Source organism: Xiphias gladius, chromosome 7 (assembly GCF_016859285.1).
Source record: "Xiphias gladius isolate SHS-SW01 ecotype Sanya breed wild chromosome 7, ASM1685928v1, whole genome shotgun sequence".
Classification (NCBI taxonomy): domain Eukaryota; kingdom Metazoa; phylum Chordata; class Actinopteri; order Istiophoriformes; family Xiphiidae; genus Xiphias; species Xiphias gladius.
This window is the reverse complement of record NC_053406.1, coordinates 22,211,669-22,333,975: the sequence shown is the minus strand read 5'-3', so window position 1 is coordinate 22,333,975 and position 122,307 is coordinate 22,211,669. Positions and strand designations below refer to the sequence as shown.

Genomic DNA, 122,307 nt, shown 5'->3' with positions numbered 1-122,307 from the left:
CTGCCAACAAGTTGACCAGGAAGTCTACTTTCTGTGTTTACTTTGAGTCGGACTCAAAGAAAAGAGTTTTGAATAATTTCTGCTAAATTTATGTTTTTTTTGTAAAACTGAAAGAGGCTAGTGACCCTTGCTCCAATTAACATTGTCCCCGCCATTCACGTTTCCCAAATCTCTACCCAGGAGGTTGTTAATAAAATTATAATATGACTAATTGTCATGATAGACAAGAATATGAGAATACCCAGGCTTACAAATACCCTAATTTTCCTTTGAAATTTTGAAAGCACACTCATTGGTATTCTATTTCAGTGTGTTCATTAAGCTACCTGTCTATGTGCTGTTCCTGTTTAAAGCTGCTTTTTCACAGAGAAAGTATCAAGCGTTTGAAATCCTTAAACCTGCTGGAGAATAAAAAAGTGTTGTTATTCATGCTAATCAGTTCCATACTGTGATCAAAGAATATGCTAATCAACTAATTTCATGCATTGTCAAATGATTTCCGTTTTTTTTTTTTTTTTTACCATTATAGCTTCGTTCTAAACAGATCCAATATTCTCTTTTTCCTGCAACACAATAAGAAAATGAATTATTACTGCTCAGGTAGCATCATGATCTTTACTGACAAAATATCTGTGAAGGATTTTGTGTTGCTTCAAGCTTCAGGTGCTGCTTGTTTCATTTGTATTATGAAAGCAAGAAGCTGTATAGGTTGCATTGTCACATTATTAACTTTTCTGATGGTGCTACATTGGTAAACATCTGGTAGTCATGACAAAAGGGACCTATGAATGTCTGAAAAGGACTTTTGTGTTTTTAAGGGTCTTTTTAACCGTCATGACTTCTTGCATATCATTGATCAATAGCAGCATCCCATAAAAAAAGGTATTAAAGCTTTAGAAAATCATGTTTCCTCTTTTTAAATTTTGTTTGACAGCGGTATTCTAGGTTACAGTTTTTATTGATGTCTATCCGTGCAAGTTGTCCATTGGTGCAAGTCCTATAACATACTTAACCATGTTGTACAGTACATAATGCATACGGTGCTTGTAGTACTTTAGTATGTAGTATAGAATTGGGAAACAGTGTTTGTCCCAACCCTCCTTCTAGTCATGTTGTGCTTGAATTTTTCCAGACATCCAGAGCGTAACATGATTTAGGTCTGTCTATGATAAATTAAATGATGTATTACAACCTTCGCAACAACAAAGATTAAATTAGGATGTCTCTGTTCAGTAAATATTATGCCCATTACCTGCTTATTGTGTGACACAATGGTGGCTTTAGTCTTTCCCCTGTTAATAGTTGTACGTATGGGATATGCGCTAAAATGCAGACTGAGTGGAAAACATCTGCTGTCAGGAAATTAAAAAGCCAGAGTTGCCAGTAAAATGTTATTCTGCTGTCACCAAACGACTGTGTAGTAAACCTGCACAGTCGGTTATTTGTATGCTGGAGTACACTGAATGTATTACTACTAATATAGTGCTACTCGAGTGGTGCCTCGAGCTGTGCTTGGAGCGGACGACCATATAAAGTAATCCATGACAGGCTGACGTAAGTTTGTCGCAGAGGTAGAACGAACCGTTGGAAACCTAGCATTCAGAGCGGTCCGACGCCTCAGCTTTTGTCTCACAGGGACCCCCTATACATACGTTTACCTACCTAGTTTAATATAAACATCTGACATTTTAAAATTATACACATGACAGAAAATAAGGAAAAGCATACTAGGTCCCCTTTAAAAAACGTATCAACACGCTGCAAATGTATGTATCACAAACATTTTGTGCTTCAGTGATGTGAAAACCATATAAGGGAAATCTAAACAAATTCACTTGTTGAGTTATCTTTTCCTTACATTCTGCTGTAGTGAAAGTAGTAGAGCTAAACTGAAAGTCAAACCATTTTCATAAGTACTGGACTTAAATTGTCTGACTGACATCATTTACAACGGAGAAAAGTACAGATCATGTGAAAGTGAATTTAGACCTGCGCATGTGCAGCGTTGAGACACATTCAAGGGAAATTCTTCTGTGGAGCTGCTCATTTAAAGAGGCTCTGGGCCTCAGGATGGGGACCCCAATGTCACATGTTGTCAGGGCACCATGAGTTCCATGCAGCCTGCCTACCTGTCATTAAAGGCAGCCAAAAAAAATTAACCCTTACTTAGATGTTCCAGAAAACGTTGGTGCTCTTTAGCAGTAGAAGGCTTATGTAGCCTTGAAGGCATAATGACTATAACAACTGGAGGATATAATGGTTTTAACATGGCCTCTGCAGAAGAGATTGTGCTATGGGCCCTTCTCACTATCTTATGTTCAAAAGCACTTTATATAATCAAGGTGCCGAAATAGGCAGACCTTCAAAGGTAGTTAATCAGGGCTTGATAATGTCTCTCCTTTTTATAATCTAGGCAGTGATCTAATCTTGATGAAATAGGATATGATAAAAAGATGAACAACAGCAGCAGAGATCAGTCAATAGTGACGTGAATCACAGTGAAGGATATGGCTTATGGATATAAGGAATGGGAATCTTTGCATTCGGGTGTGAGCTGCTTTGTCTGCAGGCCCTTTGGTAAGGATCAGACTCTTCTCTGGAGAAGCCCAGGCTACTGTCCAGTTAAAATGAGGCCAGACCAGAGAGAGGTCTCTCTGCTCATGCTTGGATTACCCATAAACCCCTCATACCTGCAGCTTGCACGGAAGTCTCTGCTCCTTGTTCCCTCAGCAGAGGGCCAGGCTCCAGGGATGCTCCATCCTCAGCTTACCACAATCCTTTCTCCAAACACTCTAGAGAGACTTTTTTCCCCCCTCCAATGCTCTTGTCTCTTACGCATTCTGTTTTTTCCCTTGCTCTCTCTTCAAGGACTTGCCAGGCTACTTGCGTGACTAGAGGGAGTGGAAAAAGGTTTCGAAACCCATTGGCACGCGAGCCCCAAATCTATTTTTGGAGAGTGTTCTTTTTTTCTTTGAAAACAAAAAAGCCACAGGGAGAAATAGGCAATACCGGGGTGAAGGGGGTCTGTTTCTCATTTGGCCAGGCCTGCCTCCTGTCCTGCACTGCCAGCGTCAGAACCACAGCGCTATGGGGAAAGAGGGTGGCTCAGACTAGGGAGGAGAAGTGTTTTTTCTGCAAAACCACGGCCAAAACTATGGACCCTCATCTTAGCCCTTGTCACTTAGCAACCATCCCAACCTGCTTCCCATTACTAGGCCATCTGCTTGTGTTTCAGGCTTTACTTTGTTTTGATTCGTTTCACCCCTTCTTAACTTTTGTCTGAAATTCGCCATGATTAGATTATTGCATTTAAATTTGCCCTTCATTGTTAATTAATTTTCATCAGGCATTGTTTGGTAGGCCTGCTGCAGAAGCATTTACTGCAACGCATGCCATGACTTAATAGCATTCTGCTTCAGTGATTTGTTGCAGTTACTGTGTACAGCGGTTTGTGGAGGAGACAGACAATGAGATAGGAATTCAATAAATAATGTATGAGGTGCTTATTGTTGGAGAAATCTGAATATATTCCTCACTATTTTGGTTTGTTTGTAAAGCAATATATTTTCAGTGTAGGGTTACAACAACTCTGAATTTTGTGCATTTAACTGGAGGCATTGCTTTGAGTTAGCATCTAAATTTCAGACCCATTTCTTTGAAGCAGTTGTTGCAACTGCAAAAAAAACGATAATGTCGGACAGCAACAAAATTACCAGTTACACAGTGAATTCAGATGATTCAGTAAAATGAATTCTACCCACTAATTTACTTGGCAGCAACACTATTAACATAATTTTAGCATAATTTTATAACTGGCATATGTTATCCTCTTTGATGGTTGATGAGGATGTTTGTTTATGCCAACTTAAGATTTCTTTTGTTCTGTTAAGAAGAGGCTAGAAAACGACATGGTGTCTTGTATGAAAAAAAAACTGTAATAAATTAAAATTATGATGATGTGACTGTTTAAGACTTTTATGTAGCCCTATTAAGGCTGACAACTAATCTGAGTTTATAATGAAAACAGTTGTAATTATGCCAATTTGGGTAAAAGATGCTGCAGTCTGTCAGTCTCGCGGGCCAAAACATTATGGCATGAATGAAAATGGAGAGCTTTGTGGTTGTAGAGTATAATGACTCACAGCAGTCTGCTGCACTGATGACAAAGTGTTTCCCATCACTGGTTCTGTGATGGGAAATTTCTTGTAGAGACTTAAGAAAACCATTGTGCCCTCAACTGGTTCTGTTAAAAACAAAAACATCTTTTCCTATTTCTATATACTGTGCAGCAACAGAGTATGTGGTTGAATATCTTAATTGACATTATTGGTTTAGACTATCCAAGCCCAGCACAATGACTCCTTGTTATCCACTTGAAAAGTCTAAAATGCAAAATTGTCATTGGTGGTGCATGTGCTCATCTAAAATAAATTTGTGGTGCATGTACACACTCCAATATCAAAGAAACTGAGTGATCCCAGAGACCCTGCTATTATTCTACATGCACTACCATCCAGGCCAAAGCTTCAGTTTTCAAAAGACTCTACCTCCTGATCCTTAACTCCTAAAAACCCAACATTTGCCACGAACAATCCTGCTCCAAAGGAAGAAGAAACTCATTGATGTTAGTATTGATTATGCTTCTTGACATTTTCTCAGGGACCATTTTCAAGCTAAACTTTGGCTTAAGCAACAGGTATTTGAAGTCTGCAGTCTAGTGAGCGCTTTCTTGTACAGCAACTATGTAAATGAGCTACTCTTTCATCACATTTCTGCTACCTTGGCAGATGGTGTCACCTTATCTGAATAACATCTGGGTAAGAGACTTTTCTAAGAAATGTTCTTTTTTTAAAGCAGGATCAAGTATATCAAACCAATTCTCTTATTGGAGAAATCAAATTTGATTAAAAAGATGAAGAACTCCACTCTATCGAAATTGGATTGTATTAAGAGAAAGAGTTACATAACCCGTCAAAAATCATCTGCATGACCATTTGAAAAATGTATTAGGTTTATCATTACCAAACCCATAACCTCTGCTGAAGGTCATAATGACAGTCATGTTTGGGTAAGATTTAAGAAAGACAAAACTAGCTTTGGTTAAGCTTTGGGAAAAGCATTATTTTCCCTGCCTCCTCTCTATCTGCTTATCTATGTTAGCTCAGGTCGAAACAATTCAGACCAAGTAATAAACTAACTGTTCATATTTTTCTTCATCAGACCTTTAACCCCACAGCATTTCATAAGGTTTAAAATTAAAATATTTGCTAGAAGAAATTGTTTTATTGTCTGTTTTTTTTTTTTTTTGCTTGAGAATTTACCATGTTGATCTAACCTTGTTAGTGAGAGTTTGGATTATTTTCTTTAGTTCAATATCTCTATGGGAATCTGGCTCAGTGTTGGACAAAACCTTTGGAGAGTTAGATTGATTGACTGAATGTAAACAGATTCGACCTCCCTTTTTTAGTGAATCAAGAAACACTGGTAAGTGCGCCTCTGCTATAAGAAGAGCGACAGGCAGTTTCAAAGAAAAACATTGGATATATTGGAATCTCAGAAGTTTCCCCACATATTTATCAGCCAACCTGCATCTCCCGTAGAGTATGCAGGTGCTGAAGAGAAAGATTATAAAGTATCCACTGGAAAAGCAGCCTCATAGTGGCACACAAACATACTTTTTAGACAGATTTGGTCTGATAAACCAATACTAATGTCCAACTGTTGTAACATAGGAGCTCAGCACTCAACACCTGCTTGATCAGTTATCTCTACCTTCCCGCACCATCCGTCTAAGGGACATAAATCTGGGACTATGAAAACATGTGCTGATGGACATAAGTAAAAAGACCACAAGAAGGCATGAGTTATTATCATCATCATCTCTCTTCTCATTAAACTATCATATATTAAACTGTTCATATTTTTCTTCATCAGACCTTTAACCCCACAGCATTTCATAAGGTTTAAAATTAAAATATTTGCTAGAAGAAATTGTTTTATTGTCTGTTTTTTTTTTTTTTTTGCTTGAGAATTTACCATGTTGATCTAACCTTGTTAGTGAGAGTTTGGATTATTTTCTTTAGTTCAATATCTCTATGGGAATCTGGCTCAGTGTTGGACAAAACCTTTGGAGAGTTAGATTGATTGACTGAATGTAAACAGATTCGACCTCCCTTTTTTAGTGAATCAAGAAACACTGGTAAGTGCGCCTCTGCTATAAGAAGAGCGACAGGCAGTTTCAAAGAAAAACATTGGATATATTGGAATCTCAGAAGTTTCCCCACATATTTATCAGCCAACCTGCATCTCCCGTAGAGTATGCAGGTGCTGAAGAGAAAGATTATAAAGTATCCACTGGAAAAGCAGCCTCATAGTGGCACACAAACATACTTTTTAGACAGATTTGGTCTGATAAACCAATACTAATGTCCAACTGTTGTAACATAGGAGCTCAGCACTCAACACCTGCTTGATCAGTTATCTCTACCTTCCCGCACCATCCGTCTAAGGGACATAAATCTGGGACTATGAAAACATGTGCTGATGGACATAAGTAAAAAGACCACAAGAAGGCATGAGTTATTATCATCATCATCTCTCTTCTCATTAAACTATCATATATTAAACTGTTCATATTTTACTTTAAAAATATTAGAATTGCTGTGTCAAGACGCTGTGCTTTCAGCTTTATGCTTTACTGACAATGAAAAGAAATGTAAGATGAAATCTTATCAAGGCCATTGGTGTCACTTTGTTTGTTAATGCCAAGTGTAAATGACAGTCGCTGATGTTTTTGCAGTCAAATGAGGCCAAGTGTGAATGGTTGTTAAATCTCCTGGGAAGGGATGAAAGGACAGCATTGTAGGTGTGGGATAAGTGGTGTTGTAGACCTACTCCTCTGTTGAGGAATGATTTTGCTACTTTAATGTGGATCTCCTTCACTCCTTTTTCAAACCACCTGTCCTCCCTATCAAAAAGATGTATGTTGTTGTAGTTGAAGGAGTGACCTTATCCTTCTGAGTCTTGACCTTGCCCTCCTGTGTTGAGCCATGTTTTTGGGAGTGCGGTCTTGCAGATTTATTTCAGATTTAACAACCATTCACACCTGGCCTCGTGTGACTCCAAAAACTCAGACTGTCATTTACACTTCGCCTCAGGTGACACCAACAACTCTAATGACTGACGTTACAACAGCCAGGAGACCGGGACTCCTGGGACTCCCATACCTGGGAATTCCCACTGGTCAGTGACGGCTGAATAAGTCTGTAGGATCAGAGGTGAAACATCTTCAAGTATCTATAACTAAATCCAGTTGCCCCTCATTCTACCCTTCTTTAATAACCATGACATAGATGACTAAGAATCCTCACAGTCATCTTGGGAATCATGCAAGCAATCTTACTGATTATGAAGAAGATCGGAATCCCACTTCAATTCCAGCCCATGTGGGCTATTAACTATGTATAACTATGTAAATTATGTACATCAATTCAGAGCTCCAAATGTGAAAACACCTTGAACTCAAGTATAGTCGAAGCTGATAATGCACTAGAAGACATTTGACAAATCCTTACCAACTATAATTTGCATCATTCATTCAACAACAGACTTCTTTAGATTATGGTAATACAAGCACGCCACACTCTTAACCAGCTAGAACCTTATCATATTCAGATTTGCCTGGCTTCCAGTTGTAAAAATCCAACATGTTTAATATCACCATAACAGCTCTGACTGCTATTTCACAGACCAGCGCAAACTTTCCATAGTCTTGAAATCATTCCATTTTATAATCGCCTTTAACGCCTTCACAGCTTAATAAATGATTAAACTTTTGTTGTTGGTAGAGTCATTCATTTTTGATTGATGGCCCTGTAAACAGTCTGGGAAATATAGATAACAAAAATAAATATAAATGGGTTAGTTATTTAAGACTGACCACCTGATTAAAAACATAGGAGAAATATTTAATATCCGGACATTAAAATACACTAAGGCCTGAAAGTTACTTCCTGGCAAATTGGATTAAAACCCAACTAGCAGACTGATGAACAGATTTCTGGATCTTTGGATAAACCTGTTGTTTTTTAGGAACTGGCTTTTAATAATTGTGTTTCTGCTCTGTATTGATGGCATGGAGTACAATGATGCATGGCTGTATTTGTGTTTTCTCTTGCATGGGGGATTCCAGCATGGTCCCACCAGAAATGAGCATAGCTGCCAGTCTTGAGGTTTGAACAATGGACTGACCTACTCAACCTCATCAGTTACTCAGCACTTTCTCTCATTTAGATTTTAAACTTGGCAGTGGGAAAAATGTAGGGTACAATAATAAAGTTGCAGCCAAAGGGGCAACAATAATTTATGATGATCCCCGATGATGTTTATATCAAATACACATACTCTCTACTGCTTTCAGGATTATTATGACGCGCACAATGAATTGAGAACATATGGCAGTGCTTGACTGCCACGTGTTTTTTCTTTTTTCTTCTAAGGCTTGCTCTTCTTACAACTCAATGAGGAGTGGTGAGATTTCTAACACTGAATGGGGATGTCAGTACAAAGGTGCACAGTCACAGAGGAGTTAGTGATTAGTTTGCCTTCCCAGGCACACTAAGCTCTTAAATTTCCCTTATTGTCATTATCATTTTTATTCAGTACACACAAAAAAAGGAGCTCAAATATTTTAGCTGAAAGAAATCCATGTAACTTTCCACATTTAAACTTTCACATAAAACTGCAGTCCTGGAACCCTTCTCAGCTGAGAAATAGATACAGTTCTTTGGCAGTGGTTTCTTTATCCTCCTGCTCCTGGGGAAAAAAAAAAGACCTTTATTGGTTTTCATTCTAATCAAGAACCAAGCTACACCTGGGATGCCAGGTGACTGCAAGTACCCGCAATTAATACAATGTAACACAAAACAATCAGTACTCAAACCGTCATGTTTACAACAATACTGGTAAAAGGTCCACTAACCTGCTACTACTGTCTCTGTAGGTAATCTTACATTGGTATTGCTCTTTTAAAATCCTTTCTGTCAATGTATAAACAAATTGCTTATTAGTTTGGCCTGTTTTGCATTAGCTTTGAATGCCATGAAGTGCTCATTGAGAATTTCACCTATTTTTTTAATCTATGTCTCCTTTACCTGGCGCTGGCCAACTAATATATATATATATATATATATATATATATATATATGTGTCTATATATATATGTGTATATATATATATATATATATATATATATATATATTAGGTGTGTATATATGTATATATATTAATTGGGTTTTTCATGTCCTTTGTTGCTGGATGTTTCAAATTGATTTGCTTGTTTCTGTTATGATTAACAAACTTGAATAATATCAGAAACAATTAAGAATTCACATTCAGTTGTTGTCTAGTGTGAGTCCTTATTTTAAATGACCTATCAATAAATTCTGAAGTGATAGAAAGTTCCAGTCTTCTGTTTTGATTTGATGGGTTAATCCTCACCTTTTCTACAAAGCCCTTTCTGATCCACTATGAATATCATCCTAATTTTTAAGATCAGATTTCTCACTTTATGACATTGTTGGTTTGCATCTCTAGCTAAGGAATGTGAAGTGAACAATCACTTTCCTTAGAAAATGAACTGAGGCAATACGGCTGCTGAGTGAATAGCTTATGACACTGGAAAATAAGGATTCGTCTTTATTGATGTTTTAAATGGAAACTGGACTGCGTCTCCTGCAACATTTTGCCTGATTCTTAACTTTGTGCTAAGCTGTGGAAAAGGTTCTGTGTTAGTTTAAGCACCACATGGGAACATGTAAGTTTTTATGACCACCGTGTTTCTTGTTATTTGTCAGTGGTCTCACAAATGGCTTTGGAAGCCACAAGTCTTATAAAATAAGTATCTGAAAAATGAAACATCACTAAAAATATAAACCGAAGGTGAGAGATTGTTAATGATACAGTATATGTTGTACAACATACATTGGGGAAAATTGTACAATAATTTGAATTAAATGAAGTCATCTGCATATCAGTGCATGATGATCTATTTGAAGATAAATAAATAGAAAAAGAAAAGCTTATAGTCATCAGAATCCAGTCAAAGCCAGACTGCACTTCCCTCTGCACACTCATTCTGTAGTGGGGTCAGGAGCTTTTTTTCTGCTAGCTGTTTACATGTGGATGTCACAGACAGGCGTGAAAGAGCCTCTCCAGTTTCCATTATATCCCCTACCAGAGGCTTCAAGCACTTCATTTGTCTTTGAGCAGCTTGCTGACTTTAGAGGTCAAAGTATACTGTGCTTGAGTGTTGTGTATTTATTGGAAAAACACAGAAAAGCTAACTTATTACTTTAATGTGAAAAATCAGTTGGGAAGATCAAATGTAAATGTCAACAAATGTGAGTGTGTGTGTATGGAAGTGAATAAATGTTTAGAAAAAAGGACACAGCTGATACATCTGTAGTATGAACATGGTACCCATTTTTTTTTCAAGTATTCTGATAATTGTGCATGTTGTATTCAACACTAGAGTGTCTGTGGTGCTTACTTGACCCATCACTCTCCTGCTAGTTTTGTCATTCCAATTACTCCATTCTAGATATAAGCTGGCTGACCAAAGGTTAACAAACATAAGTTTTTTAAGTAAAACGTATAAAATAAGTTTTCTAAGTTATGTAATTCTCAGAATCACTCCGCCAATACTGTTTTAGTCAGAAAGAATAAGTGAAAACACCTTTGTGGGTGTGCAAAGTCTTAAATGTAGCTACAGACCACAGCAGCTGTACATGTTATAATGTAACTTAATTTTGAAAAAATATTTGCATAGAGATAGCCATCGAAATCTTACATGACAACATACAGTGTAGGATATGGGTCAATCCATGCCCACTCACCTGGACGTCCGAATTCATGTCATCGATTTTCTTGACAAAAAAAATCATAACTAAAAAAGTATTTGGAGTAGAACAAAGATTTTACAACATCCCCTGAATTTCATAGGTTTTAAATTTTTTTTGTTGAGAAAATCCATGACATGAACTGGGAAGAGTTCTGAATTCTGGTTGAGTTGGCATGGAATGAACGATATGTTATTTTCAGATTGTCTCAGCTTTTACTCAAGCTTCAATGCTTCATGTGCTTCTTGGTAAGTGTGCTTCTCTCCTTTTCAGTTGTAGCAGATGTTCACATGTAAAATATGGCAACAACACTTGAATACCCACAAAAATACCCTGTTGTGTCTGAATTCTTGGGTGCCATTCGTCATCTCCGCCCTGGGTTCGCCCAGTCCAGTAAGAGGACTTCTGTCGTAAATCAGCATTCTGCCCAGCGACAGCATGGTGAGAGTGGTGGGAGCCAAGTAGTTTGAACTTCACTTCTCCAGCCGGGCGTCTGGAACAAGCCCAGCTACTGAGAGAGCTCTGAACAAGAGCGGTCAACTTCAAGTGGAAAGTATTTTAGCCTACAATCCCATCTGCTTTCACTTTGATTCCCCATCTAAATAGATAGTGTCTACAGCATGTGGACGATTATGTGTTTTACACTGCAATTCACTTCAAAAATATTGATGTTATGGAGATTTTCTCTCATCATCATAAACTGTTCACTACGCAGGGTCTGCTTGGAGCTTGAAGTAACATACTCAGCATCTCATAAAAGTTATGGCTCATAATTGCAAAACCTTTTACTGCACATAGGAAACTATTAAGTTTGAAACTTTAAACCGAGACAAGAATGTCATTGATATCCTCAGAAATTGCCTGCTTGTTCCTTTGAGTCCCCTACATAAAAATAGTCTTTAGTGTTGCCAGAAAAATAACCCACATGAGTACTGAAGTTAAATCTCACACATAATGCCGATACATATGGATAATATTAAACATTTAAGATATAATTAGACATACAGGGGGGTCCACCGTAGGTCTAGTGGGTGTCTAGATCTACCCAAGTATTGTTTGCACCTAGACATAACCAAAGTGTGATTGTTCCACAACTTTAACAGCATGTTTATTACTGTTACCATGATAATGAATTATGCTTCTGAGATGATAGACATAAAAGTCCCTTTTTTTTTACTTTGATAAAGAAAGGAGTTGTGGGTAACTGTAGGTCGCAGAGACACACAGAGGAACCAACACGTACATCTCCCAAATCTGAACAATGTGTTGTGCTGACCTGAGTATCAAGCAAGCTGACTGATTGATCAAACTACTGTTGTCAGGCAGGCAATGGAGAAGGAAAAAAAAAAATTATACACACAAGCTGTACATTAGACAACATACGGGTACACAAGAACACAGCCAAAGTCTCCATACAACACTAGTGCATGTTCGCCTCTACATATGGCCCAATAAATTTGTTTCACCCCTTCAGCTGTGTAGCTACATCCAATTTTATATTACCTTACTCAATCAAATGAGAATGTATGCAAGTAAAACTTTTCCTATATCAATTTTGTCATGAATGAAACTAGCCATGACCAGTTATTTGGCAGGAAAGCACAAATGAGTTTTGCTGTGCCACTGTTTGGAGTGGCCCGGCAATTTGCTATTTAAATCAGCACTACAGCTTAGCCTGACCCCAATCCTGTAACTGTAACTGCAGCCCTGATCCTATTTTGTCTTTTACCCTAAAATTAACCCTGGCTATATACTGTATCATCAGACTGCTTTTCACAATGCTGTACTAGCTGAAACACATTATAGTCACTGATAGTTGGTTTATTTACATTATACCACTGAACCTGTCACAATGTCCACCCTGGCAAAACGTTTTCAAACCACCAACCAACCTCAGTTCTACAGGTAACTTGTAGGATTTCATATTGTACAGTACATATGGGATGACTGCTAGCTACACATTTGAGGGTGGATCAGGTTTGATTATCACGATGTATATTTGGCCAGACTAGAAAGGAGTCCGTTGAATTGATACCAAGACCCAGATGCTGCAGGATACAGATCAAAAGCATATGTAGCTATATACAGTTCATCTATATATTATATATAGTAATTTTCAGTTTATTGAACTTTAAACAAGAATTAAGATTTTATGATGGCAGACTTGAAAAGTTCTCTTAATTCAAGATCCCGGCTGAGCTTTGACTATGCAAAATACTGTGTTCTGTACAGTCAGCTATTTCTGGCCATCATGAGATCGGTGTTGAGGTTGGTCATGGTGCTCTGGGTTATAGGAGAGGCATGATATTTTGCCTATTAATTTTCTTAAAAAAGTATTACTATTTTTAATTATCTTCTCCATATACTGGTTGTGCTGTTTTCCTATTCTTTGCAGCACATGCTTTCTTTCTCAGTTGGCACAGGAGCTCAACGGCTGCAGGAATACCACCAGCCTATGAACACTGTATTGCAGGATTCTCTTCTGTCTCTGCTTCTGTTCTTTGTCTGTTCTCTTATTTAGCTCTTAATCAGTCCACTGACATTTAATATGGAGGGTGATCAAATTGAAAATTCTCAAATTTTTTACAAACAGATTTACAAGGATTTTAATATGTATGATTTATGAATGTAATATGCAATTCCATTTGACAACTTGGGGCATTTGATGGCATAGATTGAAACATAACATATTGTGAAAAGGTAAATCAATCTAGGGGCAACACAAGTGCATAGACTTTGTCTGATCAGGGATTGGTAGTTATAACTTCCTAGACTTGTTAAAGGCCTCAGTGATCCTCTTTGAGATTGTGTTGATGAGAAAGTGGTGCTCTGATTTGCAAGTCTGGTTTAAAATTTCAAAGAGTATCGTTTAGTATTCACAGAGAGGGAGGTGAATCATGATTCTCCCCTTAGTCTGTGGAAAAAAACTTACAAGGCTCATTCTTCCCTTACCAAGGTTTTGATCGTTTCCAAGGGTTAGCAACCTCTTTTTGACACCAATGCCATCTACTGCTTTGTCAAAAACATTTAATTGAAATTGAATAAACCACATAGCTTCGAATGCCTCCAAGGACTATCAAAACACACCCTGGAGACATTTTCTGTTGACAGTGACCACAGTTGTCCAACCCACATTGTCATTCACATTAAAAAGTTGTTTGGAAAAGCATTTTCAGAGATTTGGAAATACTGCTGAATGGTACATTACTCAAAGATACCACAAGAACAGACGATCTGACAATGTTCTCTCTTTCCAAATGTAACTTATATGTAATTTTTATAGACATAAAAACATTCCAATAAAAAATGATGACTTAACTGATTACAGCTTAACGACACACATGCTTACACATTTTTATGTCACGGCAGCATCTCATGAACTCACTATCCATGCACACCAGTGGTGTTAAAGCTACCATGTAAGGTGCTGGCCTGCTTAGCAGGAGCAGTTCGGTGTTCAGAGCATTGTTAAAGGATATACAGAGTAACAGGGGATCAAACCACCAATCCTGTGACTAATGGATGACCTGTTGCTACCCCAGAAGAATGAATTTAGATTATGGGATGGTGTGGGAAACCAGAAAAAAAGAAAAGAAAAGCAATACATTCTTTCATTTGTGACATGATTTTTGTCCTTGCCAAAAGTGCTGTGTAGGGAAAATAAACAAACAATACACTTATTGCGCTGGCAGCCCAGCACACAGGCGGTTCATTTTAGGGTAAAAAGCCACAAGGAACTTTCAAATACACAGACGAAGAGGGTATATTCATGGAGACCATAAGGAACATAGTAGTACTTGTCTATCCATTATCCCTTAATGCACCAAGTTGTTAAGCTACTGTATAAAATATTAAATATATTAGCTTACTGCACATATTATACCAGTACCAGTGACATTTCAAATGTCTCCCCTCTGCAGTAGATTCTCTCTAAATGTATCAGGGTTCAGATTCCTCATTTCAAACAGATTTAAATATCACTTTGAACACAGCAAGACACCAGTCAAGATGTACTGTACCTCATAAAATGTGTAGGAGCCTGGCAAAAGTTGGACTTTAGGAGTGTGTGCAGTGCAGATAGGGCCTGTAGTTGAGCCATTAAGCAGCACAGGCACATCTGCGAAGCAGCTTTTACCCTAATGAGGGGCAGCATTCGTTTTTGGTGTGCAAGAGTTTGGAAAGGGTACGTGGTGGATGGGACTCAGAGGTCTGAGCTGATGGTGACAAGGGGTGAAAGCAGATCCAAATTAACACACGTCGTTCAGCTCCACATCTGCTTTGTCACACCTCGCCTGTTACTGTGATTTAGAGGGCAGGATGCCTACAGGTGCTGTTCCACTTACTGCATGCCAGAGGAATCATTTCCCATGTGATAGAGAAAAGAAAGAATAACAGAGGTCAGATATACTATTGCGCAGGACTATTTCTGCAACTTGTGCTTCTTTGTGTGATACTTTCTCTAGAAGTTTTCAGAATAGGTGCAATAAAACTTTAGTTGATAGCTCCATTTAACATCAGTCTGCATCATTTACAATTTTTGAAGTGCCCATTTGAACAATGGCAGTCAAAAAAGTCCACATCAAGTAGATTTGTTAATATTATTTCAGGTGATAAGACAACAATTTTATTGTTTTCCTCTGCACATGCAATAGGTATGCTTTCTGCTCAGGAGTCGGAGCAGGAAGATTCAGGTGGGTCCGAACACATACGTCCCTGATGTAGTTAAAAAGCCTCACACTGGCAGATGAGAGCTGGATGCTGCCAAATGCTGAATGCTCTAGATGTTGTTGGATGCTGTAAATCTTTCCATTACTCTGACACAGCTTTTGAAAATGGTATACTTGAATAAGCAAACATGAATAGCGGTGCCCATAATTTTGGTAAAAGTGGATAGGTGGATGTGTTTAAGCTTTTACCAGAAGTTACACTGTCGCTGGAAAGCCTGTGCCAAGGTGCTGGAAGTGAGACTCCAGCCAATCGTCAAACCTATTCAAAACAACAATTTGGATTCCCTCTTGCTTACAGAAAGGTTTGCTTTTTATCCTCTTGGCTAACTGAGTCATCATCAGTCTTCTAATCCTGTCTACATTTGTTTTGTTATTTCAGAAAAAGCTTCCCCCAAGTATGTTGTGTGAAGAACTGCAGGGGTATGAGCTATTTGGGTCCTGGGCATTTAGAATCAGAGCTGTTCTCTGCGGTTCTCTGGGCATTTTTAAGAGCTCACTCAACATCATCATTAAGTCTTCAGACTGACGCTCTGTGTCCACTCCACTGCCTGTAATATATTCACGGACAAGGTATAAACACTCACCTGAGGTCTATAAGACCTTTGTTTTTCTGCTTGCAGAGGGCACATTCCTTTTGACATCAGGAACCTGCTGATAAACATGTTATATTTAGGTGAGGGTTGAGTGACTGCGGTAGGTGGAGGAAATCATTTTATGTAAGATGTTCTCATTAGCGAAGGTATAGAGGATCAACAGGCCTTCAGGCTATCCTGCACAAATCCCCACACACAACCTCAAAGCTGACCCGACCACTGACTCTCCACCATGCCATGGATTGATGTGAAGAACAGCTACTGAATTTTTTCATTGACTTACTTATAGGGACCCTTCGGAATTGTAACATTGGCCTTATTATTTCTAAACTGGACTTAGAAATACAAAGCTATTTTTAAATTGTATTTTCTATTATCATTACAACTCCCATTAATGGTTTGTAATTGCCTTTCCCTAACCATGGATCCTATTGTCTTCCCAGTTGTCTGCGAAAATGGAATCTCTTTTTGAATTGGCTTATCTGAGGTTGTTTCTTCCATGTGAGCACAATGGAAAATTGTATATATATATATTGTGGGCTGTACAAATTAACTTGACACAACATGCTAGTTAAGGAGAATCTACACCACAAAGCAATTAGCTTTAGATAAAGTAGCTGTCTGAAGTGGCCTCCATGTTGAAGATGTATCATGGCTGATTTGAAGCGGACCTGAGGACATCCAAGGAAATGCTGTTAAGGAATACATCTCCCAGCTGGCCAGGGAGCACCTTGGGATCCCCCCAGAAGGAAAAGGATGAAGCTCCCGGAGGATAGGGCTACTTTGTCTATCCTGTTGACACTGGAACCCTAACCTGGATACACAGTAGTTGGAGAAAAAATGTTGTTGGGAAGCTGAATTGTGGCATTGGCAATGTTTTATTGTTTTGCTCTGATGTTCATTTAATTTGTATTAATAACATGTAATCTAGGTCACAGAGATTGTAGTATTTTCCAAGAAACACCATATTAAAATTATGGTAATAGAAGCTGTCAAAATAAAAAGTTCTCCTAACTACCCTTTAGCCAATAAAAATGTGGCTGCATGTCCACAAATCACCCTGCTTTATGCAGATTTCCAACTCTCTATTTTTCCGTTTTCTTACAGTAGTTTTATGACTTCGAGATACCCACACTCTCCTTGTATGCAATATTGTTTTCTCTCAATAGTCACTGCTTTCCACACTTGGAGAAGCAGCATGATTACTTAGACAGAGAAATTATTTTACAAAAGAATAAATTGGGGGGACTCCTTCTGTTATGGAACGTAGTAGTAATCTTTTGTTGCCTATTTGCAGTTTAAATGAAGGTTGTTATTGACAGTATACACAGTTTGATAAGGTAACCATCATCAAGAAGTGCTTCATGTCTCCAAATCAAGATTTCATTCACAGTTTGATTTCAAGATATACTTGTTTAGTCATTACAACTTGTCTTCATTTAAATACCTTCTTTAAAACGTTGCTGTGAGTGAGTTAAGGTTATATACATACTAGTATATGTGTATATAGACAAAAATACGGACTGTAAAATGAATGGGATTGTAAAATTTGAGACCTGCAAAACAGAAAATTGGAAATAAACAAAGTAAGTAAACACTATAAAGAAAGTAACATGTCCTTTGGGGCATATCCCGCCCATAGCCTCTGTGCGCCAACCAAAAGTAGCCTTCATGAAAACAAAATTAACAACTGCTTTAACACTTCAGTGAAAATGCCAACAAGCCCTTGTGGGATTTACGATTCTTAAATTGCCCCCTTAGTCTATTTTCAGCCTCTGAATGGTTGTGTCTCTGATTATGCAGGTGAATTTAACTGGAAACATCAGAACAATAGCAAAGACTGTATTTTATGGGGGTCATTGCTCTCACGCCATACACCCAAGGTCACTGTGTTCACTGACACAGAGGCAGTTTTAATAGGAGAGAAAAATCTGTCTCAAAAATAAAAACAACTTATTCTTTTCAAATGTTTTAGATGTCTCACTCAATAAATAATACCCTGAAGTTTGTTTTTGTTTTTCTTTTCATGTGTTAAGATATTACGCCCCTCAGTTGTTTGGGACTTAGTTTAAGTAATAGAAATACTTTCGACAGCTCTATGTTTATTCTTAAATGAAAACCTTCAAAATGTAGAGGATAGAAGCAAAAACAGAACAAAGGGTCTTCATGTCAGCAGAGATTCATTTGAGAACAAATCTGCGAGTCAAAATAAGGGTTGTCATTAGAAATTTGATGTATCCTTCTAAATCATGGATTCTTTCACACAGACCCATATGTATACTTAGTTGAATTCTTTTCAAAGCACAAATTTATAATTATTCTTACAGTAATATTTAGTAAAGGGAAATCAAATAGATATGTATTGTTCTTGATTATGTGTTGTCTTTTCAGACACTTTACATGACATTCACAGCATCTAAGGATCCATTATGATGATGAATTGCCGTTTCTCTGAGAGAGCATTGATTGAACCACCAACTGGACAGACTGTTTGAAATGGTACTTTAAAGACACTATAAAAATTACTTCCACATGCTCTATAATGTAAAAAATTGAGCCCTGTTTGTAATTCCTATGGAGCACTGCTTTGCCATGTTTTTCTGGATTCCCCGTCTCACTCTAGTCCTCTTGTTTGCTGCTGCAGAGCACAGGGGATCGTGTGAGGACATCTGGAACCATGCTCAATGATCATTAAAAAACAAGATGAACTAGTCTCTAAATTGACGTGGAGAAGGGTACACCGTGGTGTAGGTCTCACGCTCCCCACACATGCATACGCTGGCTTTGTGACACTCAGTAAGTCTCAGAGGAGACCCTGCCTAAGACCTTTAAAATTTAATTTGGCCTTGTTCTAAATTTATAGGCAACATTAAATTTACATTCTCCCGTGTGAGAATTTTGTGGCTTAAAATTTCTATCCAAGAGTGAAAGTAGAGAGAGCTTGACTACTAAAATAACCCCCCCCCCCCCCGTTAAAATATAAAATTGTTAGGAAGCTACATCTGTGATGTTTATCATATTATCATGTTGAAACGTGAGAGAATTTGTGATTAAACTCTACTTTAATAAGCCTTAAGTAGGCTACCTAATTACAGCTTGCAATCTTGTGTAATGCTAGTAACTAACTGTTGCACACAATTTCCTTTCCCTCCACTCCAAAAAAAAAAAAAAAAAAAAAAAAAAAACTGGTTTTAAAATTAAAGCCTCAGCAACAGCAGGCTGTTTGTGGCCCATGAATAATGTGGAGGTCAAAGGTACCAGAGCTAAAGGATGTTGAGTCAGTCACTCTCTTCAGATGGTAAGTCAAAACATACCCTTTCAATTATTCACTCACCAAACTGGAACGAAGTTAGCCGGCCGACCGCTGAAATATTTAGCTTTGAGATGATGCTAACAGCAACAGACTCGTTACCATTACATTTCTGTGACTTCAGTTCCTGCCCTCTGTAAGAATATGTTAATAGACTATGGTCATTGATTGACAACTGACTGACCTGCATGTGTATTATGACACAAAACATATTACTATACTGGGTCAGGCTGTTGACAGTACCAACACTAGCCTGGCCTTTTTTCTCTGTAAGTGAAGGGCTAGATGCTTTCTTACACAAGGCTAATTTAGAACCACATTTTTTGCCAGGTTACAATGGATTTACAAAGTGGACTTGTGCGCTCAATAAAAGGTATTAAGACATATTTGCAATATAGAAATGTAGAGATAATAGGCCCTGATACAAATTCTGCACTGAGTATGATACAGATTACAAAAACAGATTGCGTCTATGATACACGCAAACATTGGTTGACAATCCGGAAAGCACGTACCATTACTTTTATATTCTATTTTAGTGCTTCTATATACTTCTGGATATCTTTTACAGACATGCAAAAAAACATCTTTTGTATATGGTGCGCCACATAGACTGCCTTGTTTCATAATGCTAAAAAATCTGTGAATTTTGGCAGAAGGATCAAAAGCAGAACATATAGCATGCAAGTCAAATAGCCTTTGACATGCTGATTTGTTGATTAAGGGGAAAACATGAATATCCTGGCTTCATCATTTGCCATTTTGTTTTCTTTGATCTTGGGGATGCAGTAGTCCAATTCAGTCATGTGCAGATGCCAGAAAAAAGGAGGAGGAGGGCGATGATGAAGAAGAGGCAAGAAGGGGTAAAAGGTTTACTAAACATGAGATTTCAGATGTTTGGAAAATGTGGCACTTGCAGGAAATCGGCACATCAAGGAAAATTAACTATTTTACCATTGGAATCCATTGTGGGTGGGTGTGAAGGGCTGGTTTCTCTGCTCAGAGCTGGAGTAATTACAGAAAAAACTCCTACATTTGGAGACCATGTGCACTTTCCCAGCATCCCTGATTGAAACAAATGAGGCAAATAATTGGAAGTGTGGTCCGTTTACTAGGGTGAGGTCTAACTTGAGGCCTTTCGCGTCAGAAAACAAACGACTGTATTTATACGGTTTGATTTCAAGAGATATTGCAATCAACGTAGCAGGCGGGGCGCGACAACCTCCCCCCTCTGGCGATTAATACCCGCAACACCCGAGTGGCCAGCGCCTCGGCGGAGTTACTGAACGCGTGACATGTCCGGCTTTCTTCTTCCCGGTGGCTGAGCTGCTAGCGACACCTCGAGGAGCAGAGCGGTACTGCAGTTTGCAAAGCAACGTCAGCACTGCGCTACGTGGAAGATGGAGCTGGGGGCGGGGGGGGGGGCTTGACGATGACGCTACGTTAAAGGCATGATCCTTCAAAATAAGAGCACCCATTCACGGAATACGCTGCCCGCCTCTCACCTGTGAAATATTTCTCGCCAAACGAAACGGTTTAAGCGTTTTTGCTCGGAGTGCTGTGCTTTTAAAGCCCAACCGCGCGACTATCATTAGGATAAAAACCCCCCCACAAACTTTTATTTCGAAGCGATACTACTAAAGCTGTTAGCTGGCTGGATGCAGGGATTTTCTGGCTGAATTAAATGGTAGCGGGCAAGGTAACGTGAACGTTGCAGGAGAAATAATCATGGATGTAGCATTCAGTGATTATTAAAGGTAACGGTGCCTCCCCGTTGAAATTATCCGACATTTCGAGTCTGCTGTCTGCGCAAACAACGGCTTGTTTCTCCCTCGGACGGCTGGACTTGGCTCCAATATCAGCTCGCCAACAGTGGTGAGGAAGCTAGCTGTCAAGTAGCAAGCCACATCAGCACCGCTGATATTAGCCAGCCACGGTAGCATCAGTGTAAGCAAGCTGTTATGCTGTCTCGACATGGATTAGGAAGCTGTTTTGTTCTCACTCTCTTAAACTGCAATCACGATCCCAATCTTTATGTGTCGGTGTTTGGTGCTGTCTTGCAGAGACTTCACCATGGCAGACAGTATCATGAGCAAGGCTGCTACCATGGAGATCCCCATTAACAGCAATGGAGACACAGGGACTCTGCCAGAGGATGACAGCCTGGAGCAGGTAAGTCAGTCCCATTCTGTCCCACCTCACAGACAATATCCATTTTATTCAGTCGGTAGTGGCATTTTTTGGCAAAGTTTGTGGTTCTCCTTTTTCACATGACAGCACGGTCTGGGAATAAGGCTGGTTAGGCCAACTGTTACCTAACCATGCACAGGCCTGGAGCTATGTACAGTAGCAATATACCACTATCACCATCAATAATTGCAACTAAGACTGATGTGCTAGGAGCCTGGAGAATGAGTAGTTCTGACGTTAATTGGGATGCAGTGCTCTAGTCATATGAGCTTTTGCATGACAAGCAGTCAACAAAATTCATAATCGTAGTGAATGATTTTATGTCTCACTCAAGTGTGTCTGTCTGTGTGCGGAAAGCAACAAAGAGGGCCACCATATTAAATAGCAAAACAACACAAACAGTTTCTTGGTGTGGTCATTATTTGTAGGTTGACTTGGATCACTCAGTTTCAGTTTATGAAATACAATGAAAAATGTAAGAGTTTCCTTACATTTGAATAAAAATACTTGTTTACGCTATCCTTGTGAAATGTGATAATTTTTCTTGCCCTCTAAACCATATTTATTTCCAATATTTTGTTGTAAATCCATCAGGATTTACAGCAGGTGATGGTGTCTGGACCCAACCTGAATGAAACCAGCATTGTCTCAGGAGGTTATGGAGGACCTGCAGGGGGCATCATTCCAACCAGCACCATCAAAGGTACTGCTAGCAAACCTGACTGCCATCCTCTTCAGGTTTTGCTTTGTTGTTTATTCTTAACAGTACAGACACAGTTTTTCAGTTGCCTTACCATATCTTAAAATTATGCTAATAACTCTACAGCAATTTAATTGGGCTGTCGATCAGTACATATAACCCTGCAATTACTTTGCCAGGTGCTGACATTTATGGCTTAAAGCAGCTCACTGTTCGTTCCAATTCTGTTTTGAAAACCACCCGTACCCCGTTTCTGTCTATTGTCGATTGCAGGCTGTCATGAGCTGTGCTGGGGATCTGTCAATGTTGTTAGAATCTTTCACTCACAGAGAGAGTTTGTTACTTAATGCCCCTTTAAGAAACCATACTGAGAGTTTTTCCTCCTCGTATTTTAATGTGTCACTATAGAGCTCCTGACCTCTAGGCTCCTGGTTCATATTACAAACATCCATATCCCGTAGGGCCTGCAATTCGCTTCAACCCTGAGTATCTGGACAGAAGACAAGCCCCTGCACCAGGATCAGGTGGCTGTGTATTCAAACGACCTTTTTTTGTTTTCTAATTTCACCTTTATATGTCGGTCTGTTTTGGCCCCCTATAAAAGGTTTCGATGTTGCTTGACCAAGGGAATTGTATGCAACCTTGCTTGTAACTCTTCAATTCACAGCTTCAGCGACAAGAAATATTTTGGCTGCTGTCAAAATTAGGGATGAACTAACATGTTAGTACAGGGCTGTCACTTGAAGTGCATTGATGTCTTTTAAGGATATCCTCTTTTGTTCTCTAAAATGCACTTTGCAAGACTGTGTTGTCATTGCATGGTACTTACCTTTTCATCCCATGAAGGCCATTTACATCTTTTTTTATAAATCCTTTTATTCTGCATGAGAAATCTGCATGGTGGATTATATCAGCATCCCTCCAACTCCTACGCCTAACATTTTCCTTTCAGTTTACACACTCTGCTGTTCAGCTGCATATCTCGTTGCCAAGCTCCTCTGACACATATTTCACCGCCATGCCTTCTTCACATCCTCACGCTTTAACATCACCATGCTCATTTCAGACATTCGCATGAAATCCAGGGGTGTTAACTTTCCTAAGAGCCAGTCTGCAGCCTGTCGACTTGCCCAACACACAGACCAGCATCCAGGTATCACCAGGTTCATCATCATGTCCACACTGTCCCCCCTCATTGTCATTACCCACACAATTTCTGTAAAATCTCTGCCTTGTAAACTTCAATAGAATAACATGGATTAGAGTGTATGTTGTTGTTTTTTTTCTCTTTTAGGGTCATCGAACCATAATACTAGTAACTCCACTGAAGAAGTTACTCGTGGTGTGGCAGTGGAGAAATTGGACAGTGTCAAGAAATGGGGCATAAACACATACAAGGTATTGTGCATTGTTTTCGATATTTTGTTTTTAAACTGAAATGGTGATCTCGACTAGTTCTTCTCTTGTTTTTCTGTCAGAAAATCAGCTGTGAACACATGCATTTTTCAGTGGAAGTGACTAAGATGTCTTTGTCCTACCCTAACTCCATCATATTTGCTGTGCACTGGGTTTAATTTAATCTCTATCCATATCCTCTACTCAGTGTACCAAACAGATGTTTTCAGAGAGGTTTGGCCGAGGTTCACGAACAGTAGACCTGGAGCTGGAGGCTCAGATTGACGTGTTAAGAGAAACCAAGAACAAGTATGAAAACATTCTAAGACTGGCCACAGCACTCATCAATCATTTTCAAAGCATGGTGCAGACGCAACAGGCTTTAGGAGACACCTTCACTGACCTCAGCCAGAAGTCCCCAGAGTTGCAGGTACAGCATTGCCAAAGCTCTCTGTGTCACATGACCTGAGAATGCAGTTAGCATGTAAAACGTATGTGTTCCCCTGCAGGATGAATTTGGTTATAATGCAGAAACACAGAAGCTGTTGTGTAAGAATGGCGAGGCTCTGCTCGGTGCTATCAACTTCTTTGTGTCCAGTATCAACACCCTGGTCAACAAAACAATGGAGGATACTTTGATGACCATTAAGCAGTATGAAAATGCAAGGTAAGAAAAGCTGACACACTGTTTTGCAGTTGAGGAAAATAATCTGAATTCTTGTAGGGTGATCACCTGGAAGACGAGAGCCTGTGACAGCCTTTACTGTTTTTGCGTGCAGACTCGAGTTTGATGCCTACCGTTCTGACCTGGAGGAGCTGAGTTTGGGACCTAGGGATGCAGCCGCCATGGTCCGCATTGAGATAGCTCAGCACGAGTACCAGATCCACAGAGACAAATATGAAAGACTGCGTAGTGATGTCACCATCAAGCTCAAATTCCTGGAGGAAAACAAGGTCTGTAGTTACAGTTTCTGTCTTTCCTGTGAAATGCCGGCATTTTTAAAGAGCAACTTAACACCTCCTGAAATCTTGTTCTTGCTGACCCCCAGCGGTTTAACTTCACACTTTGCAGCAGTGATGTATAGGAGTACCCCAGGGCCCTGTGACATCTCTGTCGGGTCTGGTTACAGGTGCAACAGTGCACACTTAAGAGCACACCTAACCACAGCCATCAGTGATGCTGATGCCTGTTGTGAAACAAGCTCTAGACTTCAACTAGAGAGGGCAGTAAAACACTACTTTTCGGTCTGTTGTTACTCCATAAAAAACAACCTCTCAAAATTGCTCTTGAATGGCTTTCTGAATGTCGAAAAAATCAACACCAGTTGGGAAATCACATTTAAAACAGATGGATGCCTTGGCTATTTTACACTGTTAAGTAAGTCCAACGTTAACTTTTGACCATTATGAGCTTTAAGGGTGATTTTCCACGTGAAGGCAGAAAACACACATTCTTCTTATCAGATTAAGACCAGGTCAAACTAAAGGAAGTAGGCAGACTTTTTCATGCACATACACGAGCATTTTCATGTCTTAGATAATTACAATACAGAGAGAGAATTCCTCAATTTTGTCAAATTTAACACAGACCCATGACCCATTCTGTTAAAAACATAAAACATAATTCTATTTTATTTTGGCAATGTTTGCTAAATTAATGAAAAATAAGAAAGATAAAAATCATCATTAGATGCAGTATCTAAGACCTTTCATGCCTGAAATATCTTAAAACGGCCTGCCTCCCACTTGGGATTTCATCTTAGAGGAATGTGCAAATTATTTTTATGTTGATTCCTCAGGAAGTAATCTGAGCAGCTAGTAAATGGCATTTTAGTAGATGTACATGGGCTGTACTTTCCTGTAAACACTTTAAACTTTAAACTCTTCTTTTTCTTTTTTCTTTTTTTTTTTCTAGGTCAAGGTGATGCACAAGCAGCTGCTTCTCTTCCATAACGCTATCTCAGCTTATTTTGCTGGCAACCAGCAGCAGTTGGAACAAACTCTAATACAGTTCAATGTAAAGTTAAAGCCCCCAGGATCCGACAAGCCCTCCTGGCTGGAGGAGCAGTAAAGAACGCTCAGGGTTCAGCTGTTTGAGATGTACAGTTACAAGCTGGTCAGTGAAGAACATGAAATTATGGTTAGAGGGAGACGAGTCAAATGTATAAAGGAGTATATTGTAGGATCAGTACTAGCCAGTGATAAAGAAAAACACGAGAGATCAGTTTTGTAATGTTTTTCAGTGTCACTTTAACATAGATGGAACAGCAATTTCAGTTGTACTTCGAATTTTTTATTTATTTGTTGTTAAGTCACAAAATGACCTTTTGTTACTTTGTTATTCTTTTAGGTAGCACAATCATTTACATGTATATCACTTCTTATTTATGTACACTATAGTCTACTATTGTGGAGCTACCCCTTGGCAGTTTTGCACATGCATTATTTTGTTGTTTTTTAATGTTGTCTAAAGAGTTGTCCTTAATATTTCAGATTCTATCACATGGGAGGAATTCCACAAATCACGTTGGCAAGTTAGCGGAATAATGTCAAAAAATGTTATGTAGTATCCTCTGAAATTGTATTTATTTTCATGAGTATGCATGACTGAACCATATTCTTCAAGTTTTACAGATTTAAATCAGGATATAACACAGTTTTCAAAGTTATTCCACTATGTTTCTGATATCGCTTTGTGGAATACCTGCCTGAATGGTCAGTTTACAGTTTACATGCATAATGGGGGGGGGGGAAATATATATATATATATATATATATATATATATATATTTATTTTTTTTTATATATATATATATATATAATATATATATATATTCTCTAACCTAATATACAATCCACAATTAATTGGACTTCCTAAATTTTTGGTACCTTCAGATATGTCCTTATGAATCCAGCACAGCTACAGGTATCTTGTCTTTTTTACTTCAGTGTTTACACATGGAAACAAGCCTCAACAACAGATGTAAGACTTACCGGTAACTCATCGTCTATCCATATAATGGATGCTTCAATGATAAATACAGACATCCCAGTTATCATAACGGAATCCAAATCAAAATGAGATACATAGCCAGTGTATGATTATTGTTTCAACAGGATGTGCCAGTGTTAGACTCATTTTCGAAGTCTCAAGTTTTAAAACGCACACCGTGAAAGGGAATACATGAGATCCCACATGCGCTCAAGGTTACAAATTTCATTGTCTTTTCAAGGACCGTATGTATTATTACATTTTTCTTATTTCGTGTTATTTATTTACCAATCGGTTTTTTAACATAACATTGTATGTTACGTGAACTTCTTTTAAATTCTAGTCAGCTGATTGTCTTTGTCCTGTTCTGCATTTCAAATAAAGTCTGCTGGATGTTTTGTTCCACTTAACTGCAGTTGACACAATTCTGTTGGTCCGTTGTTTGATATGGGAAGCTTTCAGAGAGTATGTACAGAAAACCCACAATGTATGTAATATGTATGTATACGACAATACAGTCTGATATATCTCTAACATGCTTTCCATGACTTATTTCAAAATCATGAAATCATACTTTTCATTATTTCCTTTAAATGTGGAGTTCATGATTTCAAGACTCATAAGCACATTGATCACTGGTTCCATTTTTCTTCCTTTTTTTTTTTCTTGTTTTTTTTAAAAGTTGGCAGCAATTCTGTGCTTTTGCTGCTGTTGGAAACACACAACGCTAACTCCTTTTTTTCACGAGATAATTACAGTAGCTCACGTAATTACTCTCCCTGGTAATAGAGGACGTGAGCAAAATTCATACTATAAAAATACAGAGTGAAATTAAGTTTGAAAGGAAATTGAGAAAAAACACCAAGTAAATTACCGCTGCATTTACCAAAATAATTTAGGACATTTACTTATGGTTATGTTTTTGTATTTTTTAAATTTCTTCCTTTACTCCACCAGTTCTTACAAACTACTGAAGTAAACAAACCTTTTAATAATATCAGAAAGAAAACATTACAAACTTGGTTTTAGCTGCCGCCTATATGGCTAGATCTTGTATTAAAAGACAATTCTTTTCAACTGCAAACAGATGTGATGGGTTGAACAAATATCCTTTACATCCCGTGACCTGTGTGCATTCAGTGTATTTAAATGTCGTGTATGTCTTGTTTCCTTTGCTGACTTAGTTTCAGGCATTTTATGCAACATAAACACTATTTGTGGCACCATTCATTATGTAAATGGCGACCACACAGGGGATGGGGATGACAATTGAATGGGAATGCTGGGATGCATGTGAAAACACAGATGTTCTAGGTTCCAAGTTTCAGTATCTCTTCACACTGTAGGTCTACTGATGCCGAGTGAGCTTGTAAGAAAGCTGACTTGGCTGGGATGTTAGTTATGACGAGACAAGTTTGGCCTGATGCTACTGTCGCAGGGGAAAACTACACAGTCGCTTAAACAAACAGCGTGTTTTCTTCGTGCAGAGCTGTGCAGCTGATAAAAACCTACCCACATGGCAATACGGCAGCGGTAAAATCACAAACGTCGTTACGACCTAAATGCAACTGCGTACAATACAGTAAAACACACAATTGTTCCTGTAAGCATATCCCTGAACCTAGTGTAAAAAATCCCCCACTTGTCTTAAAAGGACACACGGCTCACAAGTTATGAATTTCTCAAGATGGCGGACACTCAGCAAAATGAGATTGTGAGACATTATTTTTTTTACTGTTGGGTAAGGGAGCCCCAAATCTCGTTTTGTTGTACCGCAGAAGAGGAGCAGGGAGTCTAGTGGAGACCGTTTTTCCATAGGTTCCCCTCAGCATTTGGTGGTGAGCGGAGGACCACACGATTTGCATACAAACTACTTAGGGCATTACGTCCATCAGTCTAAGGGCTTATCGTTTTTGGGACAGAGTTGAAGTGCCTGCTGCTAATTGATTACCCTGCACACAGTTAAAGGCTCAGTCTCAGCCAAAAGCAAGAAAAAGAAAAAGAAAAAGAAAAAAAACAACAACAACCCACAAATATCGTTGTGTGAGCTGGTCAAATGGTTTAATGTTTAAGCAAAGTATGTAGTCTGTTTAACTTAGTGTTTCTGACAAAACAAAAAGTAGGGCAACCCCAGCACGCCGGCTGTAAAAGGGATTAACATCTTGAAGGCATAATGGACTGCTTTACATATGGGCCGGCTTTGAAAGCGAACGGACACCTTTCGGGAAATGGATTTTCTTTCCTTATCGGTCAGGACGGGGGGTGGGGGGGGGTGTTAGTCTATAAATCCGGCGGACCGCTCGCGTGTCAACTTTAGCCTTCCGCCAGGCACCGAGCCGGACGACTTCGGCTGCAGTTCGCCTGCGCCGCGGGCACACGTGAGTTACCTGGGCGTGTTCGCTGGGCTCGCAGGTGGAGTTCCGACGCCCTTCCCCTGCGCGGTGCAGTCTTGATGTCAACCCCCGCCCTGGAAGCGCCAGCCGCGGGGCCGGCGAGCGAGACCCTAAAGAGGGAGACCGGCCGCCGGTGGAACCGCGAAGGCAAGTTGTCCGTCCGCCTCCTGATCTGTACCTGATAATAACTTTAGCACGTCAGCGAACCTCGTAACGAGTGGGGTTCAGCCGTTTATAGAGTTTGGTGGATAAAGTTTAGCCGGAGGCAGAGCAAAACCGGGCGCGTTTAAGATACGATTTAGCCTCTGTTATTTAAAATCATATTTATATATATATGGTTTTTTTTTCCACATAATTGTTTCATTGAAAAACCTACTGGAGTAACTAACGCGGTAACTGAATTTAACATGCTCAGTAGCATTTTCTATAGTATATCTTAAGCTGACACGATCCCATGACAACTTACGAGTATCGCGATACATCTGGCGGAACCCTGTGTATTGTGATTTAAAGTGTAAATTAGATTTTATAATGTGTCCATTGGTTCTGTCAGCCCTTTATCGGGTTAACACAGCACGACAGCAATTTGTTTTTAGTTACTGTGGAGAAGGTGAAGGCTTTGTCCATTGCTGTTGCTTGCAGTTGTAGTGTACATGGGAATGTTTTTTTTTTTTTTTTAACTGTGTCCCCATCCTGTTCTGTTTCTTTCAGTCTGAATGCATCATCCTAACTGACAACACTTTGGAAAAAGTCCCTCCAGCAAAACAATCATTCAGAGCAGCTTATATTTCACTGCAGATTCTTCAAAAGCTTTAATCCTCCATGCGTGACTGAGACCATGACTGCACCCCAAGCCCTCTGAGAGCGTCTTGAACGAAAGATGCAACCAGGAGGTCAGCCTGCTCCACCACCTCTGCCACCTCCACCTCCACCTCCTCTGCCACCGCCGCCCCCTCCGCCACCTCCAGCCCCTGGCCTTCCTCCGTCCCTACATGGCCCGGGCCTCATTGCCAAGGGGGGGCACCGGCGCTCCAGAATGCGCAATTTCAACTGGGAAACGCTGCCCAAACACAGCGTGATAGGAAAGCACAACATCTGGACATCGGATAAAACTGATGGGGAATATGAGCTGGACACCGATCACATGGAGGAGCTGTTCAGCCACAAGCAGGGCCAGCAAAAACTCAAGGCCCTGAACCGTCATAGTCTGCGGCATCTGCCAACTGCTGCCTCAGGAGGGGAAATGGTGAGTACAGCCGCCCACAGGATAAAGGTGTCAGACTTTGCTGATTCGATGATACTTTAACCCCAGTGGTTTGAAGCAATAGATTGAAATGTTTGGTCATTTTTGTTGTGTAATGCTGAGAATTGGAGCTGGATTGAATCTTTTTTTTCTTTTTTTTACTTTTTTGTGTAGGCACCAAGTTGAGATAAACAGGAAACGTGTCACAATGTTTCCCTCAGTTAAAACCTAAAACCACTGTGGGAGCAAACTCTCTTATCGATTTGACATATACTCTCTAATGGATCAGTATATTTGTACATTGCATTACCAGAATGGTAATAAACATAATGTAATGTTTCTCAGGAACATCGTTTTTATGATTTAGAATTACTCAATACGAGGGTGGAGTGTCGCTATTCTTTATATGTTTGCAAAAGGAAGGCATGATTGTGTCCTCATACAGCACTATTCTTTATACTAGCCTACTCGTGCTCTGTATTCAAGCTACTGCACATACCATAATAAACTGCATTTATTGCCATTTATCGAAAAGCAAGTCTTAAGTCAAAACAGGCAGAAACAAAGAAGTTAGAGGTTTAGGGGTTTCTGCATATCTATTTATATCCGTTACTGTCATTTCTTTTGTAGATCATTTGAGGTCAAACGTTTGTCTAACTAAAGTGAGTTAAGGTCTGTTACTAAACTTTTACTTTGACCTATGTCCCTTTTTTTCCAAGAGAGACGTTTAGAAAATGTATCACTGATGCAAAATGGTATCTTTGCCCTGATTGTTCAATATAATCAACTCTAAGAATTCTTAACCTTTGGAATCAACTGTCTGTTTGGAAACCTGAGGTATCTGTGATACAAAAGACACTGGTCAAGCCAATAGTGAAATCATCGAAGCAACTGACAAGCTGATTATATCCAGGTTTGTGTGTGTTTCCATTCCCAGGTTTCCATCCTAAGCTCCAAGAGGAGCATGAACATTGGAATTTTCCTAAAGCAGTTCAAGCGGTGAGTCAGTGGTAGTATTCTTAAGGCGTGATTGGCTTGGCACAATTATCTCTAGATGTTTCAGTGTAAAACAACACAGGATGAGGCAAACGGATAAGTCTGCAACACGTCTGCCTCATGCTCACAATCCTTTCAGAACCAGCATGTCTTGGCACGCCTGATCTACACTGTTCTACAGCTCCAACAGGTTCCCCTCCCTTGGGTAACCTGCAGATAAATTATTGAGAGGTATTTTGAATGTGCTGCCTAAGGCTATTTTGCGTATGCAACAAATATAACAGGAAATGCCAATACTTTGCCATTTTTTTTATTTGTGGCCATACGATGAGAGTTTGCGTGCAAACTGACAGAAATGTCACCAAGCAGCAGAACAGAACATATAGAACTACAAATGAACTAGCTTGTGCTTTTACCTACTGTATTTTCCTCCAAAAATCTGTTTCTCTCTGTTTGAAACAGAGTGAAAAGACATTCCATCAATCTCATGTCGTGTACATCGTGTTTTTCTGAGGAATGACAACAGACGTGCCGAAGTGTTGCAATTTTGCAAAGTGATTTTGAGCAGGTAGAGGCTTGTTGGTGTAAGCAGCCCAAGCCCTCCAAAGATGCAAAAGTGTGTTGCTAACATGACGCACACTGCTCATGAGATGTCCCAACCCTAAAGAAAAACATCAAGATAATTGGTGACGAAAGAACTGAACCCTGTCTGTCTGTCTCTCCCCCTCCATCCACAGGCCTGTAGAAGACATGATCGAAGAAATTAAATCGGGAAGTAGTCTCGGTTTTGGTGCTGGAAAGCTGAGGGAGCTGTGCAAGCTGCTGCCAGACGAAGGGGAGGTACCTGTGTCAGCTGCTCGTTTTTTCGAATGTGTTATGTAAATCTTCCAGCCTCGTTGCTAATAATTTTACCACATAAAAACACGTTCTAGTATTAAGACTTGAGGGCTTTTTTGTGCTCTGTCAATGAATGCAGATGAAGCAGCTGGTCAGTTTTAAGGGTGTACAATCCGCTCTCCCTGAAGCGGATCTGTTTATGCTAATGCTGGTCAAGATTCCCAGGTGAGCTACCTGTAATGTAATTCCAAGTGTTGCATGTGTTAAGTATCAGTGGTGGTTTATTAATGATGGAAACCTTGTCTCTGTTAGTTATGAAGAGCGTCTCAGCGGCTTGGTGCTCAAAGAGGAATTTTTCCCCCTCATGGATGAAATGAAAACATTCATTGGCATTTTGACAGCTGCTGGAAAGGGTATCGTGTGTTTTCCTGGATTCTAAAAAGACCCTTAACACATTTTGAGCAAAAAATATAGTTTAGACTTAGAATTCACCATGTGTGTCTTCTTCTAGAGCTGTTGGAGTCTGATAATCTCCATTCTGTCATTCGCCTGGTACTGAAGACTGGAAATTACATGAATGCTGTGAGTTAATAATATGTGACAGTTGAGTCTTGGATGACTTCCTTCGGTGTTTGTGCATCTCTGAGTCTTATTTTATTTAATGTGATCACAGGGTGGATATGCAGGCAGTGCAATTGGCTTCCGAATGGCTTCTCTGCTGAAGTTAGTGGACACCAAAGCAAACAAACCTGGAATGAATCTTATGCATTATGTTGTGATGGCAAGTAACTTTTATTACTTTGATCTGATTGCAATCTAGAGTCTGTTTTTGTGTATCTTTAGATATGTTTTTGGAAATGTGATTATTATACAAACCTTCATATTCAACACAGCAAGCTCAGAAGGCAGATGTGGCCCTGCTTAAATTTCCAGAACAACTCAAACACATTGAAGCTGCATCAAGGTAGATAGACTTGTTTTAAAGGCACTCATCATATTTTAACCCTCTTTTTATTTACCGTACTGTCGTAATTCATCTTTTTTTTTTCGTTCTCTTAGAATAAATAAAGGTGACGTTGAAGCAGAGTTTGGAACACTGGTAAAGAAAGTACAAGATGCCAAGGCGGACACTATGAAGCAGGAAGACCTACAGGTACAGATGGAGGATTTTCTAAAGGTGAGGAAGCCTTCCGTTGGGGAATTCAGCCCAGTTTGTGTGAATTTTGATGGTGATTACATGTTTTAATCTTTTTATTTGGGCTCCATCTAGGAGGCTGAGGTCTGCTTGGCAGAAATAGAGACTGATCTTCAGGAACTGCAGTCAGTGAGTGACTCCGTGGCAGAGTATTTCTGTGAAGACCCAAAGAAGTTCAAACTGGAGGAATGTTGCTCCATTTTCAATTCCTTTTGTGAAAGATTTATGCGCGCCATGCAAGTAAGACTATATACATAAGCCTGGCATGTGTCCCTTTATCTGAGGTTTAAAAAAAAAAAAAAAAAAACTCCTGCTTGATCTATTAACCGTGTGATTTTCTGCAGGAGAACAAGGCTCGAGAGATGGCAGAGGTGAAGCGGAGACACAGAGACAGATTACAAAACGCTGCAAAGCGCAGGTCCACAGCTACCTGCTCCAGTAGAGACAAGGAGATGGATGGTATCGCCTTAGAGTCTGTACTACAGAATTTCCTTTCCAATCCAGTCTGTCGGAGGAGACCCGGAGGGCCCTCATCCACTAATGGAAGCCCAACGACTGGCAGCCCAAACAATGGGAGCTTATCAGAAATTACCTCACGGGCCAACCTCCTCGCTGGAAATCAAAAGAGAGGTGGGTCGTTTAGAGCTAAGGAGATGGGCAGAAAGGAGTGGAATTCAGCAGTTGAACTCACAGAGAACTCTTCACAAAACAAAGCCCAGTCAAATGAGGAGGACAACAAGACAAAACGTGGCATTCCTCGGGAAGAAGAGATGAAAACTTCCAGAAAAGAGGACTCTAGAGGATTTACACACCCAGCCAATAGGACCACCAGCATTTCCTCCTCAGTCAGATCTTTCTCAGCCACCAGTGATGATGGTGAGGAAGATATACAGGACAATAATGAGGAGCAGGCCCAAAAGTTGCGTGAAGCATCTAAAAAAGTGTTGCACTTTCAGAACACCCATGGCAGTGTCTCATCAGGGGACTATTCTCTGGAAAATCAGAAGTCTCCTGGTGCAAGTACCAACTTGCCTCGTCAGCACACCTTTGACGAGAACACAGAGAGACATCCCGGAGACCCAACCAACGAAGACTTGGTTAGATTTTTGCTCAATCCTCTTTCCACCTCAAAACGTAACCTCGGCCGCCGTCATACTCTGCCTACCAAAGTCCCGAAAACTGAGCAAGAGGAAGATAATCTGCGGGATCAGCCTCCAATCAGAACTCCTAATCCTGTGGCAAAAGAAAAGGGGACACTGCCAGCGGAGGGTGCTGAACACAATCCCTCAAGACAAGCGTTTGAATTTACTGATCTATCTGACAACTTTAAAAAATCTTGTGCTCAAGACCCTTCAGAAAAGAAAAGCGAGCCAAATGTTCCTTCAGCCAGCGTTCCAGATGAAAAGCTTGGGGAGCAAAACCAAGAGGGCAAATCAGTGGAGCCCACAGGTACCCACTTGCAGAGGAACAGTGAAAATGTTCTCCCCAAGAGTCCGTGGATTAAGACTGAGACCTCTGGACTATTTTTTAGCTTTTTAAAGCGCCTTGGAGATATCAGCAAACTGCAGAACAGCAAGGAAACTGTCCATAAGGGTGCTGATTCCAGTGTATAGACTTTGAAAGGTATAAAATTTAAAGTCAGGGAAGCAAATACGATTATAGTGTTACTTGGAATTAACTCATCATGGTGATGATTTAGTGTTATCTTTAACGTTACTTCTGTAAATTGATGATGGGTTGTAAAGGCTGTAAAGAGACAGAGTAGGTTCTAGGAATATTGTTGGATGGTGTTTTTTGCTGAGGAAAGGTCATTTTGTATGTTGCACCACTAGATGGCAGAATATAACAGTAACATGGTAAACTGTTGTTCAGGAAATAGGGGTGTTGTTGATTTCCAGACAGTCTGTATATTGTCTCGTAAACAAAAGAACGATGGGCACGGTCCCTGTAAAACATTTTGTCGTAACTTTTTTTCTTATCCATGCATGACAACATTCCCTTGAAAATATGGCATCGTCCTCACCAGATGGATAAGTGAGTTAATGCTAACAGTGTCTTACAATGTACAATGAATGTTGAGTGTGACGGTAAGAGATAATAGAGTAATCAAACTGCATTAAAATTTTGCTTTGTTTGTTATTTTTGATACTTTGATAAATGAATACTTGTACCGATGCTGGAATACAACATTGTTCTTTTCAGTTTTACAGTTATGTATATCTTTGTTTTTTTTTCTCTTTGTTGTCTTCCTCTGTTGTTTTCACAGAAGCACATCAAAAATGCAGAAGGTCGTGGATGCTTTCAGGGTCTTACTCAATTCAGCCATTGTTTGAGTCTTAAATGGGTCAGTGTTACAAAGGCAGCCTGTATCTGAGCAGAGCTGAACCGCAGACTGTCAGTGGCAAAGTGAAGGCTGCTGATCTCAAGTTGGTTGAATGGCTAACACCTGGTCGCCTATTATGAGGGGAAGTACCAGCCAGCCTGTATTTACCCCCGTTACACTGCTTGTGGCACTGCCAAGCCTCAACCCCAATGTAACCACAAGCTAGGAGCTGATGCGAGAGGGGGGGGGGTCAGTGAGGCCACATGCAAAAGTTCAAAATGTAAGTTCAGCCACTGGCATTTCTTAACAGCCGATACCAGAGTTACAATAATTAGTTTTTTAGGACTATGTCCAGATGTGTGACTGAAGTGCAACAATGACCTTCTGTTAAGTTGTGTCCTCATTGAAACACCAACTGGAGTAATCCGAATGCTTTTTATATATATTTGTGATAAAATATTTATTAGACTGAGATGCACAGCCAGTGAGATTACAGAGACACAAAGAGTAATGTTGCTAAATTGTGAGTTTTCAAATTGTTTTTTGTAACTGCATCAGTGAGTGTTGAATAAATACACATGAATACTGGAGTTTCAATATGTAAGAGAGTCTATGAAGTGTCCAGGTAACTCTACTGTCCACCTAAGAGTATCCACATCTTGCATTGATATTCAGAAATGAAAATATTGTTTATACAGATTGTACTGTGTGATGACACAGCATCCTTTAAAATGTAAGGCTGCAGTCCACGGCAGAAGTCCAGAAGACATTTAAAATGTCAGCTCCACTTGCGATGAGCTTGTGTAGCGAAATATCACTGTAGTTCTGAACAGGGAAACAGTTCTTCCTTCTGTCCTTCTGAACTGCAGATTACATAGCTATGTAACATATTTCATTCCAGCTTAGGTTAAAGAGGGGACAAAGAAGAGCTGCTCCTCTTATCTTTGTTTGAACATGAGCCCATACAATCTTCCAAATATCTCAAAATGAACTGTCAAAAGGCTACCAAAAATAGCATCTAATGCGAGGAATGGTTGTGGCATAATGGCATCATTGTGTCTGCCGTGAGTCTCACTTTATTGGGCGTGGAGCCTGTTTTAAATGCAATGCAAAGATAACAAGTGGCTACGTAAGATAAGGTACCTTGTTATCTTAGTGATCATTTTTGTTGTTACGTCATCCTTTAGAAATATGACATACCTGCTGTAATATCATTTGATTGTATTATATTATCTAGGTATCTATTACCAAGTAATCGCTAGCAGTAGCAATTTTTATATCATCAGTTGTCTCAGTGAAAGCAGTTATGAAGAGAATCTTTTCAATAAGTTGTCAGGGAAAGTCCATTAAATCACAACAGTATTTTTTTTTTCCCAAGCAGATTTGACATTGTATTGTTGTTGCATGAATACATGATGAAGTAGTAAGACATTTGGATTCTTCGGTCATTAATATGCCATGAACCTCAATTATAGCCTACCTTGTTATAAGTTATTCAAGATGCGTCAGTGTTGGCGGTTGAGAGTCACCGATAGTTTGTATTGTGTGACCTGCTTACTGCTGCTGCTGCTATTTGCCAGACTGCAGCAGCCATCTTGACAAAACTATGAGGATGGAAGCAGTTTCCATGGCAACTCCACGTTGCAGAATAACCCCCCCCCCAACAAGCCCCAGCCCCAGCCCCATCCCCAACAAACTCCCCACCGCCTGCACCACCACCACAGCAGCCTCACACGGCGCATCCTCATTACAATACAGGGCCATCTTTTCCATTCATGCCTTTCTCTGTCATCCTCCCCGTCGTAAGTCTCTACCTGGAGCAACCACGTTGACCTATCCCTCGCTCCCCCCCTACACCTAAACTGTCAGGGAGAGAGATTTAGCACCCGTTGAGCTTATGCTTGAGCTAATTGATTTGTTTTTCAAATACCTCTTTCGGGCACTTTTAAGTGGAAGTTGTTTTTTGTTTTGTTTTTTATTCTTCTCTACGCACAGCCTGTGTTATTATGTATTCAAATACACCCGTGAAGTGCCCTGACCTCAACCCCCGTGCCACCACCTGACTCCAACCGAATAACCGTATTACCAGAAGAAGCGGGACTCCCCTGTTGATTGCGCACACCCATCTCCCTGCCTTCCCCTACACCCTCCTATTTCCCTGCTGTCATAGAGTCTACGTAGTACTTAGCAATTTTCCCTTTTTACAGTTAAAGGGAATATAACATGAAACAGGCCGTGAAACTGTTAAAGCACTGCACAGTGGGTTTTGTTTGATTGCTTTATTCGGTGGTATATCCCTTTTGTCTTTACACTCCAATAGTTATTTGAGCCCTAATAAATCATAGCTCAAAGGTATTAAAACAAAAAAACAAAAAAAAACTGCATCCTTTGTCCTTTTAAGGGGAACCGGGTGTTATCTAAGGAAGCCAAACCCCTTTGCACCAGACAGACTGTGTCCCTCAGTCAGTTCCTGAGATTTCATCTCTTTTGCATATTCCCTGCCCCCTCCACGCGCTATTGGGCTCCTCAACTCCTCCCACCAAGCCATCTGACCAATACCGCGTGCAGGCCGCTCCCCTGATCTCCTCCTTTCCCTTCCCTTCTTCCTCACTGTCCCCTTCTTCTCCCAGACAGACCCTGCCCTTTCCTTTCTGTCGCCTGGCCCGTGGATTCTGTCGTAGGGGCTCGGGGAAACTGACAATGGGAAGATTTCTCTGCGGCGTGCAATGCTGACACTCCACTTCCTCCTGCTGGGAATTCATGTGAGTACAATCCTGCCATTCACTTCTCCATTTCACGGTAACGTATTCCTGCTTTCTCACCTTGTTGGTGCCTTTATCTGGAGTCCTCGATGATACAATGACTGAGATGGGAGCGGATGAATAATTTACTACTCCATCCCGACCAGCATCTGTGCATTGGTAAATCACAGAGGGGCCTTACCTATTAACCATGGTGTCCTTTCCTGTTGTGATATACTCAGTTTTTTTTTTTTTTTTTTCTGTGTTTTTATTTTATTTTTATCATTCTTCAGTCATGGAAAACAAAGAGTAAAAGCATTTTTACTCCGGCCTCGTTGAAGAGCAACTGTTGCATTAAAACACTCTACTGCTTCCCCAACCAGCCCACACACTTCACCATTTTAGCTCGGAGGCAGCCCCGGCTGCCGCTCTGTAGCAGGTGGGCATCTCTGCTGCAGTCTGAGGGCTGGGCTCTGTGATCAAGCATACGTGCTCTTTTGTTTCCAAGGATTAGTGACCTTTCATCGGTTTTCTAAATCTGAATTTGTATGGGGTATACTGCTGGGAAGCAGCATGTGTGAGTCACATGTGAATCAGCGCGTTTACTCTGTGTGTTGCATTGTACTGCAGCACAGGCAGCGGCGGCAGCAGCAGCAGCAGCAGCAGCCAATGCATCATTTTTACACCTCTGGCCTAGACCGTGAGCAGACGGTTAAGAGGTTCCCCACTGATTGGTCTTTTGTTCTTGAAGATGGCTCATCTTTGTGTAAAATTCACCTTAAAAGGTCACGTGTTTGATTAGTTCAGCTGATGGCAAGGTTTGGCAGGTTTTGCTCTGCTGGCTGCCTGCACTGGGTCACGGGGAGGTTGCAGACGGCCCTGGATGCTGAACCTGAGGGCACGTACTTAGCAGGGGTTACATGTCTGTATTAGGGCTTCGGGGCGCCGCTCAGTTTGTGTTCATGGGCTCTGTGTTCTTTAAGTAGTCAGGGCCGGCAGCACAGGGCAAGAAAAGTGTGGTACAGACGAGGTGCTATGTTGGTCGTACAGTACTAGTCCACAATGAATTGTTTCAAGGCATCTTTTGTAAATGAACTAATGTGTAGGTGTGTACGTGTAGTCTGCCAGGAACAGAGCTCATATTTTGGCTTGGAAGTGACCAGTAAGACCTTTTTGAATACTAATTCGATCAAAGGCCGACATGTGGCAGTAACGTAGATGTAGCATGGACCCTTCTTGTCAAAATCAGTTCCCTCTGCAAATGACAAGATAAGCAGATTGATTAATGGGTTGTGAATAGAAAGACTGATCAAGATAAATTGATCCTGATCCTTCATATTCAGTGATTTAATGACTTCATCTCAGGTTTTATCACCCGCGTGTAAATGGGTCCTATGACAGTGAATTTTACTGGTGTTATTCTCTTAACCTCTGCATTTAAATCAAATGGTAGAAACCAAATTTAATCAGATTCAGTTTCAGCTAAAATAATTTATCTGGCCCCTCCTTTAAATTTAAAATTTATTGTCTCATTAAACGGACTCAATAAAGTACATAAGTTTGGATCTTTATACCACCCTCATGACCTTAATTACTTCCCACCATAAGGTCTGTAGAAAACCACATTTCCCATGCAGGGCAATATAGACTGAACTGATCCTTCATAGGTTCCGATATGAACTCTATCGCTGTGTACCGGAACAAAGGCAATCATGTTAAGTAATTTGATACAAGCTTTTACTTTTCTTGATTTTTCTACTATCACCTCCTCGAGAAAGATTGTTCACGGCACATTTGCAGACCAGGATAGCATATGCATATTGACCAGTATTGATTGTATTCCGCTCATTATACTGTGTTGACTGTAGCTCTACACTCAAGGTTGATCAAAGCTAATCATCAGACTCTGCCATTTGCCCCCCTTTTAAGATGGATTTTCCTGGCTAGGCCATTTTCGTTAAAGTCAGCACTTTCACCAGTTGAGGGCATCTTCTTCTAAGTTCTTGGGCATCATAATTATATCGCAGCCCTTCGAAAAAGGATGAAGTCACACCAGACGTGACACAATGGATACAATAAATATTAGATGAGACTTCAGGAGGCAGCAGAGCAGTATTTCTCAGTCCAAATTTTACATCAATAAGTTCAGGAAAAAGTATCATGATCCTTGCACAGAGGGGTACAGGGATGATGAGTTATTCCATCCGTAAAACTTCCGCAACTGCACTTAAATGCCATCCGTATTTTTAATGAAATACAGTATATTTTTTTAATGTCTCTGAGTATTTGGCAGTATAGAAAGATAAGCTGAGCACAGGTGACGCAGGGCGTCCGGGAACGACAAATGACAGACATTTTTAAAGGTTAAGGTTTATCCTGTTTAACATGTTACGGCATTGAACACAACGCAGGCTTGGCTAATTCAGTGAAAGTCAGCACGATGTAACACAACATCCCCGTTATTCGAATGTTACAATTCTCACACATATTTTATAGATACAGCACAGTTCATCCAACTAAGCATTTGTGTTGCTCAACAAACTGTCATGCCAAAGTCACATCCAGCTCGTCGTACATTCTAAACATTTACTTGTCGTGTTGTAAGGTCATTTACGTTTTGTTTTAAAAGTTGCCACACCACTAATTCTTCGCAGTGCCCACTGCCCATTGGTGATCCAGTCGTCAAGCAAAACATCGCCGCTGTATTTGAACAGGACAACATGTACGAGACATTATGTGACCATCTGAGTTGCCATATGAGACACCACAGTCCCGCTGTAGCTCTTACCGCAGGTGGACAAGGGTCGCGGGCAGCAGCCTGTGCCTTTGCACTGATCGTCCTCTTATAACATCTGCAGTGCACGTTGTGCCTGCAGACACACTGCTGGCACGCCGCATTGTCTCCTGTCAGCCTTGGTGATCGTGGGCACATAGGGAGAGACACACATGTCTCCCGACGCCCTTTTTGTGTCAGTGTTGATTTTAAAAACTCTGCTTGACTATCGTACTTGACATGATGTGGTCACTTTCTCTCATCTTCTCTGCTTTAGTTGTCAGATCTTATCAGTCATACGTCTGCACCGAAAAAAAGATATAAGACGACTACAGTGTTTGTTCTTAGAGGTACAGTAACTAATTGCACTTCACAATTAGTGTCAAATTCTGCACTTTGTTAATGTTACCAATGTACAGGCTTGTTCGGCAGATTTTAGTCTGGCAAATATTTATGCAAATGTATTCCTATGCACTCAGACTCAGAAAGTAAGGCGAGCATAAAATATAAATGCAAACACTGAGCCCAGTTATGGATACGATGACCTCCAGGACAATATTATTGCATGACACAAACAGCGGTTTAAATTGAGTTGTGTCTTTAATGTTGAGTTGCTGTTGTTCTCAAAAGCCTTATACATTATGTCCACATTATGTCTGTTGTTCTTTCGTTATGTGAAACCCAACGTCCGCGGCTATGACCGTTCTGACAGAGACTGATGCGTCGAGACAGGCTCCTTCATCTGATGCAGTGAAGTGTGAGGGAAGCTTGTTAGTTTGAGGAGTGGAGGTTTTTTTGTGTTGTACGAGTAATGATTGATGAGTCATCGTAGAGCCAGGCACCTTCGCTGGCCCCTCAGCAGCCCCTTAACACTCTCCAAAGCACAGAAATGTACTTTGAGAGATTTGATTCTCTCGGTGTCTCATTTTCAGGTCTTCATCAGCCTTGTTGTTCTAAACAGAACAAGGGGGCATCTTGGGATTGTTATTGCCAGTACTAATGGGTCGATGCCATCAGTCATGCTTGACCTGTGACTGACTTAGATTCCATCAGATATTGCTGCAAATTGAGATAAGGATCCCAAGTATTCATTGATGTACTGTGTAGTGAGACCAAAAAAAACAAACCCAAAAAAATCTTAAATGCTTTTGAATAAATAATGTGAAAAGTTAAATCTCAAGCAGATAAAATATTTGCAGCAGTGCAGAGGATATGTGACATCTACAGTAATGTGGAAAGCAGTTCACGTGTTTTTTTTGTTTTTTTAATGTCATTATGAACAGTAATGAGTCCCTGTGGTAAGTCTCAGTTACACTCTACGTGCTACATTAAAACGTAAGAAAACTCTATCAGAAACGGTGAGTTTATTCAAAATTAGATCTAGCCTAGCTCTGCACAGGCCGAGCGTACACAGGAGCAATTATTGCATGATGACACATGTGCGGGGGCACGAACACAACAGACGTGGATGGAAACATGAACTACAGTCTGTATTTACACACAATCATCGAGGGCCAACACTTCCTACTTCAGGTCTGAACTTTCACCCGTGTTTACTGTTCCAGCACACAGATAAACTGTTGGAGAAACTCTTCAGTGTTCAGTCTATTGGCCTGATGCCCTCTCTGCTGTGGTGACACGTAATGCAGTCGAAATATCTCTGGGCAGCAACAGAATGGCAAAGGACTTCTTCTAAATAATGGTGTATATAATATAATATAACTGTTTTTATATAAAACTTGTAAACAGATGATACTGAAAGAGAGTGAAAATACTAGATTCAGCTGAAGGTTCTTGCCTCGTACTCAAACAGGGGGAGAGGAAGTGAAGTGAAAAATACTTTTTATGGGCCTTGAAGTGCAAACATCCTGGAATCTTGAATAGTCATAGCTAGGGAATGATATTAACAATCTACAAATTCCAGTCTGCTTAAAGGACCAGTTTACGTCTTATCCTTTGCCATTTATTGGCTTTCGGTGAAATCATATCACGATAATATAATACTAGCAGATATGTAATGGAAATGTGGATAACTATGGAACACAGTTAATTGCTTTGAACATCAGTTTGATGATTGTATATGTGATTTATCATGCATTTTTTTTGTATCATGATATGTAGAGATATCAGACAATATCCTTAATAATATTTTAATAATGATTTCACTAACCAATGATTATACCCAGCCCTGATATATGTTTTATATGCCAAGTTTTCAAGAGCTTTGCCAGTGAGGTGTCTGTTACCACCCCAGTACAACAGAGTGAACGGAATTGAATTTGATGTGGTCAAAGCATAGAAACATTACATTTGAAAAAACATTATCTCTCTAGAACCATGTCCCATTTAGTCAAGGTAACCCACAGGTGGTGTTGTGAACAGTTTACATTAGGAACTATTTTCTATCCGAAGTTTAAAAAACAAATAGTGGGTTGTATCTTTTGGATTTGTTTTTATGAGCTGACCCCATAAATAAAATACATATTTAAATTCATATTAAATAGTTTTTTTTTTGGCTCCAAACTGATTTTTAACTAGCCGAAATTAAACAAGTCATATTCGATATGCTTTTTGGTAATCAGAAGCCTTTTAAAGGAATAGCCTGACTTACACAAGAGGTCGTATTTTGTGGGGTCTCTCCACAGAATCTTATGTAATAGGTCTCATAAATAATTAAAAACAACCGTGGGTGAGAGAAGAATATCATCTATTCAGTCTGACAATTTTTGCTTGACTCTAAGTGGAGCATTTTCTCATCCACAAAAGAAAACATCACTCATTCCATCCATTAGTCACAAGCAAAAAAATTTTTATTTCACCCTACAAAATAGAGAAATGTACTGGACTAGTGGGCATGAGTCATTACTTTTTTGTATTATGGAGGACAAAAAAGCCTTAGAGTGATGATTTGCAGAAAGCATGACAGCCCGCTAGTCCAAGTAAACCACTCGCAACTACAAAAACAAGCAGCACCATATGGGAGAGGGGAAGAGCTGGGCATGGCTACCTTCCCTTGTCCAGCAGACGAAATCCAAGCAGGTTAAACTGAGATCAATGTTTTCTCTGAATGTGAGCTCATGTTAATGAAATCCAGTTAAACTATTCATATTAGAAGTTAGTTTAGCCCGCAAACGACTCATCTCCAGTATGGATTACCACTTTATAGTCTGGTCTAGGAACAGGCAGTGACTGTCAGTGCTTCGCTTGTGGTAAAAGCCTTCACGTTCATGTGCGTTAATGCGAGGCGTTTGCTTTAACTCAGATGCGTGTCGATTGGGCATGATGGTGTCATCAGCGTCCAGGAGACGCTGTAATCCAGATGGCAGACAGGGCCTGACCCTGCGGGAGGATGTTAAGCCACTTAACTGTAATGCAAGGTGAGAGTGGCGAGAGATGCCTTGCAGTCGAACAGCTGAATCTAAACGCTCACGTTCTGTAGATTTTCCTGCCGGCGTCACGTTCCAGGGTGACAGATACAGCGCAGAGAGAGAAAAACGCTGTTGCACACTGACTTGGATAATTGACCTCATCTGTGTGAAGTGCTGAACATGCAGTTCCTGTGACAAAGCCTTGAAGAGGATATCTGGTCACATGCTGCCTCATTCATTACAGCATACTGCAGATTTAGGTCTCTAGTCTGTACTCTACTGTCACCGTTATTGTATGCATGATATTTCTGTCAGAGCTATTTTTAATATTTCAACTCATGGATTACTTCTGTTATTTTGAGATTTATCAGTCTCTTAGGACGGTTTTGCTGTATGTATTTTTGGAATAACAGAGAACTGAACTTTAAACCATCTGCAGTTATTTCATTGATGTTTTTTTTTTATTATTATTCTCTGCTTTCTTTTGCTTTTTGCTCATATTATGCATCTTTTTCTAAGCACACGCACAGCTAGCAAGGGCCGCTGTCAGGGAGAGACTGCCTTTAAAGAAAGATCCTCTTTCTATGGTGAGGCGAGTGGGAGGAACTGAGCTGAGGAGGGCTGCTGAGGGAACAGACAGGCAGGGAGGAAGGGAAGCAAAGGCGGGGAGGGGGCTGTTGGAGCCATAAAGGCAGCAGCCAGCCAGCCGAGAAGGGAGGAGCCTGAGGGCTTTGGCTCCTCAAGCTTCTTCCTGATGTCACCGTTCAGCTGCTGCAATTCAGTGTCCATGTGAAGGGGAAGACAGCCCAGCGAGGGGAGGGCTTTTGAGGGGAGAAAAGGGGAGGGGAAAGGCAGAGAGGGTCAGGAAAAGGGCTGTTGGTGTGGACAGTGAAAGGGCTCGGCAGAGCCCCTTAGTCAGTAGGGCCTTGTAATCGCTTGGAAAGTAGCAACAATGGGGCATGCGTGCCTGAGAAAATCCCCATCTGCGAGACGTCTGTGGCTGAGATAAGGCCCGCTGATGCAATGAGTGCTTTTATGTGGCTAAGAGAAGGAGAGGACAGTAGAAAGAAGGGAAAGGGGTGAAGGGAGGGGACAAGATGTGGGGTGGTAAGCTGTGAGCAAAGCTGGAATGCCATTGTCAGAGCTCGCCGCTCTGTGTTGCATAGGGGGACAGCTGCCTCTGAGGCCTGCTAGCTCATGTGAGACAGGCAAGCCAGCTCACCGTAAATTTTTTTCCCCCCATCTCCCTATAGACAGACAGACAGACAGGTGGTGCCTGAACTCAGCCAGCTGGAGTCGAGGGAAGGAACTAGGAGGAATTCGGGGAGTGGCATTTTAAAGCTTCCTCTTTCCTCTCCTTAATCTCAAAGAAAAGGGGCCTAGCTATATTTGTCAAGGCGCTGTTCAGAGCTGAAAGACAGAGTGGGAGGCTTTAGCCCTTGGAGCTAGATGACGCGCAGGCCTGATAGTTTACCCCATCCCAGGTCGGACTGAGAAGGCAGTTGTGGCTTAAAAAAAAAAAGTAAAGTAAAGTAGAGATTGCAAACCCTGCTGGTGGATCAGTGGATTCAAAGCTGTGGGGAGGCTGAAGAATTGCACAGCCACGGGGCTGTGACGCATAAAGAGTTGATGGGTGAGTTGAAATTGCTTTCTAAGAAAAGGTTAGTGTCTGTTTCTTTAAGAGTAGTTAGATCTAGATGATGGCTCTTAACTGGGTTATTAACAATTGCAGTTATGTAACATTTAAACTAACAGAGAGTTCTTCTCAGTTGAGTGAATCTGTCCCAATTTTTTTATTATATTTCATCAATAACTGAACAATGATGTTTTACAGTTAATGATGTACTATAATCTGATCCACAAGACTGTTTTTGGGATAAAGATAGGATCTGTTCTCGTTTCAAGTTTGCTCTTAGGTTTGTTTCTTTGTAGATAAATCAAGTCAAATATGACAGTTGTGAAATCTACAGTTGAAGTTGTTATATTCCGCGGTTCTCAGGCTCAAACTGATTTATCTAACATTTTTACTTAATGCATCTTGTGTCTTTGTGGTTCATCTAAAGCTATAAATATAAATAGATAGAAATATCCCCTGGTTTTTATATTCCTTCTTCAGGAAGAGATTTTCACCATGCTGCGGAGGACGTAGCTTCCAGTGTTTCCTTTGAGTTTCGTTTGTTGGAGTCATTATGAAGAAACTGAGCATTCGTGACCATACATTAAATTGTCCACATCCTAAAACCACAATCGGGCAGGATGTTACAAAGAAAATAGGAAGAAAAAAGAGAAAACAGCTGTGTGTGGGCCTAGTTTCCTAGTCAACCAATGTAAAATCCACAGTTTTTACAGAGCAATATATTCCAGTTTTTAGGGTCAGACACTTATTGGATTTATTAGCTTTTTGTTTGAAACAATAAATTAACTGCCTCTCAACGAGTTTTTTTTTTTTTTTTTTTACAGTAATTGAACAGGTCATTGCTTTTCATGACACAGACACGATGACACAGACTTTGTCAGACATCAACCTTCAGTAGAATCTAGATGAAGTGGACGGAGAGCTTTCATTCAAGGGGCACAGTGCAGACTCAAGGTTATGAGAGGAGGCTGCATCACAGATGTGGATGGTGAAAACAAGAGCAGCATCTGAAATGAAGTGAAAACTATGAGGAACCATTGGCTAATGACATGCTCTCTACAATGCTGAGACAAAAGGTGTGTTAGAGGGCAGAAGTTCTCTGGGAGAAAACCTGAACAAACACAAACACTTAATCGTTTCTGATTTTGTGCAGCTGAACTGAAGAAAAAATATTTCATGTTAATGTTACAATATAAAAAAAGTTGACCACCAAACCTGACCAATGGCTGAAATGCTATCGCTACATGAAATACCGATTGATGCTGTTTTGTGAGCAGTATTTATTGACCACATTAAAGCAGCGTGCCTGTGCCTTTGGTGTTCATGTAATCCTTTATGTGCTTATTTACAATATGACAGATGCACAACATGCCATTGGCATGCTGCGATAATCTGTGCTTGACCCAGTGATACAGTTTCATGTAACAGCAACTCTGCCATCTGAGCGGAGAGCCAGCAGGCATCCACTCATAAAACGGAGGATGGGGAAATGTTGTCGGGAATGAAACAGAAGACGCGTTTAAGCGCTTTTCGTTAACAGCATAGTCATATACACACATTTTGTACTTCTAACGCCACCGCAAACACAGACACGTTGGCTCCAAGACTGCATAGTTGTCTTGGCTGGGAGTTCTGCCCTGCAGTGTTAATCACATGTGTTCATTTTTCTTCCACTGCATTAGCTCGATTAGGATTTTCACTTAAAAAGTCAAACAACCTCTGGCTATTCGAGTGTTTGTGAAAAAAAAAAGAGGACTTGGATGACGTTTTATTATGTTAGCAGCATTATGACTCATTTCTTCCTTGTGCTCGTGCTGAGGGCAAGCGAATACTCCCTCTTTACCGGGTTTGAATGTTTCCTCAAAGCTTTGTTGACCTTTCTCCTGTTTCTTCCACCCTGTGTGTGCAGGTTAAGTGGTCCCCGTGCCCCCTTTGAATGTCCGTCACTATGGCTAAGCGCGAGACCGGCAACACCAGCCCTGTGGTCAGGCAGATAGACAAGCAGTTCCTGGTCTGCAGCATCTGTTTGGACCATTATCACAACCCCAAGGTCCTGCCCTGCCTGCACACCTTCTGTGAGAAGTAAGCTATTAATCAGTCCATCAAGCTTTATTTGTACAGCTATTTTCATAAAGTAAAGTTCAGGTGACTGACAATTAATAACAGTGATATGACAGTTGGAAGATCAACAGTAAGGCAATGGTAGACAATGAAAGAGAGAGATAATATGAAATGAAAATCTAATAAGAGCCACAAGACATTTTTAAGCAAAATTCAAAGATTTTTTTTAGGACAATATGTGCTAGAATTTGTGCTTCCACAATAATGCTTAATTCAGAAGCTGAGCTCAAAAGAATAGATATATATAAATAGTTTAGTGCATTATATTGTTTTTTTTTGTATTCCCTCTTCTCGCAGTAAGTTCTCTAACTGGGTCGCATTAATGGGATGTTAAAAGAAGTTATGTGTAATGGCCTAAAATCACGCCACTTACACCAGCTGTTTTCTCATCACTGTGGCTTCTGCATGATGTAAGGCACCAGCGACTCTGAACTTGACCGCAGGGAAACAGACAGCAGTCTTTATGGCACAGCGTTGTTGGCAGCAAGCACTGATTTCCACAGCTTCACTTTGCAGTTATTTGAATAATTTGGTGCTCCTTAGTGTCTAGTAAAAACTGTGAGGACCAGAATGTCATTGTCCTCTAAGCAAGACTAAAAGAAAAGTTTTGCAGCTTCAGCACTCAAATTTATTTCTCTGTACATGTTGTCTCCGTGTAGATGTCTACAGAACTACATCCCTCCCCAGTCTTTGACGCTGTCCTGCCCAGTATGCCGACAGACTTCTATCTTGCCAGAGAAGGGTGTGGCAGCCCTGCAGAACAATTTTTTCATCACAAACCTAATGGAGGTGCTACAGCGAGACCCAGAGTGCAGCCGACCTGAGGCCGGCAATGTCCTTGAGTCGGCCAGTGCAGCTACAGCCTGTCAGCCCCTCTCTTGCCCCAACCATGAGGGCAAGGTAAGTTAAAACAAAAGGACAACGGGTGTTTATATAGTAGGTGAAATCTATCAGATATCAACCACCAAGCTCCTGAAAACACTCTAGATCTCATATTAAATCTTTTTTTTTTTCTGAGGTGTTGAAATTTACAAGCAAATGTACTCACAGAAATATGATGTTCGGTTGTCTCTCGCTCCACTGCACCATCTGCAGGTGATGGAGTTCTACTGCGAGTCATGTGAAACAGCCATGTGTCTGGAGTGTACAGAGGGAGAACACAGGGAGCACGTGACGGTTCCTCTGAGGGATGTGCTCGAACAGCACAAGTCGGCGCTTAAAAATCAGCTGGACACCGTGCGCAACAGGTACAATTTTCAGTGCTTTAATCCATTATGGATTATGTCAGTGTTTTGGAAAGGTTTTGGAAGTACTGCAAAGAGTTGTGTTTTGTCTTTGCTTTCCTCTGGCAGACTACCTCAGTTGACTGCTGCCATTGAGCTTGTGAATGAAATCTCCAAGCAGCTTACGGAGCGGAAAAATGAGGCAGTGACTGAAATCAGTAACACTTTTGACGAGCTGGAGAAGGCCTTACACCAGCGCAAAACTGCTCTCATTACTGAGGTGGAAAACATCTGCAGTACTAAGCAGAAGGTCAGAGATCTTTACAATTTTGTTCTTTTAATGGTACAATTTGCAGTAATATTCAACGTTTTAGTACAAGCACCACTCACTGTCTGCTTCTGCATCTTTGGGCCTTTTTTAGGTGCTTCAAGCGCAGCTGACCTCTTTGCTTCAGGGCAAGGAAAACATTCAAAGCAGCTGCAACTTCACGGAGCAGGCCCTGAGCCATGGCAGCGCCACTGAGGTCCTGTTGGTCAGGAAGCAAATGGGTGAGCGGGTCAGTGCGCTGGCGCGACACAGCTTTCCTGAGCATCCTCACGAAAACGGACATCTGGAGTGCCAGGTAGAGACGGATGGACTGAGGCGCTCCATCCAGAACCTGGGAGTCCTGATCACAACAGGGGCCGTGGGCCACACTAGCGTCGCCACCGGCGAAGGCCTGCGGCATGCGCTGGTCGGCCAGCACACCACCGTCACGGTCACTACTAAAGATAAGGATGGAGAACTGGTGAAGACCGGTAATGCCGCCCTAAGGGCAGAGATCGTCTCTGCAGATGGAGTGTGCACCGAAGCTGAGGTGGTGGACAACAAAAACGGCACCTATGAGGTTGGATATATCATCCGCTCGGAGGGAGAATACACCTACTCTTTGCTGCTCTATGAACAGCCTGTGAGGGGGAGTCCGTTCCGTTTGCGTGCCGTCAAGCCGTCAGATGTCCTGCAGTCACCAGACGATGTGAAGAGAAGAGTGAAGTCCCCCAGCGGAGGAGGAGGTCACGTTCGACAGAAGGCTGTGCGCAGGCCCTCCAGCATGTACAGCACCACCAAGAAAAAGGAAAACCCGATAGAGGATGAGCTGATCTACAGAGTGGGTGGGTGCATGACTGGCTACTTCTGCTGTTAATTATGGCAACCGCTGACTGAGCTGCATAATGTTTTTCACCAAAGCACACGCTCACTCCTAGCTCTGGATGATTAGAGTACCTGGTGGTGCCGAGTGTTCAGTTTTCGACCCCCTCCGCGGCCCAAAACGGTTCCCTCTCTTTCCTCAGTCTGTTCACACTGTACAAATGCCAAGTAAAAGCTAAAATTTTAAGGGAGATATTTTAAGTGAAGCTTAGCAGAACTAAACATGCGTGGCTCTGAAACACCCTAATGTCTCGTTGATATGACAGGAACAAGAGGGCGAGATAAAGGAGAATTCACTAACCTACAAGGCATCTCGACCTCCAGTAACGGACGGATTGTGGTGGCAGACAGCAACAACCAGTGCATACAGGTCAGTGTCTGTTACTCTCTCGAGCTGCAATAAAGATGTACTGAATCACTCCACTGTTTAGTCGGTGGACTCATTTGAATTTTCCCCCTGTCTAGGTATTCTCAAATGATGGCCAGTTTAAGATGAGGTTTGGCGTCAGAGGGCGTTCACCAGGGCAGCTGCAGCGCCCCACAGGGGTCACAGTGGACATGAATGGGGACATCATCGTAGCTGACTACGACAACAGATGGATTAGCATCTTCTCTTCGGACGGCAAGTTCAAGGTGAACGATCTCAGCCAGGCAGAACGCAGCGTTGGCACTGTACAAATTCGACTGACTGACCAAACTGTCCCTTTTTGCTGTCACAGAACAAAATTGGTGCTGGGAGACTGATGGGACCGAAAGGCGTGGCCGTGGATAAGAATGGACATATCATCACTGTGGACAATAAGGCCTGCTGTGTCTTCATCTTCCAATCAAATGGGAAGCTGGTGACCAAGTTCGGGGCCAGAGGAACATCAGACAGACACTTTGCAGGTACTGCGTGCTGCTATAAGTCACCTACAGTATGATCTTCTCATTAATGATATCTCTTGTAGGAGAAGACTGAGATGCACACCGAGTGATGCTTCCTGTGTCAGGGCATGTGGTCGGGCCAGATTTACAGATTTTATTTATGTTTGCTACTTTGCAGGAATGTTAATTTGTAAAAATGGTATTTATTGAGTTATCAGCATGTTTCACAGCCTTTGTTTTAGAGCCTAACTAGTGTATGCATGTGTAGCTGCTTGTTTATTTATGGATGTCAACGCACAGTTAATGATTCTTTACCGTTGCACCGATAATCCTAAACTGTAAACAAACAGCTGATCATCACTGTACACGACAGGGCTGCAAACGGGCAAAAATGAATTATGCACACTAATGCATGAAAGAGATATGATGGTTGTCCCCCTGGCTTTGCCTCTCACTCAGATTTTAAGGCGGCAAAAATAACTGTTAATAGGATTTGCTTTTATGTCTGGAATCCCGCATTGAAATGGCTTCAGTTGTTGTGCGGACAACAGTGTTTCAGTTGAAACTCACCCGTTCTTTCAGTTTCATTTCTCACTTGGACCTTTTCTTTTCTTTTAGAAAAAAGTGGTGCAAACATTGCACTGGAACAAAAGCTTAGTAAATCTGGCCCTGTTTTCAGTAAGTAATTAATTCACTGTGAGTGTGAAGTGATTAAAATAAATATTTGTTCTTTTACATGTTGATGCATCAGCTCTATCATGTCTCACGTATTGTCCCACGTCAACTCTCAGATTTCTCGTTGTGACCAGTGTGTGTTTTGTTTTCAAAGTCCAAAAATAGTGTGGAATTTCCTCTCATCTGTTGTAAAGCAGTGGATGACCCATCTGTCCTTTTCCCCTCTCTGTCTCCTCTGCTGCTTCCAGGTCCTCACTTTGTGGCCGTAAATAACAAAAATGAAATAGTGGTAACAGACTTCCATAACCATTCAGTCAAGGTAGGGTGTCCTGCAAGTATGTGTGCACATTCTTCGCCGTAGTAAATCTGCATTGGAAGTATTGTGAATAAATGGCTTCCAGGAAAAACATCTATATTTGAATCAATATAACTTGCCAAAGTTATCGCCCCCAGTTTCTTGATTTTGTGTGCCTACCTTTTTTTTTTTTTTTTTAAACTACACTAATCTGAATGAAGTACTGGGGGTACTTATAAATGGTTATGGCTGCCATTCTTTCTTCCCATTCTTTTTCTTCCACAGTGATGTTGCATGTCTTTCCGGGGAGCCTATTTAAAAAAACAAAACAAAAAAAAAAAACCTACACGTAAACAGATCAGAAAACATGAAATTTGTCTAATTAAAAGGTCAACAGCTTTTGTACCTGACTGGCTGTGTTGTTTTCTATTAAATTTTTTTGCAATATGCTTATTATCTTATTTTCCTTAACACATTTAATTAGGTGTGGAAGCTGAGTGTCATTCTCCCCTTCTCCTGTTGAATCTCTCTGCAGGTGTACAATGCAGATGGGGAGTTCCTGTTTAAGTTCGGCTCCCATGGAGAGGGGAACGGACAGTTCAATGCCCCGACGGGCGTGGCTGTAGATGCCAACGGAAATATTATTGTTGCTGATTGGGGTAACAGTCGGATCCAGGTCAGCACGAGAAAAGTACACGTCATTGAACGCAGAGAGCGAATTTGTAAGCACATCACTCACTTGCCCAACCTGTCCCTCCATTCTGTGTTACCAACCAGGTGTTCGACAGCTCAGGGTCCTTCCTGTCCTACATCAACACATCAGCCGACCCCCTTTATGGCCCCCAGGGCCTGGCCCTCACATCTGACGGTCATGTGGCGGTGGCAGACTCTGGAAACCACTGCTTCAAGGTCTACCGCTACCTGCAGTAGAGACCCGAGGCGGCCATCTTCACCACTGTAAGCACTGACAACGACAGAACCAATGTATTCAACGGGGTGCAGTGACCTTTCCAGTACAGCCTTTTGATGTGCACATCAGCTGATCTCCCGGATATAATGAAGTGTCTGAACCTGAGTTTACTCGTTATGATGTGTATTGAAGGTTGATTTTAAAGTTGGGTGATGTAGCGTCCATCGGACAAGTAATGGACAGAAAGCTATAGACTGGTTTTAGAGAAGGTGCAAAAGCATTTTTGTGTGTTGTACACTGTTGATGGTATTATTACGCCACACTTTCTGTGAGACCGGACAGGGTAGGTAATAGATTGAAGTATTTAATGAGCCATAATTTGTCCAAATGCATGAAGTTTTATTTTATCTTAATGCCTAGGCAACAACGCAGTGTACCCATAAGTTGCTTTTCTCATGAACTAGTTAACGCTTACAGTGAAATGAACAGCACTCCGCTTCTTCTAGCAATGAAATGTCAAATTTCTCATTTTCCGACATCTCACAGAAAAGTGTCACCACCATCTGTGCATTGATTTGCTGTATGTACTGTATATACATAAATGTATATTGTGTATATTTGATCACTCAGTATGTTTTGTGCTTTGATTTTTGAAACACACAGCCTTTTGGCTATTCACAGAGCAGCAGTCAAAGATTCCAGGATTTTAAACGTGTGTATGGCAGCTGTTTAAAAAGTGTGCTTTTGAAACATACCCAGCACATGCTTAAAAGAAGACGTGTGTCATATTTATTGCTAATGTAAGCAGCACAATAATCATTTTTGTTAATATCTGTTGTTTTAAAGGGAAAAAAAAAATGGAAAAAATGCTAATTTATTTTATTTTATACACTAGTCCAGCATTTACAAATTATTTTTCTAAATTGATGGGTTTTTTTTTTCGTTTTTTTCTCTTTGGAGCTTCACACTTTATCCCGCTCCCTTGAAGGGAAATTCCACCTTAAAGCAGAATTCAATATCCCCCTACATCCGGAAAAATTTAGATCAGTGTTCGTGCACATGAGCAGGTCTTTTCCAAAGCTGCAAACCCATCTTTATTTTCATTTGGGATGTGATCAAGAGAAGGAAGTTTTCTAAGTTTCTCTGTTGAGGATGCTTGGCTAAAGATTTGGGTTCATGGAATGATCGTTTTGCCTTTAACAATTAAAGAGCTTTATTCATTGAAGTGCTAACAGATCCAAACCAGAAGTAATACACACATCTCAGGAAATCCATCCAAATTAGATCGCCATATCATTGGAACAACTTTAAATACTTGATGGCATCATAGATTTTGAGTGAGACATTGGGAGCTTTGTGGGAAAACTGTTATTCATGCATGTGTTGTCTGGATCCAAGATCACAAAAATGATTGGGATGGAATATGAATTCTGTTTTACCATTTTTGTTTGTTTGTTCTGCCTGTTTGGCTTGTTTTGCTTTCACATAGGAAACAGTTACAAAAGTATTAAATTATAATTTATTAGATAACCTTTGCCAGCAAATTCATCCACGCTTCGCGTTAGAATAAACTCGCCTACGATTCTGCCTGCACCACATCAACATAATGACTCCCTTGGAAAAAACTGTACCAGTAGAGCTGTTCCTGCTCTTGCTCCCCCCAGTGTTCATTCTGTGTAATGTCATAAGAAAGCCTAGTGCCAGGGCAGAAGAGAGAGACCTGGTGCAGTAAGAAGGCAGCTTCCTGGTCTGATGAACGTAATCGCCCGCAGCACTGTGCTCAACACCCAAACGCCAACAGTCATCCTCCCCGGATTCTCTGAGCTACAGGATATGACCTGTTTTAACCAGTTACGTCAACCGGGAAGCTGCTGTTTTTTTCTAGCACCTGATCTGCTGTTTGACTTGTTGCCAAACAGGAGCCCAGACATCAAGAGTCAAAGGTCAACCTTTCTGAGATGTGTCTGAAGCATTTTACCCTACGCTGTTTGTGTCACGCCAATACAAACAGTTTTGTTTTCTCTATGAATATGCACTGGTATTAAAAGCACATGGTTTACTGAGTTTTTGTATATGTATGGGACTACTCATTATGCTTGACTTGCACTGAGGGGATCTTGTTTTTTTGTTGTTTTTTTTTAATGTAATTTAGGACAATAAACTTAATCACCGAAGGGTGGTACTGAGGAAGTGATGAGCTAAGTAGGCATAATGGGTCCACATTTGTGTGTACAAATTTAGATTTCATAATCCTTAAATGAATAATGAGAGCCGTCTCTAAACATTTGTAGTAGTTAAGTGTAATATTATTTCCGGCCTTTTGTCGCTCTTCTCAAAAGTCCTTAAATTTTGCATTTGACAAAAAAAAAACAAAAGGAATGTTGCTCATTTGGATCAATAGGTATTCAGAGTTCTATATATGGCTGCATTTGAGTTTGAGCATTTTTAGCAAACAATTTAAGGAAAAGGTTTAGTGACCAGTAAAGGAGCTGATAGATTAGTTTAAGGAACATTTTCCGGTGGCGTTGCCCAACTTCAAGTTGAAATGTTATGTTTCATCAAACAACAAAATTTCATATGGTTTTCTTGAAAAATTATTTATTTGCAGACCACATTGTGCTTCTGGTTTATGTTACAAATACGTACAGCACATAGAGTATGCATTTTTAACAATAACCATTCCCAAAACATCCAAATGGTATATTCATAGGTAATACTTATGTATGTACATACATACATGTGCATAAAAAGCTCAGAATGCACTCGAAGTATTAGGATGGGGGAAAAAAAAGAACCACAGAACATTGATACAGTGTTAAACCTAAATTAGCAAGCAGATTGTGCACTGAAAAAAAAAAAAAAAAAACTTACTCGGGGTAAACATTTCATGAAGATATGATATCACAGGTTGCATAGAATTGATTTCAATTTCAAAATAAAATTGCAAATAAACGCGGCATTTATAAAGTAGCGACTATGAAGTTAGTGTCTCTTATACAATATACAGTAGTATGAGGTAATCAGATTTTACAGCAGTCCGGTGCCTGGATCTGAAAAAAAAAAACAAAAACCCAAAGAAACACTGATACATGGAAAGCTTGTATGATGTTTCATCTTATGTGCACAACGTTTTAATGCAAACAGGGCACATACAAACTGTATTTGTCTACTGTATATTCAAATCACAACAACAGACAAGTCATTCGGTTTGAGAAAGATACGTTCAAATCAAAGTTAAAAAGGAAGAGGAACTGATGTTATATGTATTTATATGTATATTTGTGTCAGCACTAAATAACAGTGAATTGAAAAATAAATAAATACATTTAAAACTAATGAACCAGGGAGAGAAATTCTGAAAATAAAGACGATGATTGAGGGTAAAACCTTTCGTTCCCTTTAAGTGAAATCTGATAGACCTACTATATGATATTTCAAGGCTAAAAGAAAATTTAACGGCACAGTCGAAACATAGCCCTGTTGTGATAGGGATTTAGAGCCCCGGCTATCTCCACTAAGCTACAGTAGTCAACACAAGTGTGCCCGTTGTGCTAAGAGTGAAAACAGTTCCCGATGGAAACAGAGGATCTGGAACCGCTACTAGACGTCACTGTACATTGCAGACCAGCTGTCTTGGAATTTGCATCAATGCGACAGACTCTAACAGTTTAACTTATCTTATATAAGGTCTTCAAATCACACAGTGTTTCAACAACTAAATATTAGGGGCAATTAAACAATAGCAATTAGTGATTACTGATAAATACTGCTTTTCATGGGATATACTGTAAAATACAAACTGGTGGAAGTACAGTGGGTCAGACACATCTGTCAAAATTCCTTTCAAATCAGCATTGAGACTTTTTTTTTTTTTTTTTTTTTTTTTACAATTTCAAACAATCTTAAAATACAAAAATAAATGCATGCAAAAAAAAAATGAGCACAGGAAACCAATAATCACTCAAATGAAAAAAAATAATTTTTTCATGCTGATCACACAGTACGAACATAATACATCGTGAAACCTCAAAATCCTGTGAGTTCTTAGGCACGCACTGAATCTAAGGACGAGTCATTCGCTACAAGAACATAGAGGTTTACCCAGTGTAAGCAACCTATGGACAGTGTCTTAACGCAGCAAATCAAACATACAAAGCCTGTTTTTAACAGCTACTATGCAAAATATCCAGCTTCCCTTGACCTCTTGATCTTGAGTCATCTTCTGTAGCACCTTTGGAAACATAATAACACCTTTGCGGCATCAAAAAAGCAAAATCAATACGTGAGTGATGACAGCTCGACAAGTGCCTTGAAACAGCTACTAACACAGTCTGTGTCCTAGTTAGTGTCCAGACCACTGCCTGGCTGCGCAAGTGATGCAGTAATTCAAGTAGATTTCTGAATAGAATCAAAGCTCTTTTAAATCGTGTTGCTTCACACACAATTTTTCAATTTTTATCTAAATGTGAGGCACTTGCAAAACAAAAATATTAACTAAAACTCTCAGTCATCAGTCTGTTTGCTAAACCTCTGAACTGTCACTGTTGCTGAGGCCTCGTGTCATCATGGGCTCTGCGCTGCTGGAGTTCTGGGGTACGTCCTTCTTCTCTCGCTTGGACCGGACCGCTAACGCCACCACGATGAGGACGAGAACCATGAGGAGCAGCCCGACAAAGATACCAGTGATCAACAACAGTCTGTCGTCACTGTTGTCTTTCTGGTTGAGCTCACGGGGTATGATCCCTTTGGTGAAGATCTCCCTCTCTGGGCTCGTCCTCCTCTGGCTGCTGTGGTCCAGCGCGATGTGCAGGATGTTGGTGCCGCGGTTGTTACTCACACCGATCTCCTCTATTATGTCCGGCACATCGTTGGCCGATCTCCTGGTGCGAGGTTGACCATTTGGAAGCAGGTCTGTGTGCTGGCTCATCGCATGGTACTCCAGACTTCTCTTCCCTATGCCCCGGTTAGCGTTGTCCCGGGAACGGACGGTGTAGATGGTGTGAATGTACCACTCTCTCCCTGCAGACACCTGGAGAGAGCAAGTTATTGTTTTAAAAAAAATGATACCTGTCGGCCATTTTTATGACACAGCTTTATGCAGAACAGCCATTCCTTTTGTTCCCTTCCCCTCCTCTCTTCATGGATCCATTTTAAGGATTATTTTGGTATTTTCCTCCTGTTCTAGTGTATATCTGACCAAACGTAAGCAATATGAAGTCACTACAAACATACAGTGTGTCCAGTGCAGATACTGTATAGTGGAGTTGAAAACAGAAACGTTTTCAGCCATTGGAAAATGCTCACCAGGACTGTAGATATGCTGATCCTGACTTTTTTTTTTCCCTAACAAGCCAAGAAACTCAGAACAACTGATCAGAAGAAGCTGTCTGGACTCGAGGGAAGGGGGAAAGTCTGAGTCATACACACGATCCTTTCATCAGAGGCCATATAAGGACCAGCCAGTGACAGGATTGTTCATTCACAATAAGGTTTCCGTGAGAAGGACGTGTCAGCTTGCGAAGAAGAAAAGTAAAATATCGGTGGAAAAAACATCTTTTAAGGTCACTTTGTCTGATGCTAATGCAGCACAGTACATTTTCATTTTGCTCTTTCCACTTGCTCTCCGCACATCAGGATACCACAAGTTTACACCAGTTCCCTGAGAGTCAGGCTGAGATAAGTGGCCACACAAAGACATAAATTCCAGCACAGTAAAACCTCTGGAATTGGCACAGATTGGTGAAATATGAGAATGTGGACTATTCTAGGCTGTGTACTGAATGTGTTTCTTGTACTCGACCTTTACACTGACCTGGAAGAGAGCCGAGGAATCCATCCTGAAACCATCTGACCCAGGTTGTCTCACTAGAGCTAAAGCGCCGGGGTCATCCACCGCCAGGAAGGCGTTGAAAGCTACATTGCCAAATGACTGGGCCTGAGTCTCTGGTTGGGCCTTGTCCTGGAGGGTAACAAGGGAAAGAATGTTTACCTTTGAATGGACAAGAAGCACGTGCGACATGATGAGAGATATACTTCTGGTACTTACAATGATCTTGAATCTGTAGAGTAGTGATGGAGCATCAGCCAGACAGCCGAACTCAAAGTTGCTGGGGTTGTATTTGGGGACATATCCATCAGCTCCAGTACACAGGAACACTTTTTCTATGTTACAAATAAAAGAGTCGCCCAGGTTCTGCACTGGATCCACCATCACTCGGCCATAAACTGTATCCCCTGGGGGAAGAGAAATTCAGTTTTCATGATTGAAAATCACATGTTACTGAATGTTGCGTAATAAAAGGGTCTTCACAGATGCAGTTCTCTCTCGATTATATTTTGCTCACACTACAATATTGAGAACGACGTCAAAACCCCGGCTAAAGCTACTCTCTCACTCTCGGCAGCAAGAGCTCTCTACAGTCACTTGGACAGCGGCTTCAAGCACTTTTCAAAGACTTTCAAGATCTCGTAATTAGCTTGTTTTGGGAAAGACACAAATGTGTCAAAATGACACTTCATGGAGGCCTCATTTTCCCTTCATTCTTACCCTATTGAGTAAGGAAATGACAGTAATAATGATAAATCAACAGAAATATTCTTTACACAAAGATTTCCTTTGGATGAGTGGACTGGAGTTAAGTCCTAGGAGCTAAGAAATGAAATACATTCACAACCGTCTGTTTTTTGGGGGTTTTTTTTGTTTAATCCACAAAACTTCAAGGGCAGGCGGCATTTCATGGCTGCATGTTACTGCCTTACCCTGTGAGAAGGCAGTGTCACTCTCCTGTCCAAAGCCCATGGAGCCATCCGAGAGCCAGAGAGTCCGCTTAGAGAGTAAGATCATCTGCGTGTTCAGACTGAACTCGGCTGCCACGGGGTCGCTAACCTATAAACACACAGAGGACAGACAAAAACACACAAATAAATCGCAGATAATCACGTCGACACGTTTGTGGAGCTGTGACTAGCAAGATTACAGCTTCACAATTGTGAGAATCTGTTTGCTTTTCTTCGTTCCATATAACTGTGAGTGGAATACTTTGGGTTATCTTATGCGTCGGTTAGGCAAAATAAGAAATTTCACAAAATCTCTTCTGGCTGGGGTTAATTTAGATAGGGATTTGTTTTTTATTTCGATTAATTAATATGGTCTGCTTTTTATGTGTTACTCTTGATGGTGTTTTGATGCTGGTGTGGTTAGACGTTGGTATCAGCATGAGGAGCTAAATACACGGCACTATAGGTACTGCTAAACTGATTCAAGGGAAGATGTTGAACTGAGATTTCTTCCTCAGGGTAAGGGAGAAGAGTTGCAGTTTTATGAGTACTTGACTGGCTGAAGCGAACCAGGAGGGAGTTTACTCTTAGGTTCTTCATCTTAAGTCAACTGGACAATAGAGGGAGAGAGGAAAATAAATGACTGTACAGGAGCCAAGAGATGTGTCTTAAAGCAAGTAGAGAATGAAGGAGGCGGGGGGAATAAAAGAAAATTTTGATTTAACTCTCACAAAGATTCACAGGCACTTTTTTCAAATGCACAGAATTGGTCAATATTTAAATAGGCAGTTGTGACTCCAAGAAAAATATGTGACTTAATCCATATATGTTGTTAAATTCATCATTTCCATTAGTATAGCTGAAAAAAATTGATAGCAGAGGCCCACATGTGTTCTGAATATCATATTCTTTAGTGTTAATTTAAGAAAATACTATTATAATTATATTTTATTATATTTATTATTATATTTTGGCCTATACTTGTATGACCATTTCTTGCCAAATAGTGGATTTGCTGACTAAATTTCCCCCCAAGGTTCAATAAACTTTACACCGGGTGAAATTACCTGCTGAAAGCGGATATCCAGGTCGAAGGTAAGAGGCTCTCTGGGATTGCAGACAGGTGGGATGGTGTACTCCAGGCTGGCGGGGGATGTACAGGGGACCAGCTTCACTGTGTAGGTTCCCGAGTAATCACGCACCTGAGGGAGGAAAACAATGGTCAGTGAGAATTAGGAAGAAAAACCAAACAAGAAACACAATTCAGCTGCTCTTCAGAAAATAAAATGTTTCCTCACAGCAAAATCAGAGATGAATGTCCACTGCTGGATGGGCTGGTTGTAGGTTGGCTCATTCCTCACAAGACTGAGATTAAAGGTCAGACCAGGGTGGTCCGGACACATGACCATGGAGGTGAGTGGTGAACCTGATGGAAAAATACATCAGTTAAATGATAAATACATCAGTATAATGATAAATATATTTTAAAAAGAGAATTAAAATTAAAAGCTGACTGAACCCTCTCCTGCATTAATGAAATATTCTATAATCAGAAAAAATCTCTTATTCCAACTTTTATGCAAAATATTATGACATGCTACGAAGCAATATCATGACATCAAAATCACTTCCTTACCTGGATGCGCAAACACAAACAGGCCTCTGAATCGAGCCTCAGTGCGGAAGTTGACTACCAGTCGTCCATGGCCATTTATACGCATGCTGGTTGGGTAAAGGGCACCTGCAAAGACAGTCACAGACCGATTTAATCCGGCAACTTAATCAATTTACGATACCTCCTTTAGTGAACATGACACATTTTTAAGTAATCCTCAGTTTTATATCGCTGCTCAAGTCTTGCCTTGCAGTTCAGCCTCTGGTGGGCTACCGATACCATCCCTCCATAAGATGGCAGTGTCGTACACGAATGTGAGCCTCAGCTCCGACTGTAAGTCGAAGTGCTGCCATCCTCCTGCTCCCACAGGAGAGTGGAAGACATAGGACACATGGAGTGGGACTCGTAGGGTCACATAGGACTGGACCAGATTCAACACCTGCAGTAAAAAAAAAACAACAACGTGTTGTGTCAGAGCAATAAATTAAATTCATACGTCACAGATTAATTTACCCCTGTTATAGAGATACAGAGAAGAAACACCAGGACACCCTGAATAAAGTTCATATACAATATCTCTGGAAATAAAGACCAATATCCTGCCACTATAGCTGATATAAGCAAGTTCTGTCCTGAATAGTGCTTCATTAAGTCTGCAAATTGATTGGATTTGACCACGCGTATATTAGGGAACTTAAAGCACACTTTACTGGGAGATCAAGCCTATAATGTTAACTGCAAGTAGGCATCATTAAGTCGGCTTGATGGTCTATAGCTGGTCTATAAGATTTAATGTATTGCCTGTAGAATTCGTGGACGCAAACCAGATGAAGATGAAGTACTTATCTTTTCACCTAAATCAATTCTAAAACATTTCAGTTGCAATGCAAATGTGTCCAAATCATAAAAGTGTTGCTGTTTTTAAAAATAACAAATGCTTAAATACTTTAAAAAACCACACAGAGAGAATGCACTACGTTTACATACGATGGGGATATTGAATGGCTCCAAACTTTCCCTTTCTAAAAGAGCCGTCCTAAAATGGTCGAAGGATTCTTAGTGGTGAAAGTCCTCAGAGGGAGTGCTCGCTGGTATCTGCACTTTCCTCTGACCTGTGAGAGGTACCTGCCTGCACTGGTTCTGTGTTCATGTGGAGACGTGCCTACACCTCTGGGCGCTGAGAGCTCAGGCAAATGATTTGCAGAATGGCCTTCTGACACAACCTGCTGGTTCTTAATGGTTTCCTGCGGTCCTGTTAAGCTGGGCACTAAGCCGTACACCGTGACACGACACTGGCCCCGGTCTGCATAGAGCCGTCAACGCTCAGCCCTCCCCAGCCCACTCGGAGGATCACTCAGGTCACGGGGCACCCACAAACATAGGCTAGGTCTTCTTCCATTGACCCTGCCTTACAGATCCCGAAACTGAAACTGTGACTCGGTCTATGCATCTACATACCATCTTTTGCCCTGTTCAACAGTAACCATAGCAACAAAATCTACATACGGAGCTGCACAAGAGCTGAATGTATACCACTCTTTCCTTGATGGAAAGACAGTAGGGACAATAATACTCCTCTAGGTGTTTGTTCATGATTTTAAGGCTAGGTAGTCTGAGGGTAAAACCATTCATCTCTTTCATAACTTGCTGATATATTCTTTTATAAATTAAAAGATTATCTTTGATCAATGTGGTCGCTAATCAATGAAGAAAGAAGTAGGCAACGGGCTCACCATTATCAATCTCTCTACCTCAAGGCCGAGGTAAAGTTTATATTACTACTATAAGCGGCCTGCTTACTTGACAAGACATGTTTATTACTGTGACATTCGCATTTACGTCTTGCGGCTGCCGGCAACAAAGTCCCACTTGTTGAGACAGCCTGTTATCACCTGGGTGATGCCTTTGTTATTAAATAAACCCGAAGCCATGTAAAATGAGAAACTCCCATTATCAGAGCCAGAATATATTTGCCAGTGCTGTAGGGCTTTAATTAATAATCCTCAGTAGGGATTTTCACCAATGATGTGCCCCCTGCACTCCTCCAGCCCTTCTTTATCAATATTCTACCTTAATTAACTGCAAGTCCACTAATAGTAGGTTTCCAAGGTGAATGCAAATGTTGAAGTCTGTGAGTCATGCGTGCCAGTAGCACAGAGGGAGCTTTAAGATCTCCGGCTTTCACCTCCACATATAACAGCAGCTGCTGCAAAGAGAGCGCAGACAAATAGGGGTTTTTATGAGGCTGCTGGTTATTGACTTCCCACTTCGACAAGACAAATAATTGGTCCTACCAGGAAATGAGGGAAGCAGGGTGTCGGTTTAGTCATTACTACTGTGGTTAGCATGGATCTCAAGACAGGAATGGATGATTTTTCTACAGGCTGGTATTTGCTTAAGATCCTTGAAAGAAAACCAAGTAGGTGAGCAGGGTTTTAATATAGCTGTAAATGATTAATCAGGCTTGAAAATCCAGGTGGATTTTGGAATGAAAATGAGCAAAACTTGATACAGGACAAAACAGACCAGGAGCTACTGAGTCCACATTCCTGTCCTCAAGGGGTTCCACGGCTTTATTGAACTGACTCCTTGCACCTCATGTCTAGAGATGACAAAAGGGGTCAAAGGTGACCTGAAGCTCTAAGGTGGGGCTGCTTACCTGTCCATCAGTCCCGATGGTTCCTCCACAGTCACTTAGCAGCTCAGACATGTCATAGTAGCTGGTGAATTCCCACAAACAAGCCTCCAGGTTGAGGTTTCTGTAGAATCGCAGTGTACTGGATCCCCTGAGGGAGGGGCTGTATTGGTAGGGCGCGGTCTCACCGATCACCTCTGGATTTTTGGTGGCTTCAGTAAGGAAGCTGTAGCGAGTCTTGACCTCAGCGTAGTCCAATAAATTAGAGCAGCGATGGTGGCCAACACGGGTACCGTCAGGGCTCAGTGTGAGCTCAAAGTTAGACAGGGGCCGGGTGGACACTATAGGCAACATACCTGAGGGAGGATACATAGAGGCAGTTATAAAGTGGAAGCATAGTCCTGGTGATGTTAAATTAACTATTACGGGCAAGCTCACCGAAGTAGCTTCTTATTGAAAGAATTTGGCTGATTTGTGACATATTGAACCAAAGTTTTTTCCAGCTTTAAACCAACAACCTGCCTCTAAGTGATATTTTCACTGACGAAAATGACTCTAAACACTCAAGCTGCTGTTCTTACCATCAATGTGAGGCATGGTGACAGTTAGTTTAATGAGGTTGGGGTGGTCTGTGTCTTCTGCTCCAGTGTACCGTAGCTTTGCAGAGAAGGGCTCGGCCCCGACTGTGCCTACAACACGAGGCTGGCACATTCCTGCAACCACACCGAAAAAAAAAAAAAACCTCAAATGTTTTGTTTCCTTAAAAATCCTCTTAGTAATTCTTTTATCTTTCAGTTTTCTGTCAGAACAAGAACAGCAAGAATCGCGGTGGGGGAGCAAAACGCAGCCAGCAGCCGCTTATCACGTTGAGCCATTTCCGTGAGAGAGAACTGAACATTTGAAGCTAGAGAATGAGCTGCACTCACCCTCGCCCAAGCTGATGGACACTATGGGGCTGGGGAGTTCCAGACCTTCATCCCCGTTAGAGTTCACCGCCCTTGCGGCGCACTGGACCCTGGAACCAGCCTGGAAGTAGACTGAGTCCAAAGTGATGAGCTTGGAGGAGGTGAAGAAGGTGTCAAAGTCAACTTCCCTCATAGGGCTGGTGACACCGTCGGTGCCGGTGGGGGCACTAACAAGCCAACGATACCGTGTCAGGGTGTTGTTGATATTCTCGCTTACACAGATGGAGCCTGTTTTGTCATAGTCTGGGTACTTTGGGTTACAGGCCTGGAAAAGGTAAAGGAAATTATGCTTATGAGTGAAAAGCACCTAAAATCCAATGCAGCCAAAGATATTTCTGTATATTACTGATGAGCTCTCAAGGTGGGTGATAATCGTGATGATAACTGTGGTGATACGTTTGCACATCTGCTAAATACTACCTCATAAACAGTATTAAACTTTCTGGAACTGCACTCGAGAAAAAAAGCTTCACTAAGTGAATCATCAGCAGAGTCAATGACTGAAAAGTATATCGATAAGTATTTATTTCTTATACTATCAGTTTGGACATACAGTGACACAAATAACAGGGTAACCAGCCACAGGGAGAGAGTCCCTGGTCCTGTCGATGTCATCGTAATGCAGCAGAGAAACCACTCTGGGCACCGAAGGGAAGGTGACATCCGCCATGCTGTTGGTCTCCTCGATATAAATTATGGCTTTGCTCATCTGTTGATTGATAGGCAAGGGTAAATTAGAGGATGTTAATGGAAAACAAATTGCTGCTGCCTTGTAATATGATAGTTAGCCAGGTAGTCACACACTTGACAGTTAAATTACATGGTTATTTGGTTCAATTTTCACCTTTGTTTCTGCCACCATGTTCTCATCAGGCTTCAGGTGGACAGTGAATGCCTCCCTCATTTCTCTGACACCATCATATAAAATCTCCACCTCCACATAGTGCTCCTTGTCACCCTCTTTGAACACAATTTCTGCCGAGAAAGGAGAGATTGACAAGTATTTTTTCTAGCAAATTTCAGATCATTGCAGTCCTGATAAAAATGCCCGGCGGTATTATTTACCCTCAGATATGGGATGGTAGTCCTCCCCAGAGGTAGCAGATCCGTCCTTGGTGTGAACTCGGACAACAGAGACCTTGGAGGTGTCTCCAACACGCAGCACTGAGATCTTCACTACAGACACTTGTCCACTTTCCTTTGGCTCATTCACACTGAATTTGGTCTCTCCAAACCTTATAATCGCCTCTGTGAAAGCATGGTATAAAGGTTTAATCGTGCTAGTAAACTGTAACTGTAACAGTACAGTGGTAATATCACAAAAGAGACTATGGTATATCTGATCTAAATTTAAAAAAAACAAACCTCAAAAATTCTGGTCATGGTGGATTTAAACAGAACTATTTTAAGGAACAATGTATAACAAGAAAAACAAAGCATTCTCACTGTCTGCATCGTCTTTTATCTTGATGAGTGTCTCATTCTGCCCCCCAATAGATGCTCCAAATGGAGATTCACTCTTGGGGCTTCCCAACACAAGCCGGAGCTCTTCTTCTTCCTCATGATCCGTGTCATCAACTAGTACCAGTACGCAAGGCTTTTCAATCTCTCCTGAATAAAACGGTAAAGGGAAAAGATATGGACTGACCGCATATGTCCTTGTATTTAATTTTAACAAGTACAGAAAACACAAACCATACAAAGGGACATATGCTAGGTTTTGCTACACCACCTGGTAAGAAGGTGATGATGGAAGCATCTGTGTTGGGCCGCTCACTGAAGTCCATCATGACCTGGGCTGTCCCCTGCCTGCTGTAACAGCGTACTGTGGACCTGTAGCTGATGTCACCACTACGGTACACAGTAGCTGAAATCTGCCCCGAGTCCTCATTGCCCACATACACAGCGTCACGGAACTGCACCTTTGGCACTAGAGAAACATAATTACACCCATAAATCAACATCAGAAGTACAGTGTGAACATCATATGTGCGTAACCATTTGAATAAATTTTGATTGCATCCAAGATTTTCACTCACAGTCAGAAACTGAGTCATTGATGAGGATGGTAGCCTTGCTTGGCTCCCCGAGGATCCCATTCATGGGCATCCGTAGTACCAGTTCAAACTTCTCTGGCCCCTCCAGCACTGGCTGGCCCAGGTCATCCAGGATGGTCACGCGAAAAGTCTGCATGGTGACCCCTGGTGCAAAGTCCAGATTCCGGCTGATCCCCACGTAATCTACACCAGCTGCTCAACAACACAATATAGGTCAGGCGTGTTTCAAAGCTCATGGGAAATAATGGGCACAGCAAAAAGGGAACTACAGTACTTGATCTTATTACGACAGCAGTTCATACGTTACTTCATAATTCATTTGTGAATGTGAGACAGTGAGCAAGATGAAACAATATACCCGGCGTGCTGACAAAATTATGCTTTCTATCTCGTGGTCTGTAGCCAGGAACAGTTGGAATTTGTTGCGCGATTAAAGGAGCGCTGGAAGAAACCGGATATCTCCACGAGCGCAAACAGGTTATTCATTTGCCATTCTTTGAAGAGACTGGGTATTGAGAGCTCACCCTTTGCCCGCAGGCTTTTCTCATGTACTTATGACCCACTTATGTGTGTAAGTGTGGGCTTGCATTTCTACCATGCTACATATGATTAGATGCCAGTTATTTTTACGGTTATAATGCAGGGAGAGCAGAGATGTTATGAAACTGGACAAGGGGGAGAAGATTGCCTGGGGGCAGGAGATAATTGACGCTGTAGGGAAGGCTCGAGTTAACATCCAGTCTTAGAGTCCAAAGCAATTACTTACATGCAGAACAATCAGTATGCATTCCTAAAGCCCTGTCCTCATTCAAACCACCATTATCTTCACAACACTGTGCATATCCAATGCCTACGAGGCAAGGGCCCAACAGAAAAGCCATGATTTCTCTCCCCTTAACCTGAACAATGTTTACATTCCACAGGTTGTCCACCCAACATATCCAATGTTACCGTCTCCAGTAGATTACACTTCTCTAAGCACAAACCACCTAAAGCTGTCAGAGAAGGGTACCTTGCAGGGACACATACCCTCTGCTGAGACAGGCTCTGTCTTTCTTGAGCGCACTGTGACGGTTCCTCCCTTGGAAAGATCAGTCCCCGTCCTCCACACTTGCACCTCCACGAAGCCGTCGCTCTCATCCACATTGTAGTCTGTGTTGCCAAAGTAGAAGACAGGAGCTGGGAAGAACAAAAGTGGAAGGAGTAAAAAGGATGAGGAAAAGCACACAGGAGGAAGTAATCCACAATCATCTCTCAGCTGTTTCACAATAGGACACTTGAATACCTCATGTAATTGCTGAGTTGAATCTGTAATAGCTAGTATACTCTGTAAGATTACTATGATTACAGGAGATATTGAGGGAATGTTTCCATTGAACCACCAGCAGGTAGTCAACACTTTAATTGTAGCCCTCAGACAACACTTTCTAACTTCCTGGAATGATGTTTGCGGGGATTTCTACATCTGCAGCAAATATTAAAAGACAAAAAGCAACCTGAAGGCAGAGATGAATTTCCTGGTTTTGTTCTGGATGAGCCTGGTGATGGGGCTGACTTTGATAGTGATGTGTCTCAGAGGAAGACAGAAGGCCTGACAGAAGGTCTGGGGGATGTAGACCTCAATGTACCAGCCCAGGCCTGCCTCGTTGCAGTTAGTGCTTCTACAAGCTGAGATTCCACTGCAGCCAACCTCACCCACTGTTATTTGATTTAACCATTTCAGAGCATATTTCCTCTCAACAATGTCATGCTACTTGTGAGATGGTTGCTTAAGGGCTTTGACCTCTGTGGATGTTCCCTTTGGGAGGTGCAGTCAGGTACTGTAACACTGTAAACACTGCCATCACAAAGAGACTGCAGGGAGTTAGTCATGGTCCATTACAGCAATACAAAAATAACACGAGCAGCCAAAAGCTGAAACATATCCACAGAAGCCATTTTTACCTCCAAAATGCTCACATTCTCATAATTGATCAAATACAACATTGTTATGACTAATGGGAACAAGCCACCACTGAGCGGTAAAAATCTGCGACTGTGACCAAATAACGAATAAATTAGGTGAACGGCAATGGCCATGGGTAGATTTGTGGTTTCCATGACAATGGAACTCGGCACCTACTAAACAGTACTTAGCTGTTTCTCATCACACAGTATGAGGCAAAAGAGATAGTGGGGATGGGGAACTGAGCAATAAATGCATTCAGCAAAAACAAATCCATACTGCTGTAACTGTTGTAACCGTCATGATTATGTTTTCTAATGAAAACAAAATACATGAGCAGGGAAAAAAGAGATTAACTGTCAGTCCACAGTGCTTCCAGGCATAATTACTTATCAGGAAAAAAGTGTTTATTATTTTGCACTATATAATTAAGCCTCCAAGTAATCTGAGTCTCAGATGATACTGCATATTTTGATGCAGTCTGCTTTGTCAGAGACAGCTCTATATTAGCAAGATAAAACACGTTCTACAAGGGAAATAGAATTTTTTGGCATAGCCTCGGGATTTGTGGTTCTCAGAGTAGCCATTTCTGTGGTTGAAATAATGCTTCTCCTAAGTGCAAGTAAAGGACAAAAAAATGTTATGCTTTAATCTGTCCTGAGAGCACAGCCAGGACAATGAGTGCTGCATCAAGAGGCTCGCAGCTGCCAGAATTTCTCTCCAGAGAAAGCCAAACAAAGATGGTTTTGGCTGCCTGAACTGGTTCCCAACAGGAGGAGTAATCAGATCTAGTAGCATGAGGTTGGGAGCCAGGAACTCAGGCCCTGTTGTACTAGTCCAGTAATCAGATAAGGTTTGTGCAGCAGACAAACAGTGAGCTTCAAAGAGCTACGGCCCATTAACTGAAAGGTAAACCACTGGCTCCTGGGCTCCAGCAGCCCACCAGCAGCAGCCTCCTACGCCACAAAGCACATCTAAGGTTCCCCGAATGTAAGTGGAGATTATCAAGATTTAGACATACTTATTATGTAAAACTGTATAAAATATATTAACCTTCATTTATTAAAAAAACAACTAATTTAACTGATTTATATTTGTATAGTTATTCTACAATGTTATTAGTATTGTCATAATACTAGCCCCTTTTTACTTTTAAAGTTTCTCCAATTCAAAAATAAATCGTATGTTAGGGATTGAAATGTAAAATTCTTGATGTTTTGATGTTTGTTTGAAATGATAAAACAATGGAAATATTGATCTCAAAAAAACAACCCTAACGTCTCTTTCACTTAATGGTTCCAAGTTAAAAATACAAAACATAAGCCGGAAATAAGAGCACCTTACGTATAGTCTTAATGCCGGTCAGTTTATTGTACAATATGCCCGAATAACAAGGCCAAACAAAGGCAATATCTTTGCTGTTGCATATTTGTGAACATAAAATAAAAGAAGAGGCACAAGGAGAGACAAAGGCATCCTTAAGGGAACTGTTACACTCCCACTGACTGCTTGATTTCACTTGAACTTCACATGACATTCCCGCAGCGCTAAGTGGCTTCTCGAATGGTGAGATTCAATTGAGCCTTGGCAAATGCTCTCCTGCCCACTGTGTGCTCGACAAATTTCTCTCCAGCAGCAAAAAGCCTACAACAGCAGCTCCATATTAGACACAGAATAATCTCCAACTTTAAACATGACTTTGAGTAACACTTGGATTTTCATAGCGGGCTCTGGATTGAGTGACTTAAGACTGTCAATTAAAGTCAGCACCTCTCTGCTCAAGTACTTTGGACATCTGTGTCTATCTGAATGAATGGGAATCCAGGTGAAACATAATGACAGGGTTTGTGGCTTCCCCCTCGATTCATCCCCATCCAGGATATACTGCACACGCACGGGACCCGCCCATCTTTAAAACAGCTCATAATCATACCTTTATAACAAGGACAAAATTTACAGGCAACTGTCACAAGACGATAAATGCACGAGTCAAGTCCTGCTGTACAAGCATTCTCATGTCTCGCAGCCCCAACCACCAAAACAATTTCCCGGATGCAGAGGCAAAATCAAACAGCAATTACCTCTGCAAGAAAGAACAAGTTTCTCCAAACCCATCCTAGGCAAAAGCCAGAGTGCAAACTGTAAGGATGTGGCCGTTTATGTGCAGATGGTCCACTGCTGGGAAAACAGCAGGTATTCTGAGGATAGCAGCTGTCCATGAATGCAACTGCAAAGTACCTGGACAGCTTGTCTTTTAATGCTAAGCTGCCAGATGATTTAAATTTATGCAGAAAAAGTTAATCATAATTCATGGCCCCGGTGTAAAAAAAATAGTAGACTGTCAACATTCGCAATAAGCCTAACGAAAAGTGATTTTTTTTTTTTTTTCAGTGGCAGCTCCTTAGTATCCTGTGTCAATTTGTGAATTAGTTGCAGGCTTCAGGTGTGTGTGTGTGTGTGTAGTGATGAGAGGGAAACAGAAAAAAGAGTTTGAAAGCTTATTAGGCTGTGTTTTTATATTGTTCTATTAGCAATATAAAAAACAACCAAATATACCCTTTTGCACATATGTGCACACGGTTTTCTGCTAATTACCAGACTCCTTTTTATGTTTTTATTGACCTCGTCAATTTGTACCTCCTCTTGTTGTTTACTGTTTCCTTCACAGTTGTGTTCTGCTGTCATTTAGATTCTGTTTTCCACTCCTGCTGCGCTCTTACTTGTTATTTCAATTTTTTTGACTACTGTTTATCTTTTAAAGTTGATTGCTCCTCTGTATATCTTTGTCTTTATGGTCGGCTAAATTTTTAGGACTCTTCTACTTATTTGTACCATGTAGTTTAATTGTTTCTGGCATTATCTGCATCTACATTGGCGTGTCTACACGTCCGTGTGCCTCCTCTGATAGCATAACTAGATTAACCTTTTAAAACCCATTCCTCCCACTTTCCCCAAACCCATCATCAATGTCTTTGAGTTAAAAATACAAAACATAAGCCGGAAATAAGAGCACCTTACGTATAGTCTTAATGACGGTCAGTTTATTCTACAATATGCCCGAATAGCAAAGCCAAACAAAGGAAATATCTTTGCTGTTGCATATGTCTGAACAGGTGAGATTTTGTTGAGTTTTGGTTATACTTTGTGTCAGAGATCAGTTGCCAACAAAATTCACTTCCATAGGCATAAATATAATTTCCTGTCTGGCTGTTTTCGTGCCAAACAAATCTGATTTTAATTACTCTCTAATTGGTGGAATTAATGTTTCAGATGGAAAGAAAACATGCCCTCTCTTCCACAGCACAGGTCTTCAAAACTGGTTACTAGTGCAGTAAACGTCAACTAATTTCGTTGTAAAACTTACAAACATTCTCAATTTAGAATCACAAATTTTCAGATTACCATTCGAGCCTTGGCAGGCAACACGAGCTCCACCTCCTACTGCACTTGTGCGGTTTCTTCCATGTGCTTGTACTTTCGTAGGCGGCCAGAAATGTGTGTTGCACAGGGAGTACATACATTCGTGCCCTGTGGTTTCTTAGAACTAGGTACTAACAGGGTGCTTAGCCAGGCACTGACTCCTTCCTCCCATGTAGAGGACCCACTGGACAGCTATTCCTACAAGAGGGATGACAAAGACGGATGGGATCCCCCCCTTTGCCTCCCTTCCATATACACTGGAGTGGAGATAGGAAAGGAACGTGGATTACTTACTTAAATTTAATACCTACCAAGGACATGTGTACTAAAGGTGGGGATGTATCTAATGCTGCCTTTCTTCTCCTCCGGACAGACGATTGGTCTTGCTCTGCTTGCCTCAGAGCTATTTAGCATTTATTTCACAATCACCACTCAAGCCATTTCAATATCACCTCCTCCAGGGGGATATGTAGGTTTGACACTACCTTCTTTTCCCCCAGTCTCCACGTTCAATCTATTCAGTGGACGCTGGCAACATAAACACCTCCAGTACCTAATCCGAATTATACTATGGAGGTGTTGCTGCAACAACTTCACATTATTGTGTGTGTGTGTGTGTGTGTGTGTGTGTGTGTGTGTGTGCATGTGTGAATATGTGTGTACAGGCAATGGATCTCACGTCAGGTGTCCTTAAAATAAGGAGCCAACTTAAGACAGTCAGACAGTAGTTCCAGGCATGGTCTCCCTCAACGTCACAATAAAAGTCTAAACAGCAAGAATCAGAATTTCCGATCAACAATAAAACACACACAAACGTTGTTTCCACAAAAGGGGGCTGTCTGCTACACCCATACTGTATAGGGGTACCCTTGTGAGTTTTCTGCATAAGAAGATTTTGATTGTCAGTCAGCCACCCTGACAAAGCAAGAGGAAAAGAAAAACATGATTACAGATAAAGCAGGAATAACCCTGAGTACAGATTGCTAACACTGGTTGTCAGTCTGAGTCGAGCTAATTCCACCATGCACTGAGCCCTCTCTTCTGCTGTTTCTGTGTGATAATACACTAAGGAGCTCAAATACAGGCAAAGGCCTGCCAGGAAGTCTTAAATCCATAGAGCAAAAACAATTTAGTGTATTTTATAATGAACTGGCTTTTCAATCTACGAAAAATTGGATTACTCAGTCAAATCATTGTTTATGGCAGTTGAGATAAGACAGCACACTGACGGACCTGCCACAAAGCAGGAGCAATTATAAAATAGAGTTGGCCTTCCTCAACTCTATGAAAAAGGCAGTAATGCATGATCATGAACATGCCACTTTTCAACTGCAGGATTCTGTATCCAAATAAAGGAGTAGTTCCTTAAACTCATTAACCCTTTGCCTTTGTCCTTCTAAGTCCACTTCCCAGGCAAACCTTAAGTTGGCTTATCTTATCCTATGTAGTTCTTCCTAATATCTATGTGCTTTATTTGTCGATCTCCTTGTTTCTCAAACATCCTTAATCCTCATCCTAAATATAAATGAAAAGCAACCGTATATGACTGAGTCAAACAGTCATAGAAGGAGATTAATCAATAATATCTCCAATCGATGAGCTCTCCGGAGGTTGTAAAGACACGCTGGACGTTGCCTCCAACTACGTAACCTCCATTTCCCTCAAGCAGGTGAAACAATCCACTTGAAGCGCGTCTGCCTCCAGTCCGATGGAAATAGAAGGGGGAAATAACCTGTCGCACAGTCTGAAAACTGCTGCTGCAGGAGCCTCGAAGACGAGACCTCTTTACCACTTGTTCGAGGATAGACGATTCACATACTCGGCACTGAGTTTGGCCATGTTCTGAAAAACACTACAAGATGCCTAAAGTCATTTCTTGGAAGGGGGAGTAAAAAGACGGAATATTTAGTGGCTGCTAAAGCACCGGAGATTCTCAAGAATTAATGTGATTATTTCAGAAGGTGTCATGCGGAGGGAAAAGGTGCGAACAGCGTGACTATTGTCACAGACCATTTCATTTCAGGTAAGACTGTCATTAGCTAGCTGGATTAGCACTATGCTGTGCTCAAATCATTTTACAATGCAAACTAAAGTCTATGATGTTTTCTGCAGCATGTACAGTACTAGGAAATGGGGAGGTCTCCTACAACTGCAAGACTTATTTTAAGTAATTTGAGCAGTTGGAGAGAATAAAATAAAAAATCTCAATGAAACTAGCTAAGTTCAGTTACAACAAGTGCAACAAGTTACTCATTTCCCAATGGTCATGATTTTCTGACAACTTAAACCAAGAAAATAGATAACGCAATGCCGAATTGAACATTTCATCATCATCTATCTTCAAATATGTTTCGATTCAAGGAAAAAAAGGCAGTCCCGCAATCTTATCAGGTTTTTCAGGTCCAGTGTTGCCTGCCTGTGATCACAGAGTCTTGACTTCACAGCTGTGCTTCCGGAGATAGTCGGGAGTGATAGGGAACTGAGGAATGGCCGTCAGGTGTCGGGGAACAAAGAGGCCTCAGGAAGTTATGGGAGACTATCAGCCCTCCAGTTTGAGCCTGCAGATATGAGATGAAGGCTTCGCCTCCAGGAAGGAGGCTCGCACACTCAAACGCTTTTTCTCCGAGACATTGGCAGACAAGCACAAACACACACAAATTCAAACACACATCTCTACACGCAGACCAACATGTTTGCCGTCTGTCTGCCCACCTACCTTTACCTGTTTCAGTATCTCTCTCTGCATGAATGTATGCAGCTAAAAATATTGCCTTTACAAAACTCATTTTCAGCTACTGTCAAAGTGTTTATCCACTGCACATATAAAATAAGACATTGCGCAAACACTAAATCAGATAAAAGCCCTTCTAGCCAAGAGACAAATTCACACTGCCTTTTCTTGAGGCTTTAATCAGAATTGAAAAACCTTTAAAAACCTTTAAACCTTTAAAAATGAAAGGAAAAAGAACAAAACCCTTGTCTCTAAATGCCACAAAGTGATTTAATATTCAAAGCCCTTTAATTTCTTGTACCTGCACATACTGTTTGACAGTGCATTGAATCCCATTTCACACTTAGGATCGCCGAAATGTCATCTTACCGTCATCTGTATCGGGAATGATTGTGATTCTGGCTGTGGGAAACTCCGAGCCCAGACGTCCCCCCATGGGCATACTGAGGGTGACGGTGAATATTTCCTCCTCTTCATACAGGGAGTCATCGATGATCACAACCCGGCAGGATTTCTCCACCTCTCCTTTGTCAAAACGCAGGATGCTGCGATGGTCCTCAGGCCTGGAGATGTAATCAGAGTAGGACAGCACTGTGGTGGGGATGGTGCCTGTGGCCGAAACTGAGTGCACAGAAAACAGAATTAAAGGAAGCAGAGTTCATGATCTAAACTCTGCCACAGCACAGTATACTTTTTCTTCACATAAAAATCCATACATAAATATAACTTCCTTTTCCCTGGAATTATTTTTTTCATGAACAATGTTTACATGCATCCCTGAAATACTACCTTAGTATGGTTTCTATTTTCTCTGATGCACTGATTAACTGTTGCCGTGCACCTACGTTTGATATGCAAGAATTTCAAAAACTGAGTAGTGCAAACCAGTGCTAAAGCCGATAGTTGTTTTTCAGTTTTTTTTGGTTTTTTTTTTCTCATTCACCATCTGCTACTCCAGTGCATGGCGGCCAAATTAGTAATACGCACTGGGGTCCAGCAGAGGGAGAGGAAGGCATCACTACCAAACACTTCATTTTCTCAAGAATCATGGCCATTGTCACTTTGATCATTATTTCTATCTCCAAAAAACACGCACTGGAATTTTAAGACACTGTTTTTTTTGTGTTACCTTGCTGGGTGTAGCAGATGACCATGAGCTCCTGACTGACGTCCCCACTCCGGCGTACCGGGATAAGCAGCTCACCAATGTCCTCCTCTATGTTGTACGCAGCTGAGGGTATGAACACTGTTGATTCTGTATGCAAGAAAACCCAGCATCAACACATTAAACAATTACTGTGATACAGTGTGTTAATAATATTTGAGTTGAATGATTAAACTTAAATCCTATCTGACTTCGATATGCGGAAACCGCTTGTGTATGATTGGTTCTCTTGCAAATTGAATGTGATAAATGGAATGTGAAGTGAACTGAATTGGAGATGAAGAAACGGGAAAAGCTTCAGAACATAAAATCACATGTGACGTTATTTACATCAAAAACCTTTAATGCACAGGTTTGCAGACCGTGCACTGGGAGAAATGACAGCTCTCATTACAGCTCTGCTCATGGCGCTTCCATCATGTTTTATCAAAAGCCACAATCTACTGTTTATTTATGGGCAGCAAATATTCCAACCTAAAGTCAGTTTACACAGTATGACCCAGAGAGACGGCACTGGCTATTGACCCAGCAAGTTACACAGGTGAATGTGGAAAATATGTGTTTAGGAAAAGAGTCGGGTATATTTTAGAGAGGTAAAAAAACACTGTGTACAAATCTGTGTCTCACACACTTTGTTCCATTTAAGAAGTGTATTGTTAGTTGTCCGCATAAATTGCTAGAATACAAAGGTGTGTTCATTCCGTTTGCAAGCAGAGACACGTTAAACACTTTTGTCTTTTTTTACTCAACGGTTTTACTGGCGGATCTCCATCTCTTTGTCTCGGCCCTTTCTCTGAGCTTTATATAGCGTTCAGAAAGAGAATGAGCTTGCAACATTTCTGTCATGAAATCCACAGAGCTCAGACAGAAGCCCTGTGTCCTTCCCGGTGAGCATCACGGTTGCCCACATTAACAAGGTGCTGGTAGGTCAACAGAACTTGACCTTCCCTTTTTCATTCCAAGGACCATTTTAACAATTACAAAGGACGAGGTTGCCACTCTTCCCTTCTTGTTTCTAGCACCCAGCTGTTTTCAGTCTGAGCAACTGTTGGCCTGAAATAATTTATTTTTTTTACTGTTTCATGGTGTCTGCCCCTGGGCTATTAAATTTTTCTTCTCTCAGTGAAAAGAAACAAAAAAAAAACATTTTTATAAGCCTTCATAGTTTATTTGACCTTGAGAGGCCAAAGTACATGAAAACTTTAGAAACCATAAACAGTATAATGATATGATAATAGGCATATGGCTGTAGGAATACAATATCTGTTCAGGGCTTAGGAAACAAAAACAGATTTCCAAATCTTGCAAAGAGATAAATTTGATTGCCCTCCAGAGACTGAGGTTTTGTCAAACACAGTTCCAAATAAACATGTTAATTAGCATAAATTTTTGACAGCAAATTCTTCTTTTTCACCAAACGAAGCCCTATGGGATAAGAAGAACCATTATCCATAATTCCATCCATCTGTCCATCCATTTTTCTACCACTTATCCGGAGTCGGGTCGTGGTGGCAACAGGTTAAGCAAGGTAGTCCAGATGTCCCCTTCCCCAGCAACGCTTCCCAGTTCGTCCTGGGGGAGGAGGGGAGGCGTTCCCAGGCCAGATGCGATATGTAGTCTATCCGTCGTGTTATGGGTCTACCCCAGGGCCTCCTACCAGTTTGATGTGCCTGGAAAACCTCCAGTGGAAGGCACCCAGGAGGCATCCTGATCAGATGCGCGGAGCAGCCATATTTATATCATGCAATTCTCTATCTCAGCTCCATCACACTAAAGCTGTTTTCGGAAATACCTTTCATCTGTTTGAGCAGATCTTCTTCCATTTATCATTATGATAATTTCCCATGCAAGGGAGGTCAGCTTGGTTATCTCCAAATCCTTTTGATGTTGTTTATCAACTCTTGTGTCTTAATGTGAATCAATGTTGCATTTAAAATACTGCGTTCTGATGCCGTCAGACAGATGGAAAGACGCATTTCCCCATTAGATCCTCACAACATGGATACAGATGAGATGAAGGCTGAAGAATTCCTGGCAGAATTCCTCTGCTCTGCTACCTTCAGATTCTCTTACACTATCTATCATTGCAATTTGGCTACTTTCCCTAAGAAGGTATTGCCTTCTCTCTCTTTCTTTACTGATTCTTCATTTTCTAACCCACAGAAAAAGGGCATGTACGGTGTTATTTGTTGCCGTCAATCAACGTAGCCAGCTAGCTTTTTCATGGGTGTGCCGCTCATTAAGACTGCGCCCCTTATTCAAAATGTAACTGACATCTTTTTTGCTTTTGCAATGGATCTCCTTCTGTATGATTGTTGAACATCTGTGCAAAATGATGTGTTGGTCCTGACATCAAATGCTCAGTGATATTTTACAAAGCTGAAAAATATTCTGGTGTCAAACTTGATAGTAGCTCCACTTGTAAGACCTGAGTGTGTTGCCTCGTTAAGCAACAAAGCCCAAAAATGCTAAATGCACGGCACTTTGCCAGTATTTGCTTTTGGTTATAGATTTTCCTTCTGAAAACCTATAATCTCACTAAAGCTTAGCACTATTCCAATCTTAAGCAAGGTAATTAAATGTAAACATTTGAATAAATAATAAATCCCTGAAAGTGAAATCATTACTGACCATCATCAGGGTCCAGGATCTCCACAGTGGCGACCTCTGGGAATTCGAGGGCTGCCATCACCGGCTCTGACAGAACGATCTGGAAGGTCTCTGACACTTCATATTCGCTGTCTGACAGGATCCGGACCCTCCAGGTGGCCGTGGTCTGGCCAGGGTTGAACTGCACCTGTTTTTGAGATTTCCCCCGGAAATCTTTGTCCTTTTCTGCAGTGCCATCCTTTGTGCCAATACCTTAGGAAGGACACGGGAAAAAAATGGCTATTATCATAATCAAGTAACATCTGCTGAACCAAGTAAATATCATACATCAGGCATATCAGAGAATGTATCACCTTTGTTAGTTCTTGTCACTTTCAACCTCTAATATTCATTTTTCATATTTATCTTAAAAAAACAGATTTCTTTAATCTCTTAATCTCTATCACTATTAATGGTCAAAGTTATACAGATATTGTCAATAAAAAAGATAAAATCAAACTACTGTTTTTCATCTCCTGTAAAGCCAGGAAAATGTAATGCCCGTAGTTGGTCTAACCGGGCAATATCTGTCCATCTTTTGGGCGTAGTTTCCCCCCCCCAGTATTTGAAAAGGCCATGGTGGGAATAAAGCTTATTATCCCTCGTGTCAGCCTGTTCTCAGCAGAAGTGGTTGGAGGGTGACTTGCGTTGTCTGACCTTCAGCATGTGAGCTGTTTGACGGGGCTTACAATCACTATAGCCGTGACACGGGCTGGATACCTGTTGAGAAGGAGCACTGAAGCCGGTGAAATGTCACACAGCCTTTCCATTGTTTTGTTAACTGGTCACACAACACGCAGCAGGGGTCTGGCAGTAAATAGAAAGAACTTGGCTACACACTCCAAGGCAATGCTGCAGGCTGCCACAAACGTAGGAAAACAAGATATACGGGATAGATGAAGCACTGGGGTGAAATGAACTCTTTTTTTTTTAATGCTGTTTGTTCACAACTGAGGGAAGAAGAAGGAGAAAAGCTGAAATATCACATCAGGACTACGCACAAGATCTTCAATAGAAATGCATGAGTTTGGGTTTTTAAGAAAATTACCATTCTATTCTTTGATGAAAATAAAAAAAATGGGCTTTGATCTGCAAGTGCAGACGGAGGGAAAAGGCCCCTGCACACATGTGCTGAGATAAAATGGTCAAGCTCAATGGAGCTTGAAAAATCAGCAGTCTTCAAAGAGTAGCTAGGAGAGAGGAGAGTATGATTTTCTGTATCTCCTGCACAAAGCTTGGATTGGATGGCCCTGATCACAGCAGTCACTCTGAGGCTTCGCAGCGGGTGGGCCCACTGCACACCTACTTTGAAATGGCCAGGTTGGGAATAGCCTCCAAACTGGTGCCACCTGCACTGTGCACGTTGACCAGTGAAGCAATAGTCCATCAGTGGGCTCCTCTGTTCCGTGTTCACTCGGGTGGGGCTGGGCAAGAAGAGATATCCCCAGCCTGCATTTGAAAGCACTGGCCTGGGATCAGTCACTATCTCATCGCAAAACTGGGGCAGATGGGTGGCTTAAATTATCAGGCTGCTCTGGTGGCGGATTTATGCCGGTTAATTAAAATGGTTTGCTTTTTCTTGTTCTCCTATCCTCACCAGAGCAGAGGAAGAGGGAAAGTCCAAATGATCACTGTGAGAATGTATTGAATGCCCTGGTTTCACAAGGTAAATTGTTTGCTAGTTGTGTAGCTGCAAGGGGAACGCTGCTGAGATGTTTTTTAAGCATGTATGGTAAAATATAACTCCACAATAATTCTTTCGTGGGTAACATGATTGTAACAAAAACCAAAGTTGATTATTAAAGCCTCCATGCAGTCGTGTTGCTTTCCGGAGATGTAAATATACTTGTGTTACAGGCTAAACGTGGCAGAAAAGGGCAAATGGTTAGACAGGCAAAATACAAATATACATTAATGTAATAGCACACCAAATACAGTTCCTGTTCAATCTCTGAGTTTTTTTGGATAGAAAAAGGTATTTGATAAAAACAGAACAGAGTGGTGTATGATCAAGGAATTACTGCCTGAGGATGTAAACGTATACTCACTTACTATGATGAGAAATGGACAACATGGATTTAGAAAGAGAAACGTTATTGCTATTGGTGCTTTGAGGGCATTGTCAAAACAAAATGGTTCTGACTTGAAAAAAAAAAAAAAACCCTCTAAATTACACTTTCCATCACCAGCATTGCAAGGTACATCATCCTCCCTCATCCATTACTATTGTTCCCCTTCATGCTGCCTCAATCATAAGAAAACTGCACCATGAAAAGCTATGGGTTGGACTTCAAAGCACACAACAGTAATTTTGGACATTATGAAAATGCAAAGCATATCTTTTTCGGGGCACTGAACAACAAGCGCAAGTTGAAAGTAGCAACCTTTAATTTATAATGCAACCATTAATAAAATAGCAGCGATGCTCCAGAAAATCAAAACAAGGGACAATTGTCCAAGCTCCTTATACACGATATACAATTTTGTTGTTTAATATTAATTTGCAGAGAGATCACTGTGCGGTCACCCCGCAGGCATTTCAGTTGATATCTCATTTTCTATTTCTTTTGCTTCCGCACCTCATCAACACGCACAACCAATTATAAGCGTATATTCTCGTTTCCACAGGTGTTGACCTCTTACCGTGAATTATCATCAGCTACATCTGCCTGCAGTACAGTATACGACGATGTACCTTAAGATTGTGTTTTTTTCCTTTTCATTTCACTGAGTCACTGAGTAGAAATACCGTGCACTGTGAGGCGCTACGAAAGGTCAGAGAAAATCTGCATATTGCCTCAGAGATATTTCATACTTTCATAATAAGGCCCTGGGTCAGACAAATATATAGACGGCAGTACAGTAAATTATTCTATGGGATTTGACCTTTAACATCAGTTCGTTTTAATCACACCTCATCTATATAGACAGAATAAATGGCAGCACTAAAAAGGCTATTTGTGCCAGTGGTAAGAATTCCTTCCACTCATAAACGCTTACAGCGGCTACTTTTTTTTTTTTTTTTTTACAGTTTTAACAGGTATTGATCATTTGGTCCAAGCCAGTAAACTTCCTCGACAAACATTTGGAGTGGCGTCTTTCCATGGCCACCGACTTCAGGTGACCTTTCTCACGTGCACATGCGGTCCTCCTGGGATTGTCCCGTGCTATTGTGTGATTGGAATGTAAATACTGGCCAGAAGAGAGAGGCGAAAGGCCATGACCTGTGTCACCCTAGAGGGTAAAATATATCGAAGAGTGTGGTGTATGTAGTTGTTGTCTGTGTGCTGTGGGACGTTTTCACTAGACAGACAGGCGGTTTGCAAAAAGTTAACAACATCTCCTGACAAGGAGTGTGTTTTTCATCTTCTCTGGTTGTTTCTTTATCTGTCTGAACACGAGCTATCAGGATAACTGAAAAGAATCAGCTGATTCAGTGAAATGGGGTGGTAAGTTAGTCAAAGAGCAAAGCAACAAGGCAGTAGTTTATGGTTTGTATCCATGAATATATAAAATATTTCACTTCAACACAGACATACTTGCATATGTTCTTGTAATCTACTGTTCTTACTTTAATGTAAAAAAAAAAAAGTGACATGTATATAATGGTTCTATTGGTTACATACATGATTTTATTTCCTCTTCTTTCTTTCTTTTATTAGTATCTATTTAAATAGTATCTACACTGCATTCAGAAAGTCTTCAGACCCCTTCACTTTTTTCACATTTTGCTATGTTGCAGCCCAATGTTAAAATCGTTTGATAAAGTTTAGTTTTAGTTTAGTTTTAGTTTTTAGTTTTTAATAATTTTGCAAAGATATCTAAAGTTCTGTTTTTGCTTTGTCATTGTTGGGTATTGAGTGTAGATTGATGAGGGAAAAGGTAATTTAAATGATTTTAGCATAAGGCTACAACATAACAAAATGTGAAAAAGTAGAGGGGTCTGGATACTCTGAATGCTGCGTATTTAATATTTTTATATATTTTTTATTTAATATACATCGCATTAACTTATTCTTTTTGGTGCAGATCTGGACTTTTTGGTGCAGATCTGGATCAATAAACTAAAATAATATCAAAATATTTGAACAAATTAAAATGTTGCGTACTCTCAGTCGTTTCTAGTAACTTTAAATAATGGTGATGGATCACCTTGGAAGGAATTATTATTATAAGTGATCAGAGGCTGTGTCTGCTTACTAACGAACGAAGTTTCCCCCAGATAGCCACGACGTTTCAGCACCACCTCTAGGAACTTGACCTCTTCATCCACCACGTAGCGTTCCTTCTCTAAAGAGATCCAAGCCCAATTAAGACGGAACTGCTGGTTCTTCAGTTTGTTGCCTCCTGCAGACAAAAATAATGAATTAAGTTAAAGACACTCAAAATGTCCCCTTGAACTCATAATGCAGCAAAAGAAAACAAAGAAGAAACGTCAAATAGACTAACTGAGACCTAATAATCCAGGACATGTTTTGAAAATTGAAATAGTTATTTGTTTCTGGAGGGGTATTATCAGAATGATTTCTTGGATACCTTCAGGACCTGACTTCACTCAGTGGGAGGTATTAGGGGTGCACAGCCCTTACGCAAAAGAAATAGGGTTTGTGCCGTCTAATTGCTTCATTTCTAATTAAAATAAAAGGTGTTTCCTGTCTGAACTGGGTTATTTTATCCTCGCCTTTTGAAGTTGGATTCAAAGGCCAAGGCTACAGTCCTGCAGGGCATTGCTGCTACCATTTGACTTTAAAGACTCAAAGCAGAGCCACATACACAGGCATCAAACACACAGAGATACACACAAAAGACTGCAAAGATGTACACACACCGATTCATCCAGAAACCACATCACACTTTAATGTTGCAATTTCTAGAGCACTGAGGAGCAGTCTGAAAATAATAATTCACTGGTTCCTAAAGATCAGCATGCATCCACCAGACTGCAGAGTGAGAGCTGCCGCCTGCTGCTCGTGGATAAGGATGGTGAGATCCAGATGACTGAGCCACTAAACATCTGGCATTTTTGAAAGTGGTGGAATAACAGCGAAAGTACCGGGAGGGTGCAGGGGCATTGTTCCAGGGCTTCAGAGTGTTGCTGTTGTTTGTGTTAGGCGCGACTCACAGTCTCTACTCAAGCCCCACCCCGATTGTTACGGTCGGTAAATCTGCCACGTCCAGCCGACCCCTCCACTGTGTCCGTTTCCTTCCTCAGTGGGCACAGTGAGGCCTATACACATTCACCCGGGGTGTTTTATTGTGTGCCAGGGTGCGCGCATTTACAAGTTTTTCTGTCTGTGTCTGCACGTGCGAAACGTTCTCTGCACCTGCTCGGAGCTTTTTTCCCCTGGTCTAATAGTGTACATATTCCCCTCAAAATGAGTGAAATTGGGTCGTAATGCCCCTTACATCAATGCTTCTTGACAGTATGGTGCCGGAACTGGATAAAGAGGACAGAGTCGCTGTGTGATGCACAAGGACAACAGGCAGCACAAAGTGTTCCCTTTTTTCCCAAGCCTCACACAAAGCCAACAACTCATTTGAATCATTTAGGTGACTAAAATTCATGAATCAAAAATGAGCAAATGGAGATACTTTTGCGTTTTCTTCCAGATGGAGGCCTTTAAGTTGTGAAGACTAAGAATGAAGTGAGAGGCTAAACAAACATGCCTTTCTCTAATCTACCTTTGCAGTTCTGGTTAACCGCACTAATGGGCTTAATCAAAAATGCTGGAGAAGAAGAAGAAGAAGAAGAATGCGGAAAACAGATGCCGACGTTCCTGGAACTTCCAGATCCAGTTCAGAGCGAACTTCAGACAGACACTGTGATGTCAACACCAAGCTGTAACTGGGACAAAAAGCTGCAGAAACTGCGAAGCTCGAGTGGAAATAAGACTAGAAACTATTCACAGCAACTATTACAGCAATGTATTTTCTCTCTCCTGCAAAATTTACAAATACTTTGAATCTTTTAGTTGTATACATTTCATGAAATTCTCATGAACAGAGTCTATTTCTGTTTGAAAATAGGTGTTATTTGGTTTCAGAGGCACCACTTCAATACAGTTGTGTACGACGTTAAGGAGTCCCTGACCTTATTACGACTCAGAAAATTGTTTCCTTCACAATTCATACTAGGAGATTGGGAAAAACAATCTAAAACCTAATATGATGTGTTCAGAGAAAACACATTTTTTAGGGTTAACAATTTTTGGCACGACACACTGTGTTTAAAGCAGCAAAAATCGCACATGTAAAAGCCGACTCACTATTGTATTACATCAACTGGCGACAGACTCTCAAAATGTGTTTTGTTTTTTTTTTAATGAAAATGTCCCAAGTGATGAATTTAATAAGTCATACATTCTTCAGGTCTACCACAGTGCAGGATTTTTGCTTCCTGTGTGTTCCACATCAGTCTTCTGGAGACAGGGGACCTGTGTATGACAGGACCTCCCTACTCCATTTGGATTAGAGCCAGATGCATGGCACGCATGCCGCCGGTAAACACTGCATGTGTGATCTTTGAGTCGTGAAGGAGCCCGTCCTCCGCTGAGATAAAGGAAACAGATGAGGTCTTGGCAATTTGACCGACTTCACACATTGGCACAGACTCGCACTTGATCTCGAGCATAATTCTAGAAAATGAACAAAACAGATTATATGCATGATCTCTCTGTAATCAAACACAGGCAGAGACATCCCAGGATCCTTTATCGGCAGAATTTATTCCAAGGTACTTCAAACATTTCAGTAACGACATCAAACGGCGACATGTTTTGTAAAATTACTGACACGACACGGAAGAAACAGCCTAGGGCTGCTGTCCTTTTCAAGATGAATGACGTTTAACACCTGTTTGCCCTCAACAGTATTCAAAAACATCAAGTGGCTCTATCAATTATTCATTTTTCATATCCAACGAGGTCTGACTATGATACATCTCAAAGCCGCGCTTTCAAACCTCAGAAAAAAGTCATTTATGTCCTCAGTTTATATTACAGGACATACAATCCCGCCAGGACATGAGCAAATATTGAGTCTAGGACGCCTTAAAGTCCTGGTAAAGCTGCAGTGTGGTGTTCAGGGAGCTGGGGGAGTGGAGGTGCTTGTTTCCAGAGGACCACCTCGCTCCTGCAGATTTCTTTCTAATTAAGATAAGCAGGGGTTGGAGTGAGTCCACTTCAAAGAGGCCCCAAGGATAACACCAGAGTTAATCTTTAACCAGCACTCACAGCACTGAGACGGAATTTAGTGAACAATACCGGTACCTCATATGTGCACTGCTCAGCAGTTCAGTGCAGAAACACACATCATCCTGTGTGCCGTGAATGCATCACGTAAGATGCTCACAACAGGTACGTGGACTTCATATCGGTTTATACATTTTTACCTCTGCCAAGGAGTTTATGTTTTCACCCGTGTCCGTTTGTTGGTTTGTCTGTTTGTCAGCAGGATTACGCAGAAAGTACAGAACTGATTGGCGCCGGACTTGGAAAAGGGATGGGACATGGGCCAGAAAGAACCCATTCAATTTTGGGGCAGATCCGGCAATTTTTCATCCCATCCTCCTTAACATTGCGAGACGGGGCATTTTTCGACATTTTTGTCGATCTCAAAGGTTTTCTATTATAAGAGCTACACAAACACGCGTAGGACTGTTTGGCCTCGGCAGAGGTATGTGCTCTACCGAGGGCCATTCTAGCTACCTCCATCGAGGAGGTTATATTTGTTGGTTTGTTAATTTGTGAGCAGGATTACGCAAAAACTACTGAACCGATTTGCACCAAATTGGAACGGAGGATGGGCCAGTGAAGAACCCATTAAATTTTGGAGGGGATCCGGTTAAAGGGGCGGATCCGGGATTTTTTTTTTTTTTTTTTTTTTAAATCGCTTTCCTTAACCTTACTAGACAGGGCATTTTTCGACATTTTTGTCAATATTTGGCCTTGGCACAGGTATGCGCTCTACTGACTGCCATTCTAGTTATAGACTTTATTTCTACATAATATTGATATTCTCATTAAAAATTAGATGAAAGGACTCCTACAAATTCCAGTGCTAGTCATCTTAATTCACTCCCTGAATGAATTGACTGCCTGTCTTGTTGGTTTCTAGTAAGTATGCAGTAAGTCCCTCTACACAACAACATTTACACAAAAAAAAAGTCTCAGCCTCTACAATTTTAACCATTTAAGCATAACCTGCCTTGTACATGAACCTTTTCACAAAAACCCTTGTACAGTTCTTGTAGCTGCACAAACACAAGTTGTCCACTCACATATTTGATGAGGGACAGAAACCTTTTGAGAGAGGCCAAAAAATGTGAGGGGCTGGACTGTGCCAACTTAGTGCCCCTGTCTCCTCCCTGCATACATGTTGCAGACAGCCCTTATTTGGTCACCGTCAAGCATCGTGGGGCCAGGATGCCCCATGTACCCTGGTCTGTTCGTTCAGCCAGGGAGACAGACAGGCGGCCCTTTGCACACAGAGCCAGCACCACACTGATTAGGCAGGATAAATCGGGACTAGTCTGTGAATCCTGTTCAATCAACACAATACATCTAAAAATACTTAATGATCATATACTGCAAATGGAATCTGTGCGCTAGCAGGCTCCAAACTGTAATCCACTGTAGCATTCAAATGTCACGCAAAACCCTATAGAGACAGACGAACACTAGCGCACGGGACCAGTAATGTGCTCACAATCCAGAGATTTCACTGTAGTGGGAGCTGTGTGATTCACACGAAATCCTTTCAGGTGCAATAAAGACAGGCCACACTGGAAGACAGAGCCACGGGAGCTTCACATTTCGTCATATTTTCATTTAATAACAAAGGCATTAAATCTGAACACTGGCAGAGTATAACTTCTTTCTATCACAAGCACAGATCTTTACGGCTGCAGATAAAGGAGGATGGATGACCAGCGGTTTTAGGACCAACAGTCCACTTATTGTATGTATAAGCAGTCTGAGCTCATCAAGTAAGTCAGCTAAAGCTTTGAACAAACTTTTATTTGACTGTTTTTAAGATAATTCACTCACAACATTCGCATAATTCTTCAAAGCCGCTAATTCTTTATCAAGCAACTCACATTTGCTGATTTAAGTGAGAGAAAAATCAGTTCTTAATTCTGGTTTAAAAAAATGATGACGATTCATTTTTGTGATGAAGAGTAAACACACAAATCAGTCACATTAATACCAGTTACCGGTTTTAATGTTTAGGCTGAATGGTTTATTTAGTATATGGTTTATTAAGCATATACATATTCTCTCATCACAACTTATATGGACTCTATAAAATGAGCTGTCCTTAAGTTTCAAGCGCACCAGACCATACCAGCATTCTTTTCACCTCTCCAATTAAGGGAAAAGGGATATGATAATCCTGTTGAGGGAAAGAAAGCACATGGCAGAGCAGAGAGCGAGAGAGAGCGATATGGTCTAATCACCCTAAGCCTTGTATCAGCAGTAGCGAGTGGGGAATTGGCCATGGCTTGAAAGATTTAGAACTGTTAAGATTTCACAGGCCCTAAACCTTTTTCTACCAGCAAAGCCTTTCGGGGAACTGGTCTGCCGTAAATCTGGCCACTCCACAGGGTCCATTCTGGCCGCTGTCCCCTCTGCGTCCACTCTAACACAGTGGTCACTCTGAGGCGATACTTGAGGCCTGAAAGAAAGGGCGCGCAAATATCGCCTCAAAGGCGCTTCTGGACAAAACTGCTGGGTCAGAGAGCCAAGCAAGGCTTAAAGCAAGAAAGACTTTGCTCTCAGCAGGTAAAGTTCTTTGAGATTAACGTGTGAACCACAGCTAGAGAGGTGATTTAACTCTCAGTGCTCCTTCCAAATTTGGAATACAATGCCTGGAAATCCTTTTGTCCTAAATTTTCAATTACCATATTGTAAATAAATGTGCTAAAGCTGTTTAAAAGGTGTTTAGAAATGCAATGCAATATAAAACAATCTAAAACCCCATTTCTATGGGAATGTAGTTAACTTGTTATGTTGGATCAGTTCAGAGTAGATTCTTTTTAGGATCATATTTTCACCACTTTATGGGTGTAAAAATAAATCACGTGAATTATTGTATTCTTTCCTTTGTTCAGCCTCACGCCGGCAAAACCTGACACTAAGACTAACAAACTGTTACTTCAACTGCTCAGAGTCGGTGCATAACCGCAATAGTTGGAGTTTAGCACAAAAACTGAACAGCTCATGAGAACAAGAACATATTTTTGAAAATGCTGCGCTATAAACCCAACATCCACAGAAAGCCATTCAAGGTAAAGCACTTAGCTTTATAGTTTATAGTAGTTTATGTGCCTTCTGTAAATCAGAGAAAGGTGCCTCAGTGTTCTTACAAATGTTGTCCTATAAAAAATGACTGACAGTAAGAATCCTTTTAAGCAAAGAAAAAAACCCTCATCCTGTCTCCACACTTTCTGTTTTTGATTCCAGATTGCAGCACAAGGTTGCTGTGGAAACCACACTGCGACTTTCTTCCAGGGTCACAAACTAGGAGCCCCTCGCTTGTGTGGAAAAGCCGGGAGGAATTCCCAGAGCTCTTATTTCAGATGGGGCTTCTTTTATTTGTGGCCCAGGACAGAAATGTGGCAGAGGCAATACTGTACAATGAGATTGTTGGGGAAAGGTCGCTCCTGTCCCGGGAGTCTGCTTCACGCCCAAAGGTCCTTACACACTGCCACAAAACCTACATGGGAGCACTTTGGTTGGGGAGATACATTTTTTTTTAAAGTTGTTGAGGAAATTTCAAAATGTATTAAAAAAAGTACAAGTGTACACATGGAAAAAATAACAAAACGGGGGACAGAAAAACAACTCAATACAGTGGGCATTTTGCTGGAGTCAATATTTCTCTGTGTCCAGGAATTACTGGGATCGCGTACATGCAAACATCCTGGATTTTTAAGTATAATCCTATTAGCCTCGCCTGGAAATATTAGTTGAAACAGAATCTTTCCAAACACCGTAAGGATTAGCAAGCAGCCAACTCTGCAGAAGATCTGCTGTGTCGCAGGTTGCTGATTTCCAACCAGGGGCACAGGGTGTCCCACCAGTTATCCCTGATCATGGCTGCATCACAGAGCTGGGTGGGCACAAGTTATTCCAAAGTATTTGCTTCGTTTTGGTTAAGCTGCAATTATCAACATGATGATGATTTATATAAACACCGTTTGGAAAGTCTCCAACTCACCATTAAATACATATGTATGCTGCATCTGAATAATTTAAAGTATAATTCCATTTACGTTCAGACTGCAAGAGATCTTTTGTTGTCTGACGTTGTTCAGAAGGATGATGAGTATTGCACCTGGCAACTAAAAAGATGAAAAGTCTAATGCTCCTATATCTGTGTACAGGCAAGTAAATAAATCAATTAACCGACCTTGAGTTTTGGAACCCGTCCAAAAGAGGTATACAAGTGGTTGGTGAGGGCTTTGCTTGTTCCGATTGTGTAGGTGAGGTCAGGCAAAGTATTCCTTGATTGCCCTTAAATGGCATTCCTGTCTGTCAGAGAGGATGCAGCCTTGGGTGTCTTAATTAACAGTCAGCCACATGGTTTAGAGAGCAAAAGCCTGAACTCTCAATAGCAGGGGAAATAACAACAAAAGGCTGAACGGGCAGCTGCAGGGCTTTCTCCGGCATTCGCGTGTAAAGGTCATTGTGGATTTAGAAATCAAGTTTCTCACTCATTTCAGTTAGGTACGGTATGAACGCCACGACAGCCCCGAGGCGAAAGTTACTGAAGTCGCTTTGGCAATCTTCTCTGAACCACTGAAAAAGATAAGCAAGATGCATAAAGGGAAACCTGCAGCAAAATACATCTACAACCATGTCAGCATTATGTACGAGCTCAGCTGTAAAAGAATAACATGCTACACTCCTTTTGAGCTTATCTTGGAAAACCAACAAACATTTTCATGTCATGTCACACTTCCTTACTCCAGAGATGAGCTCATGGAGACAAAGATCTGTCTTCATCGCCGGAGCTGAATGGCTTACATTGTTCGGACTGCATGTGCTAAATGCAAGAACAGAGGTAGTGCAATAACAAGGGGGTACAAGGGGATACAAGGGGAAGTGTGAAAAAGTGTGAGAAAACAAAGCAACATAAGGATGCAGGATGAAGGGACTTGACAAAGAGAGGGGTGGGGGGTGGGGCTGCTTTTTTTTGACCCCTGAATGCACAGTGTTTGCTCTCTTGTCAGACCGAATAATGGTGGACTGTTTGCTGAAAGCAGCAGTGTGAGGCCATAGAATATAAAACCCCATCCCAGTCCCACAGACTCATGAGCTCCATACTAATAGAGCCGGGTGTTTCTCCAGGCTGTTCTCAGTGCTGGTTTCATTTATAACGACATGTTTCGGCTGCATTTCACAGTTGTTATTTGCAAATCCTCACATGTAGAAAGGCTTTTTGCCTGAGAGCAAAATGCTCCCTGTAAAGCTGAAATGGTAATTCCTAAAGAAGTGTTAAATGACTCTCTGTCCTTTGTTTATGATGGGTGAAAAGGAGCCTTCAAGTAGAAATATGCAAACCTGAATGTTAAAGATAAGCATGCTAGTCTGCATTCATGAAAAGAGGGGAAAAATGTCTTAGGACTTTGTGTTGTTATTGTCTCCTCCGTGTAATACTGGACTGAAAATTAGTCTGTGCAGTGGAACAAACCCTGGGTTCAGCAATATGAACAGGTATGTGAAAAGAAGATTACTTTTAAGGATGCTTGCAAAATTTCATTTAGACACTCAAACTGCAAATGTTTTTCTCTGGAATTGAATTTGTAAAAAAAGATTTTTGGAATTCTTTGTTGGAGAATGTGAATGTTTGATGCAAAGTTAGAGACTCTCTGGTTGTTGCAAAGTCAGGAATTCTGTGAGTAGTATGTTTAGATTCAAAATATAACAATGATGCAAAGGTTAACAGAAAAACTTATTGTTACACAAAATGTTACTATTACAATCATTAGATTATTAGTTGTTCTGACGATGTAATAATATATCTGTAAATAATGTATATAATTATATACACGGTAAATATATATATATATATATATATATATATATATATATACGGTAAATACGACATATAATTTGTCCAAGTTGGTTGTGTCACACCCAATTTACCACAAGGGGATCAATAAAGTGTTATCATATCTTATCAAATATTGACCTATATTCCATAACATATTCTTTCTGCTACTATAGACTACCAGAACTATTGACTGCTGAAGTTACCTGGCCCCAAACCAAATCGCCCTCTGGGGACATTGGAAATAATGACTGGAAAGACTGAGAGATTGAGATCAGTTCAGGTCACGTGGCTTAAAATTTTACACATAGTGTAGGCTTTGACCGTCCAGTAAAGTGTAGGATACCTATCAGTATGCTGCATCAAACAAGACAAACTTACTGTCACTCCTGGAGTTTGCACAGGGAACAATGTTGAAAAATGACGACAGTATTAGAGAACTGCAGTGCTCACAGGTTGAAGCTCACTGACAAGTAAAGATAACAACTAAGATATTTCCCAAACAAACGTAACACTTTGAAAATTACCAGTGGATCAAATGTGTCAAAAACTCTCAAAAAAAGTAAACATCACGAGCTTCGAAAAGCTGCTCCCTATGTCGGGGCTGCCATTCAGAGGCCATTGTGTTCAAAGGTAACACACAAAGATGCATATCCTGGTTTAGGGATCACAACACCTGGACCCCCAAGGAATGGAATAAAATAATAAGATGTGATGAGTTTTATTACACAGACACTGAAAACTAATTAGATCTGAAGGACAAAAGCTAAATGTCAAAGGGGATAAACATGAGAGGCGTGGAGAATTGGCATCGTTGCCTACAGCTTTATCTGTGACATTTTAACTCAAACAAACTGAATGCCCTTTAAAAAATGATCAACTCTCTTTAGAAGGTGAGTTAAGTTAGCTGAAGCCCCATTAGGCCCCAATGCTCTCTCCCCGTAATGAAACGCAATGTGCCGAAAAACAGCTCTATGACTCATTGACTGGTGACAACCTTTTAAGTATTGCAGAACAATTTTTTAGTAATTGTAATGGCTTCGGCCAATTACGTGGGGGCTTAAGGAGCTAAATGTAACTGCTGTATCAGATTGTCCGGGTGTCTAGATCTGCGTCCCGTGGCCTTTCTCAGTTACCCTGTTCCCATTTTCTTGCTAATGTGTAACTCTTCACTCCAAGCCCATGTCCTGGAAAACCAAGATAAGCCCAGGCATGGTCTAGTTAATTTCAGGCAGAAAGACATTCCTCAGTATTCCTCATGCGGGAAGGGGTTGATTTGAGCTTTGGACATTTCACCGATTGTTCCAGAAATGTTTTAAAGCTTTTTTTTTTTTTTTTTTTTTGTTCCACAAAGCTACACGGTGCAAAAATAAAAGAGTACAACTCGACAAGAAAACGCATCACTGTAAGAACTCACACATATATCAAATATCATCTTTGGAACCAGTTATACATACAAAAATGCTTGTTCATTAAAAAATAAACATTGTCGTGCGGGTTGAAATTGGAACAACCGGAAAACGCAGACAGTTTAACTTAGATATTTGGTGCCTGCAGCTCTGTAAAAAGAGACTAGATAACTATGATTGATTTACAGGGCGCCGTCTACACTTTAACACAAAATATGACCTGCTTGCACCTGCATTACTAGTCACTTGATGATGGCTTTTTAAAAGGACTGCAACTGCAACTTTTTTTTTTGCTCCTTGTTAAAAGTTGACTTTTCAGAGATGTACTGTAGATGCTTGAGGGGTCTATGAAGTAAAAGATGGGAATATTCTCCGACTTAAATAACCACATAGTTCGAGGCTGCGATATATATTTTTAGAAATGTAGAGAAGTGCGAGCTAGAACCAAACTTGTTGTTTACTCCTAATGAAGTCTACAGGAAATATCAAAATAATTTCCATTCGTATGCAGATGAGGCTGCATGCCTGCTGGGCTCGCCTACTACATTTGAACCCTCAGAACTTGTCATACAGGCGGTGTTTGGAGAGAGAAATGCACGGCAGCACACTCATGCCATCGCTACAGGCGACAGGAAGCAGCTTGACGCCTTGCCCCCATCAATACTGAGACCACAGAGCTCTTCTATCTTTCATCTCCTCTGACTGCGCTTCCCTCCCATTTCTCAACTGGATGACTTCTCATATCCTGCTTATCAGACTCTACTTATGGAGGAAAGCAGGTGGTGGTGGAGGTGGTGGTGAGAGGGAGCCTGATCCACACGCAGAAACCCCGAAGGGTTTCATCAGCACCTTTTATGTGACGAGAGCCCTGTTACTCTCAAGACACGCTCCTATCATGTTCATAGTGAGTGTACAAAATGAAAATCTTCTCAAGAGAGTTTGCTTCAAACTGTGTAACATTTTCAGTTTCCCTCTACTGTATATATTTTCCTGGCACACTGAAATGCTGATAATATCGAAATGAAAGGAGCTGCTGTTTTTCTTGGCCTACATACCAACACTCTAATCAAAAAAGACAACAGCTTGAAATCAAAGACAAAGCACTTATCAATTAAACTGTAGTTGGTGCCCAGCATCTTGATGCACCATTTTGGCAGTACCAGCTTCATCTCTGATTATTGTATCAGGCAGCTGGCCCTGAGATGGATGGAGGGTGAATGCTCTGTGTGTGAATTTTTGTGCATAAAAAGTGTGTACAAAGGAGGTGCACCCTGCTCAAATCCCGAAACCCAGGACCCAGCTGGAGAGAGATGTGACACAACCTTAGTCCAGCTGTCAGGGGCTTATCATGCAGCAGGGCTGAAAGCAGCAGCTCCAGCCCAGTGCTGGGATGCAGGGGCCAAAAACACATTATCCAGAGTGATTTTGCAAAACTGAACAAAAGCTCTGCTACTGTGAATAAAAGAGATGTCACAGCAGCAACTGTAGCACCAGTTACTCTCAGACTTCCTGCTGTTTTCTGGCAGTGTCAGATTTGTCAAAACACCATCTCATAAAGCTCTTTGACATGTTATGACCAAAAATAAAATGAGACACAAATGGAATGCTCCAATAAGAAACTGAGATTTTGATTTTGCTTCATTATAGATGTGAAAAGATTCCAAAACAGTCCCATTTTACCCAACATTTCATTTCTCCATTCCATTTTACACATTTTTCATCTTCTCCTGTTGTCAGTGCTAGAAAGCTGTATGTATTTTAAACATGTATTCATCGGGGTTTCTGGAGTTCATGGGAGTCCTGGCTGTCTTCAAAACTGATAACACAAACTTCAGCCTGCAACGCACTGTCCACAAAAGAGGGATTTACTACAGAGTCAGTGCTTCAACAACCTCAGTTCTGCTAGACTGATATCCTAAGGCAGGTATGACGACACATATCATCATCCAAGGAACAAGCCTGGACCTGGGGTTTCTATACTTTTGGGAATTTGCATTTGCTTTCTTAACCTTGTCTCCACACTCTTACTTTGGCAGCATATTAAGACAGAGGAAGGGTATTATCGCACAGGGTTTCCCTTCTGTTTTCCACAGGGTCTTAGAAGCTTTACACATGTTTCACCCAAATTCTATGTGATATCCAATCACTACCAGAATGAAAACTAAACAAGATATTGCTGTTGCTCTTCCAGATCCTTATCCATCTATAACACATTTAAGGCCCTCTTTTTCTGTCCTAGCAGAAACATCTAAGACAGCAGAAGATGTCTTCTGACTAAATGTGTTTAGTGACTGTTTAAGAGTAATCCGCACTCGAGAGAAAAAAAACCTGCATTGGGTGAAAATAGGCATTAAACTAACAGACATCTGCTGATAGCAATCCAACAAGCATAAACCAAGGAAACCCATGGCAATAGACTCAAAAGCCTTCATTGACTAATTCAATGCCTAATTCATACCACAACAGTGAAACCTCTCATCAACGTGCTTTGGCTTACTTGCCTTGCCTCTAATGGCTTTTTAATCTTTTTCTAAGAGGAATTACATTGGCTCAGGTCTGTTAAATCAGAATAAATGTGTCATCCCTTTACCGATGAGCGCAAGGTGTTCGCTTGTTTGGTTAGTCACTGCGGCACTATCTAGGATATGCTTTTACCTTGGTAATCTCTGCTCTTCACACACACACACCCATCAAAGGAAAATAAATTTGCAGGTACAGCTCGTTATGTTCTGTTCAATAGAGAAGACTGGTGCTGGGTAATAAACATTGCAAATATAACTGCAATGCAGACTGGAGAGAACATTATAATTCAAAGTTAGCGACCGAGGACACAAGGGACCAGTGAGCCACGCAAATCACTCTCCATCTAAAACGATTAGCCTAAATCCTCTTTGTAATTCAGTTTTTCTTTCTCAAGTGAAGCAGCTGTTTCCCAGGAATAGCTCTGTAATCAGCTCCCAGATGTTTTATCACAAAACATTTTTCCTTAACAATAAAATGACCACGTGATATTTTATTAGCTGCAGCACAGATGTACTGCGAGGAAAACCTAACACCCTAAAATCTCTTTAAAACACAACAACTGGACCAGCTATGTAATTTGCTGAAGCTTACAACATAGTTCATGCACGTGATGATTCATACCGAAGGTCCCAAGGATGGAGGAATGTTATACCCCGCAAGAAAAGTGTAGGGGAAACAATTTCATAAATGAGAGGACAGCAACACACAGTGAAACTGCAAAGTCATCACCTGCACTGTGATGGGGATATTATAGCATACACTAAGTCTTAACTAACCTCACAACTGCATGTCAGTGCATGTTCTCTCTTACTTTTGCCGTGCTTTAGCACGCTATGGGAAGAAAGATAATCCCACCTAACCTGGGATTAAACGGGATGGGAGACAAGGGAGATGGATCCAAGTATGCACTTAGTGTCATGAGCGATTACACACCGATAACACAGGAGATGTAGATGATCTTCACGGCGGATGGCACTGCAGGCCGAAATGGTTTGGAGGATGTATTAGGTCGAGGTACTCACAGTGACCTGAACTTATCTTGTTACATGAAGCAGAAATAACAAACAAAACACACTTGTTGAGGTTTGGTGCTGCAGACATGCATTGGAAACTGGAGAGGGGAGACATTCCTCTTTGTTTCAGGGGCTGTCATGTAAGAAAAAAATGAATGTTCCTGTTGGGAATTTGATCTGTTTTGTACACTGCATACCCATTCCAGTACAAATCTGAATTATTGATTTACATTCTCAATGCACTTTACATACTAAACAAGTCTTACCAGTCAAATGGGAAATCCAAGGAAAGTTTTGAAATAACTGTGGATTTTGACCTTCAGAAGCCAATTTTTATGAAGTGACAAGTCAATGATGCTGTGGTGCCTCTTTGTAGTTCAGTGAAAAAAAAAAAAAAGTTGGTAGTGAGTGCATGGAATGAAAAACAAAAGCCACAGCAGTGTGTCTGTCAGTAGGAACATCCCTGATGGTGACTGACTGGCTGGAGGCAGAAGGGGATTCAGCTCCACAAACAACTGCCTGGGAATGCCAGGGCTTGTGTGTGCTCAGGTAAGCTCACCTGAATGCACCAGAATCCTCAGGAGACAAGGCAAGGGCTCAAGTCTGCTGCAACACAGCAATTAAGTGGCTTAGAATGACAGGAGCAGCCCCCTCCCAAACTCATACACTCACACACACACACACACACACACGCACCATCTTCTTCTAAACAAGACAATTTCTTCGTAATTAAAGAAGTTTGTTTGTTTTTGACTTTGCTGTCCAGGTGTGATGTTTCTCCAAAACAGTAAACAGACACCCACAACTTAATATGTGTAATTTCAGTCCTCTGTGATTATTCATTAAAAGCTTTCACAAGCTTGACAAATAGCGAGACGCACAAGCGGCCCTGAGAAAATAAGCCCTGTCATCTCCTTTTTGGCAAAAGCACCTTAAATACAGCTGTAACGGCACACAATGGGAGCTTTCTGAAACGAAAAAGAAACGGGAGACACAGGAGAAGATGACACATAAAGGCCACAAATTACCCATCAGCTATTAAAGCTATACGCTATATAGCTTTAATAGCTTTCAAAGTTATATGCAATTAAAAAACAATGTGCAGTGTAATTTGACGTTATTCAGTAAATTAAGAAGTGTGTTTTACCACAACAGGGTCAAAAGTAGCAGTGTTTTAGTCACACATTGAGAATCCTGCTTTTATTATCACACACACTAATTAAAAATGATAAGCATTTTGGGATGTGGCCTAATTGCTATGTTGTTAATCGTGGCAAAAAGCCCATCTGGTGTCTTTATGTAGCCAAGTTAATTGAGTGAAACAGCAACTTCTCTTCAAGCCTAAATTAGATCAGCATAATTTATCCAGCTAGACAAAACAATTTACTAAGTGGTTATCTTACTGTTTAGTAGTTATTAAAAAAAAGCAACTGTCATAGGAAAAAAAAAAGCAAAGCTCATTATTGCAGCCAATAATCACATGAAACTGTGCCAAACAACAGACAAAAGTAGGTCAGGTCCAACATAGATTTAAATCTGTTAAAATGACACATCAGGCAGCAGACGCATAGCTGCCAAGAAGAACTCGGCCCTGGCACCCCAATTTAAGAGCCAAGACTACGCCTTGTACTAAGACAATCCATCTATCAGAGAAACTATGGTCTCAGCATCAACAACTAAAATAACCTTGTGGTCAGGAGTCAGACTGTCATAAGTATTTGGACAGAGCGTAATGAATGGTTTGGCACTTTCCATTCATTCCCCCTTTTGTAATAAAACATGCCAAGAGTAAATTAGTGCCTTTCCCTGTAATGAGTGCAGGTTGTATGTCACTTTATTTTTGGATTGACAATGGAGCCAGAGAAATCCCATAACAATCATTTGTGTGGAGCACTGATCCCACTACAGTGAACTTGCCTGGGAGCAGATGCAACAGATAATGTCCAACACCTAGTGCTGAAATTATTAATTGAATAATTGTTTAGTCAATTGACAGAAAATGAAACAAAACTGCTGTAAGAGCAATTCATGTCAAAATAATTTATCCGCAAAGTCTAAAGTTTATTTCCAACTTCCCGGGTGTGAAGATCTGCTGCTTTTTTTATTTAATACAATTGCAAGTTAAATTAATGTCTTTGTGCTTAGTTGGACTAAACAAGCATTATGAAGACCTCAATTTGAACTGCCGGGAAATTGTCATGGGAATTTTTCACTATTTTGGGACATTTTATAGATTAAATGACTGAATATCAGAAAAGTCAGAATATTATCATGAGTTGCATCCGCAGTTTCAATCATGTCTGCTCTACGTATTCTATAAAAACAATGATCACCACCCTAAAATACGTACAAATGCACACAAATCCAGCTGTCTGTGTTTATAGGCAGTCAACAGCAAGTGCATACATATATTTAAAACTGTGTGCACCTTCAAAGTTCATCACAGCTGCTAGCACAAAACTCCTTGAATCCCACTGAGCAGCTGCGACACAAAAAGTAACTTTTCACCCTAAAAAACTGCCAGGTGTAGTTGGTGGATTTCCCAATGAAACTGAAGTGAGGAGGAGAATGTTTTCCACTGCCGAACATGACAGAGTGCAGCTGTGTGCCAGTGTACACCATTCAGCTCCTCCCCAACACAACTGTTCAAAGAGCTGGAGGTTCTGTCTGGGGATTTAGGGCAGCCACTGGCACAGCTTAAATCTTATTAAAAAAATGTTCAGTGACTGCCTCACAAGCTGCAGTACAGTATGTGTCGAGTCCTCATGGATGGGTCATCCAACAAGACTATTTATCAGCGTGTCAAGACATTTAGGAGCCACTATAAAAGCACAATTCCCATGTCAGAAAAATAGCATTTTAGAGAAATATAACATCTGATTGTTGCAAATGTTTGTTTTGTTTCGTTTGAGCACATAACTATAATTGAGGACAGAATAAGAGATAAGCTGTTTAGAGTCCTCTTGTCAGGTCTAAAAGTAATGGAAAATATTGTAGGGAGTGCTGCAAAAAATTGAATCGAATTTCCAATTGTGGAAGATAAACTACCAGTGTGGGACACAAGTATGTCATCAAGCATCATGCAAGCTAGGAAGAGAAAGAAAGTGACAGAGAGAGACACACGGAGTGATCCATGCTCAATAACCCAATTGAGAATAATAAAGGGACTGGCTAACATCACTCAAAAACAAAGGAGCTTTGCACGGGATCGACACTTGCCAGCAGCTCAGGTAAACACCTGTCATTCCGAATCACCTCCGAAGAAGGAGTTGTCCCTCTGCATTTTAATCATCACTCATTAGCTCCCCATCCACCTGTTGGCATTGCTGTTAACCTATTATTCAGCTGAAGGCACTGATTAGACCCAGGTCGAGAAATGAGAAAATGTGTTCGGGGGCCACTGAGGAACTTGTGGGTAAAGAGGGGCCCCTATTAGAGAGGTCCTTTGTGCTCAGTCATCACCGCTGAAGGGTAACAGAAAGGACACACTGTCAGGCACACTGCTTCTGGTAATCAGCAACACCGGTATGATTGCCCCAAACCATTCACCGAGCCTGTGCCTGATTACATATCTACAGTAGAAGGAAGGTCTTCACTAATTGTTTTACTAATTACTTACTTGCTAAATCATCACTTTCTACATGAGGAAGCCCTCACATGGAAAAAATAATAGGCGATCATGGGTGGGGTGCTGTAAGACCGAGCTACCAACGATATAATGCACACCAAGATTAACCTGAATGTTCAGGTAACAGGTTTACAAGCTTGGAAACTCTGACATTCAAATCTTTTGGAAGAATTATTGGTTGAATAAAAACCAACAGAGCATGACAGAAACAAAAGTCATCTACAAATACCATATTTTTCTTTACTTCTCAATCACTGCATGCCCATTTTCTCATTTACTCATGCTGAAATATGAAACCTTGTGAAATGATGGTCCTGTAAATCTCTTCCATCTGTGCACGAACCTTTTGCTTAGTACTTCTGCTAAATTAGACACATTATGAAGCGCATGCAACCTTTTCCTTTCCCTTCTTAGAGGAATCTGAGTTCCTTAAAGTTAAACTTGAGACAGTGTAAAAAAATCTAATATTTCAGCTTCGAAGCCCAGCATGACAAGGACTCATTTCAAACTTGACGGTGTGAGAGAATAACTTCAAGAGGGGGTGTTTAGATAAAATAACTTACCATTGTCCTCAATGGAAAAAGAGAAGATGTCATTTGTAGCATTGTCACCATCTCTCAGAACATAGCAGATGTTCATGTCATCAACTTCAGCTGAAAAATAGATACATTTGCATAAATATCCATGATATCCAACTCATAAAGTGTTACATCAGTTATTTGGCTTAAAAGACAAGTGGGGAAATGTGTCCAAATTCTTTCTGACAGAATATTTGTCAATAACTACTCCAGAGCCTTGCTTTAAGAACCAGACTGCGGCTGTATGATAAAATGTGCACGCTGCATAGTGTTGTGGGGATCTGAAAGGAGAAACTGCCCGGTAACATTGGCCGTATATCTATGAGACTCCTGGATGACAATGAACATAAAGAATGGCTTGACCCTTGGGGCTCCATCACAGCGGTCTGTTTGCCATCCTGATAGTGTGATGCTAGATAGGGTTCATTATAGCCATGGATCTGGAAGATTGTGAAGTTTACAGCCCTTGCTATCTTCAATATTTAATGTCAAAACATTTCCCTTGAAAGGGACCAATGCATAAAAATACATAGCCATAGTTTTCAAATGCACAGGAGATAGTGTCTTTATTTACCATCTGTTTACTCTTGTGAGATCTCTCGAAATATTGAGCAGGCATCTTGGGGAAAGCACCTCACAGTGACTCAGTAAATAAAAGCAGGGAATACATGGATACCCTCTGTACACTGACACTGCTATCCTGACATTTACCATTGACCGAGACACCCCAATAGTCTGTTGATATGTAACTTCTCTACTGTACTGTCTGCCAAACCTGTGGATTGCTGTGAGCCAGACAACCATGTCTCCCTCCCTTTGACACATCTGCACGCTCATCTATCATCATGTCTGTAAGTCTCTCGTCTTTTGTTTGAAAATATTGCTCTAGTAATGTATAAATCACCATCAGTTCTTTTCCAAAGTAAAATATATCAGGCACGTTTTGAAAAATGCACTCCTCTAGTGAGAACTGGTGTGCCTGAGGCACTGGCATATTTCATCTCTGTAAACAGACAGTCTCTAGAGTGAAAACAAAATCCTTCATGTTTGAAGTCAGCATTTTTCAGAGGGGAGTACCTTTAGCAGAATGAGTACATTTAAAATGAGTTTAAGACTGGGCTAAAATACCTCTGAGAATTAAAGGCTGTATTCAATGTGAGTATCTGCAGTATTACAAATCTAAGAGAATGTCACAGGATCACAAAGCAGTTTGAAATGTAGCTATCTCACCTTGCGTGAAAGTGGTTATGGTGGCATTTCCTTTGCCAAGGTTGATCAGGTAGCCGTGTTCTGGGGCAACAGTAATCCTAAAGGTCACAGAATTCTGAATGCTGTCTCTGTCCTCTGCTTTGAGAGTTTTACTGGTGATCACAAACCCCAGGTGACCTGTCTCCAGAACCCGCAATGTTGGTGCACCCTTGTTCACCACAATCTGCGGTACCCCATTATCCACCGAGAGGACAGTAATCTTCATTACTTGGGGCTTTCGAGTATCGAATACTGTGTCGGGGAAGACGAAGAAGTCTGTGTGCGTGCCATCAGTGACAGTGAAGGAGAAGCTGTCCTCTGCGCTCTCTGTGCCATCGTGCTTGTAACTGATCATGTTCTCATTCAGGTCCTGCTTTGTGAAGGAGTTGACAGGCCTGGTGTTGTTAAAGAGCAGGCGACCATGCACTGGGATTTGAGTGACTGTGAACCTCAAGAGGCGGTCAACGGTGTCTCTGTCCTCAACTGTTAGCTCAAAAGGCGTGATGAGTTTGTTCTCTCCTTCGGTCACTACCAGTCCGTGTATGGTCAGCACAGGCTTTTTATTGTCAACGTCAGAGATGGAAATGCGGAAAGTGCGGAACACAGGGTTGTAGCCGTCAGTTACCTCAAATTCAAAGCTATCCATTTTCACTTCATCGTCAGCAGTGTGAATGTAGTAGATTTTGTTGCCAGCCAGCTGGAGTTGTGTGAACGATGAGATGGGCATCCCAGGTGTGTCCGTGCACTCCAGGTGGCCTCTCATTGGAGCTCGGGTGATTGTGAAAACCAAGTGTTCATCTGGGCTGTTAAGGTCACTAGTACTGAGTAGGTCTGTTGTCAGAGTAACCTTGCCACCCTCCTTGAGGGATACACCTTTACTGACCACGTCTGGGAAAACCATGTCAATGCCACCCACTGTTACATAAAAGTATCTGTCAATCAAAGGGTTGACGCCATCTGTCACATCAAATTTGACGAGGTCTCGAATCCCTTCTTGCCCATTATGGATGTACACAATCAAACCCTGGTCCACTTCGTTCTGTGTAAAGTTCATTCCAACTGTGATATTTTGAAATGTCCCAGAGGGCAGTGTTCTCTGCAAATACCCCTGACCAGGCCCATAGCGAACAATGTAAGTTAGCATGCTATCCTCAGAGTCCAGATCTGTAGCTTTTAAAACATTGCTGTTTATGACTTTCACGTCACCTATCTCAATTTCAAGGCCATCATTGATTGCCATCCGCGGGGTTTCGTCGTCTACAGGGATAATCATAACTATTACTGTTTTCTCTACGCTGAACTTTCCATCTGTGAGAACAATATCAAAGCTGTCCTCTGTGGTCTCTGAGTCATCATGCTCATACACAATGCTGGAGGCCTCCCTGATCTGATCCAAGGTGAAGTTAAAAACAGGGACGGTGCCAGTAGTGAGCTGATTGAGAATAAATCCGTGCTTGGGGGGTTTGGCGATAATGAATGTGAGCTGATCAGGGGGGAGATCTGCATCAGCACCATTCAGAATGGGAGTGTCAATGACTATGTTCATGCCTTCCATAACTACAAACTCTCTCATGTAAATCTCAGGCTTTTCATCATTAGAGGGGATTATGGAGATAGGGAAAAAGTGCCTTTCAGAGAAATTGATGCCATCAGAGCATCTGAACGTAAACCTATCCTCCACTGGCTCGACTCCTTTGTGAATGCTTTGAACATAGTAAATGTGATTCTGTCTGATGTCCTTGATGGTGAAAGCACTAATGGCTGTCCCAGCCCTGGATTTCTCTGAGCCAGGGGCTGGGGAGATATTTTCCACATACCCTGAAGTCGGCTGTACAATGATTGTACAAAGGAGGTCATCATTGGGGGTGTCGACATCATCAGCACTCATATGGAGAATTTGAATGACATTCTTCTCTCCCTCAGCAACAGTGAACTGAGGTCCCACAAAGACCTCTGGAGCCTGACTGTCCAGGGGAAGAATAGTTACATGCACTCTGACACCTGTGATCTTATTTCCTCCAACAGTCCACTCATCAGACATGTCTGTCAGAGTGAGATTGAAAAAGTCCTCTTTTGTGGTAAAGCCTATCTCCCCACTTGTATGAGCATAGACCACAAGGCCGTTAATGATATCAGCTTGGGTGAATGTACCAGACGGGACACCTTTCACCAGGATTTCACCTAATGATGGCGGGTCCTCAACAATGAAGGTCAAACGAAGGTCATCCGTGTCCTCATCTCTTCCCTGAATGACATTACTTGTGATTTCTGTTGCTCCGTTTTCCAGTACATCTATGTAAGAGCCAATTGTGCCAGCTGGTAGACTGATGGTTGGAGTCTCATCATCAACTGGCTTCACATTAATCTTTATAATAATTGGGACAACATGGACCCCATCGCTGACATCTATTTGTATCAAATCAACTGTTGATTCATCCCCATTATGGATGTACGAAATTCTGCCACTTCCAATATCCTCTAGGCTGAAAGTGTCTCCTTTTGTCATGTCGGTGAACGTAAACTGGATCTGGCCATGCAGTGGTGGCTGAGAAATAGTGAAGGTTATTTGTTTGCTGTCTGTGTCTGTATCTGAGGTGTCCAGCTCAGCACTTGTAATGATATGTGTGCCACGTTCAAGCACAGTGAACCCAGAGTTGGTTATTTGAGGCGGCTTGTTGTCCACGGGCTTTAAAAATATTGTGAATACTCCTTCTACACTATTTCCAGAAACATCCTCCACAGTGTACCTAAACTGCAAAACATGAGTGGTAATTCCAAGTTCAAGATCAGGTGGTTTGTAAGCTATTTTATGGTGGTTAATTTGTGCCTGAGTGAAAGTTGTGACCTCAGTGTTTGGCTTTTCAGTTAATACCAGAGCTCCCAATACAACAGGGCTATTCTCATCCGTGTCCGTCGGTGGCTGGGTAATTGTGTATTTGAGATCCCTATCCTCTGAGTCGAGGTCAGTGTAACGGAGGAATTTCTTTCGGAAGTAAGTGAGCTGATACTCATGCACCGTCACTTGCAGAGTCGTGCCAGGGTAAAGTTCAGGTGGGAGGTCGTCAACAGGGAGAATTTTGATAATGAATGAGCTCTTGTCTGATTGGTTTGGTGGGTCATTGTCATCTTGAACTCTAAACACAAACTGATCCATGACTGTGGTGGTGCTGTGGGGGCCAATGTGCTTGTAAAACACTTTACCATCAGTAATATCCCGCTGCAGCCATTCAGTCACTACTTTCTCATACATTTCATCCCCTGTATTAAACTTCCAGGTTGATGGGTCTTCTGGGGCCTCAGATTGACGCAGCAGCACTTGCCCAATGGTGGAAAAGGGAGGCTCTGTGAGGAATTTTATTGTAGAATCCTCTGAGTCGATATCTGCTGCACTGAGCATAAGTGAGGAGACTGGCATCATTTGGTTTTTGAATAAAATCAAACCAGTGTTGGCATTGATTATGGGAGGCTCGTCATCAGTTGGCACAACAGTGATGGGAAACAGAAACTCCACCTCATTTGTGCCATCTGTCATTCTGAAAATGATATTATCACTGTATGTGTCACTGCCATCATGTTGATAAATGACTACTCCAGCATCTAGGTCAGTCGGGGTAAAAAATTTCCCCCTCGAGCCCAGAACAGTTAATTCTCCATGCCTCAGCCCATCAATAACAGTGATTCTGACTTTGTCTAAATTGTCCTCATCGCTGATTTCCAGATTCTGTGAACTGGACAGAGGCCTGGACTGACCCTCATACAGTAACTGGCCAGTATTCCTAGTCACCACAGGGGCCAACGTGTTCATAGGCTTAACAACAATCATGAAAGCGAAAGGGTCTGACACAGCCCCCTCTGTGTCCACAACCTCAAACTCAATCTGGAAAATCCGCTCAGTGTCTGAATCCACAGCAGGGGGTTTGTAGGCGATTTTCAAGTCTTTGAGGTCTCCTTGGTAAAACGAGGTTATTGGTAAATTCCTATCATCTGTGCTCACTATGTAGCCCTCCTCAAAAGACAGGGGTGATGTGATATTGAAAATTAATTCGTCTGGAATAGACTCAACATCCTCGGCCGCTAGCATATCCATGGTTAACGCCGTCATTACAAACTGGTCTACTTCCATCATCATCATTGCAACAAAGCTGGGCTTAGGGGCTGTGTTCTCCTCTCCCTCTTTAATCCTGACCAAAATTTGGAAAAATTCCTGCTTGAGCAAATTGCCTTCCTTATCGTGTAACTCCACAAGCATTGGAATGTAATCTCTGTTTGGTGACTGCAGAGCAGAAGTGTGCTGATAACGGATGTTCATTTTAATAAATTCATCACAGTCCACCATGGCTCCAAGGCTGTCCTCATCTACAAGTTTTCCATACCTGGGCAGCACGCTGCTGCTGGAGAGAGAGGCTATTTTGCATTGTTGGGCACTTCTATCATAGGTGAATTCTAAAATTCTTCTATCGATGGGGTTACTTGTGTCGAGCAGTTTCTCAACGGTGAGTGGCATATTTTTGGTTAGTACCTCCAGCTGTGTGAACACGACTTCCACCTCCATCATAAAAGGTATTATAATGGTATCCGTTTGGGTGTCATACCTGAGTTGTAATCTCACTCTATCCCTCGGAGGACTCCTAGAGCCGAAGTGAGAATACTTCACGTCGTTGGGGCCGAATTCACACGGAAACTTTTTCGGAGACAGGTGTCCCGGCCTTTGAGACAGGGGATCGTTGTCCAGGACTGTTATGCTGCATCTGTCACCGGGCTGAACTTGGATAACCAAATCGTTGATGGGATCAATGAAGACGGATCTCCCGAAAGGCACGCGGATCCCATTATTGGCAACCAATATCGTGTCCTCTGTCAACTCGGACCTCAAGGCGTAGGATAATCCATAGCTGTCAACGACCTGCGCGACCGCATCACCTGTCAGAATCACCGCGAGCAGAATCAAGGCAGCGCCAGTCCCGTGTAGATGCGGGGGGATGATCCGAGCCATTTGTAGTGTGGAGCCGTATGACGAGACGCGTTGAACTTTGCGCATACACTCTAATTAACCAAGTACGGTGGTTAAAGTTGCAAGAATATAAAATCAGAGTTGGAGAATGTCGAGCGCCTGTGGGCAGTGAGGTGCACCATTCTCTCACAGCAGCTGTACACTGATAACCTAAACTTCATACTCCTGCTTTGTTGGAGTAAGGGGAGTTACGCCCACCTCTCAGCCGATTGGCTTATATCTCTGCAGGAATGCGATTGTCAGGTTTTAAATGGATGTGGCCTGTGTCATTCCGGGCAGACAAAAAACGGTTCCGCGTGGGTTGGACCTCGTCAGGTTGGATAAGGTAGGGGGGGAAAAAAAAAACAAACGAATAAGGTAATGTTTGGATATGAGGCATGCCTTACTGCCTGTAGTGCGACGAGGGAATGGACGTTATGTTCTAAGTGCTTCAGATATCTGCATTAACATGTCTCCAATCAGAGCTATACAATCATTCCAGACTGGTCTTAACAATGAGGGAGGGCAACCAGAAGTCGAGTCTTGACTGACAATGTGACTGGAGAAAAGCTTTGTCTCCCTCTCGTGGTTTGCGCTGCGGTGGAGGGAGGATGCTCTGCACGCACACGCCCATCACTACAGTGGAAAATTACACACTTTCTCCGATATTATTTGCCACCTTCTTTTTTTCCGGATGACAGTCCGTTCTGCCACGAGATACTTGTGTCCCACAGGTTTTTCTGCATCACCACCGTGTCTGCAATTCACGTGACACCCTGCGATTTGTTTGCCAAGGTACACAGAATGGAGTGAAGTCACTGTAATTGCTTTTCGGTGTGAGGCACTGCACAGACACCGGAGCTGATGGGGAGGAAGCAGTGCCAGAATTTTACTGCCTCCATTGTTCTACAGTGCAGCCCGGTTAGTGTGGCCAAGGTACAGCAGACCCTCTCAACACATTCTGCCCAGCAAAATAACCCACAATCCACTCTTCAGCCCGAGTCAAAAATTCGGCTTATTGGAGTCACGCAGGGACATTTTCCTATTTTTCCGCTGTGCCCATCTCTCTCATCGCACAGGTTCTCCAGGTGTCAGAGCTTCCCAAGGCAGAGCATTCTCCTCTGACTCCTGACAAGCCCAGTCATGATCCGGCCCCTCTCTGCGCCGCTCATCCGGCAAAGCAGTGTTGATTAAGAGGACACCCATACAGACATTGTGCAGCGCAGCGGGATGAGTCAAACTAACTCAATTATATTAAAAGCAGGTTTGATTTTGGCACGAAGAGCACAACCGCACATTAGATTGGAATCACACATCTTTTTGAATAGTTCAAGGTATGTGTCTGTGGCGGGCTGTTAGGAGACGAAGCCGTGTAAAATCTTGTATTTTCTCATTACCAGGCTCCTCTATGGTGTTTGTGGTGTTTTCACATTTACTTAAACTGTCATTAAATTGGGGGGGCTCACAACTTTGATCTATTCTTTGTACATAGCTTCAGACACAGCTGTTCTGTACGTTTGATTTACCCCACAGCCTGTGTATATACTCGATATACACACATACCTATGCTCCCATTTCAATGATTCTACGCATTGAGCTTTACACGGAAAAATTTGACTTCAACAGTCCCCCCTGATCCCTTTCAGATGATTTTCATTCCATTCACAAGCTCATGGGGGCAACCTTTGTGTCTGCACCTACCAATGGTTGCGCCTTAATGACATACAAACTGTCTCACAGCTGGCATGCGTTGAAATCAGTACACAGTAGTTGTCATAACAAACCATGCAGCTGAGTTGAACTGGACACTGTTGACAGAGTCCAATTATAAATATAGCCAAGCAAACTGCAAGGCAAAGCCCTCAGGCCTTGACAGCTCCTTGTTACGAGAGAAAATGAAAAAGAAGATGAACAGAACTTTCTGACAGCAGCGATGGTAGAGAGGGAACTGAATCATACCCAAACCTTCTGGCTTATTTTTGAGGCAAGAGGAAATGTGATGACATTCTGTCGTATCACATTTATGTCAAATTTGCTGTAATTGACCAGTCCTTCTCAGAAGATGGAACTGTCTACATGGGAATTGAAGATCCCAGTCACTCTCCTGATGTGCAGGTGATTTATGATACATGTGGTGCAGATGGGCTTTAGGCTGAGATATTTCAGTCCACTTCACTTTTGTGTACCACTTATGCATGGTTATCAGAATAACAATGGATGATTGTAGGTTGCTCATTCATCTAAGGTTTTTCACATCTTTTTTTTTTTTTTTTTTTTGCTGACAACAATTTATTCGAAGCTGTTTTTTTTTTTTTTTTCTAAGAGCTCCTGTGGTTTTTCTATGTGGCTGTTAGCTCCCACAAACTCAGTTTGTTTTGTTTTGTGATGACTCCGGTGACAGCAAAATATGCATCTCCCAGCAGTTCGATGATACCGACTGCCTAGAGGAAAACAATAAAAACCCATTTGCGTTAGATGCATCCATGATCTAAAAATGTCCTGCTTTGCCTGTTGTTTACAGCGTGGCCAACTTTCAGTTTCTTCGCGGCTGCCTTGTCACCACTATATACACACCGACAGGTCAACCACTGGAAGGCTTGCATTCCCTGCTGTCAGCGACACCGCTGTTATTGTAACCGTGTTAACAGAGATACACATCTCGTAAGGCATCTTGAGCTCTGCGAAGTGGCATCTCCAAGTCAACCTGATACATGGCTAATGAGGTGCTACAGGAGGAACCATCTGTGTGTTCAGTCTGAGCCCAAATCAGAGTCAAAACAAACTCTTAACAATTGCTGTTTTGTTTGTATATCTGTATATTGTCTTCATTTACGTTAACCACAATGTTTATTGCGCTAAATGCTTGTATCATATATATTTCGGTATTATGTATTATTTTAAGGTGACTATGGCACTATAGATCTGTGGCTGGAAAATAGCCCCACTGTAGACTGTCTGTGTTGAATAAAACGTAAATAGAATTGTTGATATCAGAAATCATTTCTGGGTAAAATGTCAATTTAGACAGTATCTCAAATGAATTCCAATTAATTCCCTCCGTAATGCAAAGCTACAGGAAATCAATCTTGTCATTATTAATATTATTTATAATGTCCCACAGAACTGTGTCATTTGTGTCACCCCACTGTTTGTCTCAGTGTTGCTAAAGTGACTCAATTCTCACAACTGCTGGGACTTAACAGGTCTATTTTTGTTGGTGGTTATTCCCAAGAGACAACACAACCCTCGGCCTCCACTGATCTCTTTAAGGCTATTTTAGTTCATTATGTCTCTGTCAGGGGCAATTCTTTTGATGATTGAAGCTGGAATGCTGGCAGCAGCTACTCTGAAGTCCTCCCCTATAAAAGTAAATTGTCCAACGTATAGAAACACAACGCACAGCCAACCAGCACCCGAATCCATCTTCCTCAGCTTATGTGCCTCTCGGGATACTACAGAACTAAAAAGGCAGCTGAACCAGTCAACTTTGATCACAGTCTTTATTTGTGCTCACAAATTCCCCAGGTGTATGTGGACCCATGCATTAAGACTATAACATATGGCCAGAGCAATCATACTGCCTACAAGTCAAGTCAAGGTTTATTTACAGCAAGCGTTTAACAAATTGGTTCATCACAAAGTGCTTTGCAGAACAAACATAGATGAAATCCAAGGACAATCAAAAGGAGAAAAAGAACAAGTTCAAAGAATGGGGACCCAAGTCTGTGTGTGTGTGTGTGTGTGTATGTGTTTGAGGGTTTTTTAACCGTATTTGTGGGGTCTGAAAACCAGGAGCCCACTATACTTGTGGGGTCCAACAGCTCTGTAGGGACCAAAATACCTACAAATTTAAATGGCTGTTTAAGGGTTATGAATTGGTTTTAGGGTTCAGGTTACAGTTAGGTTTATGTTAGGGTTAAGATAAGGGTTAAAACGATGGGCTAGGCAATGCATCATGTCAATGAGGGGTCCCCACAAATAAATAGTAAAAGAAAGGTGTGTGTGTGTGTGTGTGTATTAAATATAGCAGTAGGTTAAGGCTCTCAGGCCACATTATGTTGACTTCCACTTAGAGCAGTGCAAAACTTCAGACTTAAGATGTCTAGCTTCAGAATGCAGGAGTAAAACCACAGAATGAAATGGAGAGTGGTGCTAATATGACTGAGGTGAAGTTTGAAATTAAAGCAGAAAACACATAAATAATAAAGATTTTTTTTTAAAAAGGAATCATGGAATCTTAAATCCTAAATTTAATCTAAATTTTTGACTCATTCAGCAGCCGAACACACTTGTGGTGTTCTTTTTACAGTGGAAATGAAACAATGTTTGAAAAGATCCCAACATTTGAACTACTTAAAGTTCAATAAAAACTGGAAAAATAGGGGTGTTCTAAAACGTTTGACCGGTAGTGTATATACATCATCATCAGGTGATAATCTATTGCTAAATGTACATTTTAATTGTAATGGAAATAAGTCTTTTCCAGCACAGTGGAAAAAACAGAAGTATGACACAAGTGTTATTCCAAAGCGCTTTAGATCAAGAAGCATATATCATTTTATTCTGATAGCAGTAAAGTGTACTGTGGATTATCTAGGATTGTTTAGTTTTGCCACAAAACTGAAAAATTAAAATATTTGTACACATGAAGACATGTGATTGACAACAGGGCAAATACAGTACCTGAATTCTCTGCTGTGATTTTTATCTGATGTTAACCTTCCTGTACAATTTTTCATGGAGACTAATGCGCAGACACAAAATCTGGCTTCGAAATGTAATGTAATGTATAATCAAATTATATCAGTACCTTTTATTTGACACCCCAACCTGTCTACCTGGTCCAACATGCTGAAATTCAGGATCAATTAGTCATCCCCATTTCGTTATGCAACCGATTTGGATTATATCTCTTAGATTGTTATTTTACCAAATATCAAATATACCTAACATAGTAGGCATTAAGTGGCTGTTGTGTAAAATCTGAAATCTATCATTGAAATGTTATTTTAAAATAATCTAAATTGCTGAGCTCATAGAATGTTATGTTAGTGCTGATGAAACTAAGATGTACAGTATGTGTGTTGTCCCAAACGGATGGTGGTTTACTAAGTGTTTACCGAGAAAAAAAAAAAAGGAAAAAAAGCTATGAAACAGCTAAATTAATTCTGGTAAAGTTATTGTTTTACATGCATCCAGTGTCTGCAACAAGCTATGAACAAGCGCTGTAACACACAATCACTCTGCTTTTACCAAATCATGGTTTTCTGTCTGTGTGAGCAATTAATTGCTTGATGTTGTTGCACTCTTGTAAGCGCACCATGCGACAGAGAGATTTTAATGAAGTATGATGTGTAATGCTGTGTCCTAAAGCCTTTTAACAGTGCTTAAGCAATTGTAGGGGCACCAGGGCACTGTCAAAACCGCCTTCATTATATCCCGACTAACCTGACCGATATGGTGGCAGCTCAGGACACCAGCAGACATTTAAGCATTCATCCGTAACTGAAAATTGTGTCTTTGACTTCAGACTTTCATATGTTATTAAAAACTCAAAATCCTTGGCCTCCCGTGGAGGTGTGGTCGCCAACAGGCCAAAGGTTACATCATTTAATCGGATTGCTGCCAGACACCCCGCGGGCCTGCCTTCTCCGGATGAATTTTAAAACTGAGAGGCACTTAAAATGTATGCCCACCCTGCGGGCTGAACTCATTTAATACTGTGCAAAAAAAGGAAGAGCAATGAGAATTCACCTGGTGGGATCTTGCACATTGTCACATTATCAGCAGGAAAATTGATTATGAGACTTCGGGCGCGATTGTTAGAAAACAAAAGTCCAATTGTATGGTGTATGGCCTTTTACAACGACGAGAAGTTATTTCAGAAAACCCATGTCTGTAGCAGCAAACAAAATAATGCAATACACACAATTTAATTCTAGATCAATAACTAAATGTTTCCACTAAACTTAAAGATTTTAATCTGTCGTGTAGTGCCCGCGCATTTTTGCCATTTCTCTCTTAGTGTGTTTCATTTTGTCCTCCTCGGCCCTTCCCTTTTTTCAGTTTCTGCTGGGCAGAATCCATTTGCTTTTTGCGCCGATCTAAAAGGTGGGGTCTAAGTCAGTAGCAATATCATCTGAGCGCATGAAAAGGCTGCACACACTGCACGTGGGGACAATACTGTGTTCTCCAGGACTGCGTTTCCCTGTTACCATTTTGTTATTATCAAGATTTATTTTATAGAAAAGGAACCGAGCACGTTGCGTTGGATTTACTTTGATATAATGACATTTACTGCCACAGAGTGACAGCGTCTGTGCGGGTGCCTATTGTTCCAGTATTCTGGGGAATGTCTCAAATATTTCTAAGTCCCCCTGCCAAGCTGTAATTGACTTAATCTTTCCATTAGCCCCAAGTCGCCAAAGTCAGCTGTCATCTGTTAGAGTTAACTGTTGCAACAAGATGCTTTTTATGCTTCCTGATAGATGTGAGTTTTAGCTATGGGACTTACGGGGGGATTGTTAACCCCGTAACGCCCGGCACTGCACACAAACACACGTACATGAGTACCACACACACATCTTCCCTGCTGACAGCTCTAATAAGCACCAGCACACAAACCGACAAACTCTTGCTCATTTTTTTCAGGTGAATGGCTGTTGCTGATCTCATAGAGTTTAGTAAATACCCCTGCAGACAGACATAAACAGAACCTATAACCTCCACGCATCATCACCTCTCCACAGGTAGCAAACGGAGATGACGAATCCCTGCAGTGGTTGGAGATAACCCTAATCATGCCTATGCTGCTTTTTACAGAATACAAGCTATTCAGAAGTGCATTTAACATACAAAACCCTATAAATTGTATACAGTCTATGATTTTAACAGCTGTGAATATCATGTACCATATACTTCACTGCCACTGCCAGAAGATGGCAACATCACATTATACATCTCGTTTGTTCCGAAGTATACGCTATAGAGTTTTGCATCATAAATATCTCATGTTATGACAACAGCTAGATGAAGTAAGGAGACTAAAAATAAAAAGCAATACATAATAAAAGTTGCAAAAGCAATCCAAGTCTTAGTCTAATGTGGTGAATTAGTCATGAATTTGCAGTTTCATGTCTACTGAACTTGATAGATTAAAACGAAGCCAATGAAAAGTGCTGATTATACAACTTAAGCTTTATTTTTATTATTAACATGAATCATCTTAACCTAAAAAACTGAGATGATAAGTGAAATCTTCAGTTGAAGAAACTGTAAATCCACTTTGATTTATATTGTATCACATTTTCAGTTATATTCATGTAATGTCCTGCTGGCGGTGAGATCTGGCACTAAGTGGGAAGAGCAACCATTATTAAACAACAAAAACCTACCTGTAGATAAAATTTTCAGATGTGTTCAGTTTGGTTCAACTCGTGGAGCACCATACTGTAGCTGTGTTGCCTCACTTCTGAGAGACCGGCAGGTCTAATTAGTTCAAGACCTTATCTAATGACTGTGAATTTCTGCTGCCAGCTTGACTATTGCATCAGTGTTCATTTTCAGAAGTGGGGTTGAAACCTGGCCGATACATACTACATCTAATTGACAGAGAGCTGGACTGCAATGCCAAATGAGTTCTGCACCCATGTGCAAAGGCCGACAACCTCCTGTGTAGTCAAACCAGCCATGTATAACACACAACGCCGAGTTTTGAAAAATAATTCATTTCACCTTTAAAAACTTCACGGCTATCTCTCTGTATACGAAAGCTGTATGTTATGAGCTCGCATAAATGAACTGACTTCTGCAGAAGTCAGCATTCAGCTCAGAGGAGTATCAACAAAGCCAGTTAAAATAGATATGCTCATTTTATTTCAACTGCCGCACAATCCCTCAAGAGAGTTTGCAACTTCACGTTGGAATGTAAATGTTTGAATGCAGAACTGTGGCACTCATAACTATTTCTGGCTAAACAACGTAAACACATTTTATCTCAATTGATAGAAATATCATTTATCAGGGTGACAGCATTGCTTAGTAATACCAGTGATATCTTCGGTAAAATAAACACTCCCAAATTAATGTAAATTCATAGTTCTGCAAATGTCACCAGTAACTGCTGGCAGCTGCTATGCCAGAAACCTGTTATAAAGTTTACGACTGAGAAGTCAAACTTTTTTCATTATTTGTCATACACAGATTAAAGGCATAAACCCCAAGTGCTGGTTACAAGTCACAGAAAGCACGAGTCCCTGCATACTTAAGAAAAGTGAAGGCAGTAATCAACATGCTTGGAAATGGGTCAGAGGACTCTCTGGCAATAACAAACATCATTAACACACATTTGGCCCAGATTTTTTAACCCTCACTGAACATAAACCTTTGTAGGAAGTTTATATTCTTCTCAAACGGCTTCTCTGTTCAGCTGGAATCCTCTTAGGGAATGTTTTTTACCAGGGGAGTTAGGGAGTCAGTGATTTTTCCCGGTCCTAGGTGTGAAAAGCTACCACCAAAGAACAGATTAAAAAAAAAAAGACAGACAGAGAGACAACAACAATAATAATGATAACAATAATAATAATGAGGAATGCCATTAGTAATCTGGTGGTTTTAAAAATTCTGTGCACCAGATCAGGCTCATCAGGATTTTGGCAGAGAAGGAAATCTCACTCTGCCCTCTAGTGGCAAGTTAGTTCAGTAACTCGCTGAGTCAATTACGTTGTTGTTATTAAAGGCCAAATTAGATTTTTAAACATCAGAAAACATTGAGAGCTTAGGTTTAGTTGTTGTTTATGGCTAGTACATGTAATAAAACAACACTGTGGGTTTGCAAATGGCATCAAAAGTCAAAACACAGTACATGAGCTTATCATACAGTGTGACCTTGACTTAAATTGACAGGGCAGTGTCGTGGCAGGCAGTTCAGCCAGAAAAGTGTTTCCTCTAAAGATAAACAGGTATCAACCAAAAGGTCTGGACTGTCACCGTTCAGTTGGAGTAAATAGAAAAGGCGCCCTACTGAACGCTCCTTGGGGCAAAAAACTGTACCACAGCTGCCTCAACTCTCCTCTCTGATACTGAAGAGCAACATGGGTCAAAAAGGGAAGCTACAGCATCTGCTCATGTTATATCAGACCTTCCCAAATGCCACTAGTGAGTCTAATGATTGTGTTGATCTTCAGTGTGCAGTGACATTAGAACCAGATTAAATCGTACTGAATTAGCTAATCATTTTTTTTACACCGTTTTTAATTATTAATTTAGTTTTGGCTTCAACGGGGTTTGATGGAGAATGGCGAATATTCTGATAATCAACTTTACTTCCAAATAACATTACACGTTCCATGTAGCTATCCATATGTTGTTGGTCATGACACTGTCTCAGTTAAATAAACCAAAACTGTTATTAAATAACATGTAACATAAAAGTAGACAAATGGAATACATATTTTCAAGAAAGAAAACCTCAAAAGGCAAAAAAAAATATTATAAACATATTCTGTTTGTCTACTTAACTGTCCATAACTGGCTATAACTGACAGAAAAAAAACGTGTTTACTTTAAGTGCCCGTTTAAAGACTGATCTACAGCTGCAAGACCACGGAAACAGGAAGCTTTTATGCGCTATTAATGTCTAAATGTTTACAAATTTTAATATGCGGTGAAACTGGTACATTATCTTTCCTCAAGTCCATTTCTGTGAATCATAACCTTCCTTAATAGCTTCATTCTCTGCGGCTATAAAAGTTTTACTTATACTATAACACAACACATAGTTCCTAGAGTTCTTTCAGTCTTGAAAGACTGAAAGGAAGTGATCACATAACTCTGTTATGTGATCACTTCCTGAGAAATCAATTTCTCAATCAAAAAAAAAAAGATTATCTGGTGATTTGAAAGAAAACTTCCTCGACCAGTAATCAGTACCTTAAAAAAAAAAAAAAAAGCCGTATTAGGCAATCTGTAACCGTAAAAGTTCCACTTGTCGTATCCGTGTAGAAGATACGACGACTCTTAAATTAGAATTCGCATCTGATTGTCCTTCCTTGAGCCAGGGTTTGACAAAAGTATACGTTTAACCAATCCACAAAACGGGATGAGTGTTGTTATTGTGTAGAACATAACGGGCAAATCAGAGCCATTTGGTCCAGCTGTCTAAAGCCATCACGACCCATCACCAGTATTCTCTCACAGTGCTGCTGGATAAGATGGTAAATGCACAAACCACCAAGCTGCCTTGCAGATGTGTTGTGATGAGTGCAATGTGGTAACAGCCAACGAGATGATAATAATGACCAGAAGTCCTGTAAGTGAGAAATCCCGTTGATTGAGGGGGAGGGGGATTTATCTCATTATACAGTGTCTTCTCACACACATACAGTATCTGCCAAAAGCACGCACACATCTGAGGACATGCTAATCACAATGACTAAGAAGAAAAGGAAGAAATACCAAATGTGAACTCATGATTCATGCAGCATGACGCATCTTCATAACAGTGTATTTTTATACTGACAGCGACTGATTAAAGTGAGCTGTTACTTCAGGACAGCTCATAATGTCAAAATGCTGGGAACAAATATGTCTAAAACATACATCTCATTTCGCAGCCAATGGAGCAAAAAATGCTTGTACAAGTGCTTCTTTTATCCTTATACAACTGCTCTAACTAAAAAACTAACTAAAAACATGAAACCGTGATTTGTTCAAAGCGTCAGTGACAAACTTTTCCCTGTAGAGACTTCACCGTCAGCTGTACCTCAAGGGGGGTACAACACTTTAACGTACGGTGTGTTTTGTTCTTCTTGCCTATGGATGTGGAAAAAAAGAGATGGTTTGGCAAGAGGTTTCTTAGCAACTGTGCATGTTCACACTAGCCGGCGAAAGACTTATGCTAAACATCTTCATCATCAAACATCTTCCCACATCACATGGGTGTTTCACGTACTACTCCCGACTTCTCCCTACAACAGTCTGAGAGCTCAGTGGAAAATATATTGGGAATAGAGTCAATTCACGTCATCCAAGCCCTGTGGCAGGCAGTGTTTTTCAGGACTATGGTAACTCAGACCTCAAATAACCTCAACAAAGACTCAGAAACGTTGGACAGAGAACAGTGAGTCTGGGAATGTTGGATTCTTGGAAGAGCCTTAGGACTACAGAGTGGTAAACAGTTGATTCTAGGAATGTGGGAATGAATTGGTCCAATTCTGTTCTTTTGATGAAGAGATCTGTTACATTATTAAAGGGCAAATTTTACGCGTGTGTTTCTGTCTCAGTAAATCATGTAATTTGTTCTAATGAGAATCAACAGGGCCCCTACGTGTTTTAATTCTCCATATCTACTCTGTAATGATGTTTATGTCTTCCTTGTGGTTCCCAAAAAACCATCACATGACACATTTGCAACACTGTATGAGTTCTATTCATACTTATCCGGAGCCTCCTAGAGCACTAATGTCAGGATGCATTACCGCATCCTCTCCCGACTTAGGCCTACACCAACAAATCTGTCGCTCCACATTTTCTGAAGCACTCCAAATCCTTGCAGTTCATTACACTTTTGCTTTGATTGATTTTTATCTGTGTGTTTGTACTGCATGATGGCCCTCATCTGCTGACGAATAAACCAAAACCAAAACCTAACCACAGAGCGGACTGCAGATGAGATCCCCAGTCATACGCTTTGCGTCTCACGCATCCTGTCAGTTGCCCTGCTTCAATCCCAACCAACTCCACTGTCACTGTCACAGTTGTCACAATTTCTCTTTATTTTTGCCATTCTGCCCGACTCCTGCCACTCTCCAGCCGCCCAACGGATGTCATCAGACTCTCCTCCCTGTCTAAGTCAGCTGACCACCCACACCCACCTGCTCACCTGTCTCTCACTCCCTAATCGCCCAGACCGGACGCCCAAGCCCACCTCACCTGTTTCCCATTCCCCCCTCTATACCAGCGGTCTCCCTTCAGTCATTTGCCACACCGTTGTAACGCATCATTCGCATTCTGCATTCTCTATCGTTCTTCCCATCGCCTGATCCACTACCTGCCCTTTAAGCCCTAACTAATACCATCTCCGCTACGGAAATCACTGAACCTGCCTGGTCGGTGTCTGCATTTGTGTGCTCTTGTGTCGTCCTTTCCTGCTGCCTCCTACACAAAACCGTGACAACGGTAGAGACGGAACAAATGACTACTGTGTCAGCTATACTTACTTGATTTGTTAGCCAAGGTATAGCCCCAGCCAGAGGACATACAGTGGTAGAACATACAAAGTTTGTCACTGTAGTAATTTAAATCAATTACAGTAATGCTTGAAGTCTATTTGGAAGTCTGTTATATATGGAAGTCTATTATATGTCTGTACATTGCACGTCAGGCCTTTCTTGACTGCGATGAAGCTAAACTCAAATAGCCACTTTTTCAGATTTTTCACCAGGCAGTTGCAGCTAAAGCTGAGCTGAGGTCAGGGATCCAGGATGTTATAAAAACTGAGAAAAAAAAATCAATGTGGAAGTCATGCACATCTAATCCCCTTATCTGACTGTTATATCCGTCTAGCCCTTTAGAGCTAAGGACAGACATGTGATTGCGAGTGGTTGCACTAAATATTAGATTCACTACAAATAAATGAATTACCTATTGTTGTTGTAGGATGCCCCTTTCATTGCTTCTGCCCCTCAACTCGGCGACAAGATACCGCAGATAATGCGGTTTGTTTTGAAGATTGCTTTTGACCCCTACTCGCCAAAATTTGTGTAACGCAACTTTAAAACAAGCAAAACAAATACATGACACCCCCCCCAAAAAAAAATACATTTCTAGAATAACGCAATGAAATATGGCAGTCACATGTTGCAAAAAGAATCTGAATGTCTTGACAATGTGTTGCTTTAGTTTAGCATCTATTCCGGAAGTTGAAAAAAAACAAAAAACTGCAGTGTTGACTCAACCACTGTGGCACAAGGACAAGTGCTGCCGCCCTCACGCACACCTGGCTGAACCAGCCAAATGGTGCAAAATTATGTTATTTTGTTGTTGTTGTCTTAAATAATATGTCGCTCTGTTTTGCCCTGCTTAAGGGGTATTATAGAAACCTTTAGATCAAAAGACAAGAATAGTTGCCCTACACCGGAAATCTCGCAACCCCGACATTTTGGTCTAATTAGCCTCAAAAAAAAAAAAAAAAAAAAAAAAAAAGTGAACAACGATAGAAGCGTTTCTTCACTGTCATGTTTTATCGGACAAAACGCCACGGACAAAGGACAAAATTGCCCCGACGTTATCGACTTAAAAAAGTCAGTGGCATTACGTTTAACTGGTCTCCTCCACGGGGACACGACCGCGACACTGGCTACCCCACACCTGGGTCTTGGCGTCGTCGCAGGGGCGCGGTCGTGGCCGGGGACGCGTTTTTTCGCGCCGGAGAGTTTTGAGCGCTCAGTTTGTGCACCGTCGGTCCGCCGGGGTAGTTCCGCTCCTGTTCCCACCTGTTCCGACGCGTCCCCCCCTTTTTTTTTTTTTTTTTTCTTTTTTGCAGAGAAATGTGCCGGTCGTTAACATGGCCTTAAAATGCCCCCACACCCAGAGAGCGAAGGAGGGAGGGGGGGGCAGGGCAGGGCATGGCATGGCATGCCGTTAAGTTGCAGCGTCTTCAGTGGAGACTTAGGTGATAAGAGGAGGATCCGACCGCGCAACTTTCCTCCTTTGACAGCCGCAGCCTCCGGGTCGGGCCGAATCCAAACCGGAAAGCAACAGAAGGACGGTAAAGTTTCTGTTTTGTCTTTTGCGCATTATTCATTTTTCGGCGTCGCTCCGATGATGTGATTACACTCATTTTCCAAATTGTCTGCTTTGGTCATCTGTCGTGGAACTGCTGTGATGTTTTTTTTCTTTTGTTTTTTTTCCTCCCACGAAAAACAAATTTGAATCATGTCTCAGATTACGTTTATGTTAATGTTCACTGTTGTAGATATTCACATGAAGAGTGTTTTCACAATGTTTTGAACGAAAAGCATAACTACATCTTTTTGTGCCAAACATATCCTCTAATGTAGCATTATACAACTAATTCTCAACTGAAAGGCATTTTTCTGCCATTTTAAATTTTAAATGATATTGCATTGTTCAGAATGGTTGTGTGCACCCATTTGAATCAGCCTGTATTATTATATGTGTCAATACAATTTAAAACCCAGCAAGTACAGTGTTGACAGCCGGCCTGTCCCTTAACCAGCTGTGTCTGACGCATCTAAGCAAACACTGAAATGTGACCCCGTGGCTTCTCCTGTCCTTCTGTTTTTCGTCGAC

The 122,307-nt window shown here is 41.2% G+C and overlaps 5 protein-coding genes across 17 annotated transcripts in view; 4 read left to right on the top strand and 1 right to left on the bottom strand.

Moving 5' to 3' along the window:
- Window positions 1-21,009: 21,009 nt before the first annotated feature.
- On the top strand, window positions 21,010-26,561 carry LOC120792489 (arfaptin-2-like). 7 transcript variants are annotated; one of them, XM_040131704.1, is made up of 10 exons: window positions 21,010-21,475; window positions 21,592-21,700; window positions 22,313-22,421; window positions 22,880-22,942; window positions 23,485-23,571; window positions 23,713-23,816; window positions 24,022-24,243; window positions 24,323-24,480; window positions 24,593-24,767; window positions 25,729-26,561. In XM_040131704.1, the coding sequence occupies exons 2-10, from the start codon at window positions 21,602-21,604 to the stop codon at window positions 25,882-25,884; spliced, it is 1,173 nt and encodes a 390-aa protein (XP_039987638.1). In that variant the 5' UTR covers window positions 21,010-21,475; window positions 21,592-21,601; the 3' UTR covers window positions 25,885-26,561. The 7 variants fall into 7 exon arrangements, with proteins under 7 accessions (XP_039987638.1, XP_039987639.1, XP_039987633.1 ...); XM_040131705.1 differs by lacking the exon at window positions 23,485-23,571; XM_040131699.1 differs by lacking the exon at window positions 25,729-26,561 and having other exon boundaries at window positions 21,010-21,403; window positions 24,593-25,713.
- A 3,352-nt stretch (window positions 26,562-29,913) lies between these two features.
- Window positions 29,914-35,615, top strand: LOC120792459 (FH2 domain-containing protein 1-like). The gene is made up of 11 exons (XM_040131649.1): window positions 29,914-30,444; window positions 31,379-31,440; window positions 32,175-32,277; window positions 32,414-32,499; window positions 32,587-32,687; window positions 32,786-32,856; window positions 32,948-33,055; window positions 33,168-33,238; window positions 33,334-33,451; window positions 33,545-33,709; window positions 33,814-35,615. Exons 1-11 carry the CDS (start codon window positions 30,079-30,081, stop codon window positions 35,080-35,082), a joined length of 2,520 nt encoding a protein of 839 aa, XP_039987583.1. The 5' UTR covers window positions 29,914-30,078; the 3' UTR covers window positions 35,083-35,615.
- Window positions 35,616-38,410: 2,795 nt separating this feature from the next.
- On the top strand, window positions 38,411-55,791 carry LOC120791885 (tripartite motif-containing protein 3-like). 6 transcript variants are annotated; one of them, XM_040130700.1, is made up of 14 exons: window positions 38,411-38,554; window positions 47,135-47,386; window positions 48,220-48,392; window positions 49,091-49,331; window positions 49,527-49,678; window positions 49,784-49,964; window positions 50,077-50,806; window positions 51,110-51,213; window positions 51,309-51,476; window positions 51,563-51,731; window positions 52,329-52,388; window positions 52,634-52,704; window positions 53,216-53,356; window positions 53,458-55,791. In XM_040130700.1, exons 3-14 carry the CDS (start codon window positions 48,247-48,249, stop codon window positions 53,608-53,610), a joined length of 2,316 nt encoding a protein of 771 aa, XP_039986634.1. In that variant the 5' UTR covers window positions 38,411-38,554; window positions 47,135-47,386; window positions 48,220-48,246; the 3' UTR covers window positions 53,611-55,791. The 6 variants fall into 6 exon arrangements, with proteins under 6 accessions (XP_039986634.1, XP_039986632.1, XP_039986637.1 ...); XM_040130701.1 differs by lacking the exon at window positions 38,411-38,554 and adding an exon at window positions 45,519-46,307 and having other exon boundaries at window positions 47,168-47,386; XM_040130699.1 differs by lacking the exon at window positions 38,411-38,554 and adding an exon at window positions 45,519-46,307.
- A 1,755-nt stretch (window positions 55,792-57,546) lies between these two features.
- Window positions 57,547-108,156, bottom strand: frem2b (FRAS1 related extracellular matrix 2b). 2 transcript variants are annotated; one of them, XM_040131730.1, is made up of 24 exons: window positions 102,987-108,156; window positions 101,742-101,831; window positions 83,750-83,896; window positions 79,532-79,762; window positions 76,865-76,990; window positions 76,105-76,356; window positions 68,669-68,818; window positions 67,622-67,831; window positions 67,315-67,512; window positions 67,029-67,193; window positions 66,648-66,830; window positions 66,427-66,557; window positions 66,136-66,291; window positions 65,544-65,847; window positions 65,199-65,330; window positions 64,642-64,973; window positions 62,229-62,421; window positions 62,004-62,108; window positions 61,666-61,793; window positions 61,435-61,569; window positions 60,350-60,476; window positions 59,637-59,824; window positions 59,403-59,549; window positions 57,547-58,619 (listed from the first exon to the last, which is right to left on the bottom strand). In XM_040131730.1, exons 1-24 carry the CDS (start codon window positions 108,040-108,042, stop codon window positions 58,113-58,115), a joined length of 9,393 nt encoding a protein of 3,130 aa, XP_039987664.1. In that variant the 5' UTR covers window positions 108,043-108,156; the 3' UTR covers window positions 57,547-58,112. The 2 variants fall into 2 exon arrangements, with proteins under 2 accessions (XP_039987664.1, XP_039987665.1); XM_040131731.1 differs by lacking the exons at window positions 83,750-83,896; window positions 101,742-101,831.
- A 13,288-nt stretch (window positions 108,157-121,444) lies between these two features.
- Window positions 121,445-122,307, top strand: part of trpc4b (transient receptor potential cation channel, subfamily C, member 4b) — an 11,219-nt gene continuing 10,356 nt past the window's right edge. Inside the window, exon 1 of the mRNA XM_040131552.1 lies at window positions 121,445-121,762. The gene's annotated coding sequence lies outside the window, so the exon portion shown is untranslated. The remainder of the gene's footprint in view (window positions 121,763-122,307) is intronic.

Bases quoted from the DNA above. Each gene is read 5' to 3' on its own strand.
- frem2b (XM_040131730.1), bottom strand. From the start codon at position 108,042: ATGCGCAAAGTTCAACGCGTCTCGTCATACGGCTCCACACTACAAATG. The intron at 68,819-76,104 runs GTAAGATGACAT...TGTTCTTCCCAG, and splicing joins CATTCCCGATACAGATGACG to CTCCTGTCTTCTACTTTGGC. The intron at 66,831-67,028 runs GTGAGAATGCTT...ATGCTTTCACAG, and splicing joins GATAAAAGACGATGCAGACA to AGGCGATTATAAGGTTTGGA.
- LOC120791885 (XM_040130698.1), top strand. From the start codon at position 48,247: ATGTCCGTCACTATGGCTAAGCGCGAGACCGGCAACACCAGCCCTGTG. The intron at 49,679-49,783 runs GTACAATTTTCA...TTCCTCTGGCAG, and splicing joins CTGGACACCGTGCGCAACAG to ACTACCTCAGTTGACTGCTG. The intron at 49,965-50,076 runs GTCAGAGATCTT...GGCCTTTTTTAG, and splicing joins TCTGCAGTACTAAGCAGAAG to GTGCTTCAAGCGCAGCTGAC.
- LOC120792459 (XM_040131649.1), top strand. From the start codon at position 30,079: ATGCAACCAGGAGGTCAGCCTGCTCCACCACCTCTGCCACCTCCACCT. The intron at 32,278-32,413 runs GTACCTGTGTCA...CAATGAATGCAG, and splicing joins TGCTGCCAGACGAAGGGGAG to ATGAAGCAGCTGGTCAGTTT. The intron at 33,056-33,167 runs GCAAGTAACTTT...TATTCAACACAG, and splicing joins TTATGCATTATGTTGTGATG to CAAGCTCAGAAGGCAGATGT.
- LOC120792489 (XM_040131699.1), top strand. From the start codon at position 21,602: ATGGCAGACAGTATCATGAGCAAGGCTGCTACCATGGAGATCCCCATT. The intron at 22,422-22,879 runs GTACTGCTAGCA...CATATCCCGTAG, and splicing joins TCCAACCAGCACCATCAAAG to GGCCTGCAATTCGCTTCAAC. The intron at 22,943-23,484 runs GTGGCTGTGTAT...TGCTCATTTCAG, and splicing joins AGCCCCTGCACCAGGATCAG to ACATTCGCATGAAATCCAGG.